Source organism: Geotrypetes seraphini, chromosome 16 (genome assembly GCF_902459505.1).
Source record: "Geotrypetes seraphini chromosome 16, aGeoSer1.1, whole genome shotgun sequence".
Classification (NCBI taxonomy): Eukaryota; Metazoa; Chordata; class Amphibia; order Gymnophiona; family Dermophiidae; genus Geotrypetes; species Geotrypetes seraphini.
The window spans coordinates 12,760,420-12,904,598 of record NC_047099.1 but is presented as its reverse complement, the minus strand read 5'-3'; the positions used below and the strand labels follow the sequence as shown (position 1 = coordinate 12,904,598).

General features: G+C 41.5%; 8 protein-coding genes across 9 annotated transcripts; 4 read left to right on the top strand and 4 right to left on the bottom strand.

Moving 5' to 3' along the window:
- The first annotated feature begins 18,517 nt into the window (after window positions 1-18,517).
- LOC117349644 (olfactory receptor 5V1-like) lies at window positions 18,518-19,465 on the top strand. Its single transcript, XM_033923237.1, has one exon. The coding sequence runs from the start codon at window positions 18,518-18,520 to the stop codon at window positions 19,463-19,465; it is 948 nt and encodes a 315-aa protein (XP_033779128.1).
- Window positions 19,466-24,898: 5,433 nt separating this feature from the next.
- Window positions 24,899-31,281, bottom strand: LOC117350815 (olfactory receptor 5V1-like). Its single transcript, XM_033925447.1, has 2 exons — window positions 31,037-31,281; window positions 24,899-26,336 (listed from the first exon to the last, which is right to left on the bottom strand). The coding sequence occupies exons 1-2, from the start codon at window positions 31,043-31,045 to the stop codon at window positions 25,377-25,379; spliced, it is 969 nt and encodes a 322-aa protein (XP_033781338.1). The 5' UTR covers window positions 31,046-31,281; the 3' UTR covers window positions 24,899-25,376.
- An 8,064-nt stretch (window positions 31,282-39,345) lies between these two features.
- Window positions 39,346-41,145, top strand: LOC117349540 (olfactory receptor 1019-like). The gene has a single exon (XM_033923089.1). It carries the CDS (start codon window positions 39,360-39,362, stop codon window positions 40,299-40,301), a length of 942 nt encoding a protein of 313 aa, XP_033778980.1. The 5' UTR covers window positions 39,346-39,359; the 3' UTR covers window positions 40,302-41,145.
- Window positions 41,146-47,105: 5,960 nt separating this feature from the next.
- Window positions 47,106-49,784, top strand: LOC117349643 (olfactory receptor 1020-like). Its single transcript, XM_033923236.1, has 2 exons — window positions 47,106-47,152; window positions 48,785-49,784. The coding sequence occupies exon 2, from the start codon at window positions 48,831-48,833 to the stop codon at window positions 49,782-49,784; it is 954 nt and encodes a 317-aa protein (XP_033779127.1). The 5' UTR covers window positions 47,106-47,152; window positions 48,785-48,830.
- Window positions 49,785-61,581: 11,797 nt separating this feature from the next.
- LOC117349642 (olfactory receptor 1020-like) lies at window positions 61,582-62,553 on the top strand. Its single transcript, XM_033923235.1, has one exon. It carries the CDS (start codon window positions 61,582-61,584, stop codon window positions 62,551-62,553), a length of 972 nt encoding a protein of 323 aa, XP_033779126.1.
- Window positions 62,554-74,554: 12,001 nt separating this feature from the next.
- LOC117349641 (olfactory receptor 6N1-like) lies at window positions 74,555-75,511 on the bottom strand. The gene has a single exon (XM_033923233.1). It carries the CDS (start codon window positions 75,509-75,511, stop codon window positions 74,555-74,557), a length of 957 nt encoding a protein of 318 aa, XP_033779124.1.
- Window positions 75,512-78,362: 2,851 nt separating this feature from the next.
- PLA2G4C (phospholipase A2 group IVC) lies at window positions 78,363-135,732 on the bottom strand. Of its 2 annotated transcripts, none has more exons than XM_033923600.1 (16): window positions 135,595-135,732; window positions 122,911-122,955; window positions 120,985-121,031; window positions 117,275-117,389; window positions 115,674-115,816; window positions 112,796-112,994; window positions 111,526-111,643; window positions 101,512-101,652; window positions 99,229-99,282; window positions 97,689-97,766; window positions 88,019-88,132; window positions 87,806-87,931; window positions 83,434-83,529; window positions 82,903-83,060; window positions 80,577-80,742; window positions 78,363-78,785 (listed from the first exon to the last, which is right to left on the bottom strand). In XM_033923600.1, the coding sequence occupies exons 2-16, from the start codon at window positions 122,923-122,925 to the stop codon at window positions 78,637-78,639; spliced, it is 1,719 nt and encodes a 572-aa protein (XP_033779491.1). In that variant the 5' UTR covers window positions 122,926-122,955; window positions 135,595-135,732; the 3' UTR covers window positions 78,363-78,636. The 2 variants fall into 2 exon arrangements, with proteins under 2 accessions (XP_033779491.1, XP_033779492.1); XM_033923601.1 differs by lacking the exon at window positions 135,595-135,732 and adding an exon at window positions 127,884-127,903.
- A 5,253-nt stretch (window positions 135,733-140,985) lies between these two features.
- LOC117349640 (olfactory receptor 6Y1-like) lies at window positions 140,986-141,954 on the bottom strand. Its single transcript, XM_033923232.1, has one exon. It carries the CDS (start codon window positions 141,952-141,954, stop codon window positions 140,986-140,988), a length of 969 nt encoding a protein of 322 aa, XP_033779123.1.
- Window positions 141,955-144,179: the final 2,225 nt, after the last annotated feature.

Below are 144,179 nucleotides of genomic sequence, written 5' to 3'. Positions count from 1 at the left end.
GCTTCAATCCATGACCTATTGTCTGAGTCACATTGGACAATGTGAATAACGATGTTTCTTGCTCTATTTTGTCGAATCCTTTTAGTATTTTAAAAGTCTCTATCATGTCCCCTCGCAGTCTTCTCTTCTCGAGGGTGAACAATCCCAGTTTTCCGAGACGTTCTTTGTAGCTCAAGTTCTTGATACCTTTAACTAGCTTCGTGGCTCGTCTTTGCACCCTCTCCAGCAGCAGGGTTATATCCTTCTTTAGGTAGGGAGATCAGTGTTGGACACAGTATTCCAAGTGTGGTCTGACCATTGCTCTGTAAAGCGGCATTATGATGTCCTCCGATCTACTCGTGATCCCCTTCTTTATCATGCCCAACATCCTGTTTGTATCCTGTAGCTGCTGAGAAACAGGCACCGTCATCCAAACCAGTTGCCCTAAGTCTACTTGTCCCGGGTCACTGTGCAAGCTTCTAGGTCCCCTCAGTCCATCCAACTCCCCCTCTAGCTGTCCAAGTGGGAAGGCGCCATTGTTCACAGCTCAGGCAGGCTCTTCTGCTCAAGAAGGATTTCCAGTTGCAATGAGGGTCAGGAACCCTCACTTTAGAGTGGCACCTTCCTAGCCCCCATTACCTAACCTAGTCCCTCCCCCTACCATTGTGATCTCCTGCCCCCTTTTGCCACAACTTGAGGCAGTAACTCCTCACTTGCCATAAGTCTCCACTTTATCCTCTCAATTATGCTGTGACCTCCCTGACTAGTAACCTGTCAATTGTATCCTGAATATTATTAATGAATATATATCTATATATGTTTGAAGGATGGGCACTGTCCAAGCGGTATAGCCCCAGACAACTTTCTGTAATCAACTCATGTGCCATGCTGACCCTCTGCAGTTCATACATGAACTTGTGTATCCATTTATTGTGGGACCATACCAGATGCGTACTTCTACATGTTCTGGACATCTGCATCTTTTTCATCAGTTCAGTGCATTGTGTGGAAGTCAAGTTTTATTTCCAAGTTTATTTACATTTTAATATACTGACCATCAACGTGTATCTGGCCAGTTTACAAAGCTAAAAGCATAAAAGTAAAATGTAAAAACGGGGTAAAAAAAAAAAAAAAGGTGGAACATAAAGTAGAAGACAATGACGTACCTGGACTTGAGGGAGTTGGGGGAAAGGAGAGTTAATAATTACATCATAAAAATAAAAGGAAATGATGGTATGAGGGGAGGGGGAAAAACACCAAGGTCACTTCATTGAAGCGATTCTTTTGTGAAGTATGTTGCAGTTAGAGAAGGTTATTATCAAGCGCTATTGAGCATGGGGGATGGTCATTTCCCATGAGGTGTATGCGTGCCCATGGAGGGAGATGGGTGGTCAGATGCTCAGAATTAAATCTTTATTAAATTTTCAAGGCGGAAGTTCTGTTTCGCACAGCGAGTGGTGGACGCTTGGAATGCTCTCCCAGAGGAGGTTGTGATGGAGACTACCATTCTGGGATTCAAGCGCAAGTTGGATGCACACCTTCTTGCAAATCACATTGAGGGATACGGGTAATCAAGGTCTCCATCAGGGAGCACCTAGCTTGGCCTCCGTGGGTCGCCGGACTAGATGGACCTAAGGTCTGATCCGGTGAAGGCGTTTCTTATGTTCTAATAATCAGAACCAGCACTTACAATCAATCGACCACAATACAAATTGAATTATCCCCCACCCTGCCTTCCAGTACATTCAATCAAAGAATAAAACAAAAGAGATAACCCACCCCCACCCCCACCCTTCCCTGGATGTGTACATAAATCTAAAGGAAATTAAAGTTAAGTAACAACTATGCCGAAGTAACAAAAGTCATTAATGGACCCCTAACTAATCTGAGGGCTCCTTTTACAAAGCCTCGCTAGGGCCTTAATGCGCAGAATAGCATGCGCTAAATTGCCACGCGCGCTAGCCGCTACCGCCTCCATTTGAGCAGGCGGTAGATTTTTGGCTAAGCGCACGCTATAGCAAGCGCTAATCCAGTACGTGCGTTAAAACCGCTAGCGCGGCTTTGTGAAAGGAGCCCTAAGTCAATTATTATGCCCCATCGTGTCGGCGTTCATTTTCTCGTACTTGTAACGTAAACATAAATTCGCCCACCAAAAAATAAAACTAAGCCGATCCCAATTTTTCCAGTTGTGAGTAACCACTTGCTTGGCAATCCTGGTCATAATAATGAAAAGCCGACATTTATAGCGGTCCAATGGGGGTTTTGCATGCAATAGTGTCCCACAGATGACTACATCATAGGTTAATGGAATCAATGATTCCAGTATGTTATTAATCTGTCCCCATATCGACTTCCAAAAATTGAATATCAAAGGACAATAAAACAACAGATGACCCAGTGTCCCTATTTCAAGATGACAGTGCCAGCATCTATTAGATTTAGAACTATTTAACTTCTGCAAACGAACTGGGGTCCAAAAAACTCTAAGTAACAGAAAAAAACAAGTTTGTCTCATAGATGCTGACGCTGTACATCTTATCCTCCAAGTCCAAATTTGTGGCCATTGCTGCTTTATCTCAATGCTCCAAATGTCTTTTAGACTAGTTTTAGGCTTCTTATTCATATATTCAGATATTAATTTATACCACTTGGCCGGCCTGATGTCCTAGCAAATCTGTCTGGAAACATAGGCCCGGCAAGCTATACTGATTTTGTAAATTTTGCCAGTCAGGGAACCCCCTTCTGAATGGCCTGCTTCAACTGCAGCCATTTATATGATTGAGACTTTGTATGAATGTTTGTTGCAGTCGTGAAAAATCAAGCATTTTCCCATTTGATATCATATCATCTAATGTGCGTATGCCTGCCTGCAGACAGTTTCCAGAGGATCTTAGACTCGCCAATTTGAATCTTGGAGTTTAACCAAAGAGATTGACACATGTATTGTTGTACTGGATTAGAAGTTAAGTTGTCAATTAATTTTAATTTGTTCAAGGTGGAACATAAAATACTATTGTCCTTATATAATCTAGGCATCTTGATACTCAATAGATGATCTAGACGTAATGGGGAGATAAGGTGACTCTCTAGAATAAGCCAATCTGGTAGATTCTCCATGAGTCCAGGAAGGATCCAATACATACCCTGCTGCATAATAAAAGTTTGATGGTATCTATAGAAATTTGGAAAATTTACCCCACCCGCCACAATTGGTTTTTGCAAAGATACTAAAGCTATTCTAGCAGTTTTACCCATCCAAATAAATTTAGTGAGAATTCCATTCAATTTCTTATAAAAGGACCCTTGAAAATAAACCGGCAACATGCTCATTTGGTAACAAACTACAGACAAAATCATCATTTTGATAGTTTGGACTCTCCCCCACCAAGAATGCTCACACATTTCTTTGACTTTCAGCAATAAAGACTTTTCATTTACTGTCATTGTGTCTTCCAAAGTTCTTTGAATCATAATACCCAAACATTTTATTCCCTCTTCCAAATGAAAGGGAATTGATCAAATAAACCTTTTACACAATGCACATTTAGTGGAAGAACCTCTGATTTGCTCCAATTTATTTTGTAACCAGAAAATTTGCCAAATTGATCAATCAATTCCAGTAAATGTGGAATGGTAGATTCAGGATTCTTCAAATGAAGCAAGATATCATATGCATAAGCAGAGCTCTTATATTCCTGACCTTCATAAGGAATCTCCTGTATCTCCTCTGCCTGCTGAATGTCCAATACAAGGGTTCCAAAACAATATCAAAAAGCAAAGGAGACAAGGGGCATCCTTGTCTAACTCCCCTCTCCAGAGAAAAACATTCAGAGAATGTATTATTAATATATAATCTGGCAGAAGGGGAACTATACAAGGTTTGAATCATTTGAATAAATCCATATCCTATACCAAACCAATCCATTGCTTGATACATGAAAATCCATGCTGGCCTTCTCTGCATCCAAAGAGACAGAGAAAGCCGGATTATTCATTGTTTTTGATATACTTAGCATATGAAATAAGAACATAAGCAGTGCCTCCGCCGGGTCAGACCATAGGTCCATCCTGCCCAGCAGTCCGCTCCCGTGGCGGCCCAAACCTGTCTGAATCACCAGAAGGGGCCCCCTTGCCACCTTGGTTTCCCATTGAGTCATATCTTCCCATCGAAGTCCTAATCTAGTATTATTTGAAGAATGTCTTTGAGCAACGAAACCCATTTGGTACATACCAACCATATAAGGGAGAGCCTTGGCTAATCTTAGAGCCAATAGCTTAGCCAGAAGTCTCCCATCCACATTAATTAAAGAAATAGGCCTGTAGTTTGAAACCAACATGAGATCTTTATTTGGCTTTGGCAAAACAATAGTTAAAGATTCTGCCATAGTACCTGAAATACAACCTTTAGTTAGTTGTGATTGATATAAATTAAGAGGATGAGGTAAAAGTGTAATTTGAAAAGATTTGAAAAACTCCACAGTGAATCCATCACTACCCGGAGCAGATCCAACTCTGAGGGATTTCAACACTGCCTGGAGTGATATAGGAATTTTTGGCCCATGAATTAAATTTAAAAATTCTAATCCCTCAATTTTTTTATTTGAATAAAGCACAGAAGAATATAAAGCTTTGTAACAATCTAAAAATTGTTTTGAAATATTTCCAATTTGAGAATTAATTTCACCTTTCTCATCTTAAAGTTTAAGTTTAAGTTTGCCTGCCTCTGTTTTAAAGTTTTCTACGGTCTAACCCCTAAATACATCACTGACCTATTCTCCTTCTCAGCCAACAAACACAAGAGAAGTTCCCACTCGCACTTCATTTCTCCCCCGGTTAGAGGATGCAAACTAAAAAAACACCATGAGCATCTTCTCTCACATCAGGCTGCTCTATGGGGTAAAGACCTAGAACAACTCCTATTGCCCACCACTTATGAGGTATTCAGGAAACGCCTCAAAACCCACCTATTACTGAAATACCTAGACAGTTGACCCACTTCCCTCTTTCCTCTCCCTTGCCCTTTCTCCCCATTGTTCCCCACAACCCTTAAGTTAATTCAACTTGTACGTCAACTCAACTTGTACTCCACTAATCTTTTGTAAACCGCATAGAACTTAACGGTATTGCGGTATATAAACTGTTATTATTATTATTATTATTATCTTTTATAGCAGCAATCTTTACTTTTCTTTTATTTAGCTTTGAGATAATTAGCCAATAATCTTCCCGCTTTATTCAAATTTCCATAATACAGAGCTTGCTGTGAAAACAAATCTTTCCTAGCCAATTGTGAGGAAATCTCGTTATATTTAGCTTTCAATAGAGCCTGCAAAGTAATTTGCTCCCATTTTGAGGCCAATTGTGACTCTAAAGTCAAAATAATTTGTTCCAAATTAGAAAATTTCAATTTTGAACCAAAGGGAAAAAAAAAATAATGTTTAATCTATACAATACTTTCAATCTTTGCAATATTTTGTTAATGGCTCCCAAATAACCTGAAATTTTTTAAGATTTCCCTGCTATATAGCAGTTATCCTTTCCATTTTGATTATCTGGCACCAAAAACTGTAATTCAGCCTATTCCAATTTTTCCAGTTATTCATAATCTGTTGTATGGCAACCCCTGTCATAATGAGCAGAAGCCTGTTATTATTGGAGGATATTTGGCTTTTAGCCCTCATTGACATGCCAAACAATACAGTGTCATAGGATAATGCTACTGGATTTTCTAACAAATTCATTTTTTTTCCCTTTGGTTCATATACGTCCAGGGTGGGGTGGGGGTATGGGAATATTTTATGATTTCTCTTACTTATGAATAACTATAGGATACAAGGGAGAGGGATTATTCAATATAGTTTAGAATTTGATGATATATTAAGTGTGATTTAAGTATAAATGATTGTATTATAGGTTACACTTACTGGGAGCTTTAAAGATTAATTAATATAATAAGTTATGGGGGGAAATGATTGTTTTTATGTTTTAATTGTGTATTTAAAGTGCTTTCTTTGTAGTGTTTATATCTAAATTAATTGTATGGCACTGTCAAAGTTTGAAAATCAATAAAGATTAATTTAAAAAATAATAAAAAAAAAATAATAAATCCAATTTTAGTTGTTTTCTAATGTGCGCCGAATATGCAATTATTTGCCCTCTCATTGTAGCTTTGAAAGAATCCCAAATAGTTTCCAAAGAAATTTCCTCCGAAGTACTGAGCTGAAAATACTCATCCATTTTTATTTGAATTTCTTCAAGAAAGTTTGAATCTGCAAGCAATATATTATTAAATTTCCAAACAGGTTTATTAGGTTCTTTTTCAGTAAACTATCCAAATTCCAGCATGACTTTTATAACCTGTTTGAATTAAATGATCTGAAACAAAAATGTAATCAATTCTTGAAAATGATTTATGAACATGTGAGCAGAAAGATAATTCACGAGCATTAAAATGAAGAATTCACCTTATTTCCTTCAATCCACATGACTGCACAAGATTGTCTAGACCAGTGTTTTACACCCATGGACCGGCAGAAATAAAATAATTATTTTGTGGACTGGCAAACTGCTAAGACTGAAATTAAATAAAACACATTTCCGCCCCGTCTCCGCAAGCTCGGTCCCGCAAACCATCTGATCCCATCCGCACAAGCCTCAGTTATGATTTTATATTGAACATATTCCAGTACCTCCCCTCTTTTCCCCATCTTAATCCAGCAGATACCTTCCATCACCCTACTCCCTCCATTCCTTATTCAGCATCTTCTCGTTGTCTCCCTATTCCCCCTTCACCTTGTCCAGCATATCCCCTCTGTCTCCCTACTCCTTCTATCCATGTTCAACATCTTACTTCTATCTTCATACTCCACTCTCCTGTTTAGCATTTTCCATGTCTCTCTGCCTCCTGCAAGGTCCAGCATCTGTCTTTGTGTCCCTATTCTTCCAACTCCCACCTAGTTCCAATAACTATCCTTCCCCAAGGGGATCCACCATCTCCCTTCTGTCACACCAATCCCCCCCCCCCCCCCAGGTCTACCATCCCCTTCCCACAACACATGGGAATCCAGCATCTCTTATTCCCTCCCTTGGCTGCTGGCCCCAGAGTGACTCTAGTGTCACAATGGCTGGTCTCATCATAACTGACACTAAATCGGAAGCAGCCTGGTTCTTAACTCGCATCAGTTTACTTATAGTTCCCTTGCCCAGAACTCTGGAAGCAACTTGAAAGACTTGTTCTTCATTCAGAGTTAAGCCTAATAATACTGTCTGCCTCCCCTGCTTGCTGGAACTTGCCTCAGACAAGCGCTGAACTGCAGTAGTGGGGGAGCCACCCATTCCATGGGGCCCTCTATTAAAGATTCTTCAGGTACCCTTCTTACTGGCTCTTCTGCCATTTCCTCTCAATTCTATTCCTTTTATCAATCATTGTACTCTTCAGAATCTATTTTTTCCGTCTCTTTAGCGGACTCTTTTCTCACATTACCACACCCTACGGTCTCTCCAGCTGACCATATTCTCCTAGATAGTGCATTTACTGCACAGGAACTAATAAATGCAACTTCTTCTTTGGCTTCTAACAAATCACCCGGACCGGATGGATTGGCCACTGAATTCTATAAAGCTTTCCTCCCCACGCTACTTCCCCATATGCTGTCATTCTTTCATCGTCTGTATACTCAGGGTAGTGCTCATGGATCATTTACTGAAGCTACACTAATTGTATTCCCGAAACCTGGTAAAGACCCCCAAGATATTAAGAATTACCGCCCTATCTCCCTAATTAATGTAGATGCAAAAATCTTTGCCAAAATTCTTGCCACACGATTACAATCTGTGCTTTCTCATCTGATTAATCCTGATCAATCTGGCTTCCTACACAACTGTTATTCCTCCAATAACACTCGACTTTTCTCACATATCATTCATCACACCGATTCTAATCCGGATTGATTCTTAATTATGGCACTAGATGCCGAAAAAGCCTTTGACCGTATTGAATGGTCCTTCCTATTTCATACACTCCAATGGTATGGCTTCTCTGAGACCTTCATACGAATGATCAAAACCCTGTACTCCAATCCCCAAACCAGAATCATGATTAATGGACGACTCTCTAAATCTTTCTCTCCCTCTAGGGGCACGAGGCAGGGCTGTCCTCTTTCTCCTCTTCTCTTTAATCTTGCCCTGGAACCTCTTCTTACAGCTATCAGAATGGACCCTAAAATTGAGGGTTCCCATCACAATTCTTTTTCTGTCAAAATCTCTGCTTATGCGGATGATATCTTACTTTCTATCACTCCTGAATCTTAACCCTATGTTCTTTCTCAAATCCACCTATATTCTGCTATTTCTGGCTATAAACTGAATATTTCTAAATCTGAAATCTTACCCTTGAACTGCATAGATGTACAATCTGAAGTTATTGATCAGGGCATTCATATGGTCTCCCTTAAAAATAAAATATCTTGGACTCTTTTTTGGACCCACCCTTGATTCGACCATACAACTTAATACGGATTACCTTCTCTCTTCCATACTCACTTGTACACGCAAATGGTCCCCTCTTAATCTTTCGTGGTTGGGCGTCTTTCTACTATTCAGATGATGATTGCCCTTAAAGTTAATTATATTCTCAGCATGCTTCCCATTCTTCTACCTCAATCCGTTTATGCTCGCATGGAGAAGCTACTTGTGAACTTCCTTTGACATGGGAAACAACCCAGAATCGCACTCAAAAAACTGAAATGCCCTCGTGCATGGGGGGGGGTGTTAATTTCCCCTGCTTTAGAAACTATCATATGGCTTACTTGATGATGCAAGGATCTGGCTAGATACTGTCCCTCTCACTATCTATCCTAATTGGTTACATCTTGAACATACTTTGACGGACCCATGTCACCTTAAATATGCCCTCGTGCATGACCCTTCCCCCAACTGTGAAGGAGAATCCCATCCTTATGAGCACTTGGACTGCGATCTGCTACATTGACTATTTCTCCTCATAAATGGGCAAACTCCTCTGCAGCTCCCATCTGGAACAACCCAAACATCAAAATAAACAAGGAGGTGGTAGCATGGAAAAATTGGCAACAACGAGGAATATGGTTTCTACATCATCTCCTTCATGACGACCTGTGGCTTTCCTTTTCTGACCTCATAGCCAAATTCCGAATCCCTCAATCACAATACTTCCTTTGGATACAACTTCACCACTGTCTCAAATCTGCCTTTCCTTCCCCGTCCTCTCTTCATGATCCACCAGATCTACCTAATTTGATTCTTTCCTACTCTACCACTAAAGGACAGACATCTAAATGGTATAAACACATTCAATCTCATACCAATACACTTCCTTTAGACACTATAACTAAATGGGATTCATCGCTCCACACTTCATTCACTGAACAAACTTGGCTACTTATATGGCCTAAATTACTGAAATCCCTCAGATCAGCATCACATTTACAGACTGCTTTCTTCCTATATCATAGAGCTTTCTGGACCCCGGCTAAATCAGCCAAACTTAATAGCTCTTATGATGGATGCTGCTGGTCTTGTAAATCTAATGAAGGCTCCTTATATCATATGCTATGTGCTTGTCCTTATGTCTCCTCTTTCTGGTCGGATGTTTGGTCTACAATTTCCCATATTTTTCATATTGATGATCCTTTTTCATTAGATATACTTTTCACTGGTACCACAACACTCACCTCTACATTACCTGTCCATCAAGAACGTTTGCTCCTTATACTTCTATTTACCGCTCTATCCCTTATTCTTCAACACTGGAAGGATACCTCCAAATTACATGCTAATCAATGGTGGAATTCAATTTGCCTACTTGTAAAATTTGAGCGAAGTATTGCTGAACGACACAATTCCCTGTCCTCCTATACAAAGACTTGGTGTTTACTGCTTGATTACTGCAAGTCAGATCTTTGACATTCCTTATATTTTCTTTTTCTCTCTCATATCACTTGTTTGATGATATTGATTACTATATTATTGGAACTGTAACATGTATTATTCTCTTTATGTTTTGATGGATTGCTTTATATCACTATTCCTGATACGTATGTATAACAACTTTCATACTTATCATCCCTTCTCTTTTGTTGCTACTCTTCTATCTTCACTATATTTGCCGGCGCAAGATTATTGGTCTATTGTTGATGCACTTCACATGTGTTAATACTCCTTGTTAATATATGTTTCCCTTCAGGATTTGTATTCTATGCTTTATAAAATCAATAAAATTCTTTGAACTCAAAAAAAAAAAAAAAAAAGGCAGTATACAAGTCCCAATTCCTTTCCCTGATGTCATAATGCCTGGCAGAAACCCACATAGTAGCAACATTCCATAGCTCATATTGTGATGTCATAATGCCTCATTCCACCAATGCCTAAGAGTCAACTTCATCATTGATGTCACAATGGCTTTAGCGTTTCAGGTAGCTGTTCACACCAAAGAATTCCCACCATTGTTTCTTACAGCTTCCTCTTATAAACATTTCAGAACACAGCTGAAGATTTATCTTTTTTTCTAAGTACAGTACTTGGTCAATTCATTTATTTTTGTCTTCTAGATTATGTTTACTGTTTATAATCTTTTGTAAACCGCGTTGAACTTACGGTTACGTGGTTAATAAGCACAATGTTATGTTATGTTCTATACTTGTCTCACTTCTGATACTCTATCGGAGGAGAGTATGGTGCAGTGGTTAAAGCTACAGCTTCAGCACCCTGAGATTGTGGGTTCAAACCCCACACTGTTCCCTGTGACCTTGGCCAAGTCATTTAATCCCCCACTGTTCCATGTACATTAAATAGATTATGAGCCCCCCAGGACAGATAGGGAAACTGCTTTGAGTGTGGTTGTAACACTACATAAAGGTGGTATACAAGTTCCAATCCTGTTCTGTGAAAAACATGTGTCCAGATGTTGAAGTTTCCCTTCTTGCAGCTTCATTTCATGTTCTCTATAAATAAATCTAATGAGATGTCATGGGATATATTTTAATTTGCTGAGGTATATGCTTTAGTCTTTTGACACAAGTTTCTCTGGGTAGAGTTTGTCCTTGGGAATAACCAACAATGATATGACATAAATCACACTTGCAATGAGGGGTTTCTGGGTATTTCCCTCTGGTTCCTCTGAAAACATATACTGTATATAATTTTTGACAGAAGCAATTGCACTTCTCTCCAGCTCAAGAAAGAAGAAATAACAGTATTTCTTGACAGGTTGATATTTTATTGGGCAGTTCCATCTCTTTTGCTCATCTTGTAAAGTCGGAAAAAATCATATGCTACAAGGGAGTGGACTCCACAACTGGCTAAATTCTTAGTAATTATTACGGTAAGTGATGTCTCCTTTATTTGTTTTGTGAAAGAAGGCAAAAATTCATGCAACAAATCAGCTTTTTATGTCCTAGCCTTCAAGACCTTCCACAAGATGATACCAAACTACATGACATCAAAACTACAAATTTAGATCCCAAGCAGAGAGACGGCTCGCCTTGCCACCTGGCCACTCACTCAAAATCGAAACAGCCCACAAATGCTCCTATTCACAGTTTATACCCAGACTATGGCACACCGTCTTCACATCCATTAGATCACTAGATAGTCTATGGAACTTCAGGAGGCCGTGAAAACCTTCCTCTTTAAAAATCCAGCTCCTTAACGACCAATGCCTCCACTCCTGGCTAAATGGGATTCAAAGGCATCTCCTGTACAACAAATGGATTGCAACAGTAACTCAAATGCCACCAAGATATAACTTAAAGAGTCACCAATCCTATCAAATGCTCAAACTGTACCACATGCAAAAATTCAAATGTTATTCCCAGTAAGACTTATCTGTGCTAACCGTTGGAACCCAAATGCTGACCATCATCCATGTATTCTCCTGCAACGTAAAAGATGTACTGTAAGAGCATAAGAAGTTGCCTCCACTGGGTCAGACCAGAGGTCCATCCCGCCCAGTGGTCCGCTCCCGCGGCGGCCCATCAGGTCTGTGACCTGTGAAGTGGTTTCTGACCACTTCTATAACCTACCTCTAGTTTTATCTGTACCCTTCAATCCCCTTATCGGATACAGATAAAACTGTATTACCTTTATGTTCTATTCTGTCAGTACTGTGAATACTTCAAAATTAACTATGCTATATATGTTATGTTATATCTATACTGTGAAAGCTGCAATATCAACTAAGCTATGTCTGCCAAGTTTGGACTTTTCGCTCAAGTCTGTCCTGTCTATGTTGTGAATGTACTTTTTGTAACTCGTTCTGGGCTCCTTTGGGAGGACGGGCTAAATAAATAAATATATACAGTTTGTTTAGACCAGTGTTTAAAAAAAGAGAACAACTTCAGATAGTGAATGATGAAATGCGTATTTTATATTGGTTTAACAATTTTATAATTTCAGTTGTAATGTGCCACGAAAAACATTTGCTTAGTGCGCCGCGAAAAACATTTGCTCCATTTAGTGTGCCGGATCTAAGAAAGTTTGAGACACACTGGTTTAGACAATAAGAAAGAATTCCATTTTCAAAGACCTGTTGAGCAGGTGCAATAATGGGTTAATTTTAGCTCTATGTGTAGGTGAGCTTTCATTTGACTTTAGGGCCTGATTCTAGTAGCAGCACCTGCATCGGCCGGTGCCTCCAAAAACAGTGCCATCTGCATGTCAATCACATGTAGGCGCCGTTAAGAGAATTGTGGCTTGCGTCTAACATAGGTGCTGGTAATGTAGGCCGGGATTTTGCAGGAATTGTATCTACAGAGGTGCCTTGTGGTGCCTAAGGTCATTTTCAGTGTAAATCATGCCCACTTTGACTTTGGTGCTATTAAGCACCTCTGTCGATGCAATTACTCTGTCTTTTTTTATAGGCGCTTGCAGGCACCTACTTTTTTTTAATGACTTTTTAATTGGTTTTAAATGACACAGTCAATTACCGCACCAATTAAAACAATTAAGTTAAGTGGTGGTAGGGCACCTCCCTAGGGCCACGATAGGCGCCTGAAATGAAGGCCAGAAAAATGCTGGCCTACATTTCAAATAGATGCGGCCGCTAAACTGATCGCGGCAAGGAAATCTCTCTGTTGCAATCAGTTGAGCAGCCTTGGCAGGGAACCCCTGAACCCCACTGCAAGTTGGCCGGCAGGATGGATCCCTGCTCCCTCTCGCCGCCACCCCCAAACCCCTCCACATTGTCTGTGGCAGGAGGGATGCCCACTCCCTCCTGCTGGCACACCCCTGAACACATGACTCCCCACCCCCCCAAATCCCAACCCTCCTACCCACCAAAGCCAATCCCTCCTGTACCTTCAAAATAGCGGGCACCTCTTGCCGTCTAACTTAAAGTAGTACAACAACAGGGACGGTATATATTCACCTCCCTTGAACACCTCCTATTTCAATATGGTGTATCAAGTGTATTCTCCAGGCCCTCAGAGGTGCCACCAATCAGTTCAATATACTTTCATAACTGTTGGATTTATGCCCCCAATCGTCATTGGGTCCCTGGTATGATGAAAAGTGCAATGCTTTTTCTATATTATATTTTTGTGTATTTTTAGTAAATAAGTTAAATAAATTAAATAAGTTAAATAAATAGTGAAGTTTACTTAACTTGGGTGGTTAGCCAAGAGGGACAGAGTCGCCAACATGTTTCACCCTGTTAAGGTTTCCTCAGGGCACAATCCCTCAAAACTATTCACTCATCACTCATAGGAGGTGTTCAAGGGAGGTGAATATATACCGTCCCTGTTGTTGTACTACAATACGGATCCTTCTATAAAGATTACAACTGAAGCCCCAGTAGTCTAACTTAAAGTACCATTACTAGAATCAGGCCCTACGTCAATAAGGTATTCAGTTGAAAATTTGTAGTTTTTTTACTTTTTAGCACTGATATGTGTTTGGGGGGAATAGGTGTCCAGCATTAATTGGTTAATGTAGCTACATCACTATGCACCTGCTGATTAGTGCACAGTTAGCGCAGGATCCCTTACTGCCTAGAAAATAAGTATCGGTAAGGGCTTCTGTCGTAATGGTCACGTGTTAATCGGGAAATTAATATGTGGCCATTAATTGATGAAATGGAAAATATGACCTCTAGTGCACTGGAAACCTACAGGCTAGTTATAACACAACTTAGTCCAATGGTCTCAAACTCAAACCCTTTGCAGGGCCACATTTTGGATTTATAGGTACTTGGAGGGCCACAGAAAAAAATAGTTAATGTCTTATTAAAGAAATGACAATTTAGCATGAGGTAAAAAAAAACCTCTTTATAGTTTATAAATGTTTCCTTTTGGCTAAGTCTTAATAATAATATTGTAATTTATGGCTAAAGAGACATATGATCAAGAAATGGTTTTATTTTACTTTTGTGATTATGATAAACATACCGAGGGCCTCAAAATAGTACCTGGCGGGCCGCGAGTTTGAGACCACTGAGTTAAGGGGAACAGTTAATCTACTGGCTGGGTTGAAGGGCAGAGTGGAGAACAGGACAATCAAGCCATTGTGACATCACTGATGAGACTGGTTCTTATTGGTGGAATGAGGCATTATGACATCACAATCTCAGCTCTGCTTCCCAAAGGCAAACAGGATGTCATGGTTACAGTTAAGCCAGTGGTCTCAAACTCAAACCCTTTGCAGGGCCACATTTTGGGATTTGTAGGTACTTGGAGGGCCTCAGAAACAATAGTTAATGGCTAAGTCATAATAATAATATTGTCATTTATAGCTAAAGAGACATATGATCAAGAAATTGTTTTATTTTACTTTTGTGATTATGATAAACATACCGAGGGCCTCAAAATAGTACCTGGCGGGCCACATGTGGCCCCTGGGCCATGAGTCAATGGCCCACGGGCTTAGCCAATGACCTCTTAAGTTGGTTCTTTTGGTTGTGTTTAGATTAGGGTAGTAAATTTGGGTTTCTAATTCATAAATGTCACCATGAATTTAAAAGTGCAAAAAAAAAAAAAAAAAAGGAAAAAGTGAAAGAGAATCATGGAAAGGAAAAAGGACATATAAATAAAGAGATTTACAGTTGATAATGACATTAAATGACATTAAATGAAGAGACCATTTACATTTCCTTTTTCCATTGTGAATGAATGTCCATTCCTACAATTTAGCAATACTGCCACAGAGTTTAAACATCAGGCAGAAGGGGATCGTGTTCAATGCAAAGCCAAAACACAGCACCATCAAATATTTTCTGTTCAAAATCACTTTAAAAGAAAATGTTTTTCTTAAGAAAGGACAAGGGCATCAGCATATGGCTAGATACAATCAGGCTGATACTGAGCCAGCGGCGGCCATTGTCTTTTTGTCTATCTCTTATTTTGTCCCCGAATATTCAAGATGAAGCTCGTAAATAAAGGACAACTTTTTATGTGACCAAATTTATGTGGCAATTCTATGTGGTTAAGTGCTGAATATTGGGCCAGACCACCCACAAATTAGCTGGGTTCAACTTGGGCGCCGAGAGCCGAATTCTTTATATGGCGCCTAAAATATTAACGCTGATCAGAATGACGCTTAGCAGGATTTTATAAAAGGTTACCCTTATATAGAGAATTTTTCTTAGTGGCCGTAAGTGGCATAACATGTAGGTGCACCCTTTTAGGCCAAGAAATTAAGACAGCACTGTTCGATAGATTTATCTCCTAATCAGATACCATTTTAAAACTATTAAAACCATGCTGATAACTTTGAGAAATATGGGTGACGGGACTAAATCGCGTGAGACAACGGCGCGCCGACAACTGAGCGCAGACAACTGAGTGCAAGGTTGACGGCGCGCCGAAGAAAAGCACTATTTTAAAGGGCTCCGACGGAGGGCGGGGTGGGAACCCCCCACTTTACTTAACAGACATTGCGCTGGTATTGTGGGGGGTTGTAACCCCCCACATTATACTTAAAACTGAACTTTTTCCCTAAAAAACAGGCAAACAGTTCGGTTTCAAGTATAATGAGGGGGGGGGTTACAACCCCCCACAACGCCAGCGCAATGTCTGTTAAGTAAAATAAGGGGGTTCCCCACCAACACCCCCCGTCGGAACCCTTTAAAATAGTGCTTTTCTTCGGCGCGCCGTCAACCTTGCGCTCAGTTGTCTGCGCTCAGTTGTCGGCGCGCTGTTGTCTCGCGCGATTTTGTCTATGAACCGAAATATGTGTATTTTTACTAATTGTATTCTGTAATTCGCTGATTGTCCAGCTCTCTTCAGTGTAAACCACCTAGAAGTCGTACGATTGTGGCGGTATAGAAAAAATAAAGTTATTATTATTATTAAGAAAACCAGGTCTAAATACCTATGCCTAAGGTGTGCGAAGATTGGGCATATTCAATAGCAGTGCACCAAACTTTTGGGAACGCCTATGATCCGCCCATGCTCCTCCCCTGATTATGCTCCCTTTTCTGGTTCACGCACTAGAAGTGACACACACCATTTTATAGAATGCACCTACAAAGTTGTGTGCATAACTTCTAAATAGTGCCAATCAGCATCAATTAGGCATTAATTGCCAATTATTATTGCTGATTGGCTTGTTAAACAATTAAGTTGTAAGCACAAATCGTCTATGAGCACTGAGTTGTACGCACAACTTATGATGTCATATACAGAATTTGGGCCTAACTGAAAATATTCAGCGATACTCTTCAGTTAATTGTCCCTAAATATTTGTGGTTAGCCTTGGCTATATGATTTAAATAGTCAGGAATCTCTCCTGGTCATTCAATTCACTTTGAATATTGGGGAAAATATTTTTAGTAGTTTCCAAGCTTGGATCAATTTCATCATCTGACACATGTCTACTCATTGATATTGCTGATATTTATAATGCCAATAGTGTTTCAAACATTATAAAATATGCATCTTGGAATGAAGGATTGGCCGCAGTGCCTCAGTAGCTTGGGGATGTGCGTTTAATTCCCACTACAGCTCCTTGTGACTCTAGGCAAGTCACTTACACTTTGTTGCTCCAGGTACATGACTAAAATATGGAAATCACTTTGATTGTGTAAAAACCACACAGAAAAAGCAGTACACGAGTCCCAGCCTCTTTGTTTTTTCTTTGGGAGTATGTCTTTACAAATTCTATTACCATTGTAAATATCACTAAAATTATTCCAGAGACAAGTGGCAAAACAGGAAGTTCACCTGAAGTTTGAAACTAATATAAATACTGTGAGGTTCCAAGAATAACATAAAGCAATTTCTTCATGGAATGGCTCATAGTGGAAACAGAAAGCAAAGAATTCAAGAGCATAAGGGATATGTATTTAGGAGGCCCAATTGCTAGATATCAAATTTGGTGTATTTATTGCAGTGGGTCTGAACCTTATGTCTTAACGTCAAAGGATTACTCTTATATAGACCAGCTGTCTATAATAGGAGCCCCTATATCCCGTTTAAGAGATCAATCTACCTGCTTTAAATATCAGCAGCAGTAGAAAAACAACTGCTTTTACATACAAGCAGCAGCGAGACCTACCGCAACCACCAAGAGCCCACAGACCCGATCCTGCCAGGAGTGTGAACTCCTCCTCCTGCAGTCCATTGGAGAGATCAATCTGCCTGCTTTTAAATATCAGCAGCAGTGGAGATCAACTGCTTTTACACCTAAGCAGCAACGAGACCAGCCACAACCACCGAGAGCACACAGACCCGATCCTACCAAGAGTGTGAACTCTTCCCCCCATGCAATCCGCTAAGAAGATCGACTGTCGGCTCCGGGCGGCTTTCCCGCAGAGGAGAGAATCCTGCATTCACCGTGGGCCTCATCTGGGGCAGCCTCCTTGGAGCGGCTGGGGCACAGGCAGTGTGTCTGGGAGGGAATGCATGGATGGGAGAACATCGCAGAGGAGGAGACATAGGCATCCTGGGACTGTCTGCCAAGTCTCTTCCCTGAAGAAGCCCTTTCTAGAAACGTCAATCGCTCCTCCTAAATTTACTTGCTCCACTTCATCACTGACGCTGAAACCGTGGATTGAAGACAAAGTTTTATTTTATTTTTCTTTCCAGCTTATGATTTATCTTTAATCTTATCTATTGTTTTGCCTTTTGTCTTTGTTTTGTTCTATTTCTATCATTTAAATTTCTCCAGAATTCTACTGTTCAACGGCTCTCCCTTCTGCTTCTATTCCTTTCTCTCCTCTCTTCTACATTCCAAAGTATTTAGATCAATGCTGTCTTGTTAAAATGTTTATTTTATTTTTATTTTTCCTCTAACTCTACTTTTCACTTCTCTATTACCCTCCAGGTACTTTAGTTATATTGTGAGCCTTTGGGACAGTAAGGGAATTTTTCAAGTACCTTTCTTATTTCTAATCTTAATGTATATTTTCTGTAAACCGCTTAGAACCTAACGGATGTAGCGGTATATAAGAAATAAATTACATTACATTACATTACATTATATACTGCTGTTGTTTCAAAATATATTTTATATTATACATATCCCCCTTAACTTTGTGTCATTTGGTTTTACACTGCAGAAAACACTTATGGACCGAACGGAAAATAACAACCTTACCTCACCACTAGAATTTGTCTTCTTGGGATATTCAAATCTTCAGAACATACGGAGTATTGTTTTTGTGACCTTGTTGCTAACCTACACAATGACCTTGATGGGAAACATTACCATCATAATAGTAACTTGGTTTGATATTCGTTTCCACACTCCCATGTATTTCTTCCTCTGGAATCTCTCTTTCTTAGATATATGCTACCCCTCTGTCACTATTCCAAAAGTCTTGAAAAACCTTCTGTCTACAAGAAAGACTATTTCTTTCCCAGGGTGCATCACGCAGTTATATTTCTTTATATCCATGGAGGGCATTGAAGCCTTCCTCTTAACAGCCATGGCTTATGACCGTTACGTTGCAATCTGTAATCCTCTGAGGTACATGGTGATCATGAGTAAGAGATTCTGCAGTCTGATGGCAGTATGTTCATGGCTTAGTGGGTTTCTGAATTCCTTGGTTCACACGCTCCTTATATTTCAACTTCCCTTCTGTAGGTCCAATGGCATCCATCATTTCTTTTGTGATATTCCTCCATTGCTACAGCTTTCTTGTGTGGACACCTACATTAATGAGATACTCGTCTTCACTGTAGGAGGCATTTTTGTTGGCTTAGGTCCCTTTCTTTCTATTCTCCTCTCTTATTTCTACATCATTACCACCATCTTGAAAATGAACTCAGCAGAAGGGAGGCGCAAAGCTTTCTCTACTTGTGTGTCCCACCTTACTGTAGTGACGCTGTTCTATGGAACTACTATATTTATGTATGTACGACCAAGCTCTAGTTATGACCTGGAACGGGACATGGTGGTCTCTTTGATGTATAGCATTGTGACCCCAATGTTCAACCCTCTCATCTACAGCCTGAGAAACAAAGATGTGAAAAGGTCTTTAGGAAAAGCATTTGTGAGAATTGTAAATTGTTAAGTCTATGCAAAGCATCCGTAACTGGACTTAATACCTTATGTATTATATCCCACAAGCTGGGGAGGGGTGAGGGGTAGCCAGGTAGGCTTGGTTGGGCCATGGCAGGACTACAAGCCAATGAAAAGGCAGTGTCAACATTTATATCACCTAGTGTCTGCTATTTATAACCTTGGGCTCAACCAAAAGAAATCAGATCTTGACAACTCCACAGTTTTAAGCTTTTAACCCTGTAATGGGATGACAATGGACATGAACTTAATGATAAAGTGAACATTCATTTTAAAAAAGCCAACTAACAATAACCCCATGGGCAATGTTCCAGATGTTATGAGTTCTGTTCACTGGCTGATGTTACTTTTTACTTTTATCTCCACCTTTGTTGAATAAAGATATTTATTTTTTAATTATTTTTATCTACATAGAATCACACGTTTGGATACCAAATTCAGATCTTTAACTGTTGAGGCATTTGGTATATAAGGTTTACAGCCTGTTATAAATCCACTTTTGGAAACTAGAGACACCAAGGGGCAAATTCTATAAACGGTGTCCTGATTGCAGGCAGAGGTAGGCATCCTACCACTACCTAACCAGCCAATTGGGACAAACAGTTTCTAAAAAACCAACAACCTGAGGCAAGCCGCCTCCACTGTAGGTGTCTGTTGCAGATGCAGGGAGGCACCTAGGGATGCTTAAGCTGGGCCAAGGCTGGGTGTGGGCATGATTTCACATGGAAGTGTAATGTAATGTAATTTATTTCTTATATACCGCTACATCCGTTAGGTTCTAAGCGGTTTACAGAAAATATACATTAAGATTAGAAATAAGAAAGGTACTTGAAAAATTCCCTTGCTGTCCCGAAGGCTCACAATCTAACTAAAGTACCTGGAGGGTAATAGAGAAGTGAAAAGTAGAGTTAGAGGAAAAATAAAAATAAAATAAACATTTTAACAAGACAGCATTGATCTAAATACTTTGGAAGGTAGAAGAGAGGAGAGAAAGGAATAGAAGCAGAAGGGGGAGCCGTTGAACAGTAGAATTCTGGAGAAATTTAAATGATAGAAATAGAACAAAACAAAGACAAAAGGCAAAACAATAGATAAGATTAAAGATAAATCATAAGCTGGAAGTGGCCTTAGGTGAACTTAAGCATCTCCCTAGGGTCATGATAGGTGCCTGAAATGTAGGCAATGAAATTACTCTGCCGAAATCAGCTGAGCGGCCATGACAGGGAACCTCTGAACCCCACCACAAGTTGGTGGGCAGGAGGGATCTCTGTTCCCTCCTGCCACCCCCCCCCAACCCCTCCCCCCACACACATACTGTCTGTGGCAGGAGGGATGCCCATTCCCTCCTGCTGGCATACCCCTGAACACATGACTCCCCACCTCCCAAAATCCTAACCCTCCCAACACCCCAAAGCTCACCTGAACCCACCTTGTACCTTCAGAATGGTAGGCTTTCCCCTTCCCGGTACAACCTTGGATACACTGGGGAGGGTCCTAAGACTCTGATTGGCCCAGGCCCCTAAGGTCCCTCCCATAGGAGGGGCTTTAGGCACCTTGGACAACTGGAGTCTTAGGCTTCCTTCCCAGTCCATTCTGGGATGCACTGGGAGTGGCCTAAGACTCCTTTTGGCCAGATACTTAAAGTCACTCTGTTCTGGGGGTATCAGGATATGGGTTCTGCTCTGTTGGGGTGTCAGGATAGACACAATTTTGTATAGGATGCCAGTGTGCGATTTTGAAATGCCACTTAGGCGGCTTCTGAGACCGGGCATCCTATACAGAGTCAGGCTCCAAATGCTTGAAAGAAAACTATTTTTTTCTGAAAGAGAATATTAACTAATTAATCAATGTGAAAAATCAGGAGAACCAATCAAGGTTGCATTACTTGCATGTTCCAAACAGAGGAGATGTTTGTTCTTGAGAAAGTTGAATTTAATCATCTTATTTTGTCTTTTCTTGATACTTATGTCCCTTTTCAACAGACCATATCCAAGATGAGTTAAACAGGGTCATTAAAATATTTAGGATTTTTTTTTTTTTTAAACCCTCATAAAATGTTCCTTAGGTATTAAAACATTGTGTCTTTTGAGACTTTATTGGTAAAACTTTTCCTGAGAAAATATTTCTGGATCTCTTGTTCACTGCTTGCCCACTTCATTCAATATGTTGAACTTGAAAAAAGATTCCATAAATTTACTTGAGTAAATTGTCATGAGTAAAGAAAGTGAGGAGGAATGTTGGAGTGGCGTGGAGGAGTTGGATCATTCAATTTGGCCAGTACAAGGGGATGATAATAATCATCCATGTGGACATACTGTAGCATATAATCACCCACCTCCTTCTCCCACCACAACACCTTTTTAGACCACTTCTCCTTATACGATCATGTAACACCTTTCTACTGAATTCTGCATTCAGTGTGAAGTTTAAGTTTGGTTGTTTTTGCTTTAAGGTACTATTCGGTTTAGCCCCTAAATATATAACTGACCTTTTCTCTTTCTCAGCCAACAGACATAAGAGAAGCTCACACTTGAATTTTGCTTCCCCTCCGGTTAGAGGATGTAAATTTAAAAGACATCATCAACATCTTTTCTCACATCAGGCAGCATTATGGGGTAAAGATCTGGAACAATTGCTTACGCCTACTACTTATGGGGAATTTAGGTAATGCCTAAAAACATATCTGTTCCTGAAATATTTAGGCAACTAACCTGCACAATCTTATTCCACAATAACCGATCCCTAGAGATGTTAATCACTAGCTTTTAAGTTTAATTCCACTCAATTTGTAGCATCTTTTAATCAATGTAAACCGCATAGAACTTCACGGTCCTGCGGTATAGAAACTGTTATTATTATTATTATACCTGTATGTACCAGCAGGTTGAATACTTGGAGATAGGCTTCCATTTTGTCAGTCACTGCAGCTGTGCATATACAGTACAGTGGTGCCTCACACAACGAACTTAATTGGTTCCAGGAGCAAGTTTGTTATGCGAAAAGTTCGTTATGTGAAATGCGTTTTCCCATGACAATACATGTTAAAAAAAATAATTCGTTCTGTAGCATAAAATATGCTAAGATGACATAAAAAAAGATACATTTTTTGTTATAATTGTTTTTAAATTTAAAGACAGACTAAGTAGAGTCTAATTTTAGAGAGGGCAGAGTCTCAGCGGCAAAAACTGGGACTTAACTGTTCATTTTTTTTTTTCTTGGCTTATTTTTGGTTGGCCCGGTGGTTTTCATGTTCTGTGGTGTTAGTTTTTTCTCTTTTTCGGTGCAGTAACATGGCAGCAGAGGTGGTTAAAAGTTGTTTCCGGTGTGGGAAGCGGCAAACACCATCGGGGTTATGCGCTGCAGGGTATGTGGACGCTTCGGGGGAAGATGTAGTAATGGCGCCGGTTGAGTTGGCATTTTCCCGCCCGAATGATGTGCATTCAGTTTCGCTGGCTCTCTCAGTGGATGCAGCCGCATCGGCGGTGCAGGACCCACAGCTGCTTGATACCGTGCTTCTTTCCCTGCCGACATCACTTTCTCTTCTCGGCGGGGTGTCGGCTGTAGCGCCAGTGCTTGTTTCAGCGATAAAGGCCGGTCAGAGGGCAGTTGTTTCTGCAAGGCAGATCTCTGCTCTACTGGCGGGGAAGCGACGAGAGTAGCTCCGCCCCCCCCCAACGCATCAGCAGTAGGCGCCGGGCCCCTGCGAGCCGACGGTCCGCCACTGCACAGGGAGCCAGGCGGAGAGAGGGCAGTTAAGCGCGGTGCCTGCGCGGAAGGATGCAGCTCGGGCGACTTCGTTGTGTGAAACGAAGTTCGTTGTGGGAAGCAAGACATGAAGTTCGTTGTGCGCAGCGTTCGCTGTGCGAGGCGTTCGTTATGCGAGGCACCACTGTACTTCAAAGGAAACTAGATTATTTGTAGGTTACTGATCTGAATCTAATGCATTTGGAAAAATAAGGCGTGGTTGTATTCAAGAGGTGAGTGATTAAATGTAATGACAACGGAAGGAGAGAAGAAAGAGCAGAGATTGAGGTGAAAAGTTACAGGGAACAAGCTGCAGAGATGGATATATAGACCAGAGATTGAGATGGGGCAAAAAGAAAGAGTTGAGGATAGAAAATTAGTTTTGGTATTGAGCTGAAGGTTGTGAATAAGAAAAGGAAAGAGAACTTCTGATAGACTTAGGCTCGGATTCTCTATAAGGTGCCGATATCAACGACCGCCTAAAAATCAGCTGCCGATCGCGTGTCAATCACACGGTGGCACCCTATAGAGAATTGCACCTCTGTGAAAGATAGGTGTTGGAAATGTAGGCCAGGATTTTTCTGGCCTACATTGCCATTGCCTATCTATGTTCCAGATAGAGGAGATGTTTGTTCTTGAGAAAGTTGAATTTGATCATCTTATTTTGTCTTTTCCCCATGAATCCTGCCTATACAGGCACTTTACAGTGCCTAACGCCACTTCATTAGCCATGCCCTTAATGGCATTAAGCGCCTATGTAGGCATGATTCTGTCACCTTTTATTTAAGCACCAGTAGGTGCTTTATTTTTACCATTTTTTGCCATTTTAAATGGCATTTCTCAATTAACTTTGGTGCCTATAGGGTTCCTACTGGCACCTAGGTTTTGGCACCATTTATAGAATATCCCCCTTAATGCTCACCTCCCAACTAAATGGATACCCCAATGAATTTTCATCCTGCAATCAATATTAAAAGGTAAATTCCTAGGGAAAAGGTCGCAAAAAGGTTTAAAATCAATCAATAAATCATTTTTTTTAAAAAGCATTGTGTCTTTTTCAATGTTTTTATCTCCTTGACATACGTTCAAGATCATTTTCCTTCTAACATGTTATAGATGCAATGTGGTAAATGCCTGGAATGCCCTTCCGAGGGAAGTGGTAGAAAGGAAAACGGTGATGGAATTCAAAAAAGTGTGGGATAAACATAGAGGATCTCTAATTAGAAAATGAAGAATGTAAATGAAAGAGCTAAGGCCGGTACTGGACAGACTTGAACAGTCTGTGTCCCACATGTGATGATTTGGTGTAGGATTGGGCTGGGGAGGGCATTGATGGGAACTCCACTAACTTGGAACATGAGGATGTTACTGACCAGACTTTATGGTAGATATCCTGCAAACAGGATGGTTGGAGTGAGCTTGGATGGCAACTTCAGCAGTTGGAACCTAGGACAATACCAGGTGGACTTTACCGTCTATGATCCAGAAATATCAAAGAAGATACAGGTTAATTTAATCATGTATTTTTAATGGGTATAACTATTAGGCAGACTGGATCGACTGTTTGGGTCTTTATCTGCCGTCATTTACTATGTTTACTATGTTTCAATCCATATTTGACAAATTAGCCACTCCTTGTACAAAACCGTGAAAGTGGTTTTTAGCACTGGCTGGTGTACTGAGCAGCATAGAGGATTCAGCATGCCAGTTAATGCTAAAAACCACTTTTGCGGTTTTGTAAAAGGGGGAGGGGTAAAATCTCTAATCACAGAAATATACATAGAAACAAATGAAAAAATGAAGGCAGATAAAGACCATATGGCCTATTCAGTATGCCCATCCATGCCATAAACTCTCCCCTTCACTCTCTTAGAGATCTTATATACTTACCCCAAGCTTTATTAAATCTAGGTACAGGTTTTGTCTCTACCACCTCTGCCAGGAGTCCGTTCCGTGAATTTACCACAGTTTTTGTAAATAACTATTTCTTCAGATTATTTCTGAGTCTATCCTCTCTCGTTACATTCCTCTATATATCACTGGTTATCTCTCTAGCTTTTCCACTGGTGTCAATAGTATTTAGATTGCCCTGGCCTATATGAGCCAATGCCGATTATACTCTTTGTGTGCTCACTTTGAAGAAATTAAATCTGCTTTTTTTAATCCCTTAGTGCAACTGAGAAATAAATTTTACTCACTGCTTTCCTCAAGACTCCCTGTACCTCCTTGTTTCTTAGGGTGTAAATAACAGGATTTAAAAAGGGAGTCACCACTGAGTAAAAGAGAGATACCAGTCGATCGCTGCCCAGAGAGTACAACGGGGTTGGTCTTAGGTATACAAATATGAGTGAAGTTAAAAATAAAGTGAAAACTGTGAGGTGGGATGCACAGGTAGAGAAAGCTTTGGTCCGTCCCTCTTTTGAGTTCATTTTAAGAACAGAAGAAATGATTTTAAAGTAGGAGATACAGGTAAAGAAAAAGGAAAACATTCCAATTAAAACACCGCCAGCAAAAATTGCAATCGTATTGATGAAGGTCTCAGTGCAGGATAGCTTCAGAAGAGGGGGAAGATCACAGAAAAAGGAGCTGATTCGATGGGGGCCACAGAACTTCAAGCGTGATGTCAGAAGCGTGTGCAGCAATGAATACAACAGGCCACTGGTCCACGAGCTCCCAGCCATCTGAACGCAAAACTTCCTGTTCATAACAATGGCATAACGCAAGGGGTTGCATATAGCGACATAGCGGTCATAAGCCATGGCTGTTAGCAGGAAATATTCAGTAGCAAGGAGAGCGATGAAAGCATATAATTGAACCATGCAACCCAAGAAGGATATACCACATTCCTTTGTCAAGAAATTAGCCAGCATCCTGGGTACTATGACGGAGGTGGAGCAGATATCCAAGAAGGATAGGTTGCTTAGGAAATAGTACATGGGTTTCTGAAGACATGAATGAGTGTAAATAGCAATGAAGATAGTCAGGTTCCCTATTACTGTCAACAAGTATACGACCAGGAACACGATAAAGAGAATCTCCTGATACTCTGATAGATTTGAAAGCCCCAGGAGGATAAACTCGTTAATGATGGTATAGTTTAGCCCATTCATTTCAGAAATCTGCAAGAAAAGGGAAAAAAAATACATTATAGCATGCTACATGACAATTTCCTAGCCAGCATTCAAAACATAATATTGAAGTACTAAACCCTACTATCAGAAACATGGACAAAGAAGCCCTGCACAGCTTAGAAGGATCTTGGTCCCATCAAAGTTAATCACATTCCATATCAGTGGCAACTGGTTCATTCTCCTCTAACAGACTTTCTATATAGAAAATCATTGAGCCCTTAACTGTTTCTCAATATGTAGGAACCGTGCAGGTCTGTTATTCTTTGTAAATATCCTGTCAGAGCAAGTAAAGAACTGAAGCAATCACATACCAACATGAACATTTGCTATAAGCATATATTCTTCACTTCTCAACAGGGAAGCCAGTAAAGGTTAGGCCATGCAGAAAGTTGCCTTGCTAGAAAACTATACATCCAGCATGGGGGAACTGAGCCCAATGCCAGACAGACTAGTTCTGTCTATGTTCCTCATGTGGCGAGAGATGGGTGAAAGTTTGACAACTCCAGTGTGTTGATCGTTGCATTGTCACATACTGTGAGTGGGGAAACTGTGCAGCTTAGGAGGGAGGGGAAGGCAGCTTGACTGGTAAGTTGAATACTGTGAGCAATACACGACGTATCATCCCCATCATGGTTGGCATGGTGGTAATTCACAACCAGCATTAAAATATGGATGGCCTGGGCCTACATAGAGTAGTGGGTAAGGTTCTGGTCACCTTATTGGACAGACTGGATGGACCGTGAGGGTCTTTTTCTGCCATCATTTACTAAGTATGTATTACTGAGAAGCGATTGCCTACACTTTTATATTTGGATGACTAAGGTTTCATTTTCAGATCTAAACCACTTCTATTGCAAATGCAAGCAGTGTCTCACTTCCGGCTCACCACACAATTGTTTCCCACGTATTCACCTTTATAGGACCCCCAGGGACCCCTGAAGAAGACTTTTTGTCAAAACGCGGACAGTGTTGGGTCCTGTATCCCTAGCGGACTAGGCCCTTTAAAGCTTTTAGGTGGATGATTTATTTTTATGTGGCTGAAATTATTTTATGTGGATGATTTCAGTGTACCTTTGGAACTTTGACACTTTCAAATAAAGTCCATTTAGGAACATCGACACTCCACAGAGTTTTTTGGGGTTTTCTCTGGATTTTCTTCTTTGTGGATATTTTGGGGTCAATTCCTTTTGTTATTTTCAGATCCAAACCACTGGTATATACAAGCTGGATGTGCTAAGGTGAGAGGTCACTCCTTCATAAAGGATGAGTGTTCCTGTTGGCATTCTTCAGTAGCATTTACTGCCTAAATGTAATATTTGCACTTGATTCCTTTGAAGCCCTATATGGCAAGATGATGGTTTACTCTTTCCATTCCAAGGAGACAAAGGGGTCCTTTTATTAAGATCCGCTAACTGATGGGCCACCGTGGGAGCGGACCGCTGGGCACGATGGACCCAATGGAGGCAACTTCTTATGTTCTTATGTTCTTAAATGTTAAGGCATCCATTATATTCTATGGGCGTCTTAGCTAAATCAGTTAGCGCATGCTAAGTCAGTTAGTAGGCCTTAATAAAAGGACTCCAAAGAGAAGAACCAAGATAACAAAGTCTGGAGAAGTAGAAAATGGCCAAGGAGATGGATAAACAGAAATACAGGAGGCACACTGAGGAGAACCTTTAGTCAATAGTCCCTATAACCAGCATTGGTGTTTCTTTTTACGGCAGTTGAGACTTTGAAGTGATAAAAGCAAGATAATTTTGTATGAGAATTCTAAGGACCTCTGATATAGGCACATGCCAAAACATGGCTTTGTTGGGTCATGGAATACAGTCAGCGTGAGTTAACTTGATATGAGCTACTCTACATGGTTAGTTCACACTGAATACTGTTCCCCCCTATCTAACTAAGACAATGACCTAGCAAGTTCAAGTTCAAGTTCAATTTTATTTGATGAATCGCCTATAACAATTTCTAAGCGATGTACAATTAAAAAATATCATATATGATAACAGATAGTGTTAACAACAAAACTTCTTAACAAATTTTTGAAAGGCAAAAATTTATGACATACAATGTTAGAACTATAAGGAGTTACTTCACAAACTAGATACATTAGGGAAAAAAGGGAAAAAAGTTACAATTTTCTCAGTCTCAGATGGAAGAAACATTAAAGGTACACACATAAGGAGGGGGCAAAAATAAGGTTAGGAGATTAAAAATTGAGCTTGAAAAACAAGGAATATATGAATAGAGTATAAAATTAAATAGTAAAAGCATCTTTAAATAAAAAAGTTTTCAAAGATTTTTTAAAGGAATTGAGGTCTTTTTCTTTTCTTATGTAGAAGGGCAAGGAGTTCCAAGTGTTAGGTCCTAAAACAGAGAACATTTTGTTTCTTCTTGTGCCTACTGTTTTTAAAGAAGGGACTGATAATAGGTCTTGAGAAATAGATCGAAGGGAGCGAGAAGCATGATAAGGAATAATCATTTTGGAAATAAATTATGAATAGCACAAGTACAACACCGAATGCCCAGATCTGGCAAGAAGGCCAGTCTGCTACACCGGCTTACCCTACTGTGAATTGTAAGCAAGACATCAGCTTTCATAATATAATAAACTTTACTTAAAAAAAGTAAGGAGCAAACTAACAAAAGTAATCACGGGCAGCTAAGAAAATAATAGGGAAAACAGAGTTGAATAATATATTACTATGATTCATGCAAAAAGAACATCAAAAGGATGCAAATCATTCTAAACACAGCTGTCCGATTAATATTTAATACGGAAAAAAGTTAGTTCATGTATCGGAATATTACCAAATTCTACACTGGTTGCAAACTGAGCCAAGAATATTATTTAAATTTGGTTGCATTTGTTACAAGACATTGCATGGCCTGATGCCTAATTAATTTAAGTTTAATAGAAAGCGTTTTACTCATGACTCCAGACTATTTACCTCACCGCTTTATTTTTGATATATAATTTAGATAACTATTAAATTGGAGACTCAGCATTCCTCCTACTCATATACAAACAAAAGAAATACTTTACATCACCACAGCAGAGAGGCATCTTAAAAGAAAGACTAGACCAGGGGTGTCCAATGTCGGTCCTCGAGGGCCGCAGTCCAGTCGGGTTTTCAGGATTTCCCCAATGAATATGCATGAGATCTCTTTGTATGCACTGCTTTCAATGCATATTCATTTGGGGAAATCCTGAAAACCCGACTGGACTGCGGCCCTCGAGGACCGACATTGGACACCCCTGGACTAGACCTTACATTTTGCAGAAAGGACCAAATCCAATTCCAATGTACAGTATAGAAGCAAAAGTACTTTGTTTAACAATACCTGACGTGGATCGCGTATACATTACAAAAAACTATCCCCCCCTCTTTTACAAAGGCGCACTAAGCTTTTTAGCGCGCGCTAAATATTAGCATGCGATAAACACGCGCTACATGCTAACACACGTATGTTATCCTATGAACGTGTTAGCGGTTAGCGCACGCGTTGATTTATCACATTGATTTAGCACGTGCTAAATCAACGCATGCACTAACCGCTAATGCGTCCATAGGATAACATTGTACGTGTTAGCTTTTAGAGTGTTTAGCGCACCTTTGTAAAAGAGGGGGTATAATGTGTAAAAGTTACCATCAACACAATATTGATGGCACGCACATTTACACATTGTATTTAGGTATATTGTTTGTACGCATGCAAAATGATCTGGATCATAAACGCATGTGATGTCTTCGTTGCATTTTCAGTTGTAGCTTTTTGAAGTACATCTTGGTTTGTTTGATTGTTTGTAGCTTTGAAACCCCTGATGCAACCCAGGTGCAACTCTGGGTAAGAGCGAACCAGAAAAGGACCTGGGTGCACCGATAGATAGGACCCTGAAACCGTCGGCACAATGTGCGGCAGCGGCAAAGAAAGCAAATAGAATGTTAGGCATGATAAAGAAAGGAATCACGAATAGATCGGAGAAAGTTATAGGGCAATGGTCAGACCCCACTTGGAATACTGCGTCCAACATTGGTCTCCCAACCTAAGGAAGGATATAAAACTGCTGGAGAGGGTGCAGAGACGAGCAACGAAGCTAATAAGAGGTATGGAGAACTTGGAATACGAGGAACGACTTAAGAGACTGGGATTGTTCTCCCTTGAGAAAAGGAGACTGCGAGGGGATATGATTGAGATTTTCAAAATATTGAAAGGAATTGACAAAATAGAGCAGGAAAAAAAAATGATTTACAATGTCCAATGTGACACGGACAAGAGGAAGCTAAGAGGGGACAAGTCTAGGACAAATATCAGGAAGTTCTGCTTCATGCAACGAGTGGTGGACACTTGGAATGCTTTCCCAGAGGAGGTTATTGCAGAATCCACCATTCTAGGATTTAAAAGCAAACTAGATGTACATCTCCTTACAAGAGGCATAGAGGGATATGGGTGATTAAAATTACGCCAGGTGTACACCTGGCTGGACCACCGCATGTGCGGATCGCCGGACTTGATGATTCACAGATGGCAGTTTTTATGTTCTTGTGTGTGGCAAAACATGGTCCATGTCAGATATTGTTAAATCAAGGACTTTTGCTTCTATGTATTGGACTTGGACCTTTCTGTGTCTCTTTCACTGAAGATCTGTGCAGCCTCTGTGGACGTTGCTTTTTGAACCTTACATTATTCATTCAGCAGAAATGTCTTTTCATGAGATGTCCTTCTCTTCTGCCATTTGCTTTTTCAGGCTGTTAAAATTAGTAGGGTAGTTGTCTTCATGAAAGGAAGTGAAGGTTGCACTGAGTCTACTCTACCTCTCAATAGCAGTGACAAGGGTAAAATCAATAACTGAATTCAGTTATAACTGGAACTTGTTTTGAAGGACTCTGGTAATGAAGAAGTGAAGAGGAAGATCAGCTACAGTCAATGGCATTGCACCTAGAAATAAATTGGACATATTAGATGTGCCATAAGGTCCTTGTCTACTGTCATGCTCTATTCTATGTTTTCATGACAACTCTGCTGGTGTAAAGAGAGCTTGAAAACCAGTAATGTCCACTTAATACATTAAAAAAGTTCCTTACCTAATATCCATAAGGAAGTATGTATTTATAGTATACCTGAAAGCCTTTTATGTGGTTTTGTCAAAACTAACTTATTAAACATCTGTTTCATGACTACACACCAAAGACCTCTAGTATCTTGAGGATTTAATCCCCAATGCCATCTTCATGCAGTGTACAGCAAAACAGAAGATAATTATGTACAATCATAGATTAGACTTTTACCTCATGGAAAACTGGAGGTTGAACTTTCCAAAACATGTGGTATTTTACAAAACCAATTTTGATTTTTTTTTTTTAAACAAACCCCCTCTTTAAGTAAGGTGCGCGTGCTAATCGCACGCTAAAACGCTTGGAGAGGCACAATTGGAAGGGACATCTAAGTCCGTTTGCGTCCAACTAGCAAGTTGTCCAAAGTAAAAAACCTCCTAGGACACATTTTAGATAAATACATCCAAATTTTTTTTTCCTTTTGAAAATCGTCTAATTATACGTCCTGCCGATCTGATCGTCCAAGTCGCTAAATCGTCCATCTTTATACCACATTTCCATCCAACTTTTCGTCCAATTCAAAAATGCCTAGAGCAAGCCCTGTTGGACGTGGGAGGGTCTGCAAAGTGATGGACTGAACTCCCAGACATGGCACCTAAATAGTGGGGTACCTTACAGGACACTGCTGTGAACTTCACAAAAAAGGTGCCATGTCATCATCTCACTACAGCTCCCTTATAGGTCATGGTGAGCCCCCCAAACCACCTCCAGAATCCCCTAGACCCACTTATCTACCACCCCAATAGCCCTTATGGCTGCAGGAGCCACTTATATGCCAGTACAAAAGGGTTTTGGGGGTGTATAGGGGAATGCACATGTTTCAGTATCAATGCAGTGATTACAGGGGCTTATGGTCATGGGTCCTCCTCTCTATGGGTCCCTAACCCACCCCCAAGATGGCTTAAGATGCTTCTGTGCAGCACAACTAGGCTTTCCTATGCTAGGCTGCCAGGTGATGATGTTCTGGAGGCACAATTTTCAAGGTCTGTATTATGTGTTTGCAGTGCTTATCTAGTCACTTTAGGTGGGTTTTTGTGACTTAGACCATGTTTAAAATGGTCGAAGTCACAACATCCAAGTTCCGTCTATGCTGTGCTGTATAACTTATACATGCAGTATGACTAAGTCTAAGCCAGCCCACATCCCGCCCAACTCCTGCCCTCGACACTCCTCCCGAAACGCCCCGTTTAGCTTTGGTCATTCAGCGGCACTAAGTAGGCCATGGTCATCTAGAAATACATCCAAAACCTGGTTTTATTATCGGCACTTGGACGTATTTGGGAAATGTTTGTCCAAGTGCCGACAGGCCGGTTTTTGGATGTTTTTCTCTTCCGATTATGAGCCCTTAGTAAAAGAGGGCCAAAGAGAAGAGCATATAAAAGTTTAGCAACACATATAATTTCAAGGGGACAATTTTCAAACTCCACAGGTAGCTTTTAGTTATACAGGCATGCCTGTACAGTATGCTAATTTCATTTCAGGACTGAAGGGATATCAGGTGAAATGTATGTGCTGTAATTTCAAAATTGAAAATGTATATTGTTAAACACATGAAAGTTTGAGAATCTTTCAAGTCATTTTGTCAAATGTTATATTTCATCCTCATGTATGTATTATATATCAGACTGTTAAGTTTATGAAGGAGTGCAAAAAAGTTCTCAGAGCAACTGACCTAAATTCTGAGTGTTATTTTCCACTGTAACCGAAAAGGGGGTTATATTATTTCATTGTGCCAATTTGCAGAGACAACATTCTATGTTTTGACATTGTTTCAGATCATTGGTTGAACCATATCCATGTCATTCTCTTCTCGACTGGGCTGAGAACTTTTCAGCATCCCCTCGTAATATGTCTGTCTTTTGATTCTTTAACATTTTCCCAAAAAATGGATTTGAACTTGAAAAATAATGGGCTCATAATAATAAAAAAAAAGTTCAAAAAGTGGCCTAAATCAGTACTTGCACAATCAAAAAGACAGATTGTCCAAGTACCGATAATCAAAGCTGGTTTTAGATGTATCTAAAACCAGCTTAGGCCTTTACCCTGCCTCTGAACGCCTAGAGCAAAAAGAGGCGTTTTTGGAGGAGGGGAAAGGGCGGGAGGTGGGCCAACCTTAGTCGTACTGGAAATATAACCAAAAGTTTAACCAGATTGCCCAGTCAGAACTTATATGTTTTGACTTAGATCAAGTCAAAATAGGTTTAAGTTCTGAATAGGGGCAGCTGAGCTAATCGCCACTGCTGCGATCAGCTCAGCAGCCCCGACAACATGCCCACCACCCCCACCCCCCGCAACGATTACAATTGCGATCCCCTCCAAATTACACCAAACCAGCAGGAGGAATCCCAAGCCATCCTGCCGACACTCCCGACAATACCGGCAGGAGGGAGCCCCCCCCGACAAACCCCTTGAATCCCTCCCCACGAATACTGGCAGGAGGGATCCAAAGCCCTCCTGCCGAAGATGGCCTCCCACCCCTATGAACCCCAGCAAACCCCCGAATGCCCCCTGAACAACCCCACCACCACCCCGGCTGGCCAACATTAAGGTTAGGGTGGGTCTGGGGTGGTGGTGGGGTTGTTTGGAGGGGCATTCTGGGATTTGCCTGGGTTCACAGGGGAATGGGGGCCATCTTCGTCAAGAGGGCTTGAGATCCCTCCTGCTGGTATTCGTGGGAGTGTGGGGGGAGGTTCAAGGGGTTCACATGGGGCTGCATCTTCGGCAGGAGGGCCTGAGCTCCCTCCTGCCGGTTTTGTCAGAGGTGGGTGGGAGATTCGCAGGGGTGGGGGGTTCGAGGAGGGGGCTGCATCTTCAGCAGTTGGGCCTGGGCTCCCTTCTTCCGGGTATTGTCGAGGGTTCAGGGGTGTTGGCAGGAGGGCTTGGGATCCCTCCTGCCAGTTTGTGACCATTCAGGTGGGGGGGGGGGAGACGATTGTGATCGCAGCAGGAGAGATTAGGCATCTCTCCTGCCGTTATCATTGCAGGGGTGGGTGGGGGGGATTCTGTTACCTGTGCTGTTTTTGAGAGACGTTGGTTACGGAAGCCAGCTTTTAGGCGAAGGACTGGCCCCTCCTTCACCTAAAAGGTCTTGTTTGGGTGTTTGGGACTTGGGCGATTTTTTGATTGGGAATATGTTTTAAGGTTAGACGTTGTGGTGATCTGGGCGATTAAACTGTTGAACGTAGAGGTAGGCCATTCTAATACAAACCTCATTTTGGACGTTTTTTTGAGAATGGATATTTACATGCTGCTACTTTCAGCATTTAAGTACTTAGACCAAAAGGGGACTTGGACATTTTTTTTTTTAATTATGCCCCTCCACATGTCTAGCAGAAAATAGTCACAACAAGCTAAGCCTTCCTGAAGCTCCTTACAATCTGATCCTTAGGTAAAAGAAAAGCCAGAAAACTGGCTTGCAGTATTATAAATCTTGGTTTGTCTTACTCTTTCCAGAACTATAAATCTGACTCAGAAAATGAGAACTGACTTCTGCTAGGAAACCTCACTCCTGCATGGCCACGAATGGAAGAACATGGAACATAGTTGTCCCTGAGGTTGGCTTTTCTGTTTCAAGAAACTTTTCATTTCAATTGACTCTGTTGCTTTGAACTTATGCATTGTGCAGTTTTAATATGTATTGCATCATTCAAAAGCCTTGAAAAATGAAAACAGTTTAATTGCACTTTATAGATGATCAGACTACATACACACTGCTAGAGTTATGTCCCGAGGTAATTTTACAAATCCTATTAAGTGTGACCAATCTACATGAATTTCAGCAGTTTGGACTCTCTGGCATATGCGCCTTGAAATAAGCACAATTAATATCTAAGTGATAACCAAAACATATATCATTTCTCATCAAGGTAAGTCAAACAGTATTCTAATATTTATTTATTTTGAGGTAGATAGTCAAAGCCATTTAAATGGCCAGGCACTGCTTCTGGGGTGATATGATAGAGGTTTATAAAATACTGAGTGGAGTGGAAAGGGTAGATATGAATCATTTGTTGAACTTTTCCAAAATTAATAGGACTAGGGGACATGTACTAAAGCTACTAAATTGTAGACTTAAAACAAATATTTTTTTTCCCTCAATGTGTAATTAAACTCTGGAATTTGTTGCTGGGGAATGTAGTGAAATTGGTTCTCTTAGCAGGGTTTAAAAAAGTTTTGGATAATTTACTAAAAGAGAAGTCCATAGGTCGCTATTGAGATGGTTTGGGGAAATCTGCTGCTTATTCCAAGGATAAGCAGCATAAGATCTGTTTTACTACTTGAGATCTAACTAGGTACTTGGGACCTGAGTTGGCCACTGTTGGAAACAATACTGGGCTTGATGGACCTTCGGTCTGTCCTAGTATGGCAGCTCTTATGTTCTTATGTAAGCCAAGTATAATAATAATAACAGTTTATATACCGCAGGTCCGTGAATTCCTACGCGGTTTACAATGATTAAAAGATGCTACAAATTGAATAGAATTAACAAAGTTGAAAGCTAGTGATTAACAGCTCTAGAGATCAGTTATTGTGGAATAAGATTGTACAGGTCAGTTGCCATTGAGAGAGTGGTTGATCGCTGGAATAATCTTCCACTTCAGGTCACTGAGGCCAGCAGCGTGCCTGATTTTAAGGCCAAATGGGATAGATACGTGGGATCTATTCACTGAGTTAGGTGGGGAAGGGTCATTGCGGTGGGCAGACTGGATGGGCCGTGGCCCTTATCTGCCGTCTATTTCTATGTTTCTATGTTAAATACTTCAGGAACAGATATGATTTAGGTGTTTCCTAAATTCCCCATAAGTAGTAGGCATAAGCAATTGTTCCAGATCTTTACCCTATAATGCTGCCTGATGTGAGAAAATATGTTGATGATGTCAGGGGAGAGTGTGGCGCAGTGGTTAAAGCTACAGCCTCCGCACCCTGAGGTTGTGGGTTCAAATCCACGCTGCTCCTTGTGACTCTGGGCAAGTCACTTAATCCCCCCATTGCCCCAGGCACGTTAGATAGATTGTGAGCCTGCCAGGACAGAGAGGGAAAACTGCTTGAGTACCTGAATAAATGCATGTAAACCGTTCTGAGCTCCCCCTGGGAGAACGGTATAAAAAAATTGAATGAATGAAAAAAAAATTGAATGAATGAATGTCTTTTAAATTTACATCCTTTAACCAGTGAGGAAACAAAATTCAAATGTGAGCTTCTCTTATGTAGTTAGAGTGGAATATGAATCTGCATCCCCTTCTCTGGCGTCCACTGCACTGACCATCAGGCTACTCCAGACCCCTGCTTGCTTTTCTATTAGGATTGGCCATAACAGCTGCAGCTGTCATTCAGACATAAGAACAGCCTTACTGAGTCGGACCGATGGTCCATCATGCCCAGTCTTACTCTGCACGTGTGAAGTTGAAACTTGAGGAAACGTTCATCGTCAATGACGCTTCCACAAAAACACATGAATATTCCCAAATTTAAGAATGCTTGTTTGCTTTTGTTTTATATTTTTACTCTTAAATCCCCTTGTTAAAATTTTAAGTGATTAATATATTGGTATCTCTATTTTTTCTTTTCATTATCCTTTTCTATGTATAACGATCATATTATCTCTCTCAGTGTTCTTATTTTGTTTGTTTTTATCTCTTCTTTGTCTCTTTTCCTCTCTCTCTGTCTTCCCACTACTGTATCACTTTGCTCTTTCTACCTCTGTGCCACTCTTTTTCTTCTCTTACTTTTCTCTTTGGCCTAGCTATCTTTCCTCTGCTCTATTTCTCTTATAAAATATTTATTTCACTGTATTTTACAAATCGTCCCCTCCTCCCTTTTACTAAGCCATGGTAGAGGTTTCTACTGTGGTCCAGACCACTACATGCTCCAATGTTCAAAGTTCTATGAGTGTCAAAGCAGCATCAGAGCACTTAGGCTCAAATTCTGTAACTGGCGCCTATTTCGGAGGCACCTATCTAGATAGGCGCCTATCTAAATCGAGTAACAAGCTCAATTAAGCTCTTTAATCAGCACTAATTGAAACATAGGCGCCTATCAAGAAAGAGCGATTCTGCAACAAGGTGCCTCTAAAAATTTAGGCGGCCTTCAAAAAAATAGGCATTACGCATGTTAGGCATGGGCGTGGCTACATGTTAGCCGCCTTGTTGAGAATCGCTGCTCTTAAGCGTGCTTAAGCACTCAGCTAGGCGCCTTTTAGTTGTGCCTAGAGCTGGTCTATTTCTTGGGCGCCTCCAAAATAGGTTCCGCTCAGCGTGATTCATTAAACAGCACCCAATTTTACTTGAATCACACTGAACAGTCTTTAATTAGGCACCTAACTTTTGGGCGCTTCTTATAGAATTTTCCCTTTAATGTTCTGGACCAGTGTTTTTCAACCTTTTTACACCTATGGACCGGCAGAAATAAAAAAATTATTCTGTGGACCGGCATCAGTCCTTGGACCGGCGGTTGAAGAACACTGGGCTAAGTCGTGGGCCAGACCCCGCCCATCTCTATCCAATCTCCACCCCAGGCCCCGCCCCCATAATAGTACTAATTGCACCTTGCACGTCCCGTGCCTCATCTGAAAGCCTTCCCTCTGACGTTGCAACGTCAGAGAGAAGGCTTCGGTTCAGGCGCAGGATGCCCGTAGGAGCCACTGCCCGTGGCGCACTGAATCAGTTAAGAAGAGGGAGCTGGCTCGAAGATAATGCCACATTGATCGCACCGTGGACCGGCGGTTGAAGAACACTGTTTTGGGCCTGATGCACGTGCTGGCTCTGTGGACCAGCAGGAAATTTCTGTGGACCGGCACTGGTCCATGGTCTGGTGGTTAAAGAACAGTGTTCTGGACCACAGTAGAAACCTCTACCATGGTTTAGTAAAAAATAAATAAAGCATTGGAAGAACTGGGATAGGTTAAATTACACTTTCTGGTGGGAATCTGTTCTACTTTTAAAATGGAACGTTCGATGGCCGTACAATAGGAACGGTATAAGAAATTTATGGATGTTTGGGAACCATTGACTAAGTTCTGTAAGGAATGATAACGGATTTTATTTTATTGACCCTTAAGCATACACGTCCAGGGTGGGTGGGAGGGGGGAGGGTTTTGCATTGGAATTTCATTCGGGGAATATATGGAAGGTTTCCTGTAGGTATGTACCTTTTATGATTATTTGGGGGGGAATAGTTGTGCATTAATGTCTATAAGTTTAATATGCAGTAATATTATGTATATTGAAATTGTTTGCACAATAGTAGTTTGGAAATTTAATAAAGATTAAATTTTTAAAAAAGGAAGGGGAGGGGTTAAAATTATTTCACTTGCCTTAGCTTTTTTACACCTTTAGGTCCAGATTTGGTAAGAACTTCCCCATGCATGCTAAACAAACTATTTAGAACTTCTGTCTTTTTAATTCTCAGAAAGAACTCTGTTTATTTCTCTCTTGTATAGTGTCTTTCCTGGTTCTTTATTCTAAGGTCTCCTAACTCTTATATATCTTTCCTATAATATTTCAACCTTTTCTTTGATTCTCTGCATCTGTTTGTTTCATTGTGTGTCTCTTTCTGGCCTTCTTTCGATTCTAGGGGCTCCTTTTATTAAGCCGCGCTAGCGGGGTTAACGCAAGCGACTTTTCATCACGCCCTAACCCCCGCGCTGGCTGAAAATCTACCGCCTGCTCAAGAGGAGGCAGTACCGGATAGCATGGCCGGCGGTTTAGCACATGTTAAACCGCTAACGCGCTTTTGTAAAAGAAGCCCTAGGTCTTTTTTTTGTTTGTTCCTTTTTCCTAATGCTATATGATCATTAATCGATTTTCACTAAAGAATGTTTACCCTACTTTATAAACTAATATTTCGTATATATTTTTTTTCTATTTTTCTGCAGATATCTTTGATTTATTGAATGGATGTAAGGAATCAGACTTCAATAAAAGAATTCATTCTTCTAGGACTTACAACCCTGCCTGATTTAAAAATTGTATACTTTGTGTTATTTTCTCCTGTATATTTTGTAACTGTGATTGGAAATATAAGCATCATTGTTATAACCAGAATTGATCCTCAGCTCCAGACATCCATGTACCTTTTCCTCGGCAACTTGTCTTTTATTGACATCTGTTTTTCCTCCGTTGTCACCCCCAACATGCTTATCAACTTTCTGTCGGAAAACAGACCCATTTCATTTTATGCATGTGCGATACAACTCTTCAGTGCTGTTGGTTTTGGAACGACAGAATGCATCCTTCTGGCAGTGATGGCCTATGATCGTTATGTAGCTATTTGCAATCCCTTGCTTTATTCCACCATCATAACCAAGAAGAGGTGCCTACAGTTGGTGGCCTGTTCCTATCTGGGTGGGTTTCTTCATTCGACCATCCACACTGTCGCCACCTTTCGACTGCCATTTTGTGGCCATGAGATCCATCATTTCTTCTGTGACATCCCCCCTCTGCTAAAACTTTCCTGTTTCGACAGCCAGCTCAGTGAAATTCTGCTGTTTACCTTCATTAGCATTGTGGGGTTCAGTTGCGTTTTAATCATCGTTCCGTCCTACATTTATATAATTTCCACCATCCTGAAGATCAAATCCAAAGAGGGGCGACGCAAGGCCTTCTCCACCTGTGCTTCCCACTTCACCGCTGTTTCTTTACTTTTCGGGACAGCGATCTTTACCTACATCAGACCACCGTCTATGTATTCCCAGGATCAGGACAAGGTGCTCTCTGTGTTCTACAGTGTGATAATCCCCATGTTAAACCCTTTGATCTACAGCGTGAGAAACAATGAGGTCAAAGCTTCAATCAAAAAACTACTGGGCAGAAAACGTTTATTTCAAAATATTTAGACAAATTACAATAGCTCTAAATCCCACATACCACAAGCTTCTATGTGGTCAATTACATTTTGGGGAAAATTAAAAACAATAAGGTCACTTGCAGAGCAATTTTCAAAGGTGGTTGAATTGTTACAGTTTTAGTAGATCAAATGTTTAATGAATGGAGACCATTTTATAATTGTTGCAGATTTTAGATATATTATGTATAACAAGCATAGATGTATAAATAATATGCATTTGATAATAACTCTATTTCTACGTGTGGATGACACAGGGCACTTAGGGGACTGTTTACTAATATTCATTAAAGTTTTGCAGTTATTACACATTAGAGAATAGGGAGAATGCGATAGAAAGTGAATTAAATAAAAATAATCGATGATATGTGCAAAACCTATACAGCTAATTGTTACAGGTTTAGCTATTATCTGCCCATTTAATTACCACATAGGGTAAACTGTTTCTGCACTGTTATTGAATTTCTGATCAAGTGGATATAGCTGTGTAATTGGTAACACAATTATTGTGGCCCTGTAGAAACAATTAAGCCCGCACTCCACCAATATCACTCCTGAAATAAAAACAAAAACATAAGTCCTCCCACCCCCTTGGACATCCAATATGTTTAATGGAGCTCCTCAACTATCCTAAACCCCTCCCTGATATCTTCCATCAAATCCCCCAATCCTTGGTATCTCTCCCCTGATCCTTACTGAGGATCTCTTGTGGCTAGTGAGGGTAGGAATGATCCCTAGATGTTACTTCCCCATCAATACCTAGTTTCAAAATGATACCTCTGTTCTATACAGGTACAACACTTAAAATGGATGCAGACTTTTTGGGCCTGATTCTAAAAATGGCACCCTGATTGTAGGCGGGAGTAGGCATCCTACCACTGTCTAATAGACCAATCAGAATGCATGTTTAAAAAAAAAAAAAATTGTTGGGGAAAGGATGCCTACAATGTAGACATCATTTGCATGCATAGGGTGGTATCTAAGCATGATTATGGATGCCTAAGGCTGGCATAGGTGTGGCTTACTCCGGAAGTAGCCTTAGGCATCTGTAGGTGTGCCTAGGTACTTCACATAGGTACGAGTCACGCACTTTAAATGTAGGCCTTTAAAATGCTGGACTACATTTAAGGCATCTGTAGAAGAAGCTAGACACAATTCTGGATGTGCCTACCAGAGATTGACACGCAGTAGGTGCCCGATTTGCAGATGCATACTGCGGTAGACACCATTTCCAAAATCAGGTCTCTTCTGTCCAGGGCAAGGCCATTTTCCATCTAAAAATTTGAGGGTTCACAGAACTATAAATTTTTGAGTTCACAGAACTATAAATTTGAGGATTCACAATTTTCTATAGTTCTAGGGGAATTCTATAAATGACATTTACAGTTACATAAAGAGCCATTTAGGGCCAATAATTGGGCACTAGCAATCAATTATTGGTGTTAATTGGTGAGACTTTGGATTTATAGAAACATGGTAGAAAACTGGAACACTCTTCCGGAGTCTGTTATGGGGGAAACACGCTCCAGGGACTCAAGACAAAGTTGGACAAGTTCCTGTTAAACTGGAACGTACGCAGGTGAGGCTGAACTCATTTAGAGCACTGGCCTTTGACCTGGGGGCCGCCGTATGAGCGGACTGCTGGCCATGATGGACCACTGGTCTGACCCAGCAGCAGCAATTCTTATGTTCTTATGTTAGTGCTATTCTATAAAGATATGCAAACAAATCCTTTAGTATGCAACTGGAAGGGGGTGTGGCCATGGGGCACGCGAAGGTCAAGGGCGTCATAGAATTTGGGAGATCTGCACCTACTTTCGGTGCCAGGATTTACACCAGGTTTCAGTTGGTGTACAGCCTCACACCTAAAAGTTGTGTGCACATCCCTATGCCATGTGTCATTCTATTAACAGCACCCAATTTAGAGTGTCATCTATAGAATCATGCTCAGATTGCATTTTATTCAGTGCCCCAAATTTGGACACCATGTAGTGAATTTAGGGGGAAATTAATCAAAGGGCATTGACTGTGTCAGAATGCGTTAAATGCTAGAGATGCCTATAGCAATATAATGGAAATCTTTAGTGTTTAGTATGTGCTAAGCATTTGTATGCACAAATATGATAAGTGCAAGCTAACACGGTTAGCACCCTTTGATGAATGCCGGGGGGCAGTGTTGCTGTCATCATTGATACCGGGTGGGGGCCCGTTGCCATAGGGGGGGGGCGCGTTGCCGTTGCTGTGTGGAAAGGGTGGTGGAGGGAGAGAAAGGGGGCATATGCTGATAGAATTGGTGTGTAGGGAAAGGGGGGTACCATAAGAGGGAAGGATACTGGATGGATTTAGGTCACAGGGAAAGAAAGGGGGATAATGTTGATGGAATTGGTGTGCAGGGAAAGGGGAAAAACAGGGAGGAAGGATACTGGATGGATTTAGGTCGGAGGAAAAGAAAGGGGGCTAATGTTGATGGATTTGGTGTGCAGGAAAAGGGGGAAAACAAGGGGGAAGGATGCTGGATGGATTTAGGCTGGAGGGAAAGAAAGGGGGCAGATGCTGATGGAAGTGGGGGAAGAGAGAGAAGAGAGTGAAATGCCAGACCATGGGGGTGTGGGTGTGGAAGAGGGAAGGGAAGAATAGGAGAGGAGAGAGATGCAAGATCATTGGAGGAGGGAATGGAAGAAGATGGATGCCAGACCAATGGGGGTGAAGGGAAAGATGGATGGGGGAGGCATACAGTTTCTGGAAGTGGCATAGGACAGGGTAGTTGGGAAGAGAAACGGAGAGATGATGGATGGTGGTGGGGAAGGAGGGAGAGATGCTGGATGAAAGGGTAGTTGAGAAAAGGACAGAAGGTGGATCTGGGGATGGTGGGGTCCATTGCCAAAGCTGCGGATATGGACATGAAAAAAAGGAAAGATGCCAGACCTCCGAGGGAGGGAAGGGAAACGGAAGGGGAGGACAGAAATGGACGATGGATGGTTAGCACGGAGAAAGAAGAAAATGACAAATGGGCAGGAGACCCTGGCAAGCGAGTTATCAGAAGACAACATGAGCCTGGGACCAACAAAGGTAGAAAAAATAATTTTATTTTCTGTTTTGTGATTACAATATTTATTTTGTTTACACCACAGAGCCGCTGTGGGGTTGGAGATGTTGTAATCCTATATGTCTGGTAAGACTAAGCCTTAGTCACTTAGGGGTCCTTTTATTAAGGTGCACATTTAGCATGCGCAAAATCAGTTAGCGTACCTTAATAAAAGGACTCCTAAGTATCTTAATTAAAAATTTGACCCGTGACTTAGCCTTTTTTTCAGATTTCGGCCCTTTATGTGATTGAGTTTGACACCCCTGATATAGAGTGAGGCAGTTAGGCAATGTAAATTTGGTTATTAATATAGACTTATATTTCGGTTAGTATTACTGCTTTACAATATATTTGAACGCTTTTATATACATATTGAAAGGGTTCAGAGTTAATATCCTGGGTAAGTAGTGGGAAGGGAAGGAAGGGGGATTTGTTCAGAGATGTTTGGGGGTTTCATAGAATAAAAACTGTGCACTGGTATGCTAATCTTTGTTTGCTTTGAATTTAAAAAAAAAAAAGAAATATAAGTGGAAATAAAAAAGTAAATAAGAAAACAGATAAATGGGGGTGGGGGTGGGCGTGGCATGGGCGGGGCAGGCCCGGGGGGGCCCAGTGTACTTGTGTGCCTAGGGGCCCTCGAAGAATTAATGCTGCCCTGGTCAGGACTAGCACAGCTACAGAAGATATAATAATAATAAATTTTTTTTATTTTTGTATACCGCAGTACCAGAATAGTTCAGAACGGTTTACATGACAAGAGACTGTACATCTACAGCGAAATTTACAAATAAGTCAATCAATCAATATAACTTAGCGAGTCGGGAGCAGGCAAGAAGGAGATAGAGAGGTTATAAACAAGTCAATCGGCGTGGCTTAGGAAGTCGGGTGCAGGTAGGTGGGAGGTGCAGGTAGGGAGAAGGCAGGTAGGTGGGAGGTGCAGGAAGATGGGAGGTACAAGGCATGGCACAAGGCATGTTACACTCCAGTATCTAAATCTCAACCTGCAGTTGAGCCAGAAGTTTTGTTGGATGATGTCTCAAAGTATAACCTGAATTTAACAGGAATACTAGAAAGCGCATCAAATAAGTAATCTCTTGGTCTACATTATTATATTTGTTAAATTTATCTATTGTAGTCGGACGCCAACATCGGTGCCGTTTAGAGCAGTGGAGGCCAGTCGGGTTTTCAGGATAACCTTAATGAATATGCAGGAGAGAGATTTGCATATAATGGAAGTGACAGGCATGCAAATCTGCCCCGCGCATATTCATTGGGGCTATCCTGAAAACCCGATTGGCCTGGGGGGTCCTCCAGGACAGGGTTGGGGACCACTGGTTTAGAGAATCTGGGCCTAAGTGCTAATACTCAATAGCCATCTCTTGCTGAATCATAGCACTTAGCTGGCTAAGAGCTATTTAAGTAGCCAGTAGTCTGGGAGAAAACATGCTGACTTTTAATAAGCTGCGGTAGAGGTTTCAGGCTGGTGCTGTAAATATTTCTTCTGACTTTGCTGTGTGTGTACTCCTGTAGCCCATCCTGGGCTCTTTTGGGAGGTTGGGCTTTCAGGCAGGTGGTGTCCAAAGCTGGGCACACTGCCGAAATTTGTGTGCAAGCTAATTGGTTAATGAGCTCTTAACCATCAATAATTTGATGCCAACAACCATTTAGTGATGTTAGAACTCATTAACATATGCCTATATAGCTGTCTGTGGGCTATGCTATAAGGCAGGGGTAGGGAACTCCGGTCCTCCAGAGCCGTAGTCCAGTCGGGTTTTCAGGATTTCCCCAATGAATATGCAGGAGATCTATTTGCATGCACTGCTTTCAATGCATATTCATTGGGGAAATCCTGAAAACCCGACTGGAATACGGCTCTCGAGGACCGGAGTTCCCTACCCCTGCATAAGGCATGGCATCTAACTGCGTGCAACTCAAAAGAGAAAGTGACCATGGACATGCCATAGAATTTACTTCGCCATCTCATGGTAGAAACCTCTATCTTGGCTTTGCAAAAGGAGCCCTTAATTTATTATTACATTGAAGAAGAAACCTCCCTAAATTACAACAGCTAAGAGTCATCTTCCTGAACCTATTTGAAAATAGAGTCTCTCTATTTATTCTATACAAAAAAAGCCTCCGTGCTCGTGAGCCTAATTTTTTCGGGCTCTACTCAGCTGACATCATGGGCCAAAATAACTTTCCTGTATGTAACGCGAGGGAGAACGCTCTGGTAAGTTTTAGAAAAAACTGCAGAAACATAAGGCCAATGATTGTTTCGTGAAAAAATTCACTTCTTCAGGGCCAAATGCCGTTGTGTAAACCTGCAATCAATAATTACTTATGTAAAAACTATCCTTAGGAACAAGAGCTTAGATATACAAAGAAATCAAAAAAGCAATACATAAAAGTATAAACTTAGGGATTACTTTCAAACAATTTTTATTGAAGAATCATAAAGCAGAGCAATAACAAAACATAGAAAGAGAAAAATACGTGAAGAAAATAGTGGAAGCCCTGCCAAAGAACAATCCAAAACTGTCAATGATTTTACCAATAATCCCCCCACCCCACCCCTTCCTCATCCCAGCCTTCATCATATGGCCCAACAATATAACAAAAATCCCAAAAGAAGACATATCCTAGGGCCTGGGCTCTTATCGCCCCAGACACACAACAAACCACAGCCTCCCCTCTCCGTTTATAATCCCCCTCCCAACATTGATAAATTTAGGGATTTGAATTATCAACCAGAAACTTTCTTTTCACCAAGCTAAAGAGCAACTCCTAATATTTAACTAATAGAAGAAATCTGATTTAAACTGTTTCATAATTAAGCCTCAAGAATTGACCAACCCTGTATTTCTAAGAAACCCCCCAAACCTTTTACACTTCTCCCTCCGTATCCGCGGTTTCCATATCTGCGGATTTGCTTATTTGCGATTTTTTGGAAGCTGACTCCGCCCCCCCCCCCCAATCACATCATCATTAAAGTTCTTTTTCCTTTTACTGCTACCATGCTTTCTCCCACAAATTCGCTGCTTCCATGCTTCCCAGTGTGCCCTGAGAAAAACGCTGCTTCCCAGCATCCTTAGAGAGAAAGGCTTCTTCCCAGCATGCCTGCCCAGAAATCGCTGTAGAAAAGTTATTCGCGGTTCCAATAATAGAAACGGAAGGCTTTTTCCAAAAACCGCACATGACATTTAAAAAGTTATTCGTGGTTTTTCCGTATTCGCGCCTATGGTCCGCCCGCATCCCCCGCGAATTCGGAGGGAGAAGTGTAGTATCCTATTCTATATTAGAAACAGCTTCATTTTATGTTCCTCGAATATGCAAGTGGCATTAAGGATTCTTTTAACCTAATTAGCAATTTTTTTTCTAAACTAGAATACCAACTTTCAGTTTGCTCATTACCAAAATAAAATGGACTATTGTCTTCTAGGGGTTAGTGTGTTCAACCCAAGGGACAAGCAAAGAAAGCCTATTTAAGATGGTTGCACTACATAACACTAGGCAAAGCACTCCATAGTTATCCCTGATATCTTGAAATCCTCATTGATTTATGTACATTTTAACCTTTCACAGCAAGAATCTATGCATTTCTCAATTACTGTGTTACGAAACTGATAATGATGGTTTTACATGTGAAGAAGAGCTTTCCTTCGACTGATTGCATCTTCTCTCTATTAAGATACGCTTTGTGACCAAACAGCAGAGAATAATACGGAAGCAATAAATGATCATTTGCATAGAAGAAGGAGGTTTGTCTACTCTTTTTTTCTTATATGATACATAAATGCATTTTTACCACGTTGTTTATTAATGGGGGGGGGGGACATTTCAGTGTGCTGAATGCTGTGCGCAGCTCTCAACACTTGTAGACTTCCAATGAGCATCAGGAGCAGCGCAGCGCATTCAGCATGCCGGTCGGGTTTTATTTAAAAAAAAGAGGGGGGTAAATTTAAAATGTTTCTTTTTTTTACATGTTGCTATAATGTGGCATGAATACTGATATTTTCTATCATGTATAGAAACGTAGAAACATAGAAAATGACGGCAGGAAAGGGCCATAGCCCATCAAGTCTGCCCACTCAATTGACCCTCCCCGTTACTGTCTTCTTGGAGATCCCACTCTGATGACCCCTCCCCTTAACTCTACCCTCTTAGAGATCCAACATGTGCATCCCCATGTGGGATCCCACCTATGTGGGTCAAGATAAGGAAATTGGGTCATTAGGGCATAGACAGGGGGTGGGTAAGCAGAGTGGGCAGACTTGATGGGCTGTAGCCCTTTTCTGCCGTCATCTTCTATGTTTCTATGTTTCTATCCCATTTATTCTTAAAATCTGGCACGCTGCTGGCCTCGATCACCTGTACTGGAAGCTCAACCACTGTTTCGGTGAAGAAATACTTCCTGGTGTCGCCATGAAATTTCCCGCCCCTGATTTTCAGTGGATGCCCTCTTGTGGCCGAGGGTCCTTTAAGAAAGAAAAAGTCATCTTCCACCTCGATACGACCTGTGATATATTTGAATGTCTCCATCATGTCTCCTCTCTCCCTACGTTCTTCGAGGGAGTAGAGCCGCAATTTATTCAGCCTCTCCTCCTACGAAAGATCCCGGTGGCCATTCGCTGAACCGACTCAACTCTCAGCACATCTTTACGGTAACGTGGCCTCCAGAATTGTACACAGTATTCCAGATGAGGTCTCACCATGGTTCTGTACAAAGGCATAAGGTATATGTAGTTGCATATACAAAAAATCTCTGGGACCGATATTTTTTTATTTTAAAAATTTATATACCATTTACCCCCTCTTTTACTAAGGTGCACTATGCTTTTTAGCGTGTGGTAAATAGTGTGTGCTAAACGCTAACGCGTGCATGTTATCCTTTGTAAAAGAGGGCCATAATTTATATGCACAGGCCCTCTTTTACGAAGGATAACATGCACATGTTCAAATACCTACCAGCATCTAAATCCACAGCATGCTATAAAAGTGTCTAATTTAAGGTTGACATGCTATGTTCCTAGGTGCCTATGGTTTAGGTGCTGTTTATAGAACTGGCCCCCTTTTATCAAACTGTGTTTTTTATCAAAGGTTGCTGCAGTAAAAGCTCCGACGCACCCAGAATTCCTATGAGCGTCAGAGCTTTTGCCAGAGCAACCCGTGATATAAAAAACCCTAATACAGTATGATAAAAGGGGACCTAAATGTTTAGGTCCATGGGCTCAAATTTCAGGAAAGAAAATTCTTTCTTCTGTAGAATATGAATCGAGAATGAAATGCGTCTGGTTGGAAAAAAAAACCCCCAAAAAATCATTTATCAACGTGTAAATGTTTTGCATTCTTGGCTTTGGTGTGAAAATGTATTTTCTGTGTTCATTTCTCAGATATTTATTAGTCGAAACTCCAGAGCGTATTATCAAGACCAAGTAAATGGAGCTGAGAAATCAGACGACGGTCAGAGAATTCATTCTTATGGGACTTATAAATCTTCCAAAACTTAAGACTTTACTCTTTATTGCTTTTGTTACTGTGTACATCATAACCCTAGTGGTTAACATTGGGATTATTTTGCTAACAAGGATCGATCCTCAACTGCAGTCTGCTATGTATCTATTACTTGGCAACCTGTCTTTCATAGATATAGGTTTTTCATCTTCTGTTACTCCTACCATGTTGAGTGCACTTCTGTCAGAGAGAACCACTGTTTCTTTCAATGCTTGTGCTATACAGATGTTTAGCACAGTTTCTTTTGGAACGGCCGAATGCATCCTCTTCGCGGTGATGGCTTATGATCGCTATGTGGCCATATGCAACCCATTTCTTTATACAATTGTGGTAAGCAAGAGATTGTGTCTTCAACTGGTGGCATCTACGTATGTTAGTGGCCTTCTGCATGCGGCAGTCCATACCGTGGCCACCTTCCAACTGAACTTCTGTGGCTCCAATGAGATCTACCATTTCTTTTGTGATATCCCACCATTGCTAAAACTCTCCTGTTCTGATACAAGAGTTAACGAAATTCTGCTTTTTATCTTCCCAAGTATCTTTGGAGGTGGCAGTCTTCTAATAGTTGTTGCGTCTTATGTTTACATTATCTCTGCCATACTGAGGATCAAATCAAGTGAGGGGAGACGTAAGGCCTTCTCAACCTGTGCCTCCCATTTCACTGCTGTGTCATTACTCTATGGTTCAACTATCTTCACCTATGTTAAGCCCACTTCTATGTATTCCCAGGATCAGGGCAAGATGTTTTCTTTGGTTTATAGTGTAATGATCCCCATGTTAAACCCTTTGATATACAGTGTAAGAAATAATGATCTAAAATCTGCAGTCAAAAAATTAATGTACCGCAGCTTGCTTTCTCATAGATTTCATAGGGGCTAAATCATAAGGCTTTACTTGAAGATATGTGATTATTCTCTCTAACGTGGCACACTTTGTACTGCCAATCCGTATTCTGTATAACCATGATATGAAATGTAAGCATCGGATGAAGCTTACATTTGCCCAATATTTTTAGTCATCCTAGGTGTTTCTTTAATTACTCTTTAATTACTAAGCAGTAATTCATGAAGGACCAGCAGGTTTTGAACCATATGAAGCTATTCCAGTGCATACTTCACAGAGAAAATAGAAAAATGTATTTTTTTTTTTCTGATCAGCAAATAATAATAAAGTTTCAAGTTTATTAGTGCTTGATATATCGCTTCAATTCCTAAGCGGTTTACATCATACAGTGGTAAAAATGTAACAATAAAAAAATATGGGGTATTACATACACGAATACACTGTTAGACAAATCACATTGGGGCCCTTTTACTAAGGTGCGCTAACTGATTTAGCACGCGCTAATCGATTTAGCGTGCACTAACAATTAGCGCGCGCTAAATGCTAAGGCGTCCATTATATTAGCGCGCCTTAGTAAAAGGACCCCATAAACAACTACACCGGATACAAAAGGGAAAAACTGTAGGGAGGGTGGGGAGGGAAAGTACAAAAAGTGGATGCTGCAAATTTTGGCCCTCTTTTACAAAGGTGCGCTAAGCGTTTTAGCGCGCGTTTAGCGCACGCTAAATCAACATGCATGCGTGCGTTAGTGTTTAGTGCGTGTTTAGCACGCGGTAATATTTAGCTTGCACATAGCGCACCTTAGTAAAAGAGGGGGTTTATGTCACGCTTAGGGTCTAGGTCTTGTACGCCTCTTTAAAGAGAAAGGTTTTAAACATTGATTTAAATTTAGAGGAATCTTCAATGAGTCTAAGCAGCAGGCTTTAATATCATTCTCATACGAGCACCTTCAACTGGTTTGATGGGGGGGGGGAGATTCTAGGGGTGGAGGGCTAAAAGATTAATTTACCTCTTCTTTTATGAATGCAAAGCACGGGTTTTAGTGCCGGCAGCAGTGGTAACAGCTCCAACGCTCATAGAATTCTTATGAGCGGCGGAGCAGTTACTGCAGTTGCTGGCGCTAAAACTCGTGCTTTGCGTTTGTAAAAGAGGGGATTAGTTACTTAAATAAAAAAAACAAAAACCAATAACTAAATTTGAACAGAACTTAAAAAGTTAGGAAAAAATCCAAAATACGAGTTCTTTCAAATGTCAACACATTTCAGCGTATTCTTCTAGTGCTAATTATTATCATTGTTAGTTATTTATTTGAACAGATTTAATTTGCTGCCAGCTGGATTAAAAAAAAAATATACAGCCAGGTGTTTTACAACTGAATGAGTAACAGTCAATAAGCAATACAGATACAATAGAGAAATAGAACATCAGATAGAGGAAAACAAGATGAAAGAAGAAGGGAAAAGTAAACAAGGTCAGGGGTGTCAGGGAAGAGTTTGAGTGAAGAAGATCATGCAAAAGAGCCAGGTTTTTTTTATTTGTGTGTTGACTGTTTGATAGGAGGATTCCAATCTAATTATTAGTCACAGTGTATCAGAGGTGTGCAGTTAGGGCCTTCAGGGGATTCATCCAACTCCCTGAAGGCCCTGAGGGCACTGCTCTGAATTTGATTGGTTGAGCAAGTAGCAAGCAACAACTGTTCAACCAATCAAATTCAGATCAGTATTGTCAGGTCCTTCAGGGAGCTGGGTGAATCCCCAGCCCTAGAGTCCTATTTGGGTTGTTTTTGTTTTTTATTTTTTTGCTTGATGCAGTATGACTGGTTGGGCAGGCTGCCTGCTCACCATACTACCCTTAACCAAGCCTAGTTTTCAGGTAGTCATTAGGCATCGGTGGGCTCCTTGACTTAGGCCCTCTTTTACCAAGGTGCGCTAACCGATTAGCATGCGCTAAGTGCTAATGCGTGCATGTTAGTCTATGGACACGTTAGCGCACCTTAGTAAAAGAGGGGGTTAGGTGTCATTGGGTGTCACTCTTACCCCCCTCTAGAACTCTTACCCCCCTCTCTTACAAAGGTGTGCTAAACCTTTTAGCGCACGCTAAACACGCGCTAAACGCAAACGCGTGCATGTTATCCTATGGATGCGTTAGCGGTTAGCGCATGCGTTGATTTTGCGTGCGCCAAAACGCTTAGTGCATCCTTTGTAAAAGAGGGCCTATATAGAACCTGGCCCCTAAAGTTTATTAAAGGACATGATAACAGGCCATGTTTCAGCAAAGCGTCTAGGTCAGGGGTCGTCAATGTAAGCCGTTTGCATTTTCAAAGATCGGTAAGTGTTACCAACCCATAGAATGGTTAACACAATGTGGCTAAGGAAAGGTGGCCAAATCCGTTCATCTATCCTACTGAGAAGTGGTTAGTACACCACTTAAAATAATTGGTTAATGCCAACTGCAAACTAGTTATTTAAGGGCATTCAGGGAATGGAGTCGCCTGTTGGCCAGTTAAGTACTGGCATTCAGTACTTATTAATGGGATTTACATAAAATTCACGTGATGACCCCACAGCCAGTTAAGTGTTGAATATCAGACTTATGAAAACAAGTGGAATTGTCCAATAAAAAGGTGCACCAAATAAAGATGTCTTTCAACTCATCTGGACAATCAGGTTATTCTTTATTCTTCCAAAAATACTCGACCCGACATGTACATGTTTCGGCCCTACGGCCTGCGTCAGGAGTCTTAAAGATCTTTGGATGTAAATAACCTCTAGTATGGACCACTCTAGAAAACTGTATTTATCAGAACGCCGTCGTGTAGATTTTTCTTTACAGCCAGCATCTACACGACGGCGTTCTGATAAATACAGTTTTCTAGAGTGGTCCATACTAGAGGTTATTTACATCCAAAGATCTTTAAGACTCCTGACGCAGGCCGTAGGGCCGAAACATGTACATGTCGGGTCGAGTATTTTTGGAAGAATAAAGAATAACCTGATTGTCCAGATGAGTTGAAAGACATCTTTATTTGGTGCACCTTTTTATTGGACAATTCCACTTGTTTTCATTGTTCTATCCTTTGTGGATTTGTTTCCCCTGTGTTTTGCGAATATCAGTCTTAGCCAGCTCTATAAAACTGAATATTCAGTGCTGAAGCCTAGACAGAGCCTGGCATTGAATATCTGGAAATAATGCCAAATGCTGAGCGTCATTGACTCAATATTGGCCCCCCCCATACTAAATACTGGCTGACGCTGACAGGCAGGGCTTTCTGGTTAACAGCAGCATTTGAATCCCTAACTAAATAACTGCTACTTCTGCAACTATTAATCATTTCTATGGCTCTACTAGACATATGCAGTGCTTTACATCAAAACATATAAGAGACAGTCCCTGCTCTAAAGAGCTTATAATTTTTATTTATTTATTCAATTTTCTATACTGTTAAAACTAAACCAAAACGTAGGCCCTCTTTTACAAAGCATTTTAGCCTGCAATTAGCGCGTGCTAAATCCACGCACACGCTAAACGCTAGCACATCCGTAGAATAACATGCACGCATTCGCGTTTAGCGCATGCTAATATTTAGGACGTGCTAAAAAGCATAGCACACCTTTGTAAAAGAGGGGGTTAATTTTATAGACAGGGTCATCAACCAACTCGGTTAACAGTAACGTAATGCATAATACATAAACTTGGCAAAGGAAAGTAGACTAGAGTAGTTAGTTTCCAAACTGTTTAGCAAGTGTTCACTGTTCTCCCAAGGGACCTCAGAACGGTTTACCTTAATTTATTCAGGTACTTAAGCATTTTTCCCTGTCCGTCCCAGTGGGCTCATCATCTATCTAATGTACCTGGGGCACTGGGGGGATTAAGTGACTTGCCCAGGGTCACAAGGAGCAGGGTGGGTTTGAACCCACAACCTCATGGTGTTAAGGCTGTAGCTTTAATCAATGCACAACACACTCTAGTCTGGACAAACTGGGCAAGAAGATGCATCAGTACACAGTGCTCAGGTGGGGGAATTGCAGAGGGAATGATATTGGTGCTTAGATGTTGGCCTAGAGTTTGGGGTAATTGCTCCCCATATGAATTCTCTTGTGCAGTTTTAAATTTGATTGGTGATTAAAGCTATTACCACATTCTGGACAGGTAAATAGATTTTGAACTTAGAACAACCTGTTCTCGCTCCTAACTGTAGTTGAGTCATTATCCAGTTAGTGGACAGCTAACTGGACAACCTCCAGTACCGGTCATTCTCTACCCATGGAGTGCCCCAGCACTGTCCAGACAATGCCAAGATGATCGGAGGGAATATTCAGTAATACAGTTTCTACTTATTGCCACTAATTATCCTGCTGTCTGACACGTATCCAGTTAGCAATTGTTGAAAATTGGATAAGTGCTTTTAAATACTGATGGTGAGTTTCAACATTCATTTATTTTGACTGGTTTCTATCTTAGTGTCCTTACTATGTATTAACCCAGGGGTGTCCAACCTGTGGCCCTGTGAAGTATTTTGTGCGGCACCGGTCGAGGGCGATGCAGTGTTTTCCTCTGTTGCCTCCAGGTGTTTACCATCTTGCCGGCTCCCTCCTCTGTCTTGCTGCAGCGTTTGCGCATTTGTGTGGCCCAGAAAATTTTTTTCAGCCAATGTGGCCCAGGGAAGCCAAAAGGTTGGACACCCCTGTACTAACCCAACCCCTTTCGCCTTTCATGCTATAAATTTCTCTTCTTTTTTTCAGAGTAATATTAATTGAGACATAAAAAAAATTGGCTATGTATTTCCAGAAAAAGAATATTATTCTATATGCTATTGAAAATAGTAAGAATTTAATGTGTCCCGGATGTTCACGTCTCATGAAAGATTCTTCCATTTGCCGTATATTGTCATAACAAAATAGAAGCCTTTCAATGGCTCACTCTCAATATAGAATGAATTACTATCCTTTCTTCCTAAGGGAATGCGTCCCAGGGAATCAGTAGAAGCCTTTATAAGACGCACATGCAGTGCTGAGCAAAACACTCCATGTTCCAGTTGGACTCACTTGTTCATCCTGATGTATCGAGGGTCTTATTCATTTCTCTATCTTCATATTCTTCAAGGTAAAAAATGTGTTCATTTCTCAATTATAGTGACAGGGTATTAATGATGATAATCTTACATGGCCATTTCTTTATCTAAATGGCTATACTTTAAAATCATAAAAATAAGTTCAGTGCAAGCCAGTGAATGGTGAAAAAATAAAGGGCTCCTTTTACAAAGGTGCCCTAGCAGTTATAGCGTGCACTAAAATGCCACGCATGCTAGCCGCTACCACCTCCTTTTAAGCATAAGAACATAAGAACTGTCATCTCCGGATCAGACCTTCGGTCCATCAAGTCCGACGATCCGCATATGCGGAAGCTCAGCCATGTGTTCACCTGGCGTAATTTTAGTCACCCATATCCCTCTATGCCTCTCGTAAGGAGAAAAGCATCTAGTTTGCGTTTAAATCCTAGCACGGTGGATTCCGCAATAACCTCCTCTGGGAGAGCATTCCAGGTGTCCACCACTCGTTGCGTGAAGCAGAACTTCCTGATATTTGTCCTGGACTTGTCCCCTCTTAGCTTCAGTCCATGTCCTCTTGTTCATGTCACAATCTCAGCTCTGGAATGTTGCTACTCTCTGGGATTCCGGAATCTTGCTATTCATAAGACCATAAGAACCGCCATCTCCAGATCAGACCTTCGGTCCATCAAGTCCGGCGATCCGCACAAGCGGAGGCCCAGCCAGGTGTACACCTGGCGTAATTTTAGTCACCTATATCCCTCTATGCCTCTCGTAAGGAGATGAGCATCTAGTTTGCGTTTAAATCCTAGAACAGTGAATTCCGCAATAACCTCCTCTGGGAGAGCATTCCAGGTGTCCACCACTCGTTGCGTGAAACAGAACTTCCTGATATTTGTCCTGGACTTGTCCCCCCTTAGCTTCAGTCCATGTCCTCTTGTCCGTGTCACATTGGACATTGTAAATAATTTTTTTTCCTGTTCTATTTTGTCGATTCCTTTCAGTATTTTGAAAATCTCGATCATATCCCCTCGCAGTCTCCTTTTCTCAAAGGAGAACAATCCCAGTCTCTTAAGTCGTTCCTCGTATTCCAAGTTCTCCATACCTTTTACTAGCTTCGTTGTTCGTCTCTGCCCCTCTCCAGCAGTTTTATATTCTTCCTTAGGTTGAGAGACCAATGTTGGACACAGTATTCCAAGTGTGGTCTGACCATTGCCCTATAAAGCGGCATTATAATTTTCTCCGATCTACGTGTGATTCCTTTTATCATGCCTAACATTCTATTTGCTTTCTTTGCCGCTGCCGCGCATTGTGCCGACGGTTTCAGGGTCCTATCTATCAGTACACCCAGGCGGCAATTTTTCAGCTTGTGCACACTATAGCACGCGCTAATCCAGTGCGTGCACTAAAAACGCTAGCGCACCTTTGTAAAAGAAGCCTACAATGTTCATAGAGGAAGACATTTTGATTACTATTTTTTTTTCCATATGTGATAATAAATATCTGGCAGAAATATGGATATTTTCTGTCTTGTAATGATACAGTTTCCTAGAGAAATTTCTGGCTGCAGTATTCATCTGAAAAAATTAGCTTAAAAATGCAGGGTCATGCAGTAGGGCTGCAAAAAAAATCCATGAGAACAGTACAGTAAAGGGGGAAAAATACTTCTGTGTATGAAAGAAGAGCAAGACTTTGGGGTAATCGTGTCTGGTGATTTTAAGGTGGCAAAACTGGTAGAAAAGGCAGCAGTCAAAAGCCAGAATGATGCTCAGGTGCATAGGGAGAAGAATGGCCAGTAGCAAAAAGAGGTGGCATTATATAAGTCTCTAGTGAAGCCCCGCTTGGAATATTATGTGCAATTCTGGAGACCACACCTTCAAAAAGATAGAAATAGAATGGAGTTGGTCTAGAGGGCTACAACAAAATTGGTCTTAGTCATAAAACATTTGGGAACAAATTTATAGCCCTCAATATGTATACTCTGGAAGAAAGGCACGAGAGAGGGGATATGATAAAGATTGTTTAAATATTTCCGGGGCAGGAGGTGAGTGTTTTTCAAATGAAGGAAAACTCCAGAATGAGAGAGCACAGGATGAAGTTATAAGGTTTAATCTAAGGAAATACTTTTTTTACAGAATGCGTAGAATAGTCTCTCGGAAGAGGTGGTGGAGGCAAAGACCGTGTCTGAATTCAAGAAAGTGTGGGACAGGCACACGGGATCTCTTAGGGAGAGGAGGAGATAGGTTTTAGGATGAATTGTACTGTGAGGATTTAGAAAACCATGGCTTTTTAAGATGTAATTACCCATCTTTAGTTCAAGATGTTTGTACAAGTCTTGTTTGTTCTATTTTGTGTATGTTACTTCTGTAAGGCCACCTAGGAATAGGCGATTGACAAATTTTAAAAAAATAAATAGATGATGCAGATGGACAGACTAGACGGACCATTTGGCCTTTATCCTTCATCTTTCTCATTGTCTATGAATTCATTGTATCAATCAAAAAATTGGTTGTGGCTTACCCCCTCTTTTACAAAGGTGCGCTAAGCTTTTTAGCGCACACTAAATGCGTGCTAAACGCTAATGTGTGCATGTTATCCTATGGCTGTGTTAGCGGTTAGTGCACACGTTGATTTAGCGCGTATGGCCAATAGGAAAAAGGAAATATTGATGCCCCTGTATAAGACTCTGGTGAGACCTCATTTAGAATATTTGTACAATACTGGAGACTGCATCTTCAAAAAGATATAAAAAGGATGGAGTCGGTCCAGAGGAAGGCTACTAAAATGGTGTGTGGTCTTCTTCATAAGGCGTATGGGGACAGAGGAAATGCGAGGAAATACTTTAGAGGAAATGCGAGAGAGAGAGAGAGGCGATATGATAGAGACATTTAAATACAGGGTTGAGGGTCAGTCTAGAGGAGGTATGTAGGCAGATTGATAGGCTTAAGAATGATAAATCCCCAGGACCAGATGGCATCCATCCAAGGGTCATCAAGGAGCTGAAAGGGACTATAGCTGGACTGCTTCAACTAATAGCCAATCTGTCAATCAAATCAGAAAAGATTCCGGAAGACTGGAAGGTAGTGAATGTTACGCCGATCTTCAAGAAAGGTTCGAGGGGAGATCCGGGAAACTACAGACCTCAGTACTGAGAAAGATGGTAGAAGCGCTGCTAAAGGACCGCATCATTGATCACCTTGATGGACATGGGCTGATAAGGAGCACTCGACATGGCTTCAGCAAAGGCAGATCGTGTTTGACGAACTTGCTGCACTTCTTTGAGGGAGTAAACAGGCAGATAGACAAGGGCGACCTGGTCGACATTGTATATCTGGATTTTCAGAAGGTGTTTGACATGAACGACTACTTCGGAAAATTGCAAGTCATGGAATCGAGGGTGAAATACTCATGTGGATTAAAAACTGGCTGGAGCACCCTAAAACGCTTAGCGCACCTTAGTAAAACAGGGGGTAAATTTTGATCCTGTAATTGCTTTATCTAGTTCTCGGGCAGGATGGTTTTGTTTTCTGAGGTTGTGGGTTCAAATCCCATACTTGTCCTTGTGACCTTGGGCAAGTCATTTAATCCCCCATTGTCCCAGGTACATTAGATAGAGTGTGAGTCCGCCGAGACAGATAGAAAAAAAAATTATTGACTACCTGAATGTATTAATCTGCGCATCAGGAGCCATTTCAGGAAGCTGCAGAACACTGGGCTGTTGCTAGAAGTTATTCAGGAAGGAGGAGGTATGGAGCTCATGCTACAAAATGGGACCAACCAAAAAAGAGGAAAAACAGGCTTTGGACTCTTGACAAAGGCCTGCATTGGCCGAAACACTGTTAGTCTTGAGTCTACAGTGGCTGTCACGAATAAAGATTGCTTTTGTCAATCCTCAACTTGACTGCTGACTTCTCTGCAATTTCTTTTGTGCATTGGTACCTGAATGTTAGCCACTCAGGCTATAAGTCATATATAAATGCTAAAATAAATAAAAATTAATAAAGAATAGGATATCTCTGAATCAAACCACCAGGTGGTTGAAGTATTAGCAAATGGGTTTGCTTGTTTTTTAAGGAATTTTCATTTAAAAAATTTTTTTATTTAGTTTTTAATGCCAACAAAAAGTGCAATACAATTTACATACAAATAATAATAATCAAATAAGCACTTATAAACAATCTTCTTCAGGGGCCCCTATGAGCCCTTCTCTTCAGCGGAATGTCTACAAACCAATACTATTGGACTATTCAATTTATCCACGTATTCTTTCTTTAGGACTCATAGGGACCCCTGAAGAAGACATTCTTGTCGAAACATGGACCGTGTTGGGTCCAGGGTCCAAGGCGCTCAGCCGAGAGTCCGAGAGGTTTTGTATGTGGTTTGTCAAGTTTTATCATTAATAAAGTCCATCTCCATCAACATTACTTCTCCACAATGGTTTTTGTTTCTCTTTGGATTTTTGGTCTGTGGAGATATTTGGGTCAATTCTTTTGTTCTGGGGTGGAAATCTGACCCTGTTGCTGGACATTCAATGCTAGGCCATGTCCAGCCTTCAGCAATGAATATCTGAATTATGCAGCACCAGCTAACACATAGCTGGTTAAGTCAATATTCAATACTTAACCAGCCATGAGCTGCCTCATAAGGATAGGACCATGTTTTATATGGTCCCATGTATGCAATTACCTTGGTTAGTTAAGCCCTAAGCTTAAAGTTAGATGCCAGTAGGTGCCTAGATCATGCCTGCCAGGACCTAACTTAACTGTTTCAATCGGCTTTAAGTGGCTCCATAATTGATCACGCAATCAAAAACCAATTTTAAAAAACCTAGGCGTGTTTAGTGGTAGAGTTGACCTTAGGCGTCACTCAACGCCACCAAGCATGATTCTACAACAAACCTAGGCACTGGAAATGTAGGCCTCTAAAACCCTGGCCTGTACTAATGGTGCCTAAGTTCATTATTAGGTACTGGCGGGTAGCCCAATCATCTTTGGGAAGAAAAAGATCTTGACAGGTTTAAATCAAACCTAAAAACATTCTTGTTCAAAGACGTGTTCAACCTATAGCCTATAACATCCTGACTTTCCCTTTTCACAGATGTAAATACCCTTTCCCCTATGTCAGGGGTAGGCAATTCCGGTCCTGGAGAGCCAGAGCCAGGTCAGGTATTCAGGATACCCACAATGAATATGTATGAGATGGATTTGCATGCACTGCCTCCTTGAGATGCAAATCTATCTCATGCATATTTATTGTGGATATCCTGAAAACCTGACCTGGCTCTGGCTCTCAAGGTCCGGAATTGCCTACCCCTGCCCTATGTACTTACCCTCTATGTCTTACTTTCCTATTCAATATTGTCTTTCACCCCTTTACACCTTATAATCAAAGTCCAGTGTAAATATTTGTCTAGTTCTATATATCCCTTATTTTATTATTTTATATCATTTATTTAAAAAAATGTATAAACCACTTTAAATCAAAGCATCCAAAACATATCAACATTGCAGAATCATAATTGTAAGCCACTTAGAAGCTTGATAAGCGAGATAAATTTTAATAAAAACTTGAAACTTGAAAAACTATGGGCCTCTTCTACTAAACAGCGTTAGCGGTATTAGCACCGGGAGCCACACTGAATGACTCTCATAAGAACTCTATGCGTATCGGGAGCAGTGCGGGCCATTCAGCGCGGCTCCCCATGCTAAAACCACTAGCGCGGTTTAGTAGAAGAGGGGGGTATGTGGCACTTCAACATGATTGACACGTGGTAGGTGCCACTTATAGAATCAGCCCCTAAATGTCAGCACTTAACCAGCCAACTGCTGACTCCAACACAATGTCCCTAAAATGGCTGCTTTTCACTTAGGTGCTAACTGCTAATTTTCAGCTGTGAGTAAGAGGAAGTGAAGGACATCAGATCACTTTGGAATACAAAAGCTTTAAAATGCAGTGGGTTCTCTGAAGAAGCCGGACTGGTGAAATGAGTCAGAATGCAGAGGACTTGGAATTGCTATCAGAGATAAGTAATAGTATAGAATTGGTAGCAATGGACACTATTGTTAACTCAAGGATCAGCAGGACCACTAAAAAAGTGAGATCAAAAGTGTGGTGATTAAAAGGAAATGACACCGCTTACGGGGATCTACCCCGCTTGTGATCTTTTTACCAGCAAACGGTCCTGAGCACTTTTGAGTGGAGTTTTGAGATATCAAATTGGCTGTTGTTGGTATTGTTATGTTATACATTTCACCCAAGTGATAATGAATAACATTTTTCCCAAGTTTTTCTTATTGGGAATCCTGTATATATAGGTGCCCAGACATTTGTGCTGGACTGTGGGTATCAAAATGCAATTGGCAAGGTCTTTAGTTCAGTGTTGAGCAGGGTTCAATGTTCGCTAATGTTAACTATATGACCTAGAAATGGAAGACATAAAGTTTGCCATTTTTGCTAAAAGCTCATTTGTATTTGGAGAATTCCAGACTGAGAGAAAACCCAGATAATATTATTCTTAGATGTTTAACCTAATTTCAAAACAAGTCCTGTATTCCTTGAATAAAACATTTCTGTAAATTTATTATCTTTAAATATGAGTACTTTTCAAGTCTTCGGTTTCATGGACTCAGATATCAGCAAAGAAGATTTTTTTCTATAGCAAATAAATAAGATCACTTATCTGTACTTAAATGTTGTTCATACATGATTTCTGAATTAATATACACTTCTGTGTTCATTTCACAGGCTTCTACTCTTTGATTCTCCAAAGCAAATTGATCAAAGTCAATGGAGCTGAGAAATCAAACCACAGTTAAAGAATTCAATCTTCTAGGACTTACCAACCTTCCAGAACTTAAGATTTTTCTCTGTCTGTTCTTCACTGTTGTGTACTTTATAACCCTGGTGGGCAATATTAGTATTATTGTGTTAACGAGGATCGATATACAACTGCAGTCGGCTATGTATCTATTTCTTAGGAACCTGTCTTTCATAGATATATGTTTTTCCTCTTCTGTTTCACCTACCTTGCTGGATACACTCTATTCAGAAGAAACCCATATTTCCTTCTATGGTTGTGCTGTACAGATGTTTACCACCGTTTCATTTGGGACAGCTGAATGCATCCTTCTCGCAATGATGGCCTATGATCGTTATGTGGCCATTTGTAATCCATTTCTCTATGCAGTTATTGTAAACAAGAAACTGTGTCTACAATTGGTGGCATCTTCTTACCTTAGCGGCCTTCTGCATGCAGTTATCCATACTGTGGTTACCTTCCAACTGAACTTCTGTGGTTCCAGTGAGATCTACCATTTCTTTTGTGATATCCCACCCTTGTTAAAACTTGCTTGTTCCGATACAAGAGTTAATGAAATTCTGCTTTTCATCTTCCCAAGCATCTTTGGGGGTGGCAGTCTTCTAATTGTTCTTGCCTCTTATATTTACATTATCTCTGCTATACTGAAGATCCGATCGAGTGAGGGGAGACGGAAGGCCTTCTCAACCTGTGCCTCCCATTTCACTGCTGTGTCATTACTGTATGGTACTTCCATTTTCACTTATGTTAAGCCAGCTTCTATGTATTCTAAGGAACAGGGAAAAGTGCTTTCTTTGGCTTATAGTGTGGTTATTCCCATGTTAAACCCATTGATATACAGTGTAAGGAACAACGAGGTCAAAGCTGCAGTTAAAAAAGTATTGCATAAAAATCAATTGTTTCAAAGTGCAGCGTTTTCTTATAGATTTTGTAGAAGGTAAGATAGTAATAAATATTTTGAATGAAGGATTATAATGTTTCTCCAGTAACTCCTTACAACTTCACCTCTGATTTAAGAATTTGACTTTCTGTATAACCCTGATATATATGTAATCATTAAGGCCCAGATTCTCTATTTGGCGCTGATATCAGCGGCCACCTAAAAAGCAGCCAATTACAAGTCACATGACAATCACATGACGCATGATAATTGCGCGTCAGGGACAAATAGGCGCTGGAAATGTAGGCCAGGGTTTTCCAGGCCTACATTTCCAGTGCCTATCTGTAGAAAACCAAAGAAAAAATACTGCAGAGACGATTTACATGATGCCAAGTCTTTATTTCTATGAATGAACGTTGTTTTTTTCAATGGGGTTCACCCTGGTGATAAGGGAACAAGGGCCCGACACGGTCTGGGTTTCGATTAACACATCTTCCTCAGGGGTCCTATTATAAAATATATTGGACAATGTTACTCTGTGTAAAAATACCAATGGCATGGGAAATAGGTGAAGGTGGAGATGGTCGCCAAACTGGTGTGAGATTTAGTGATGCAAGGCATCAAGTGCATCGTCTGCAGTATTTTTCTTTGGTTCTCTGTTGCTTGACGTTTACTGCAGTTCAGTTGGATTTCTCTCTTTGTGCCTTTCAGTGCCTATCTATGCCTTGAATCGTGCTTACATAGGCACTTTATGGTGCCTAACGCCACTTCTGGCATTATTTATTTATTTATTTATTTAGATTTTTATCCCGTCCTCCCAGTAGCTCAGAACGGTTTACAAGTAAAGAGTCACAATGGAGTGAATTGGACATACAAGATTATACAGTAGATTTAAATCCTTGGACATACGAGACTGTGCAGCAGTTTAGATATAGGGACTATACAGCAAATTAAGGACAGTAGTTTAAATATAAGTAGTTTAGTTTAGATACAAGTTATTTGAGTATAGGCCGAAAGTGGACTATACAGAAGATTAGAGTGGAGAAAGAAGGGTAGAGGTGGGGTTTAAGGGGGTTGGGTGTAGACTGAGGGTGACACGCCCATAGTGGCATTAAGCCCCGTAAAACGCCTACTTAGATGCTATTCCAATGTCTGTTATTTAGGTGCTGGTAGGCACTTTATTTTTATTGTTTTTTGCTGTTTTAAATGGCGTTTCACAGTTAACTTAGGTGCCAGTAGGGTGCTTATCAGCAGCTAAGCTTTAGCGGTTTACAGAATATCACCCTAAATTAAGATCTTTCTAAAGTGGAGGAGTGGTCTAGTGGTTAGAGTAGCTTTCTCAGCACCCTGAGGCTGTGAGTTCAATCCTAGTGCTGCTTCTTGTGACCCTGTATAAGTCACTTAACTCTCCATTGCCCTAAATATCATAATTAGATTGCGACCCCACCAGGACAGATAGGGGAAAAATACTTAGAATATCCAGCCACTATTCAATGTAAACCGTTTAAGATACAAGCAGCAGGGGGTCACGTGATGGCTGGTTCCTGAGCGGACGCCCGTACACCGAGCTCCGCTCTGCTTCCCCCGACTTCCTCCCCTCTCGGCGCGCTCCCGACCAGTACATGACTCAAAATACGAGGCGCAGCCGTTGCTAGGCATCAGGAACCGGCGGCGGGCTAAAAAACGTGGCTTGCACACACCAGCGGAGGAGCATGCTGCCAGCGAATTTGCGGCCGATGCAGACCTTTAGGAGCCGGGAGCCCGGAGCACAAGATGGCGGGGGACCACGTGCTGGCTGGTGAGTCTGAGCTTTGAGCACTGCGATCCGCTTTGCCTCCATCGACTTCAGCCGACTTCCTCCCTTCCTGGTGTGCTTCTGACCAGCCCTTGCTTGATGCTTGATCCTTAAAGGCACAGTTGCTGATAGACATCGGGAGCCGGCTGGGGGCTGAGCACCATAACTTGCACTCTCTAGCGGCGGAGTATGCCGCCAAAGGTTTCGCGGCCGACAAAGACCTCTGGGAGCCCGGCGAGCAAGATGGCGGAGACCCAAACAGACGCCGTGTCGGCCCAATCCCCAGACGAGGTGATGCAGGTCTCCATGAGGCACCTCTCGCAGCTGCTTGATGAAAAACTGGCTAAGCTGCATGCCTCCATGGATGACCTTAAAGATACCTTGGTGGGGCAGGCTGCACAACTACAACAAGTAGAAGAGCGACTATCGGCTCAAGAGGACAGGGCTGGAATAGCAGATGGCAAGCTTGCTTCTCTGGAGGCCCGGGTTTCCCAGCTGGAGGAGAAAGTGGAAGATCAGGAGAACCGAGCTCGCAGAAAGAATCTTAGATTTATTGGCATACCAGAGACTGTACATGATTCTGAGCTTAAGCATTTGATTGAACAATGGCTGCCCAAGGAGCTCGGATTCCCGGACGCTGAGGGACCTGTGGTGGTGGAGCGGGTTCACCGTGTGGGGCACCGACGTGACTCGGATGGTAATAACAGACCTCGAGCTGTGCTGGCCCGCTTCCACAACTATGCTGTTAAGGCCCGCTTACTTGATCTGTTTAAGAAGACGCGTCATCTGCTATACGAGGGTGCTAAGCTATTGATATTTCAGGATTTCTCTACTAAAGTGGCGGAGCTGAGAAGAACCTTCACGCCTTACTGCTCTCAACTGGTTTCCAGAGGAATTCGATTTGCCTTTCTTTACCCGGCTAAGGTGCGCTTGACCTATGAGAACCGCACCTTTACGGTATCTAAGGCAGAGGAGCTGAAGCGCTTCATTGAGAGTCTCCCTGCTCAGTAATGAGCATGTTCTTTAGGGAGCATCCCTGCCTGAAGACTAGGAGAATTCTGTTTTGGGGGTGAACCTTCGGGCCCACCATGCTTTCTCATGGATTCATCTAGGACAAGGACTATTCTTGCCTGTTTGGATTACTTTGCTGCCCTTTGGATGAAGCCTATTTGTTTGGACATGGTTGCGATGCCACCGGATTCGTGATGGAGGGCCTTTGGCGGTTTGCTGACATGATACTTGGGGAGGGGTTGATCCTACCCCTCTCAGCCGGCTTTTGCGCAGGACTGGACATTTGATAACTATTTTCTGAATATCTCTTTGATTTGACCTGGAGAGTTAGCTGCCTTGTTCTGTTGTGCGGGGCTGGCTGTCTTGGATCTTGGATCTTTTCTGCTCTTTTTGACCCTCTGTGTTTAGCCTTTATGTCCAGGGTCTGGGATGTTTTCCTGTTCTCTGTTCTCCACTGTTCTATTTTGTTTTAGTTGGGTCCTGGCTGCGACCGGTACTTGTGGTTGGAGGTGCGTGAGGGGGGGGGTTGGGGGAGGGTGCGGGGGGAGTGTGAGCATCTGTGTTTGAGTGTGGTGGGTGTTGGTGGCATGGGGGTGTGGTCGCCAGTGTGGATGGGGGAAGAGGCGGGGGGGTTGCTGGAGGGGAGGGGGGTGGGTCATTTTGTTTGTAGGGGGGGGTTTGTCTGAAGAAGTTGGCAGTTGTGTTGGTGGGTAGTTTGGGGTATGGGTTGCATCCTGGGAATCTGGCTCAGACTGCTTTTCTGTTTGAGTGGACGGAGCGCCGGCTCGGCTGGGAGGCTGGTGCTGCCGCCCCATATGATCTTTGGTCTTTTTTGTGTACTTTGGTTATATTTGGGTATTATGCCTGGGGTTAAGATTGCTAGCTTTAATGTAGATGGGTTGCACTCTCCTGTTAAGCGTAGTAAGGTACTTCAGTACTGTAGGAAACTACAGGTGGATGTCTTGCTTCTTCAAGAGACGCATCTCAACGCGTCTGAGCATGCTAAGCTCCGCAGGGATTGGGTGGGTGAGCTTGTCTTTGCTTTCTTTAATAACAGACAGAGGGGTGTAGCTGTGCTTTTCCATAAGAAACATACCTGTACTATGCACAAAATGATTTCGGATTCTGAGGGCCGGTATGTAATTTGGGCAGGGGTGTTTCAGGGAACGAAATATGTTTTTTGCTCTATCTATGCCCCTAATGTGTATTCTCATCGTTTTTTCTCTGTATTAGTTGCTGCCCTTGCTCCCTTTTCTGAGTACCAACTGGTGCTCGGTGGGGATTTCAACATTACTGCTGACCCCCTAATTGACTGTAAACCTCCCAGGCCTCGCTTACATCAAGGGGAACACAAGGGGATCAACTTTGTTGCTTCGCAGTTGGGCCTTGTGGACCTTTGGCGCACGCTCCATCCAGACGAATCTGATTTTACTTTCTATTCACCAGTGCATAAAGCACACAGTAGATTGGATTATTTGCTAATTGCCCCACCCCTTTTGTCCGGAGTCCGTAGAGTGATGATTGAGGACGGAGTACTCTCCGATCATCACATGGTCTGGATGGAGCTTCTTGATCACCAGGCGCCCCAGAGGACCTTGTCGGGCTGGAGAATGAATCCCACTTTGTATGAGGATAAAGATTTCCGCACTTTCCTGGCGAACCAATGGGATTCTTATCTAACTGATAACTCCTCTTCTGATGTTTCCGAGGTGGTATACTGGGAGGCTAGTAAAGCTGTTCTAAGGGGTAAAATTATAGCTTACACCTCCCATAAGCGGAAAGTACAGGATAAGGCACTGCTGGATCTGTCCCGTCAGTTGGGTCAGGTGCGGGGGGAGTTGCATAGAAAGAGTTCCTCAGCCCTCAAGAGTCAATACGTGGAGTTGCGACGTCAAATTAATGATTTACTGGCACAGAGAGCCCTGCGGGATATTCAGATGTATAAATACCTTTTGCATAGGTGGGGCAACAAGGCAGGGAAATTGTTGGCCTCCTTGGTTAATCGCAGGGCCCGCAGGCAACATATTCCCAAAATCTGGGCTCCTGATGGCTCTGAGGCAACTTCGCCCGAGGCTATTCAACAGAGCTTTGTACAGTTCTATCGGGCTCTATATGATCGGGGGAGCTGTGACACTGAGCAGAGAGCAGAGTTTTTTCGTGGCCTTCCCCTTCCTGAGTTGTCCCAGGACCAGAGAGATGCACTTAACGCTCCAGTGCAGGGCATTGAGATCCAGAGAGCTATACGGGCTTTAAAGCTTGCGAAAGCTCCTGGCCCGGATGGACTGGGCCCCGAATACTACAAATTGCTGGGGGAGAAGATTATTGGTCCCTTTCAGGCTTTATGTCAGGCCATGTGTGGGGGGGGCTTGCCTTCACATCGACTTACTCATGCGCATATCGTTGTTTTACCAAAACCTGGAAGGGCGGAAGACCAGCTGGGGTCCTATCGGCCTATATCTCTGTTGAATCAAGATATTAAGCTCTTCGCGGCCATTATGGCTGCACGTCTTGGCAAGGTCTTGCCCGGTCTGGTTCACCCGGATCAGGCCGGGTTTGTTCCAGGGCGGTATTCTTCTGCTAATGTTTTACGAGCCCTATCTGTGCTACAGAACCCGGCAGTGCTACGGAGTCATCCGGGTCAGGAGAATGCCCTTATTGTCAGCCTGGATGCGGAAAAGGCATTTGATAAAGTTCTCTGGGATTATCTGTTCTGGATTTTACCACAGATGGGCATCATGGGGAGCTTTCTGGCCGGAATTCGGTCGCTATATGAGCAGCCGACTGCACAGATCTTGGTGAATGGGGCGCTCACCTCCTCCTTCTCCCTAGCTCGAGGCACGCGTCAGGGATGTCCGCTCTCTCCTATGCTGTTCGTGTTGGCCCTTGAACCTCTAGCGATTAAGATCAGGCACACTACAAAACTGCGGGGAATACATCTGGGGCCGCAAGAATTTAAAATTAATCTATTCGCTGACGATATGCTTATATTTTTGGGGGATGCACTTACGGGAGTGCCTGCTCTAATTCAGATTATCCAACAATTTGGTATGTTTTCCGGTCTGAGCATTAATTTTGACAAGTCGGAAGCTTTGGCGGTCCACTCGCAATGTGCGGCTCACCATGATCCTTCTTTTCCATTAAAATGGTCTGGGGGCACGCTTAAATACCTGGGAGTGTTTTTGCATGCGGACCCTCGGGTGGTATATAGGAAAAATGTGCTAGACAAACTAGATGCGGTGGGAGCGCTTTGCAAGAGGTGGATGGACTTTCCGATTTCTTTTCTCGGTCGAGTTGCTCTTTTTAAGATGGTCCTCTTGCCAAAGTTGCTCTATCCTCTGCAGATGGTGCCTCTGTGGATCACATGTAGAGATATTAGGAAATATAAAGGTATTGTTTCATCTTTTATATGGCGCTCTAGACGGGCGCGAATTGGTTACCACAAGCTTATTAGAGAGCGGTCTCAGGGAGGGGTCAATCTCCCGGATCTTCGTCTCTATAACGTGGCGGCTCTGCTTCGTTGGGTGCACGAAATCTACACGGGTGAGACTAAGTTTGCCCCACAGGGATTTTGGTCCATGTTGGCGGACCCGGTATCAGTGTTCAATATCTTGAGACCCGGGGCTGGCGCCTGTGCTTCCTTGTTACGACCTCTGCGGACCGCTTGGGGTTGGTGGCGCAGGGAATTGGGGGGCTCGTCGGGCCCCTCCCCTTTCTTGGAGTTCGTGGCTAACCCTGCTTTCCCTGCGGGTACACATGTTTTCTTTGTGCGGGCTAGTCGATCCGGGTGCCGATTTGTTGGCCAGCTTGTGGAGCTGGGTTCGGGGCGACTGCCGGATTTTTTTGCATATCAGGAGCACTGGGCGTGGAGTGCAGGGTCCGTACTGTTCTATTTACAACTACGTAGTTATTGCTCCTCGCTTCGGCTGCCGTCCGGGGAGTTACCTACCTTTTCCCCGTTGGACAGGGCTTTCCTTTCCCTCTCACTTGAATTTAACTCGCTGTCGGCTTGGTACAAACTGGGGAGAGACTGGAGGCCTGCTGAGGTTTTTCTGTCCTGGATGGCGGCTGGCTGGAGCTCTGAGTTGGGTGAAGAGGTTACAGTTGATGAGTTGTCACAATGCTTTGTGGATGGTGCGGGAGCGACTCCTAATGTTGCTTTACATGAAATTCATCTTAAGATCGTGCATAGGGCGTATGTAACCCGCTGCGTTGGACACACTATGGGCCTGTGGCCTGATGCCTTTTGTACCCGGTGTCCTGCTCTCAAGGGGACGCTGGTGCATCATTTTTTGGAATGCTCTTTGGTGGGACCGCTGTGGGTACGTGCACTTCAAGAGGTGGAGGATGTTCTGGGGCGCTCCCTGGAATGGTCGTACAAGACTCTGCTGCTTGGTGTCACGGGTCCCCTGACTGAGGCTGGTATTGCTGTGCCTTTGCAACGATTTGTGCTGGTGGCTCTGGGGCTCGTTAAGAAGCTCATTCTGCAGCACTGGGTGGGTAGTGTGTGCCCTACGTTCCAACAATGGAGAGCTAGTATGTCCCAGATGGCGATCTGGGAGAGGCAACGCAAGAAGGGTGTCACTAGCTGGCAATCAGTGGCTTATGTGGAGTGTTGGGACTCGTTCTAAGCTGGGTCGATTCCTCAGGATGCAAGGGGAGGAGGGTGGGTGGATTTGGGGCGGGGGGAGGGAGGGAGGTTTGTTTTCCTGTTGTTCTGTTTCATAAATGAAAATTGTGAACTTTCATGGGAAGGCTTTGTTTGAGTGCCTGATTTCTGGCCTAGCTGTATAGCATACCTGATTACTGTATCTCTGGTGTTATACTCTTTTGGCTTGGTTGCTGATTGTACCTCTCGTGATTGGTTCATTCAATAAAAATATATTTAAAAAAAAAAGATACAAGCAGCAGATATTCGCTATCATTTTGCAACTTAACCTTGGTGGACCATTGGTCTGACCCAGTAAGGTTAGTCTTATGTTCTTATTTATTTATTCAGTTTTTTAGCCCATCCTCCCAAAAGAGCCCAGAACGGATTACAAGTTTACATATATAATATAGGTTATCAATAAAATAGTTGAAGGACTTCAGTTAAGGATAAGACATACATATCATTAGTTAGAAATAAGGTAGCTAGAGTAAGGATTTTAAATGAAGATAAGACATTTTAACAATACTGGACAATTTCTATACACAATATGAAGAATCTAACATATGAGTTTGGAATTATTCCAACAACATGACAATTTTAATAATATGGGCACAGACCTTTTACAGTAGTAGGACAATTTCTATATGCTGTATGAAATCCAACATACGAGGTCTGTTCAAAAAGTCCCAGGATTTTATAAAAATGTTTTAAATAATCTTACAACTTATTCCATTGGGTCCCCTTCAAAGTACTCCCCTTACCAATGTCGTTTCCACTTCTGGAAACAGTCTTTAAATGTATCTTCATGAATCGCCAAAAGTTGTTGTGTCTAATTTTGCTTTATGTCTTCAATGGTGTCAAATTGTTTTCCTTTCAGCATGGATTTAAGTTTAGGAAACAAGAAGTCAGTAGGGAGAGTAAAGTGGCTGGGGCAGAACTGTCGTTGCATTTTTGTGCAAAATTCATGAATTTTGCCACATTCAAAACATCTTCCACAACTCATGACATATTCTCCATAAGTCACTTTCAACATTTCATAAGTTTCTATAGCGGTCTTACCCAATTTAAAACAGAACCTCACGCTGGAGCATTGCTCGCTGAGCTTGTAAGTGATAGCCGATCACGAAAACACACTTTCACAAAAACTGCTGTAGCTCGGAGATAAAAACGGAAAAAAGGAGCTCACTCATGAGGTTTCAAGTAGAGAATGACACGGTGACAAAATTCATCACCGTTCCCGTCCCCGCGGATAACCGTGGGAAACCATCTTCATGTCATTCTTTAAGGAGAGAGGAAAGAATCAGAATATAATTAGGCAAAACCACTGACCCGCAAGCTTTGCTTTGACAAATGCTGTTGTAGAAGGACCGAGGTTGAAATAGACACTAGAAAGTGGCATGGGATTATTTCCCGCGGTTATCCGTGGGGACGGGAACGGTGATGAATTTTGTCACCGTGTCATTCTCTAGTTTCAAGCTACTCAACACCACCTAGTGCAGCTCAAAAGAACATCCCTTTGGCACATAATTAAAACTGTCCTGGAACCTTTTGAGTGTGGAGGGGAACGTGGTGCAGTGGTTAGAGCTACAGCCTCAGCACCCTGAGGTTGTAGGTTCAAACCCTGTGCTGCTCCTTGTGATCCTGGGCAAATCACTTAATCCTCTACTGCCCCAGGTACATTAGACAGATTGTGAGCCCACTGGGACAGATAGGGGAAATGCTTTAAGTATCTGGATATAAACCACATTGAGTGTGGTTGTATAACTACAAAAAGGCAGTATATAAGTCACAATCCTTCCCCCCCCCAAACAGACCTCATATGAGTTGGGACTAATTACAGCAACAAAACAAACAATTTATAGCAGTAGTAAGAGAGTTATAACAAATCTTTAGTGCTTAACTTTTCGGAACTCCTTATAAAATGTACGTGAATGTGGCAGTTTTTTATTCTGAGATGGTGACCCTTATGCAGGCAGTTGGTGTTGAGGGGTGGGGTGTGGGAAAGGTGCAACAGTCGGTGTGACAAGGGAACTGGGGAGGGATATGGTCAAGTCAATGGTGGGCCAGGAGTGAGGAAAGAAAGGGATATAAAATGGAATGGGTGTCAATTTTTTTTTTTTCTGTGGAAAAGTTAGCGACCCTTGAGTAGTAGAATCTGAGCTCAGGATTGAAAGCCATGTGCCTCATATAACAATCTGCCTCACTGTGACTGAGTCATAAAGCCAGTTCCTGACATTTTCTCACTAGAGAAATTATGTTAGAAAAAAAATAACGCTATTCTCCCTTTTAGTAAACCGCAATAGCAGTTATTAGTGCAGGGAGATGCGCTGAATGTTCCGCGCTGCTCCCGAAGCTCATAGAGTTTCTATGAGCATCGGGAGCAGCACGGCTCCCTGCAACTATTAGAGTTTCTATGAGCTTCGGGAGCAGCGCGGCTCCCTGCTCTATTAGAGTTTCGGTGCTGGGGCCAATCCTGTTCAATATGTATGTAAGTGACATTGCTGAAGGGTTAGAAGGAAAAGTGTGCCTTTTTGCAGATGATACCAAGATTTGTAACAGAGTAGACACCGAAGAGGGAGTGGAGAATATGAAAAAGGATCTGCAAAAGTTAGAGGAATGGTCTAATGCCTGGCAACTAAAATTCAATGCAAAGAAATGCAGAGTAATGCATTTGGGGATTAATAATAGGAAGGAACCGTATATGCTGGGAGGAGAGAAGCTGATATGCACGGACGGGGAGAGGGACCTTGGGGTGATAGTGTCCGAAGATCTAAAGGTGAAAAAAACAGTGTGACAAGGCAGTGGCTGCTGCCAGAAGGATAAAGAGAGGCGTAGTCAGTAGAAGGAAGAAGGTGTTGATGCCCCTGTACAGGTCATTGGTGAGGCCCCACTTGGAGTATTGTGTTCAGTTTTGGAGACCGTATCTGGCGAAAGACGTAAGAAGACTTGAGGCGGGCCAGAGGAGGGTGACGAAAATGATAGGAGGCTTGCGCCAGAAGACGTATGAGGAGAGACTGGAAGCCCTGAATATGTATACCCTAGAGGAAAGGAGAGACAGGGGAGATATGATTCAGACGTTCAAATACTTAAAGGGTATTAACGTAGAACAAAATCTTTTCCAGAGAAAGGAAAATGGTAAAACCAGAGGACATAATTTGAGGTTGAGGGGTGGTAGATTCAGGGGCAATGTTAGGAAATTCTACTTTACGGAGAGGGTGGTGGATGCCTGGAATGCGCTCCCGAGAGAGGTGGTGGAGAGTAAAACTGTGACTGAGTTCAAAGAAGCGTGGGATGAACACAGAAGATTTAGAATCAGAAAATAATATTAAAGATTGAACTAGGCCAGTTACTGGGCAGACTTGTACGGTCTGTGTCTGTGCATGGCCGTTTGGAGGAGGATGGGCAGGGGAGGGCTTCAATGGCTGGGAGGGTGTAGATGGGCTGGAGTAAGTCTTAACAGAGATTTCGGCAGTTGGAACCCAAGCACAGTACCGGGAAAAGCTTTGGATTCTCGCCCAGAAATAGCTAAGAAGAAAAAAAAAAAAAAAAAATTTAAATTGAATCAGGTTGGGCAGACTGGATGGACCATTCGGGTCTTTATCTGCCGTCATCTACTATGTTACTATGTTACTAAGTTTCTATGAGCATCGGGAGCAGCACGGCTCCCTGCAACTATTAGAGTTTCTATGAGCTTCGGGAGCAGCGCGGTTCCCTGCACTATTAGAGTTTCTATGAGCATCGGGAGCAGCGCGGCTCCCTGCTCTATTAGAGTTTCTATGAGCATCGGGAGCAGCGCGGCTCCCTGCACTATTAGAGTTCTTATGAGCATCGGGAGCAGCGTGGCTCCCTGCACTATTATAGTTCTTATGAGCATCGGGAGCAGCGCGGCTCCCTGCACTATTACAGTTTCTATGAGCATCGGGAGCAGCGCGGCTCCCTGCAACTATTAGAGTTCCTATGAGCATCGGGAGCAGAGCGGCTCCCTGCACTAATAACAGCTATCGTGGTTTAGTAAAAGGGGGGGTATGACAATAAAATGGTATATATTAATTAAAATGTCTAGGTTTCACCCAGGAAGACCAAAGGAGATTCCTTACTTCAAAATAAAGGCCCTCTTTTACTAACCCCCTCTTTTACAAAGGTGCGCTATGCTTTTTAGAGCGCACTAAACACGTGCTAAATGCTAACGCATGCATGTTATCCTATGGACAGGTTAGCGTTTAGCACGCGCGTTGATCTAGTGTGCGCTAATCACGCGCTAAAATGCTTAGCGCACCTTTGTAAAAGAGGGCCTAAGGTGCGCTAAGCATTTTAGCGCATGTTTAGCGCACGCTAAATCAATGCATGCGCTAACTGCTAATGCGTCCATAAGATAACATGCACGCGTTAGCATTTAGCACGTGTTTAGCGCGCTCTAAAAAGCATAGCGCACCTTTGTAAAAGAGGGCCTAAGGTGCGCTAAGTATTTTTTAGCGCATGTTTAGCGTGCGCTAAATCAATGCATATGCTAACTGCTAATGCATCCATAGGATAACATGCACGTGTTAGCGTTTAGCCCATGATTAGCGCTTGCTAATATTTTGCGCGCGCTAAAAAGCATAGCGCACCTTAGGAAAAGAGGGGGAAAGTCTTCTTTAGTACTTTCTTCACAGCCTCTCTTACCTCCCTGTTCCTCAAACTGTAGATGATGGGATTCAGGAGGGGTGTTAACAGCGTATAGAAGACTGCCACAGACTTTCCAAGTTCTAGGGAATAGTTTGCTGATGGTCTAACATACATGAACATTATTGTCCCATAGTATATAGTGACAACAGTGAGATGAGATGCACAAGTAGAAAAGGTCCTCATTCTCCCTCTAGAAGAAGAAATCTTCATTATTGTGACTATGATACGGATGTAGGAAGCTACTGTGATGATAAAGGAACTAAGTATTGTGACTGAACATAATGTATAGCCCAGTACTTCATTGATGTAGGTAGATGTGCAAGCCAGTTTGAATAGCGGGCCTGCATCACAGAAGAAATGATTAATCTCATTAGGTCCACAATAGGGCAACTTGGCTATGAGTATAATTGGATATATCGGAAACAGAAATGGTACAGTCCAAGCTACAAGAGCTAGTTTGCAACAGACACTATTGCTCATGATGTTGGCATAATACAATGGGTTGCAAATGGCCGCATAGCGATCAACAGCCATGACTGCCAAAAAGAAGCATTCTGAACCTCCGAGTGCAAAGAAAAAGTAAAATTGTGTAAAGCAGCCAGACAAGGTGATCCTCTTCTTTTCCATCAGTAAATCTACCAGCATCTTGGGAATAGTCACTGTGGTATAGCAGATACCACAGACAGCTAGGTTACTCAGGAAGAAGTACATGGGAGTGTGAAGATGAGAATCGTTAACTGTGACCACCATGATAAGGGCATTTCCAAGGAGGATACAAGTATATGCCATCAAGACAACCCCAAAAAGAATGAACTGCATTTTACTCAGGTTAGAGAAACCCAGAAAGATGAATTCTGTCACAGTCGTTTGGTTTTCCATTTCCCCCAGCCAGATATGCATCATGCTATATTTGCAAACAACAAACAGGGAAGAAGGTGATGCAAACTTATATTTTATAAAACATTGCCAATTAAAATCTAGCCTATTGTCTGGTAAGCCTAAAAAGTCATATCAACAAAGTCTCCTTAGTTTTCTGGAGATATGCAGGGCCATAGGCAGTGGAATACTTTTTTGTTTGGGGGGTGGGTCCAAAAACTCCACCCTAGCCCAGCAGGATCCTGCATCACGACCTCTCTCTCCAGCTCCCGCCTCCCCCACCTACCTTCCCCAGTCACTGTAATTTTAAATCTTTGGGTAGCTGCCACGCAGTGTCAATGAGCAGGCCTATCCTGGAAGTCTTCATCCTGCATCGGCGCTCGTTGATGCTGCACGTCGGCTGCCCGAAGATTTAAAATGACAATGGCCGGGAGAAGGTGGGTGGAGGAATAAATCCATAACTGACTCTTCTGACTGCCAATTTTGGGAGAAGCCATGGCCCTTGTGGCCTCCCCCGTTCCGACGCTTTTGTCCAGGGCCCTTCAAGAGCAATTTCTTCATCATTACATCCAGCTTGCACCTTGATATACATTTAGAAACTTCCTTCAAACTGTTTAAAACTATCTTAGAGATCTATTGTTTTAGTCAAGCATTCTCTAATGTTAACTGTACTCATATCTACTCCAGAGCTCATGGTCTTGTTTTGGCAATGCTTCCATTGTCATATTTCTAATTTATATCACCATCCTTCCCTCTAAGTGTCTCTTATTTAGGAACCTACGCTTCCTAATACACCCCATCCCCCGATTTTTCATATGAGCGTCAGAGCTGTTACTGCCATGTGCGGCACTAAAATCCGTGCTATGATTTTGTAAAAGGGGAGGTAGCTTTCTCTCTTTGTTTTTAAGTCTCTTTATCTTTTTGATTCACTATAAACTGCTTAGGTTTGCTGAGATTTGTGGTATGAGTATATTAAATAAATATGAACTAAGAAATGCAAAATGAGCTGTAATTTGGGTGAAGTGATCCAATTTGTAGGACAGATTTTTCCCCAACTAAAATAATATTGGGGATGCCCGTTCTCCAAGTTGTTGCATGTCATTTTCAAATTCCGTTAATGGTGTCTAAATGTGACTGGCACACTGTCGGCATCCATTTTTTCAGACATCACTGATTCAGGTATCATTTACAGAATCCAGCCCAAAGTGCATACCCATCGGTGTCAGGTCAAAAGCGCGCCGGGACAAAGGCGCACCCAGACAATTGAGGGTAGCGCGGAGGCGCGCGCCGCTCAAAATTACTGTTTTTAAGGCTCCGACGGGGGTGCGTTGGGGGGAACCCCCCCACTTTACTTAATAGACATTGCGCCGCGTTGTGGGGGCGTTGTGGGGGGTTTGGGGGTTGTAACCCCCCACATTTTACTGAAAACTTCACTTTTTCCCTGTTTTTAGGGAAAAAGTTAAGTTTACAGTAAAATGTGGAGTGTTACAACCCCCCAAGCCCCCCATAACGCCGGCGCGATGTCTATTAAGTAAAGTGGGGGGGGTTCCCCAACAAAACCCCCCGTCGGAGCCCCTAAAAACTGTAATTTTGAGCGGCACGCGCCTCCGCGCTGCGCTCAATTGTCCGGGCGCGCCTTTGTCTTCCGCGCCGTTGTCTATGAACCATATCCATCAGAGCATAAATGTTGCCATACTATTCTTGAAACATCTCAGGAAGAAGTTCAATACCGTAGTACTCCTTAGTATTTGAGCAGGATTTGAATATGTTAATGAAGATTTTCTTTCATTTCTCCCAAAATTTATTCATGGGAGAAAAGATTTGGATTTTTCAGATGTTACGAAATCCACTCAACAAAGAAGGAAAATATTCTAGAGTATGAGGGAGGAAACTTTAAAAAAATGGGAGCTACTATTTTGCTTAGTTATCCATGTAAATGTATGATTAAATATTCTGGAATGAAATATGTTTATTTTGTGCCGGAAAAACTGTGAAGCTTTCTGGATAGTAAAAAGTAATATATAATAGATTGGAGGGCTGTTATTAAGAAAATTGAACCGGATTGAAGCCTTTTTCTAATTTCGATATTGGTATATTCTTTGGTAATTGCCATGTGCAGTCTATACTTAACCCACAACCTGCCTTCACCCTTAGCATATGTAGTAAAAGGGCACAGTCTAAGAAACAGGGTAAGTCTAAGAACAACATTGTATAGTTTCATGACTTGTTTGTTTCTTTTGACTGTTGCTCTGCTTGACTCATAGCTTTAGTCACTTCCAGCTGAGTTCTTGTCAGTATTACATGCCCAAACCTGGTAGTGTCTGTTAGCTGTTATGCAGAGTAAACAGATGTCCTCTCTGACTGCATTTGAATCTTTGTATACTGATAACAGCAAGCAGATGACTTGTTTTTGGACATGTGCTATCCTGTGTTTGAAAGGTAAACATTGCATGGGTTGTTATGTTTGTAGCTCATCTTTGGAGTGAACACATGTACTGCCCAGATATGTCTCCTGTGGAAGAAGCTCCCCGCCTGACTGTAAAGGACTACCCAGTTTGTGAGAGGCAGAGGATGCAGGCACAGGTATCCACGGTGATCAAAAATGGCTGCCGCAAGTTTCTGCATCAGTGGGAACTTGAGGCAAACATTTTTGATAGTAGATATGCATGGGGCAGGAGTGTAGGAAGATCACTCCTGCCCCGCATCACCACTGGACCACAAGGGCTTTAAATGTTTAAAAAAATATATTTGCAAGGGAACTGTGCCCCTAACCCCGGCAAATATGAAGAGAGATGTGGATATTCATTGTGGATATTCTAAAATCCTGTCACCAGGACAAGTTGGTCAAGAAAGTAATGACAAATACGAGTAGAGCTGGGAAGGAGAAATAATTTTATTTTGCACTGACAACAGTACTGAAATAGCATTTCTCTCAATATGCATGCAGATAAGAAAAATGAGGTTGGTTACAAATGCATTGGATGGGTATTTGTTCTCTTTTCGAATTTTTTGTAAGCCATGCCGAGCTCTACTGTTATAGCGAAGATGCTTTATATAAGCCTAAGGTTTAGTTTAGTTTAGGTAGGCGACCAATTTTTTTTGTAGCTCTAGTGAGGTTCCAGAGGTAAAAATGTTTGGGGTGATCCAGCCTAATTACAGTATTTTCTGATGCTCTCTATGATTTTTGGGACGTTGTTTCTTACATTCATCTTACTTAATTCATACAAGATTTTGATTTGCTCTTTATTATACTGCAGACATGCAATGTTATACTCGACAGTCCGCAGTTGTACGGTACCTAATGAAAGAGAAGCAAACAAGGACACGATCATCATTTTTAAAAAAGCATAAAAACAAACACATAAAAAACGATTAACAATTGTGCGTGGAATTTCATGTGGTACCTAGTTTATTAATTTATTAATTCTTGATATCTCGCAAATCGCATCACAGCTAAACGACTTACACCTAACGACACCTACCTGATAAGTAGGCATGGTTGGAGTGGATAACAGGCATGGTAGACTTAGGCGCCACTAGGCGTCACTAGGCATAGGTGTAGGTAAATTAGTCCAAGCGCTTACCTCTACGATGCCTATATTTCCTTAGGCACTGCTAGGCTAGGCGTAATTCTATAAAGGATACCTAGGTGGCCTTTTACTAAGGTGTGCTAGCCGTTTTAGCGTGCGTTAAATGCTAAAGCGTCCATTATAGTCTGTGGATGCGTTATTGTTTAATTCACGCTAAATATTAATGCGCGCTAAAACGTCTAGCGTACCTTAGTAAAAGGACCCCTTAATGTTGATTGACATTCACATGGACCTGTGCCTATAAGTTAGGTGCAGGTAGGTGGTGTTTATAGAATACGACCCTATGTGCATTTAGGGCCAGATTCTATAAATAGTGCCTAAGCACACCTGCTGGATGTGGTTCTCAATCAACCACTAGGCGTCATTTAAAGAATCACGCCTACTGGCACCTAAGCAGACTTAGGCATCACTAGCCCCTCTTTTACAAAGGTGTGTCCAAACTTTTTAGCGCACACTAAACGCTAATGTGTGCATACTATCCTATGGATGCGTTAGCGGTTAGCACCTGCGTCGATTTAGCATGCGCTACATCCACGCTAAAACGCTTAGCGCGCCTTTGTAAAAGAAGGCCTAGATGTCCTATAAGTAGGTGCTGGTACATTAGGTCAGGTTTTCACTAGTGACGCCTAAGTCTGCCATGCTTATTCTCTGCCCCTAACCATGCCTACTTTTTCAGGTAGGTGTTGGTAGGCATTGATAGGCATCAGATACAATACTCCCTCTAAGGTCCGACTGGGGGCATGTAAATTTTTTCTCGTGTGAGTGACAAGTTCTAAAAATAACAAATAATGCAATCAACAACTTCTAAAAATCAACAATTTTCCAGATTTTCAAATATTTTTTTGTGAGCGACCAGGTAAAATCTGAGACTGAGTACCCTAGAATGTACGAGTGGTTGCTCATGTGCTCAACTTAGAGGGAACATAAGGCGATGCTAGGTGGCGTGCCAAAGTCCATGCGTAACTTTTAGTTGATTTTCAAAAATTAATTTTTCAATGAACTTCAATGTTGCAATCAACTACCATGTCATTTAAGTTGAACTGAATAACTTGGGTTGCGAGCAGAATTGAGTTAGGCATTGCCAAGCGTCCACAATTAGGGATCCTATAGTACCTAACATAGGTGTCCTCTATAGCATCTGGTCCTCAGTGTGCACTCTTTAGGAAAAGCAATCCCATGTTTCCATAAAATATCATATTGCCAAAGAGGTTTCCTATAAGATAAAGGCCTTCTTTTACAAAGGCGCGCAAAGCGTTTTAGCGTGGATTTAGTGCGTACTAAATCAATGCATGCGCTAACTGCTAATGCGTCAATAGGATAGCATGCACGCATTAGCATTTAGCGTGCGTTTAGTGCGCGGTAATATTTAGCATGCGCTAAAAAGCTCAGCACACCGTTATAAAAGAGGGGGGGGGAAGTTAACAGTGGATAGGTTATGATTTTGGTGACATCACATTACAAGGGAAAGGGAGAGATCCTGTGAATAAACTATTACATACCTTTACTGGTGACATTATTGAAGACTGGAAAGTGGAGTACAGTAGGAACATTTTCACCTTCGAAGATGTAACAGTCCTTGGGATTACTCTGGTCAGCTGGATCGATCTCAACCTTGGGAAATGGTATATTATTGGCTTTGCAGTAATCTGAAGCTTGCTTAATACCCTGAAGGACCAAGTCAGGGAGAAGCAGATGTTAGAAAAACATATTTAAAGCTATAATTTAAAGAGGGTTAATGAGGCTGATCTGTCATAAAAACATGCAAGGTAGATTAACGAGATGGTATCTAGTCGATCTCTTCCTTAATATATTGTCCATCCCCCAACTCATCTAGAGTTATAGATGTATGGAACATGCTCCCAGCAGATGGTCTCAGATCAAGAATGGTCTCAGATCAAGGATGAGGATGGTCTCAGATCAAGAAAACATAAAAAAGGAAAGATATTCTTAGATAAAGAAGGAATTATAGAGTTTAGTAGTTGGGCAGATTGGATAGTTCGTTGGTTCTTAACCCTGTCCTGGGTGGACCCCCCAGTCAGTCGGGTTTTCTGGATACCCCTAATGAATTTGCATGTGAGAGGTTTGCATATAATGGAGGAGACAGGCATGCAAATATATTTCATGGATATTCATTAGGGATAGCCAAACATGGAGACAAACATGGAGGAGACAAACATGGAAATATGTGTAATGCATATTCATTAGGGATATTCTGAAAGGCTGTCTGGCTGGGGATCTCTCAGGAGAGGGTTGAAAACTAATGTGATAGTCAGTATGGTCATTTTATACAGTATGGACCTGTTTCTATATTTAGCACCCCCAAAATTGGCACTCTCTAAAACATGGGTGTCCAACCTGCGGCCCGAGGGCCACATGCGGCCCCGTGAAGTATTTTGTGCAGCCCCAGTCGAGGGCGATGCAGTGTTTTCCTCTGCTGCCCCCGGGTGTTTACCGTCTTGCCGGCTCCCTCCTCTATCTTGCCGCAGCCGTTTGTGGGGCCCCAGAAACATTTTTTTTCGGCCAATGCGGCCCAGGGAAGCCAAAAGGTTGGACACCCCTGCTCTAGAACGATGCTTAGCTCGATTCTATAAAAAGCACACACCATATATGGAATCATGCTTAGCTAACATTTAGGGACACCCGTTTAGGTCTAAGTTGTCCATAGATCAGGTACGTTCTATACCAGTGCTCTTAACTTTTAGGAATGCCCATCGTCTGTCAATGCTTCTCCCACTGGCTACGCTTCCTTTTGAGAACTAGAACTGATGTGAATCGCTTTATAGAATGCCGACCAAGCTGCGCGCGTTATTTCTAATTAGGTATTAATTGTCAATTATCAGTGCCTATTAAACAATTAACCCTCCCTCTTTTACTAAGGTGCGCTAACCGATTAGCGCACGATAATCAGATTAGCGCGTGCTAAAGGCTAACGTGTCCATAGACTAACATGCACGCGTTAGCATTTAATGCGCACTAATTCGATTAGCGGACCTTAGTAAAGGAGGGCCTATGTTGCATCTGTAAGCAATCTATAGGCTATATACAGAATTTGGGAATCTAAGAGCAATTCTATAAAGTGACACCTAAATCAAGGCACCACAGTGGGGCTCATGTAGTACCAATTCTACGAGGGATCTTCAAAAGGTTTCTGCACTTTTAATTTTTTTTTAAACGCTACTTATTAAATATCTCAAAAGCAAATTACTTCACTTTTTCCACATAATCGCCATGTTTTGCAACTGACTAGTCACATGACTGTCTACAACACACCCTATTACCACTCCTCCTACCTCCGCCATTTCCCACAAAAATATGAACGTGCAGAAACCTTTTGAAGAACTCTCACCTAATGGCATTAAGGAATATATAACCTGTTATAGAATGCCAGCCAGCGCAAAGCCGCTTTGGTGCTTCAAAACTTAAATGGGATCACTTATGCCTGGTCAATGACTGATGTAAGTTGACATGTCTAAGTGCATCATGCAACATGTGTAGCTTAGAGTACTCCATAAGTTGCTCATGCTACATAGTGACACGCCTTGCTCCACCCACGGGTGTTGCCCAATTGCAGTTATGCACAATGCAAGGTATGTGCCAAGTTTATAGAATAGTGCCAAGCACTTACTCGTGTCATTACCAATCAATGATGCCATATTCTTTGGCGTACAGTTGTTGACTTACTGTAGGCACATCTTATTGTCTTGCTTTTAATGTACTATATCTGTGTACTGTAGATAAGTTAGTGAGTCCCTTAGGCTGTATGTACCTATTAGGTATACAACTACCTAGTCTAATTAAAGAAATAACTGATGTTATTCCCATTACCACGAATGGATCAAGCATCGGGAAGTATTCAAATGAGAGAATGCATTTCACATTTTGTTGTTTTCGTAGAATTAAAGGATACGGAGAATTTATTGCATGTCCCGCATCAATTAAATACCGGACTTCTCTTTGTGTGAGGTCAGTGGGCACAGATGCACCTAAAATAAAGAAAATATTTTGATGGGAAGTAGTCTGACTGAGATGACTGAGTTGAGGTAGGCATCGCTAAGTTCATTGGTAGGCCAACTCCACTCTCAGGAATTAACTCATTAAGATAATCCAGTTTTTTTCTAGAGGCAACATTACGTCTTATATGTGTGGGAGTCTGCCACCAGCATTCCTGTCATCAGGAAAGTACAATAATATTACACTTTCCATCATGAGAGGCAAGGAATTCACCAGAGTGTCTCACAGAACTTGCCTGTTCCTCATGAATAAAATCATGCCATTGCATATCAAAAGAGATGACTAAAAACATGTCCGAATCCAAAGTGAAAATACAATCTTACCACCAAAACAGATATTACTTACCACTCTTGTAGAGGAAGTTATCTGTGGTTCCCCAAATCCAGCCAACCAAGCATAGCACTGTTTTTACAAGAAGCTTAGCTACTGGTATCACCAAATCTGTAATGAAAACATAGATCAGCCCCGCAGGAGAAAAATGTTTTGTTTGGTTTTAGCACAACTTGCAGCACATATAGAGGATCAATCTAGACTCCTGGAAAAGACCCTTTTGGCCGAAACAAGGACAGTGTCAAGTCCTCCCTAATTGTTGATTGCTACTTGAACCATGTACTGCTATGATAAACCTTTTTACTTTTCCAGATATTGTGTGGCTTTCTCCCTCTCTCTGAGTGGGATATCTTTTTGTCCCCCCACCCTTTTTTGTATCTTGGCTGTTTACCCCAACATTAGTACACTTTTTTTGGGGGGAGGGGGTTGTTTGTTTAAATAAAAATGTTAACAAGGCATGCTAAATAAATTAATATGTACTACTGATTCAGAGGTCAATATATTTTAACTAAATATAGCACAGTATCCAAATCAAGGCCTGTAAGCCAATGGCAGCCAGATACCAAGGTGGCCTCAATGACAAGACAATCAAGGCACAACAAAGGAGTCATGAGGATGAGATGTCAATGATTCAGCCACGGGTGTAAAGTTCAAAGTTCATTTTATTGATAGTGGCACTGCGAGGACTCGAAGACTCGACACTGACAGTGTTTCGGCATCTACGCCTTTGTCAAGAGTCTCAAGGGCTGGCAGTTCTATCACATATATAGAGCATTCAATGCAGGTCAAATTTAGAAGTGAGAAGAAAAATATCTGGTGTCCAAAGCAAAGCCGAGGTCACGAGTGAAAGAGAGCAAGTCACAAAGTGAACTTTGAACTTTATACCCGTGGCTGAATCATTGACATCTCATCCTCATGACTCTTTTGTTAAGCCAATGGCAGCCACTATAGATCCCCCAGATACTCCTTTGGCCACCATCTTGATGCTCCTTGGACACTCTGATAATCACCCCAGACAACCCCCAAGATCCACCTAAATATTCTTCCAACCTCTATCTGCTCATAAAGCATGATAATACCAAGAACCCTGCTGAATAATAAAGGTACCATATGTCAGTTTCTAATGCATTTTGCTAAAACCAATGTTCATAGTGGAAGAAGATTTACAGCAAAACTGACAAACCATTGCCCTGATTGAGACACCAATGAGACTTTGAACTTAATGAGAACATGTTAGCACTAAACATAACCAAAACAAAATCTACGATCTTCCCATGGAAAGAGGGAATAGCTCTTCAGGCCCCATTCTTACTCAGCAACTTTGCCCTAGACAACATTTCTTCTATAAAAATCCTAGGGGTAGTATTTGACAAAAAAAAATTAAATTTTCCACAATCGTATTAGTTCCATAGCTAAATCCTGCTTCTTTAAATTAAAGATGATCCGCTCTATTTCTAAATTCTTAGAGCCAAAATCTTTAAATATACTGGTCTACTCCCTTATAATTGCAAAAATTGATTACTCAGAAGGAGATGAGACGACTTCAGATCATCCAAAATACTGCCATAAAACTCATATTTAAAGCCAAGAAATTCGATCATGTGACCCCCTTATTACGTAAAGCTCACTGGTTACCCATCAAACAGAGGATTTCTTATAAAATTGCTTGATTAACTTATAAAACACTGCCATCAAAATCTCCCCAATTTATTGAAAAATACTTAATTCCCTGCAAACCAACATGTCTTCTAAGATCTGCAGACCATAGACTATTAACTGTTCCATCTCTGCGTATTATAGGTGCGCTTACCGATTAGGTGCGCTAAATGCTAACGCATGCAAGTTAGTCCGTGGACGCGTTAGCGTTTAGTGCACGCTAATTCGATTAGTGCACCTTAGTAAAAGAGGGGGCAAGTGTCAAGACATCTTCTCAGTGGTAGCCCCCCCAGCTTCCTACCCCTTTCAGAGAAGAAAACAACTTAGATCGCTTTAAAGGCCTTCTTAAAACACACTTTTTTAAAGATACATTTAATATCTAATTCCTCCCTTGGGATATTCTTGCTCTCTCTCCATCAGTCTCTCATTCTCTTCTAAAAGAATCAGATCCTAGTACTTCCTCTCCTTTCGTCTGGCTCCTTTCTTTGTTTCCTATCCTATATATATATTGTATTTCTACCCCCTCTCCTGCTGTGTCATGTCAGGTTCTGTGTCCGTTTTTGTAACGCCATTTATTTAAGTTGTGTCTTCTTAATTTGCACTGTCACAGGCGTTTTTTTTTAGTTTTTGATTTGTCTCCCCGTTTAGAATGTATATAAGAGACAGCATCACATTTTAATAAAAACTTGAAACTTTGTCCCATTATTGCAATTGTTTTCATGGAGGATTCATCTAGATCTTCCCTCCAAACCTATATTAATGGCATTTTTTAAATCAAAAATTCTAAAAAATAAAATATACTTAGCATGAAAGCAATATGTTATCATATTAAAATAAACCCATATTATCATAAAACATCAAATCTCACCTAACCCGTAGTACATCTGTTAACATCAACCTGGCTTGGCCTAGCAAGAAGGGCAGTCAGTCCCAGGCGCCATATTGCTCAGGGCGCTCGCACCCCCTCCTCTTCTCCATCCCACATTGCCATTCTGCCCCCTGCCACGCGCGCTCCTTCCCTTCCCCATACCTTTTTAACTTCAGCATGAGCAGCTGCCAACTTGCTGCCCACGTCAGCATCAGCGCTGTCTCTGATGTTACTTCCAGGACCCGCACCTAGGAAATGATGTCAGAGAGAGTACCGGAGCCAAAGCGGAAAGTAAGTTGATGGTTGCTCGCGCCAAAGTTAAAAATGCATGGGGAAGGGACATGTACACGTTTTTTTGGGGGGGAGCAAGGAAGAGGGCCAGGGAGGGGTGTCACCGCCCCGGACGCCACTATTCTTAACTACTTCTTCTCAAAAAGCAACCAAAAGCTATACCAAATGGGACTGATATTCAAAGTCCTTCAACTGAGTAAGAGACTCTTATCTGGTTAAGGCATGCAAACCAGACTCTGAGGAAATATTCTGCAATACCTAGAAACCTAGGAGTTACCTAGAAATGAGTAATGCCACTGAATATCCCCTCTAACCATTACAGCCAAAAATGGCAATTATGTAGATGGTCTCGCAGAAGTCAGGGCAGAGTCAACACTGAACTGGTTAAGGGGGGAAGTTAGCAATGTACCACATAAATAATAGTTCCATCTTTGTCTAGTTTAACATATCTACATAAGTGTTGAATTTCATCACTTTTTCAACTAACTGCTATATCCATGTCACACACATACTCAGAAATTTAAGGTTGATAACTGGATATGGATTGGCATTGACCAGGCATCATTTTTTGTATTTGCAGTTAGCTTTGACTTCCGCCAGCTAAGTATTATCACCAATATATCTTTAAGCCTCTCTCAAAACAACGAATAGCTCTCCTCAAACTGCATTTCTTAGGGATTCCCTCTTGTGTTAGAACTCTTCTCGCCTTCCAGATTTTCTGTAAATCTATGAAAACACTGTTATTTCAACCGTTCTTATAACTTGTTGTAAGGAAAATTAGTTATCTTCTAAGATGTTGGATGAGGGTCTTCATCAATAAGTTATTTTCTATCTAACTACTTTCACTTCGATTATCGATTTTTATGTGAACCGAGTCGAGCTCCTTTTGGGGAGATGACACGGTATATAAATCCAAGATTTAGATTAGATTAGGTAACAGGAAATCCAGAATTAAGAATGCAGATCTGCTATAAACATGTGATCGATGACCAATTACTATAGATGGTCCATACTATGCCTATAATGATAGCAATGTCAATTGGGATGTATGTTTTCCCCCCGGTTCTATTCTGTACCTTTTTCATTTGGTAATTGATGTTTACCTGAAGCTGCCAGTGCACACTGTCAATGTCCACGATAGAAGTCTATAAAATACTGAGTGGAGTGGAAAGGTAGATGTGAATGCCTTGTTTATTCTTTCCAAAAATACAAGGATTAGGGGGCATGTGATGAAGCTGCTACTTAGTAGATTTAAAATAAACTGGAGAAAATATTTCTTCCCTCAATGTGTAATTAAACTCTGAAATTCATTGCTGAAGAATGTGGTGAAATCGGTTCACTTAGCAGGGTTTAAAAGAGGTTTAGATAATTTCCGAAAAGTCCATAAGCCATTACTGAAATGGCATGGGGAAATCCACTGCTTATTCCTAAAATAAACAGCATAAATCTGTATTACTACTTGGGATCTAAGACCTGGCTTGGTCACTATTGGAAATAGGGTACTGGTCTTGAAGGACCTTCTGCAATTATTGTGTTCTTGCAGTCAATAATGTGTTTTCATGCTTTACCAACCTGTAAACTCCACAAACAGAAGGAGGTTCAATATGGCAGCCAGATTTGCTTTTTCTTCTAAATCGTTCTTATTCCATCTCCCATTCATCCATTTTACCAGTTGGTAAGAGGCACTGTCGCGCAGCTCTGTTCAATCAAAATCCGTAGTAAAGTGAGTAAGGAATAGGATGCAAAACATTTCCATTGTAGTTGAAATTATGCTAAGTCTCCTACCACTCAAGAGGGTAAGCAGCTTCTCCAACACAATCTCACTGCCTTCTGTAGTTTCGTTAACAATCTTACGCAGTTTCGAGGTAAGATCAAAAATATCGGTCAGGTTACCTAGGACTGTGGAAATGACATAAACCTTGTTAAACATCAGTATCATTAAGTTGAATCTCTATCTGCTTTTGGGCTTAAATATATGGAGCAGTTTTTCTGCCATTTAAGACCAAAAAAACATAGCAGGTCTAATTTATAGTTATTTTTCACAAGTATATGGACACCCATCTAGAAAAGATAACAACAAACCCATCAACTAGCGAAGCCATCGTAGCAGACAGAAGATTCACCTACCTTCAGATAACCTTCCCCCAAATTACCCATCTTAACACCTTCCAATTAAACAAATACCATAAATAGATTGTAACCTACCCTCTCTAACTGAATTCCATATGTATTTTTCATACAGTTCTTCACTGTCAGTTTAATTTCCATCCTATAAATTCACATAGAATTTTTCTTTTTTCAACCATCTTTATTTTCTCTTCTTTATTAATTTCCAGGTACTTTAGTTAGATTGTGAGCCTTCGGGACAGTAAGGGAATTTTTTAAGTACCTTCTTACTTCTCATTTATAATCTTAATGTATATTTTCTTCAAACCGCTTAGAACCTAACGGATGTAGCGGTATATAAGAAATAAATTACATTACATTACATTACATAAATGATCTGGTATAAACATTTCTACTAGTACTTCGCTGATAGGTGTGGATAGGATCAGAGTTTGGATAAAAAGCAGACAGAGTTTGCAAGTACATACTTAGATTATAAAACATACTAATTAAGTAATCTAGGCTCTGACAGTCCGACCCAGTGGATTACCATCCCATAGAAACATAGAAAATGATGGCAGAAAAGTCTGCCCACACTAATGACCCACCCCCCTAACTTTACCCTCTTAGATAACTCATAGCCCATCAAGTCTACCCACTCTGATTGCCCTCCCCCAATTTACCCTCTTAGAGATCCCACATGTACATCCCATTTTTTCTTAAAATCTGGCACGCTGCTGGCCTCGATCACCTGCACTGGAAGTTCATTCCAATGGTCAACCACTCTTTCGGTGAAGAAGTACTTCCTGATGTCACCATGAAATCTCCCGCCCCTGATTTTTAGTGGATGTCCTCTTGTGGCCGAGGGTCCTTTAAGAAAGAAAATATCCTCTTCCTCCTCAATACGACCAGTGATATATTTAAACGTCTCAATCATGTCTCCCCTCTCCCTACGTTCTTCGAGAGAGTACAGCCGCAATTTAGTCAGTCTCTCCTCGTATGAGAGATCCTTGAGCCCCGAGACCATCCTGGTGGCCATTCGTTGAACCGACTCAACTCTCAGCACATGTGTCATTCTTTAGTGTCTAACTGTAACATTATTCTACATTCCCCCCCAAAAAATGGCCAAGCACCAAAGAAGAATTCTTCGAATTCCTTTCGGCTAATACCATAAGAGGACCATACAATATGATGCTGGGTGACATAAACATTCACCTGGAACAAGAGGAAAAACCAATTGAGGAAAATTGAAATCGATACGTTCCTAACTACCCTTGGCTTCATCATACCAAACAAAGAGGAAACACATGAAAAGGGACACCAATTGGATATAGTCACCTTTTCACACAAAGATATCCCCAAACCTAAAATCCAGTACAGGAGCCTGGGATAAATGCATATGGTCAGACCATTATATTTGCAATTCTGAATTAAGCTGGCAAAAGAAACACTCATTCGCAAAACACATAAGCCATGCGAGACAGAAAACAACAATCACCAGCAGAAACACCATAAATCCACCAGAATTCTGGACACACTACGAATCATGTCCCAATTCGGAGGAAGAACAAGATTTCCCTACCAGATGGGGAAAGTTCACCATAGAAGTACTAATCAAAATAGCACCAGCTCAAACTTACAAAAAGTACAAGAGGAATTCAAAAGAATGGTTTGATGCTGAACTACTAGCTCTCAAACGGGAACTCAGAAAACTAGAAAGAATATGGCTAAAATCAGACAAAGAGGAAGATAAAAGAAACTGGAAACAAAATATGAAAAAATACAAAACCCTGATAAAAGAAAAACGTTCTAAACACTATGCACAAAAAATTGGAGTGGTCAAAACAAATAGCAGAGAACTGTTCAAATTAGTAAACAGACTAACAGATACTACGCAAGTCCTAAAATACAACAACGAACAGATACCATCAGTCGACAGCCTTGCCGCCTACTTCAGAAAAAAAGTCTTGGACCTAAAAGCTACAATACCAACACCCTCACACGGTTTCGAACCCCAATTCAGACTACAGGAAAGGGAGCCCATTGTTGACAAGACCTGGGATCAATTTGAACCCCCCCAATTGGAACCAATTCCTCACCCTATTCAATAAATATGCCAAATCAAATTGCTTACTTGATGAATGCCCTCCCAAGATCATGCAAGCTGCAATACCCGAATTCAAAAGGGATCTATTTAACTGGACAACAACCACTCTTACAAGTGCATCCTACCAAGAAGATATGGGATGCATACTGATCACACCCATCCCAAAAGATCAGAAGAACTCAATCGCATTGACGTCCAATTACAGACCCATAGCGAGTACCCCTTATTCACCAAACTACTGGAAGAGTTGGTCAACTTGGAAAACTAGTAAATCACTTAGACAAATTCAACCTCCTCAATGAACATCAATCTGGGTTAAGAAAAGGATTCAGCACAGAGACAGTCCTAGGATCTATCCTCAACCATCTATATGATCTCTTCAGTAAAGGTACCAGTGCCCTAATCTTACAACTGGACTTCAGCAGCGCATTCGACTTAGTGGATCATGAAATAATGCTAAACTGCCTAGACGCAATGGGCCTCTCGGGAAGTGTTTGTACCTGGTTTCAGGGCTTCTTAACGAAACGATCATACCAAGTGGTCTACGACGGGAAATATTCTAATTCTTGGAAAAGTCCATCGGGAGTTCCCCAGGGTTCCCCCCTATTTCCCACCTTATTTAACATCTATACTTCTTCCTTAGGCCATCTTCTACAAAAGTTAAACCTAATATACTATATATACGCCGATGACATCTCTATCCTAATCCCAGTGACCAAAGTGACCAAGAACACCTCAAAACAAATCTCCCACATCATGACCGAAATAGAACAATGGTCTATTAATTTTAAACTGAAACTCAACTCAGAAAAGACAAAAATCTTCATGGCAAGCCCAAAAGACAAAATCAACACAACAACAATACACTTAAATGGTCATGATCATCTAATATCCAAAACTATAAAAATACTAGGAGTCACCCTAGACACCCACCTGACCTTGAGCGAACACACAAACTCGGTGTCCAAAAAATGCTTCCACACACTTTGGAAATTAAAACCATCAAAAAATATTTTGACCCTCCATCTTTTAGACTACTGGTTCAGTCACTGATCCTAGCCACCTTAGACTACTGCAATATCATCTATGTGGGCACACCCAAAAAAACTTTGAGAAAATTAAGGATAGTGCAAAATACGTCCGTCCGACTAATATTTGGACTAAAGAAAAGTGACCACATTAGCCCCTACTATAAACTGCTGCATTGGTTGCCAATTGAGTCACGGACTTTATTCAAGTTTTTCTGTTTTTGCTATAAACTGGTGTGGGGAATGGCCCCAACTTACCTATTACCTCACTTCGAACTTTACACCCCCACAAGGACAACCAGAAATCGCAACCTCTTTGCCTACCCGAAGATCATAGGTTGCAAATACAGAACCTTTCTGGATAGAACTTTTAAGTTTCAAGCTGCCAGACAGCAAACCTGGCTAGGCAACTTCACCGACAAAGCCAGGCAGACTTATGGCACCTTTCGGAAAGAAATCAAGACCGCTCTATTCAATAGATTTATTTCCCAGTCAGACAACGCCCCCCCCCCATCCTAAAACCTTTCTCTTTATGTTGATACTACACTTCTTCACAAATGTATTCTGTTCTTCTCTTGACTATTCAGTGTCTTCCTCACCACCTGTATTCTGTAATTCGCTGACCATCCACCCCTTTGATGTAAAATGCTTAAGATTATACTGTAACCTATTTGTAACCTGTAAACACTGATTACTCAGTGACTTCCTACCTGTTCTCACCTAGTAATTCGCTGATTGTACAGCTCTCTTTCACTGTAAACCGCCTTGAAGTCGCAAGATTATGGCGGTATAGAAAAAATAAAGTTATTATTATTATTATTATCTCAACCTCACTCCTTCTACAGAAGCATTATTCAATGCAAGGCTTGAGGGTCAGTGGCTGTGCCCATTCATATTCTCATTCTTCAATCTCTCCTTAAAGAATGATATGGGAATGGTTTCCCATTGTTTAACCATGGGGACGGGGACAACTGCGATTCTCTTAATCTTATGTTCTTATGTAAGCCAAGTATAAGACAATCAAGCTATTGTGACATCACTGAGGAGGTTGGCTCTTAAGCATTGGTAGAATGAGGCTATCTGCTCTGGATACCAAAGACTAGAGCATGCATGGTCCCTTTTTAAGGACACATGCACCAAGGTGCAAAATCTATATACTGTATACCACATATCAACAAGAGGAAGAAGAACAAGGAACCGGTGTGGCTCACTGTAGCAGTGAAAGAAGCGATCAGAGACAAGAAGACTTCGTTTAAGGAATGGAAAAGGACAAAAACGGACAAAAACTGGAAAAAGCACAAACAACATCAAAGCATAGTAACATAGTAGATGAAGGCAGATAAAGACCTGAATGGTCCATCTAGGCTGCCCAACCTGATTCAATCTAAAAATTTGGTGGTTTTTTTTTTTTTCTTCTTCTTCTCCATATCTATTTCTGGGCAAGAATCTAAAGCTAAATCTGGTACTGTTCTTAGGTTCCCAACTACTGAAGTCTCCGTCAAAGCTCACTCCAGTCCATCCACACCATCCCAGTCATTGAAGCTCTCCCCAGCCTCTCCTCCCCCAAACAGCAAGTCTGCCTAGCACAGGCCTTAGTTCTTCAATGTTTACTATTACTTTCTGATTCTAGATCTTCTGTGTTCATCCCACGCTTTTTTGAACTCTGTCACTGTTTTCCTGGACTTAATTCTAAATGGACTACGAGGACCAGCACAAGATGTAGAAGTAGAAGGGACACTGGGAAGCAGTGATCACAATATGATCTGCTTCAATCTAGTCACGGGGGCGAAAAATGATCCAGAACGACAGCCATGGCGCTGAATTCCAAAAAGGGAATTACGAAGGGATGAGACTCATGGTTGGGAAGAAGATTAAGAAAAGGATAAGTGCTGTAAAAATGATACAGGGAGTGCTGAAAGAGGACAAATCAAGACAAATAATGGCACCGATTAAATAAACTCTTCCACTTTCTGGTTCTTTAGTTCCAAATCCTTAAATAGTTGATTCTTAAACAGTTAATTATCACACTGAAGTTCCTCAGTATGCCACACTTAAACTCTCAACTTGAGAGCCTTTGTGGTGACTGTCCTCATCAGAACTTAAAAACCGGTGTTATATCAATTCATCTATATCTAATTATAATTTTATAAGTTTTTGTGTAGTTTTTTTTTTATTTTATTTCATTATTAAAGTGCCAGTGCTTTTCTTACAATTGATATTTAAATATATTTATAAAAACGTTTGTAAATTTTTATGAAAAGTGAGACTTAGCTTTGAATCATTACTGTTTCATTCCCCTCCGACGCGTTTCATTCTTCTTCAGGGTTAGCAATCCCGGTATGATTTTCTTTGGAATAAGCTAAACGCTAATAGCCTGAACATTTCTGTATTTTCCCCAACCCTGAAGAAGAATGAAACGCGTCGGTGGGGAATGAAACAGTGATAATTAACTATTTAAGAATCAACTATTTAAGGATTTGCAACTAAAGAACCAGCTAGTGAAAGAGGACAAAGCCATTGCCGACAAATGAACACATTTTTTGCGTCTGTGTTTACATAAGAGGATATATGCAACATACCAGAAGCTGACAGACTATACCTAGGAAATGAAGATGGAAAACTGACTGGGTTGAAGGTCAGTCTAGAAGAGGTATGCAGGCAGATTGACAGGCTTAAAAACGATAAATCCTATGGACCAGATGGCATCCATCCGAGGAACTGAAAGGAACTATAGCTGAACTGCTTCAACTAATAACCAATCCATCGATCAAATAGGGAAGGATTCCGGAAGACTGGAAAGTGGTGAATGTTACGCTGATCTTCAAGAATGATTCGAGGGGAGATCCAGGAAACTACAGGCCAGTGAGTCTGACCTCGGTACCGGGAAAGATGGTAGAGGCGCTGATAAAGGAGCGCATCGTTGACCACCTTGGCGGACACAATCTGATGAGGACCAGCCAGCACGGCTTCAGCAAAGGAAGATCTTGCTTGACGAACTTGCTGCACTTCTTCGAGGAAGTTAACAGGCAGATAGACAAAGGTCGACACTGTATATCTGGATTTTCAGAAGGCGTTTGACAAAGTCCCGCATGAACGACTACTTCGAAATATTGCGAGCCATGGGATTGAGGGTGAAATACTCACGTGGATCAAAAACTGGTTGGCGGATTGAAAACAGAAAGTGGGGGTAAATGGACAATACTTGGACTGGAAAAGCATCACCAGTGGAGTGCAGCAGGGCTCGGTGCTTGGCCCATGCTCTTCAACATATTTATAAACGACCTGGAAATTGGAACGACGAGCGAGGTGATTAAATTTGCAGATCATACGAAGTTATTCAGAGAATTGAAGACGCAGGAGAATTGCAATGACCTGCAACTGGACATAAACATACTCGAGAAATGGGCTGCGACATGGCAAATGAAGTTTAATGTAGATAAATGTAAGGTAACAAAAATGTCGGTAACAAAAATCTTGTACACGAATACAGGATGTCTGGTGCAGTACTTGGAGAGACTCCCCAGGAAAGAGACTTGGGAGTACTGGTTGACAAGTCAATGAAACCGTCCGTGCAATGCGCGGTGGTGGCGAAAAGGGCAAACAGAATGTTTGGAATGATTTTTTTTTAGTTCAATGATTTTATTGAATATTATAGGAATTATAAACAGAAAGCAGTTCAAACATATAGATCATAATAAAAATCATGTATCAAATATTCGTATCTACAATCATTTGAATAAAACTAGATTAATGAGAAGGATCCAGAGTATCTGGAACTGCTTAGAAAAGGAATAGAAGAAGACAGAGAAGCAGGAGGGATAAGAGAAAGAGAGAGAAATATAAAGGAAGAGAAAGAGAATGAGAAATAGAGAGAGATATAGAGAGAGGCAGAAGTGTCTATAGAGCAGAACGAACATATGAATCTAGGAATGTCCAAGGTGATTTGTTTCGTGTCAAATTTGTGGAAGATCGAGAAAACAATTTCTTCTCATATGCATAAGATTCAAATTTATGGTACATACTTAAGGAGTTCCACCAAAAATGTTTGGAATGATTAAGAAGGGGATCACGAACAGATCGGAGGTTATCATGCCATGACCATGGTGCAACCCCACCTGGAATACTGCGTCCAGCACTGGTCGCCGTACTTGAAGAAGGACACAGTACTACTCAAAAGGGTCCAGAGAAGAGTGATTAAAATGGTTAAGGGGCTAGAGGAGTTATCGTTCAGTGAGAGATTAGAGAAACTGGGCCTCTTCTCCCTTGAAAAGAGGAGACTGAGAGGGGACATGATTGAAACGGTCAAGATAATGAAGTAGATAAAGACAGGTTGTTCACCCTCTCCAAGGTAGGGAGAACGAGAGGGCACTCTCTAAAGTTAAAAGTAGATAAGGAAGTTCTGTTTCACCCAGATAGTGGTGGAAAACTGGAATGCTCTTCCGGAGTCTATCATAGGGGAAAACACCCTCCAGGGATTCAAGACAAAGTTAGACAAGTTTCTGCTAGACCATAACGTACGCAGGTAAGGGTAGACTCAGTTAGGGCTCTGGTCCTTTACCTAAGAGCCACCGCGGGAATACCTGCTGGGCACGATGGACTACTGGTCTGACCCAGCAGCGGCAATTCTTATGTTCCTCTCCACCAGCTCTCTCAGGAGCGCATTCCAGGCATCCACCACCTTCTCCGTAAAGAAGAATTTCCTTACATTGCTCTTGAGTATTCTACCCCTCAACCTCAAATTATGTCCTCTAGTTTTACCATTTTCCTTTCTCTGGAAAATATTTTGTTCATAAGTTCCCTAAGGCAGTAAGAGGGGCCAAAAGAGACTACGAACAAAAAATAGCCAAGGAGGCAAAAAACTTGAAGCCGTTCTTTCGATATATTAAGGGGAAACGGCCCGCGAAGGATGCAGTGGGGCCGTTAGATGACCATGGAATAAAGGGAGTGCTAAAGGAGCACAAAGCTATCGCCGACAAACTGAACACATTTTTTTGCGTCTGTATTTACCGAGGAGGATATGTCCAATATACCAGAAGCCAAGAGGCTATACACAGGAAATGAAGATGGGAAACTGACAGGGTTGACGGTCAGTCTAGAAGAGGTATGCAGACAGATTGATAGGCTTAAAAATGATAAATCCACGGGACCGGACGGCATCCAGCCGAGGGTAATCAAGGAACTGAAAGAATTTACAGCTGAACTTCAACTAATAGCTAATCTGTCGATCAAATCGGGAAAGATTCTAGCCTGTATTCTGAGGGGGTGCTGAAAAGTTCTCAGCCAAGGCAGCTTCAGATGGTAACAGACATTTGAGTCCAGAGAACAGAGGAGCACTCTAAGGATTACTGCAGTGAATTTCACATTAAAAGTCCCAGGTACAGCTATCTTGCTTATAAATCCATTCTAAAACGCTTAGCGCACCTTTGTAAAAGAGGGCCTGTGTTACACCTGCAGGCATAATGGCTATTGTTGTGATATACAGGTGGGTACAGTAAGTTTGGAGTGGGTTTTGAAGGGCTCACCATATAATATACACAAGATATAGTAACATATGTACCTGGGACTTTCAATGTGAAATTAACTACAGTACTTCTTAGAAGAGCCCTTCTACTAAGCTCAGCTGTCTGAACAGTTTGCTAAGAATATAGGCTGTCTAGACATCCGGAAAATTGGCTTTTGTGTGTTTGTCATGTGGATGTCTTTATATTCGAGAATGACCAATAAAGAGAGATGTACAAAGAACCAAAACATTTACATAGATCATTTAAAAAAAAAAAAAAAACCAACAACAACCCACAGACATCTTGCTATTTTCAGAATAGATGTTTTCTCTACTGAACTTCTGGACATCTTTCCCAAAATGTCCAAACCCAGACTTAGACGTCCTATCAAAAATACTCCTCCTCGTGTGTCTTTAGATCCTAATCAAACACCAAAATAGTTAGGTAGATCAGAGATAGTAGAAGGCAAAGTATTCCATAAGGATGGGCCTGCAAAGCAGAATATTCATCCCTCTCACTGTCATAGTGATAGTTGCTGGAGATCCTAAAACACAGATGACATAGTTTATTTCTGTATCCTACCCTTTCCAGAATCCTTACGTTGCAGCATATTTCCTACCAGAGGAATCTGTATTATCCAGCAGACATATTCATCTCAAGGAAGAAATGGTTACAAGGCGAAAAATAATGAAACGCGAATGATAAGAACATACCAGGCAGTTTCGATATAAGACCAGTAGGTTGTTGCGATGGTGGCGCATAGGGCTGTACAATGAGCTCAGTGATCTTTTCTTGAAAAGGAATACAAATAATGTACAGTACATATTAAAACATGAACCAATCAACAACTATCTCTGTAGCATCTAGCAATAAATGAATAATTACAAGGCAGGAGATTCTGAAGCATTTACATTACATTAGTGATTTCTATTCTGCCATTACTTTGCGCTTCAAGACGGATTACATAAGGAGTTATTTGGACATTTAGGAATACATCAGGAGTTATCTGGACAACACGTACGCTCGGATTTTCTACACGGTGCCGTTTTTTTTAGGCACTGATAGGAACCCATGTGCCATGAAAAATGGCGTTTTTCATGGATTTTCAAGGTGCCTAAAAATCAGTAAAAACAACAATGCTCAGCTGAGCATTGACGTCACAGGAAATGAGAGATTTTTTCCTTTGAACTAGGTACCCTGCTGACAGCGTCGAGAGTTTTATGTTATACATTTATTCTTTTTGAATTTTGTGAAGCATCACCTTCTTTTTTGTTTCTTGTTTAGGAAGGATGTAAAATTACAGGTCGCACACAGCGTAGCGGGTTCTCTGAGGAAGCCAGTTCGGCGAAACACGTCAGAACCTTGCCGGACCATCGCTGTATGGACATTTAAGATAAGTTTCTTTTGATTTCACTATTTTTGAAGCTATTAAGGAGTTGGACATTTAATTCACTTTATGGATATATAAAACACTATACAGTTTTTCAAGAAGCATTTTTAATTACCTTTTTATCACAAAAGTTGGTGCAATGATAGATTCTGCGAAAAACTCTATAGGGGTTTGTTCCCCGCATTGAGTTTTTTCATTCCATTCTTGGATTCTGAGCGCCACTCAGGCTTAAAAAGGTATTAAAAGTTCTTTTTTGTTCCTTTACTGGTTTTTTGCTGTTATCAAATTTTGGAACAATTCCTTGTTCACTATTTACCCAGTTGTTTGTATTGGGCCTAAAAATCAGTGCCAGAATCACGCCTTCTTGGTGCTTTATGGTACCTATTACGACTGTAAGCGTGGCTGATGCCAGAAGTGTGTTAGGCTCCATAAAGCGCCTACGGAGGCACGATTCATATCATAGGTAGGTGCCGGAGATGTAGGCCTAGAAAACCCTGGCCTATATTTCTGGTGCCTAACGTTGCCATAGGCGTGATTCTCTTTACCAGCGCCGTCGCATGAGTGATGTGCAATCAGCAGCCGCTGACAACAGCGCCAGTTAGAGAATCTGGGCCCTAGTTCTGTTCTTTAAATAATGTCTTAAATTAGAGGTGGTTTATAAAATATATGATAGTGACTAAAATCTAGTCGGAGCATTTACCTTGCCGGCCCGCGCTAAAACCCTCTAGCGCCGTTTAGTAAAAGGATCCCACGGATAGTTTAAAAATATTGTTCGCTCTATCAAACACATTATTTTTATCATTAAGAAAACTCTATTATCCCAACTTATTTAAAAAAAAAAAAAAAGAATTGAAAAATTGTACCTATAATGATTTTTATCCATTGTTCAGGATCACCTGGTGCACTGGACCATATTCCTGGACATAGAAAAAATTGATTAATATAATAGTATGCCAATAACACAGAGCTCCGATACTATATATGGTGCCTAAAATATAGGTACTGAGGAGCGCACAAGTCAATCATTTGGTAGTCTCCATTTATAGAACCGTGCCTAGCGGCATCTAAAGTGCAATTAGGCAATGGCAGGCATCCTAACCTTAGGTGCACCCTATACTGCATATGCCAAGGTTTTCTTAGCCTAAATACCAGTGTCTAAAACCAAAGCAGGCATCTACCATGTCAAACACACCCATGATCTGCTCCTAACCATGCTTACTTTCTGGTAGGCTCCTTGGACTAGGCGCCTACTGAGTTAGATGCTTACCATCAAATTAATTTGAACTTAAACCAATTATGAGGTGTTAATTGCTTTTTAATGGTGTTGATTATACTTTTTAAATAATTAAGTTAGGTGCTTAGATCAGCTAGGCCCGTTGATCTAGGCACCCGATCGTAGGCTTCTTTTATAGAATTTGGACCTTAGTGCCTAAGTACTATACACTGGGTTTTACTACATGGAGGTAGAGGTTTCGATTGTGGGCCGGTGGGTCAAATGTTCTGACTTTCATAGAATTCCTATGAGCGTCGGAGCATTTAACTCGTCGGCCTGCGGTAGAAATCTCTACCACCGTTTAGTAAAAGGAGCCCGTAATGTGGAACTCTAAAGGGGATGTTAACATAGGAGGGGCATGGTTGGGTTGGGGGTGTGTCAGACATTTACACGTGCAACAGTATTTAGGTTCAACCTTTGATGAGCACACTTTATGTTTGGTGCTGAAATATTGACTTAACGCTAATATTCTATAATGGCTTCAGTGCACAACTTTAAGAACATAAGAAGTTGCCTCCACTGGGTCAGACCAGAGGTCCATCGCGCCCAGCGGTCCGCTCCCGCAGTGGCCCACCAGGTCTATCACCTGTGAAGTGGTTCCTGACCATTTATATAACCTACCTCTGCTTCTATCTGTACCCCTCAATCCCCTTATCCTTCAGGAACTTATCCAAACCTTCCTTGAACCCCCGTACTGTGCTCTGGCCTATCACAACCTCCGGAAGCGCGTTCCATGTGTCCACCACTCTCTGGGTAAAAAAGAACTTCCTAGCATTTGTCCTAAACCTGTCCCCTTTCAATTTCTCCGAGTGACCCCTAGTACTTGTGGTTCCCCACAGTCTGAAGAATCTGTCCCTGTCCCTGTCTACCTTCTCTATGCCCTTCAGTATTTTGAAGGTTTCTATCATGTCTCCTCTAAGTCAACTTTGTTATAGTAGAATAAGAACATATGAGGCGCCATCTCCAGATCAGACCTTCGGTCCATCAAGTCCGGCGATCCGCACACGCGGAGGCCCAGCCAGGTGTACACCTGACGTAATTTTAGTCACCCATATCCCTCTATGCCTCTCGTAAGGAGATGTGCATCTAGTTTGCTTTAAATCCTAGGACGGTCGATTCCGCGATAACCTCCTCTGGGAGAGCATTCCAGGTGTCAACCACTCTTTGTGTGAAGCAGAACTTCCTGACATTTGTCCTGGACTTGTCCCCTCTCAGCTTCTTCATTCCATGTCCTCTTGTCCATGTCACATTGAACATTATAAATAATTTTTTTTCCTGCTCTATTTTGTCGATTCCTTTCAGTATTTTGAAGGTCTCGATCATATCCCCTTGCAGTCTCCTTTTTTCAAGGGAGAACAATCCCAGTCTCTTAAGTCATTCCTCGTATTCCAGTTTCTCCATACCTTTTACTAGCTTCGTTGCTCGTCTCTGCACTCAATTTTTTATGCCCCTTCTTTTGACACCCCTACTCATGCTAGTATTCTAGAATTTTCTCACTTAAGTCTGTACCCTGCTCACATTCTACGTAGATTTGGCCAGTGTATGAACCCACATTTAAACTTTGCCCTAGATACATTAGAAAGAGAGTGAGCCCATCAGGACAGATAGAGAAAAATAAAAAAGTACCTGAATGTAAACCATGGCTATAAGTGGTATATAAATACTAAAAATAAATAAATTTAAGCTGGATTATTGGTATTTAAGCATATATATATGTATATGCTGGTATTCTGGTCATCTGTATGTATTCTTGATGCCTCAATGACAAATTTCAATGAACCCATTGCTTTTTGTGAATATAAAAAAAAACATCTACCTATGAAAATTTCTTTTTTAAATTTATCGCTTTAAGACATGGAAAGGTCTAGCTTACCTTGAAGATAACAGAGGTCTAATTCAGGTTCCTTCTTGACTAATTTACTTTCACTATATTTGCTGTCAAAGAATTCACTGTTGATGGATGCTCCAATCAGGGGGTATCCAGTCTCATGAGGGCTCATCTGAAACCAGACCCCTGGAAATACACAAGATGATTTACGATAGTCTATATAGGAAACAAACCCCCTGTTTTACTAAGGTGCGTTAATCGGATTAGCGCATGCTAAATCGATTAGCGTACCTTAGTAAAACAGGGCCATATTGTCTTAGAACAATATTCTAATAATAGAAGGAGAAAGAACCTAAAAGCTCTTGCATGTTTATGTCTAGTGATAGTAATCATAATCAAATACTCCTGAAACCCTTATGGCCACCCAAACTCCCAGCTATTTTGTAAGTAATAAATACAAGCAAAACAAAACAGAGAAAAGAACATAAGAAAATACCTTTTATTTGGACTAACATTTTTGATTAACTTTCAAAGGCAATAAAAAGGTATCTTCTTACGAAGGGGTGCTGAAAAGGTTCTCAGCCCAACCAACCATCTTCCTAAATTCTGACCATTATTTTGCCACTGTAGCTGGAAAAAAAAAAAAGTGTTCTTTTATTTTGTTACGTTCCAATTTGCAGAAACAAAATTCTATGTTTTGACATTGTTTCAGATCATTGATTGAACCATATCCTCCATATCATTCTCTTCTTGGATGGACTGAGAACTTTTCAGCACCCCCTCATATTCTCTTTGACTTGGGTTTTTTTCCAATTTTTACCTTTAAAAGTGGATTAACATGGCTACCACACCACTCTATCCAAAATATATATGACGCTGATAACCCGCCTTCAAATGTGGTTGGTCCAGTTCTACCTTTGTTTACCCTTCCATATAAACAAACACATGGGTACAAACTGTACAGTACAAAGTGCCTTTGTAATCACAAAGGTTGCACAATCTCTGATAGGTTGGTCTCTTTAATTCTTAAGATATGTAAATATCACAAACATTTTAAATAGAGCAATATGAAGAAAAGACAAACAGGAAAAGGAGAGACAAGCTAAAGCTATCAGTAATGTCAAGGGGAATCAAGAAAAATACCACCTTGTGGGTTAGCCCAAGAAAAGGATCTGGATGTCATTGTAGACTATACGAACAAACCTTCCGCCCAAGATGCAACAGCGGCCAAAAAGAGCAAACAAGATGCTAGGAATTATTAAAAACAGGATGGTTAACAAGACTCCGAATGTATCTCTCCATGGTGCAACCTCACCTGGAGTATTGTGTTCAATTCTGGTCTCCTTATCTCAAGAAAGTTATTGCGGCACTAGAAAAAGTTCAAAGAAGAGCGATCAAGATGATAAAGGGGATGGAACTCATCTCGTATGAGAAAAGACTATAAAGGTTAGGGCTCTTCAGCTTGGAAAAGAGGGGAGATATGATTGAAGTCTACAAAATCCTGAGTGGATTAGAACAGTACAAGTAGATCGATTTTTCACTCTGTCAAAAATTACAAAGACTAGAGAACACTCAATGAATTTACAGGGAAATACTTTTAAAACCAATAGGAGGAAATATTTTTTCACTCAGAGAATAGTTACGCTCTAGAACGCATTGCCAGAGATTGTGGTAAGAGCGGATAGCGTAGCTGGTTTTAAGAAAGGTTTGGAAGTTGCATCAGAGACGACCTTTCCTGCAGCCACACGCGATTTCAACTGCTCCAGCTGCTGGTAGGAAACACATTTAGAAATTGCCTGCCGCAAAGATAAGGAGCAGGGAGGGAGAAAGGGAGGAAAGGTGGGGTGGAGAAAAACAGACGCTGAAGGGACCTGGGGAAGGTGGGGTGGAGACAAACAAATGATGAAGGGAACTGGGGAAAGTGTGGTAGAGAAGAACAGATGCTGAAGGGAACTGGGGAAGGTGGGGTAGTGAAAAACAGACGCTGAAGGGAACTGGGGAAGGTGGGCTAGAGAGGAACAGACGCTGAAGGGAACTGGGAAAGGTGGGTTAGGGAGGAACAGATGCTGAAGGGAACTGGGGAAGGTGGGGTAGAGAGGAACAGACACTGAAGGGAACTGGGGAAGGTGGTGTGGAGAGGAACAGACGCTGAAGGGAACTGGGGAAGGTAGGGTGGAGAGGAACAGACGCTGAAGGGAACTGGGGAAGGTGGGATGGAGAGGAACAGATGCTGAAGGGAATTGGGGAAGAGAGAGATTCCAGACTATGGGGGGAGCGAAGGGAAGAAGATGGGTGCCAGGCCAATTGGGAGGGGTGGGGGTGAAGGTTGAGGCACAGTAACAGAGCAAATGGAAGACGCAGAGAGAAGACAGACAGTGGATGGAAGGAATTGAATGAGAAGATGAGGAAAGCAGAAACCACACAACAAAGGTATAAAAAAAATGTTCTATTTATTTATTTCCTTTTTTTTTGTGGCTTTAGGATAAAGTAGTATATTAGTTGTGTTGATAAAAATTTATAAACAAAGCCCTGCCAGCTGAACATCTCTTTCTCTAGTTCAGCAGCCAGAACTTTGATTTATAAGGAAGGAATAAGCTAAATATTGCAGTACTGAGGCTTGTATGGATGCTGCGGGGAAGGGGACGGGGAGGGGACAGTGATCCCGGGGACGGGGATGGGGCGGTGACAGGTACGTGGCCGCGGGGACGGGGCAGTGACGGGGACAAATTTTTTCCCCGTGTCATTCTCTAGGAGGATGTAGAATCAGAAAATAATAGCAAATATTGAAGAAATAAGGCCAGTACTAGACAGACTTGCACAGTCTGTGTCTGTATATAGCCATTTGGTTGAGGATGGGCTGGGGAGGGCTTCAGGTTGGGCAGACTAAATGGACCACGTGTGTCTTTATCTGCCGTCATTTACTAATTTACATTTTAACACGTAAGTTTTGGTGCTCAATAAACTTAATTACAAGTCGCATGCCTAAATTTTACACGCGAGCCAAAAGAGGTGGTACAGAAATGGGTGGACCGTGAGCAGATTAGGGGTGTTCCTTTAAGTTACGCATATAGTTATAAGAACATAAGAACATAAGAATTGCCATCTCCGGATCAGACCCATGGTCCATCGAGTCCGGCGATCCGCACACGCGGAGGCCCAGTCAGGTATACACCTGATTGTTCTAATCACCCATATCCCTCTATGCCTCTCATAAGGAGATGTGCATCTAATTTGCCTTTGAATCCTAGCACAGTGGATTCCTTAATAACCTCCTGTGGAAGAGCATTCCATGCGTCCACCACTCGCTGCGTAAAGCAGAACTTCCTGACATTTGTCCTGGACTTGTCACCCCTTAGCTTCAAACCATGTCCTCTTGTCCGTGTCACATTGGACAATGTAAATAATTTGTTTTTCTGCTCTATTTTATCGATGTCTTTCAGTATTTTGAACGTCTCTATCATGTCCCCTCGCAGCCTCCTCTTCTCAAGGGAGAACAATCCTAGTTTCTTGAGTCGTTCCTCATATTCCAATTTCTCCATACCTCTTATTAGTTTCGTTGCTCGTCTCTGCACCCTCTCCAGCAGTTTTATATCCTTCTTTAGGTTGGGAGACCAATGTTGTACACAGTATTCCAAGTGTGGTCTGACCATCGCTCTATAAAGCGGCATTATGACTTTCTCCGATCTACTTGTGATTCCTTTCTTTATCATGCCCAACATTCTGTTTGCTTTCTTTGCCGCTGCCGCACATTGTGCCGACGGCTTCAGGGTCCTATCTATCAGTACACCCAGGTCCTTTTCTTGTTCGCTCTTACCCAGAGTTGCTCCTGACATTCTATACTCGTGTTCCTTATTCTTACTACCTAAATGCATTACTTTGCATTTCTCCACGTTGAACTTCATCTGCCATTGCTCTGCCCATTTCTCTAGCTGATACAAGTCGCTCTGGAGTTCCTCGCTATCTTCCTGCGATCTGATTTCCCGGCATAGCTTTGTGTCGTCTGCAAACTTAATGATCTCACTGGATATTCCGCCTTCCAGGTCATTGATATATATATTAAATAGAATCGGCCCAAGTACCGAGCCCTGGGGCACACCACTAGTCACTTTCTCCCAGTCTGAGAACTTCCCATTTATGCCCACTCTCTGCTTCCTGTTTTCCAGCCATTTGCCTATCCACCTTTGTATATCTCCCTCTATTCCATGGCTTTGTAGTTTCCTGAGAAGTCTTTCATGCGGAACTTTGTCGAATGCTTTCTGGAAGTCCAAATAAATTATGTCCACCGGCATTCCACTATCAATTTGCTTGTTCACGGTCTCAAAAAATTGAAGCAAATTCGTTAAACATGATTTCCCTTTCCTGAACCCATGTTGACTGGGTTTCAGCAAGTCGTGTGTATCTAAGTGCCGGACTATGCTATCCTTGATCAGTGCTTCAACCATCTTTCCAGGGACAGACGTAAGGCTCACTGGTCTGTAGTTGCCCGGTTCTCCTCTCGATCCTTTCTTGAAAATTGGCGTGACATTCGCTATCTTCCAGTCATCTGGTATCTGTCCAGTTCTGATTGTCAGATTGGTGAGTTTTTGCAATAACTCTCCGATTTCAATCTTCAATTCTTTTAAGACTCTCGGATGAATTCCATCCGGTCCAGGGGATTTGTCACTTTTAAGTTTGTCGATCTGGTAGTATATCTGGTCCAACTCCACTTCAACTGTGGTGAGGCTGTCTTCTATTACTCCATTAAACACTTTCATTGCCTCTGGTATTTTTGCAGTATCCTCCTCCGTAAAGACAGACGCAAAGAAGGAATTTAGTTTGTCCGCAATTTGTTTATCTTCCTTAATGTACCCTTTTCTTCCCTGGTCGTCCAGGGGTCCCACCGCCTCTTTTGCGGGTTTTTTTCCCTTTCACGTATCTAAAGAAGGGCTTGAAGTTCTTGGCCTCTTGCGCTATTTTTTCTTCATAGTCCTTTTTGGCATCCCTCACCGCCTTGTGACATTTCTTCTGTTCGTCTTTATGTTTTTTCCATGCTTCGGTCGTTTTGATGTGTTTCCATTTTTTGAAAGAGTCCTTCTTTTCTTTTATGGCTTCCTTCACCTGTCTGGTAAGCCATGCCGGTTCTCCCTTACCTTTTGTTCTCCCTTCCTTGGAGATCCTCGGAATGTGTAGGTTTTGTGCTTCTGTGATAGTACTTTTCAGTAGGGACCATGCCTGGTCTACTGTTTCAATTTTATCCACCTTTTTCTTGAGTCGTTGTTTCACCATGGCTCTCATGCGATCGTATTTGCCCTTTTTAAAGTTAAAGGTTTTGGTTAAGGTTTTGGCACTTTTTCTATTCCCGATGTCAAGCTTAAAGATGATCACATTGTGATCGCTCGTCCCCAGCGGTACCGTAACTTCTACTTCTTTTGTCGGTCCCGTGAGGCCATTTAGCACCAAGTCCAGGGTGACGTTGCCTCTTGTCGGCTCTTTCACCATTTGTTCCAGGAAGCAATCCCCTAGCGCCTCCAGGAACTTGGCCTCCTTGCCGCAGTTGGAGGTTCCTAGTTTCCAGTCTATCCTCGGGAAATTGAAGTCTCCCAATATTATTACATTGCCCGTCTTGCATTCTCGTTTGATTTCCTCTATCATTTCTAAGTCAGTTTCATCCGCCTGTCCCGGGGGACGATAAAAAAGGCCAATTTTCGTGGCTGCACTGTTTTGTCCAGGAATCTTGACCCAGAGGGACTCTAGCTTCTCTTTCGTTTCCATCGTAGCCACTTCAACAGATTCTATTCCTTCCTGCACATATAGGGCAATACCTCCACCTTTCTGCCCTACTCGATCTCTTCTATATAGTTTGTATCCCTGAAGTACTGTGTCCCATTTGTTTTCTTCATTCCACCATGTTTCTGTTATGCCAATGATTTCCAACTTATCATTTCTTGCTATTGTCTCTAGTTCCCCCATTTTGTTTCCTAGACTTCTAGCATTCGTATACATACATTTGAGTTCTCTTCGAGTTACTTTTATGGACTTTCTACTCTTTGCTGTCCTTACTGTTACTTTCACGGTATCCTTAACCGCTCCAGTGTTGTTTCCCTTGTTTGTTGTGCGGTCTTCCTCTCCTATGTCTGAGTTGTCCCTTTCTGCCTTGTCTTCCTTATTTGCTGTGAGATCGTCCTCTCCTGTGTATGAGTAGTAGCCCATTGTTCCTACATCGGGGCATCCTGTCGTCCGTGCCATCGACTGGTGGTCGACTGTCGGCTTTCCCCTATTTATTAGTTTAAAGCCTTCTCGATGGCCCTCTTCAAGTTGCCTGCCAATACTCTCGCTCCTTCCTTGTTGAGGTGTAGTCCGTCCTTTCTATAGTACTTGCTTTTCCCCCAGAACGCCGTCCAGTTGCGCACGAAGTCGAAGCCTTCTTCTTCACACCATAGAATAGGAGAATTTAGAGATGGACATTTATACCGTTTTCATTCATGCAATTGGCTGTAACTAAAGTTAGGCTGTAACTAAAGTTAGGCATAAGCGCTATTCTATAATCCATGCCTAACTTTAAGTGTAGTTTATAGCATAGCGATAAATGCTGGGATTTTTCAGCACCATTTTTTAAAGACTCTATTTGTATAATTTAACCCTTAGTGGTCCTTGGTTTGTAAACGTCCATTCTGAGTAATTATTACATTACATTACATTAGGGATTTCTATTCCGCCATTACCTTGCGGTTCAAGGCGGATTACAAAAGGTTAATTTAAAAAATACAGAGTTACAATGATTAGCTAGAGAGGTAAGTTGTAGATCTTATAAACATTAACGGGTTGTTGAGGGTGAGGTGGTTTGTAAGAGAATTAATAGGTGGTCATAGTGGAGGTTCTTTTGTTATTATTAGTGCAGTAATGGGTAGATCAGATGTCAGTTTTAGAGTTACTAAGAGGTCGTGATGTTATTGCTGCTTCAGGAATTTCTTGAAAAGTGTGGTTTTTATTTCTTTTCTGAACGTCCTATAGTCTGGGGTGGTCATCAGAAGGTTGGAGATCTGGTTGTCCAGCCTTGCGGCTTGAGTGGCTAGGAGGCCGTCGTGTAGTTTTGTTCTTTTTACTTCCTTGATTGGGGGGGGTATGAATGGGGAGTGCGTTTTTCTGTGTCTGGTAGTGGGTGCTTGGATGAGGCGATTGTTCAAGTATGATGGGCTGTCTCCGTGTAGGGTTTTAAATAATATGCAGTAGAATTTGAATTATGAAAAATAAAGCCCGAGTTTTCTAGTATTTGTGTCTGGAAGCTACGGCTGACCAAAGCATTAGGGATGCACATTCATTTGAGATGATCTGGGATATTTCAGACCTTTTCCATGCCACTTACAAACGCTTACAAATCATACAAAATACCGCCATTAAACTCATTTATAAAGGGAAAAAATATGACCATGTGACTCCCTTCTTAATTAAATCACACTGGCTCCCTATTAATCATCGGATTACCTATAAAATTCTATTGTTAACTTTCAAAACCTTAGACACCAATGAACCCCAATTCATAAATAACTTACTTATCCCCTATACTTCTTCACGTTCTTTGCGATCAAATAACCACAAACTTCTAACTATTCCTTCGTTAAAAATTATTGGAACCCGTCGTCAGGATATGTTTTCTGTAGTAGCACCTCAACTCTGGAACTCTTTACCTTTATACTTAAGAGAAATGAATAACTTAAACGATTTTAAAAAGAATTTTAAATGCTTTTTATTTAAAGACGCTTTTAATATTTAAAATTATCCAAGTGCTCTTTTTATATCTCAAGATCCGTTATATTGCTGAATTCTTATTTTATGATATAATTTTTAATCTAAAATTTCTGTAATTTTTATGATCTTTATATCTTCTAACATTTAATTTGTAACTGTATATTTTACTAATATGATTTTATCTTACAACTTAATGTATAAATTGTTAAATTTTTAATATTTTATGTTATTTACTGTTTCAATATTGTGTTTACTTACAAACTGTAATTCGCTTAGAAATAATCTAATTAAGCGTTTAATCAAATATAAATAAAACTTGAAACTTGATTTCATGTTTTTAACCTGAAACAACAGAAAATAATGAGCAGCGTTGCACAATAGAATTCAAAGCACTTATTACTGGGTGCTTTATGAGAGAAATCCATCCTATTTGTTCTCACTAACCATTCTTTTTACACTAGGACAATCATTGAGGTCAATTCATGATTCATTTAAAAAAAAAAAAAAAAAAAAAAAGACCAGAAGAGAGCAAAGAACATGTAAAAGAAAAGCAATGGGAGGATGGAGGGGTAGGGAAAGGAAGAAGGAGACAGACATGGTCCTTTCACCCGCTAAGACTGCAAAACCAAGATTAGCTGTTAGCTGATATAGCCATATTTTGAGCAAAGCCTTAAGCTTGCAAACGGAAGTTATACAGACATGTTTTTACAAGCTATAATGAATATGCTCAATTTCTTCTCTCCTAGATCGCCCTTCTCTCAACATCCTCATTCATTCCTTAGTTATCTCTCACATTGGTGTTACACTGAAAAGATTTGTTGTCTCCAAATACTTCAGAACATTGCAATAAAAATTATCTACAAAGCAAAAAAAAATGACCACGTTACTCCTCTTCTCCATGATGTTCATTGGCTGCCCATCACTTACCACATAGCCTACAAAATTCTCCTCCTCATCTTCAAAACTTGTATTAGAAATACTCCCGCTTTTAATGATAAATTTCTCATCCCCTATCAGCCCACATGAATTTTGAGATCTAACACTCAAACCTACTGGTAATCTCATCTATTCGGGATATCGTTTATGACACTACTCAGAAAACAATCTTCTTTGGTATGGAATGCACTGCCCTTGGATCTCAGGTTAGAGCCTTCACTAACCAAATTCAAATCTAAACTAAAAACCATCCTCTTTAAAGATGCTTTCAACACATGACCCTGGTAGTGTTGACAAAGGATGACATCCCATTATAAATACATAATTCCCTACTAACTGTGTTTTCCTTTTCCCTCTCAATTTTATTTTATCTCGATGTAATAATGTATCCCGTCCCTTCCTTTCCTCTTGTCCTCATGTCAGTCCATCCTAGTCTGTGAGATTCTTGTATGTTTAATAGAAGTTTCCTAATTATATGTTTTTATGGATTTTACTGAAAACCATTTAGATCAGTGGCTTCCAACCCTGCCTGGAGGACCACAAGCCAGGTGGGTTTTCAGGATAGCCCTAATGAATATGCATGAGAGACATATGCATATAATGGAGGTACCAGGCATGCATATCTGCTCCAAACATATTCATTAGGGCTATCCTGAAAACCCAACAGGCCTGGTGGTCCTCCAAGACAAGGTTGTGAACCACTGATTTAGACAACCTTTATAGACGATATATCAAGTGCACAATAAACTTGAAACTTCCACATGGATGTTGGTGGGAAGAGAGTTCCAAAAATATGGTCCCTGGTAACCGAAGGTGGTGTCCCTTGTAATGTCAAGTCAGAATTGGGAAGGTGGCAGGAGAGCAAGTAGAAAAGCCTGAAAGGAGTACAAGAACGATGATGGAATATATGGCAGAAGTATGAGGAAGAGTTAGGTAAGTGGATCTTCAAAACAAGTGTGAGAACTTTAAATTAAAATTTAGCAGGACCTAGAAGCTAGTATTCAATGTAATATGACATTGTACAACTCAATATCTAAATAAGAGCTTCTCTCTCAATGATTATCCACTTAAAAATCACAAGTCAAGAAGTATTGAGCATTTACAGAACTTACTGCATTAGGTCAGAGGTGGATCAGGCTTGGATTATTCAAAAAGAAGAGAGACTCCAAGCACACAGGTATTTCAAACCCAACGACAACTAGTTTGCTTATCCCACAAACTCAGATCCTATTCTTCTGACTTGTAATTGGTTTTCAAATAATTGTTCAGTGCCATAAGAACTATACTAAAGGTGAATTGAATAAGCTCATCAGCATATTTTGTCTGGATAATGCTGTTATGTTTCAGAATTGTACCTTCCTCTAAAAAAGAAAAGACCAGAGATTTTAGGCACCTTACCGAAATCATTTCTGCCATTGATATCCAATCGCTGTTTGTCAGTGGCTGAATAATAAGGATATGGAACTCTGCCATCTTCACAGATAGCCCTTTGACTTGTTATCTTCGTCTCATTCAACTGGAAACAACAGAACACATAACAACTTTGATGAAGGCAAAGAGCATAATTACCACGAATGCACATTAAAATGAATGAGCCAAGTATCTTGACGTAGACAGAATGCCTATATTCAAAATGATTTAACTGGCAGGGAGGGCTCCTGCTTGATGAAATTGATTGTGTCCATCTAAGCATTGATATTCAGTGGCACTTTACTTGAGAGTGCTGCTGACAGTGGCGTAGTAAGGAGGGTGGTCTGCCCTGGGTGCCATGTTGCCAACACTCCTCCTCCTCTCTGCCCCCTGCCTATTCCCACTCCTCCCTTATTTTAGTTTTATAGAAAATTGTATATTCCTTATAAAGACTCAGGTTGTCTAAAGATTTGTCATGCCTCCAATGCCTTTCTAAAGATCGCAATTGTTTTTTAATTAGTAGATTTAAAACTAACTGGAGAAAATATTTCTTCACACATGTAATTAAACTCTGGAATTTGTTGCCAGAGAATGTGTTGAAAAATCAGTTAGCATAGCGGGGTTTAAAATGGTTTGGATAATTTCCTAAAAGAGAAATCCATTTGCCGTTATTGAGATGACTTGGGGAAATCCACTGCTTATTCCTAGGACAAGCAGAACAAACCAATTACTTCTTGGGATCTAGCTGGGTACTTGGGACCTGAGTTGGCCACTGTTGGGCGTGATGGACCTTTGGTCTGTCTCAGTATAACAATTCTTATGTTCTTATGACCTTAAATGTATTTAATTAGGATTTAAGGGTGAAGTTATCAACATGGGCTACCGTTAAGATCTGTTATTTTAACACTAACTTGAGCGATTCTGGCTCATCTCCTATGTTATGCAAAAAGACCTAGTTATTAATAACACAACCCAGCAGCGGCAAATCTTATGTTCTTACCACTATAGTGACTTTAAGAAAAATTCCCTCCGTTTTTTTAGTTATAAGAGCTGAATTTATGGGGATTACAAGTAACTAAAACCACCACAAAGGCTCTGTTTTACTAAGGTGCGCTAATCGATTTAGCATGCACTAAATGCTAACCCGTGCATGTTAGTCTATGGACACGTTAGCGTTTAGTGCGCGCTAATCGGTTAGCGCACCTTAGTAAAACGGGGTGGAAAATGTTACACCTTAAATATTGATAATTCAACTTACATCTTTACAAGCAAAGTTAACAAAAACATAGCACCATAGGTGTGTTAATGAGTAGTTGTCCTTCTCAGCGGCCTCTTTCAGCTTCTCTAGACCCTTCGTTGGATCAAAATCCAGGGAGGCCCACTTGTCAAGGATCCCTTTGGCAATTGTTTCTATGTCCAGTGTCCAGTCGCCCTTATCATAGAGTTGAGACATACACCTGAAAACCAGGCAGAGACATTGGGCCAAATGAATTCTCAACCAAAAAACAACAACTAGATTGATTCTAGTGAGGTTCTTCATAGATTTTCTAAACTCCTTAAGAGATGTCATGTTCTTTCATAAGAGTTTTCACTAGAACTTACATTCAATAGAACTTACATTGCTGACCCTTTCCTCCTCCCCCCCCCTTTTTATTACTAAACAAGTTTCAAGTTTATTTAAAACTTCTTATACCGCCTAATCAGACTTCTAGACGGTGTACAAAATCATAAAAACATACATTGGCTAAAATACAGATTTAAAATGACAAGGCATCTCTAAGGATGATGACAACATTAAGAGACATTTAAGCCATGACAAATGGGGACAGAAGGTAAAAAGACAAGAACTACAATGTTCTAGGTAAAAGATAACATTTAGGGGGAAAACAATAGGGGGGGGATACTGAAGATAAAATCATTCTAGGTCGCCCTTACAAGTGCAGTTAGGTCTCAAAAGCGTCAAGAAATAGAAATGTCTTAAGTTTCTACTGTGGCCTGGAGCAGCGTTGGAATATTTAGCGCCCTGGTCAGCGATAGAAACCTCTACTGCGGCTTAGTAAACGGGGGGGCCTGAATTACGAAGAAGGATAGAAGATCAAACTCTTTTCCATCCAATGATCTTAACTGGCCTTAAGCAAACTCTTTCTCTGTCACTTGCTTTATGTTGGAATAAATTACCAATGTATAGGAGGGTTGTATGTTTACGACCATGGTTATCTATCTAATGTTAACCATTTCTAAATTTGGACTTGCAACCTGGGATCAATATATGTGATACTTTTATGATTATATGAGTCCAATGAGTTGAGGTCAAAACAATGTGCAGTGAGCTCCCTCATGTGGTGAATGTTAAGAACTGTTATTCAAGCTTGTGCTTTATTTTGAGTATGGCTGTCATTTTCAAGCTGACCAATAGGATCCCTCACTTTCTTTCTCATTGACTCACTTCCCTAAAGTATAAATATGGAGAAAACAATTAAGCGATAATGTTTTGGGGAATTATCTGTGACAGAGTGGTCCTTTTCTTATGAAGGTTAGCACACACATTTCAATTGTATTTTGAGGCCTCTATTATCTTCCCATATGCCTTGTGACCTCCGTTCTGTTGCCAAATTATTCTTGTGCTCTTTTACTCCATAGTATACCCCAGTATGTGCCATTATAATTTGGGTGATAATTTGCTGGTGGGCGTGCATATGAGCAGAGGTTGGTCAGGGCACGGGAGGAGCAGACTAAGATATACACACATTAGTCCTGATTCTATAAAAGGTGCCTAGCCAATTAATTGGTGCTGATAATTGAAAGCACTATTACACTTCCCCCTCCATATACGCTCCCCCTCCATATACGCGGTTTCCTCAATCGCAGTTTCAGTTATTCACGGTTTTTCATTTTCAGGCTCCACCCCCCCCCCCCAAAATGACATCAGAGAAAATTGCTGGGAGCAGTTTTGCACAGAGAAAATTGGTAAAGACTAGCGCACGCTAACTGCTAGGGTGCCCATAAAATGTAAAGTCACACTCTTGGTTAATTAATAATCACACTCAGAAGAATATTGATTACTTTAAGGCCATCAATGGATGTGTTAGCGGTAAGCGCACGCATTGATTTAGCACGTGCTAAATCTGTGCTAAAACGCTTTTGTAAAAGAGGGCCTTGGTGCCCGCTAAATAGGTTAGCATGCCTTAGTATAAGGACCCTTTAATGATGCACCTAGAGTAGTTGCTCATGCTGGTGAGCATTTTAAAGAGGTGTGGGGGTCGGGGAAGGGAGAGCGCAAGCACGACATGGGGGGGGGATGGAGAGGTGCTGGTTCCCCCACCAAGATGGCGCTCAGGGCACTCTGACCCCCTTTACTACACCACTGGATGCACCTGACATGGGCCGTGTTTTGGCATCTCCACCTGTGTCAGGGATCAGAAACTCTTGTAGTTCAATATCAAAGATCAAATGAAAAACACCTTGCCCGGCCTACCAGTTGACCTGGCGCCTTAAAAAGCCAAGCTACACGGACACATCTAGTTCATCCCACAAATCTTTTGTCAGGAAAGCCATTTTTGTTAAAGATGTAATGTCTATCTCACATATTACCATATTTTCACCCATATACCGCGCACCCATGTAAAACGCGCACACGGGTATAGCGCGCGGGGAACAGAAATTTATGTCAAATTTTTTTACTATAGTGCACACACGCGTATACCGCGCATGCCGCCCTGACTCTCCTCTTGCCGCCCCGACTCTCCTCTTGCCGCCCCGACTCTCCTTTCGCCCGCCCCAACTCTCCTTTCCAAAGGACCGCTCGCACCCCCACCCGAAGGACCGCTCGCACCCCCACAGCCTCCCCCCCCCCTCTTGCATGGAGAAGCTGCCTACCGTTGTTTCTGGATGCCAGTGAGCCCAGCTGCTTCCTCTGCCGGCGGTCCCGTCCCTTCTATGAGCCCTGCGCTACGCTGCTTCCTCTTCCGGTGGTCCCGTTTTTGTTTTGTTCAATTCCTATATATTACCTTTAAAGTAGACTAATACAGTAGCCACACCACTTTTTTCATACATTACTTTTATCACTCTGTGTGTGTGTTAATGATTCTTAAAGTATTTTTAAATATCACTGTTGTTGCAACACCTTCTGTACTTACCATGTTCCCCCTGAGCATCCTGGGATATACGTTACGGCATCCAATAGATTTTGTTTTTTGAGTTCTACCAAGTTGCCTAGGCTACCAATTGCTGCAGTCATACTTCCACCAGACAGTATGACAGCAATTTGAGGAACATTGTTCTGACGGATAAAAATCAGAGAGAAAGTTAGATTAAGGCAGAAGATAAAGACTCTTAGGGCCATTTTCAAGAAATAGCGTCTATATTAGATGGCACTAGGTGCCCTAATTGCAGATGCCTAGCGACACCTAAATTCAGGATCCGCACCTAACTTTTATTTTATAATTGGCTTAATTGGCATGATAATTGACCATGCTGGTTTCCTGCTAATAAAATAACAATAGAGTTTGGTGCCAAAATATTAGGATGCCTAGCGATGCCTAAGTGCAGGCAACCTCCCACCTCTAAGGATATCTAAAGATACCTATCTCAAAATTTACCCCCCTCTTTTATAAAGGTGTGCTACACACGCTAAATGCTAATGCGTGCGTGTTATCCTATTAGCGGCTAGCGCATGCATTGATTAAGCGCGTGCTAAACGCACGCTAAAACACTTAGCGAACCTTTGTATTTCTCTTTAAACTGTACAAAGAAAATTCCTGCCTATATTCTGCATAAGAACATAATTGCCACTGCTGGGGCAGACCAGTGGTCCATCGTGCCCAGCAGTCTGCTCACGCGGCGGCCCTCCGGTCAAAGACCAGCGTCCTAACCAAGACTAGCGCTATCAGCGTACATCCTTGTTCAGCAGGAACTTGTCTAACTTTGTCTTGAATACCTGAAGGGTGTTTTCCCCTATAACAGACTCTGGAAGAGAATTCCAGTTTTCTACCACTCTCAGGGTGAAGAAGAACGTCCTTACGTTCGTACGGAATCAATCCTCTTTCAACTTTAGAGAGTACCCTCTCATTCTCCCTACCTTGGAGAGGGTGAACAACCCATCCTTATCTACTAAGTCTATCCCCTTCAGTACCTTGAATGTTTTGATCATCTCCCCTCTAAATCTCCTCTGTTCGAGGGAGAAGAAGCCCAGTTTCTCTAATCTTTCACTATATGGCAGTTCCTCCAACCCCTTAACCATCTTAGTCGCTCTTCTCTGGACCCTTTCAAGTAGTATCGTGTCCTTTTTGCTTGGAAGAGAGTTTAGAATCTTTCCCCTCTTCTACTTTACTAATTTAGAATTGCTCAACAGGAATTTGCAGTCAGAGTCATGAAGAGGACTTTCCCCCTAGCCAGAAATAACCCTAAGAAGTTTGAGATACAACATGGCTGCCTATACTGTCAGGCAGGCGAAAACAGAAGACAACAAAATCCCAAAATCCTTCACAAAGCAAACAATAACACAGCGAAGGAGACAAAGCCAATGGAGTAGGATGGGAACGATTTATTCAACATCACATCACTCATATTGTGATAGTGAATAGATCGTTTCCATCCTACTCCATTGGTTTTGTCTCCATGCTGAGTTATTTTTTGTTTGGTTGTTTGTCTATACTGTAACCCAGACCCTTTGATTTGTTGAAGAGTTACCCCAGAGTTGTAGGAGTGCATATATTAGAATATAATCATTCAATAGTACCGGATCCACAGCCATTCCCAGATTTCTCAGGCAAGCAGCCACTTTTGCTTTTCTGTTTTCAACTGACTTCTTTTCTCCATCTGAGAGGTCAGTAGAAAATCGTATTTTACTGTTCCTGGAAAAGAAATATTATTGCACGTTAACTCTTAAATGCATAAAAAGTATCAAAATTTGCATATGCATGCACAATTTAGTTGAATAGCAAGATAATTAGCAGGAATAATTGGCAGTTTTAACAGGCAATTATTGGTGTTAATTAGAATCAATAAAGGGTGATTTGTGTAAATTTTATGCGCGAGTTAAAAAAGGGAGCATGGCAATGGGTGATTCATGGTCATTCCTTTAAATTACGCACATAATTACAGAATTCGGGCCTCTATAGGCGTAAACATTATTCTACAAACCATACCTAACTTTAAGGCCCAGATTCTTTAAACAGAACCTAAATCAACCTGTGCCTATAAAAATGGTGCCAGCTACTGGTCAATCACACTTAGACGCTGTTAACAGAATCTCGACTACCGGAGCCTAAGAAAAAACTTAGGCACTGGTTATGTAGGCCAGGGTTTTACGGGGTCTACATTTCTGGCACCTAAGTTTCCAAGTTTATTATAAATTTGATTGAACGCTTATCAAATACTAACCCCCCTCTTTTACAAAGGTGCGCTAAGCTTTTTAGCACAGCGGATTAGAATGAAGGTTAGCGTGTTAGCATGTCACATTTTTTCAAGATTCACTCTGATGTTCCCAGTTCAAGTCCCACTGAAAATAATATATTATAAATATCTTTTTAAAGATAGTATACTATGTTTTTATTATCCTTTTAAAGATGGTATACACTTCCCCCTCCCCATTCGCGGTTCCTGCACTCACGGTTTCATATAATCGCAATTTTTTCTGGGGAGAGGGAAAATTTAAAAAACAGTCTTCATGTTAAAAAAATCCATCTTTTTTTCCTCCCTGCCGCCTTCCCGGCCTTACCTGGTGGTCTAGAGGGCTTTCGGGGCAGGAGCGATCCTCCTACGCTCCTGCCCCGTTCAGATCGCCATGAGGAAATGGCTGCTGGGAGTTCCCGTAGTCTCTCGAGACTACGACGGGAACTCCCTACAGCCATTTCCTGATGGCGATCTGAACGGGGCAGGAGCGTAGGAGGATCGCTCCTGCCCCGAAAGCCCTCTAGACCACCAGGTAAGGCCGGGAAGGCGACAGGGAGGTGGGGGTGGGTCATAGCCGGATAATCACAGTTTTTCGGCATTCGCGGTCAAGCTCTGCCCATATCCCCTGTGAATGACGAGGGAGAAGTATACTGTGTTTATATTATGTTAAAGCTTACAATCCTGAAATAATGGAATTGGTAAAAACACATTTTTACATATGACTAAATACATTGTAGGGATGTCCACCTGGCGTCTACAAGTGAAAAAAATATATTATTGGAGATGCGTATCTGACATCTATCTTACATCTAAGTAACGTGAAGCACCACTTGCGTTCTGTGGACATCTAAACCACGAATAAAGTTAGGCGCAGTTTGCAGAATTGGGGCATTAGTGCACCTTTGTAAAAGAGGGCTTAAGCATTTTACAACGATAAAATAAGAGAATTGTGCATAGTGGTGCCTAAAGTTATCTCCGCCCCTAACCGTGCCTACTTTGTCATTAGATGCCGTGCGTGGTTCTGGCACCTACTTTTTAAATGAGTTTTTAATTGGTTTTAAATGGCACTTTCAATTCTGATTCTATAAAAGGCGCCTACCAGTATGGGCCTAGATTGGGGCACCTAACTTTAATTTTTTTTTAAAAACTGGCTCAATTGGCAATGATAATTGAAAATGCCATTAAAAACTGATTAAAAAAGCAATTTAAAAACATTAATTAGCCAATAGGTGCCTACTACCTCGTGGTAGACATCTACATCAAGGTGCCTACTGGTGCCTCTATGGAAAGGAAGCATGGTTAGTGGTGGAGTTTGGGTGTGGATTAAGTTAGGCGCTAGTAGGCGACGACTTTGGCACCTGTATATTAGGCTTAATATACTAGCGTCTAACATTATGATGCCTACCGGCGCCTAAGTTGGTGTAGGCACTGGTAGGCATGATTCTACAAATGGCGTCTATCACAAGGAAAACTGCGAAACAGGTGCACCCGATGCAGGAACTTTATTCAGTCATAAGTCTGTATAATACATCAATCCACTTTTTCCTTAGAGAAACTGGGACCCAACACGGGCCGTGTTTCGATTAAGAAATCTTCCTCAGGGGTCCTATCGGTAAATAAAGGAATGCCATTTAAGAATTACTGTTTGGTGTATGTGATGCTGTGTGTTTGGTTTTTCAAAATACAGTCGAACCTTGGTTTACGAGCATAATTCATTCCAGAAGCATGCTCGTAAACCAAATTGCTCGCATATCAAAGTGAGTTTCCCCATAGGAAGTAAGGGCAACTCACTTGATTTGTTCCCACCCCACCCCATACACCCCTAAGGCCACTGGCGCTGCTCCCTCCCCCCCTGAGAACCAGCATCGCTCACCCCACCCCCCGCTCATGAACATCCCCCCCCCAAGTGAACCGGCATCCACCACCAGCCTAAACAGAAGCCTTACCCCATCTGGCACCGGCACGCAGCCCCAGGACATGCCAGTGCTGGTGAACGAAGATCTCTGAGAATCTCAGAGAGAGCGAGAATCAGAAGGCTTTGAGCATGTGCAGATGATCAAGGCCCAGGCAACAGGAAGGATCTTCGTTCACCGGCATGTCCTGTGGGCTGCATACCGGTGCCAGATGGGATAAGGCTTCTGTTTGGGCAGGCAGAGGATGCCGGTTCGCGGGGGGTGGGGAGGCGGAAGGTGTTCGCGAGTGGGGGGATAGATGCTGGTTCTCGGGGGGGGGGTCATTCGCGGGCGGGTGGGCGGGAGGGCAACGATGCTTGCAAATCAAGTCAACGCTCAGTTTGCGAGTCACAATTTGCGAGAATGTTTTGCTCATCTTGCAAAACACTCGCAAACCGCGTTACTCGCAAACCGAGGTTTGACTGTAAATGGTCCTGGGAGAAATGGTACCATAAGGTGATTGTGGTGATGGGAGTATAAAGTAGGGTCGATGAACCCAACAGTGATATGGATAATATCCAGAACAATGTGATATTTGGGTTCACTGTTGCTTATGAATCTTTAAAAATGCACTATACTATATAAGGTACAATTGTGAGTAATAATGCAGGGAGTGAACAAAAAGATACCGCATTGGAATGTGTTAAGAATGTGTTAAGAAAGACAAAATAAAATCTGTGTAATAGTCCCTGACATGTTGTAGATAGATACCGCTACTGAGTTAGGCACTATTTATAGAATCTGGCCCTAACTAATTAGCGCAGGATTAGCACAGGTTTAGCAGATGAGTCCCTAGTGCCTACAAAGTAGATGGTGGTAGGGTCTCATGCACTAATGGCCATGTGCTAATGAGAAAATTAGCTTATGCCATTAATACAGAAAGTCAGAAAATCGGCCATTTTACCCCAATGTTAAAAATTGTCCTGGCAGGCAGGAAAGACCAATGCAAGGGTTCAGCAAGCCTGCTTTTACTGCTGTTTGGTAAAAGAACCCCTTTATTTCTAAGGATTTCCTGTGATTATTTACTTGGTTCACTGAAGAATTTGGGGTGTATATTTTCGGGCTAATGATTTTAAGGGATGAAATGAAAAAAAGTCCTTACACTTGGTCAGATGCTGCAGATGTAGCAGATGTTGCAGTACTTCCAAACTGAAATAAAATTAATCATTACTGCTTCCATTCACAATGTTAGTGGAAAAAATATATATATATACAACTTTGTTACCAAACTATCAACTGTTGTCCTAATTCGTCATCCAAGTAGAATAAGAAATTAGAAATTGACACGGTGACAAAATTCATCACCGTTCCCGTCCCCGCGGATAACCCCATGTCATTTTCTAGTGTCCATTTCAGCCTCAGTCCTTCTACACCAGCATTCTTCAGAGCAAAGCTTGTGGGTGGTTGTGGCCATTCATACTCTGACTCTTCTCTCTCTCCTTAAAGAATGACATGAAGATGGTTTCCCGCGGTTATCCGTGAGGACGGGAACGGTGATGAATTTTGTCACCCTGTCATTCTCTATAAGAAATCAAATAATATTCACTGAAGAGAAATAAGGTGAGCTGTTTAGAGCTTGGTGGTTGCCCTGACAGTGTGCTCAGTCCACGCCGCCTATCTGGACCCGTGGGCCGCTACATGCTTGACACCAGTTTGAAAGGGAGTGTAGAGTAGGCCCCAAAAGTTGCCCCATGCCAAGATCTAGCTGTATAGAGAGCAGCATAATTAACGGCAGTATGGCATGCTCTGAACAGCCAAAATGATGACGTCTTCTAGTTTTGCATATCAGCCACCTACAGGAAGAAATTTCAAGCAGGTTCCTATGTTTATGTTTTGTCTATGTATAATTTATGCTCTCTTGTGAACTGCCACTAACTTTGGGTTGTGCGGTATAGAAATATATAAGTAACTAAATAACATGTGTTATTTTGGAACAGGTCTCGTTTTAAGCTGCCGGGCCTACGAGGGGCCACTGAAAAATTCTCAGCCCAGCCAACAAAGTTGGGGCAGTCTCCACTGAGGGTTGTACACTTAGGCCCTCTTTCACTAAGGTGTGTTAGCCGTTTTAGCATGCTAATTCGATCAGCGTGTACAAATTGGTTTGCGCAGCTTAGTAAAAGAGGGGGTTGGTCCGGTAATTTTCCACTTTTTTTTCTTCCAATCATTAAAATACAGAACGAAAAAAGTGGAAAAACACTGGTCTGAGTCTATAGCCCTCGATGGAGACTGCCCCAACATTGTTGGCTGGGCTGAGAACTTTTCAACGGCCTGTCGTACACCATTTTAAGATGCAGTAAGCATAGGTTAATGCTTACCACAGCTTGGTAAAAGGCCCCTAAATATATTTATGCCACAGATTTCAAATTCTAGACAATGGAATCAATATATGATGCTTTACCCTAGCAGTAAATCTCTAAAATCTGACAGGATAAATATATATTAACAAAATCTCAATAACATCAAACAAATGCTTAAATGTTACTCCATAAAAACTGGCTTTCCACAGTAGAATCAGTCAAAAGGATTATGTAAAATAAATATTCATTATATCCATCCGACATAGCACTGTGTTTCAGCATAAAAACACCTGCTCCAGGGGTCACACATACTGAGCGGAAACATAATGAATAAAGTCAATATCACTCATGAAAGAGAGCCTTTGTGGATCAATAGTAGTTGTAACACACTTGAAATATGAAGGAAAAAAGTGAAGATTTTCCCCGTCCCCATGGGAACTCATCCCATCCCGTCTTTTTTTCTGTCCCTACCCCGTTCCTGCAAGCTCCATCCTTATCTGCACAAGCCTCACGCACGTTAAAATCATAAGTGTTCGAGGCTTGTGCAGTTAAGGCAGAATTTACAGGAATGGAGCAGAGACAGGGACAGCGGCAAAACACAAGGGGGCGGCACAGGGAAACTGAGTTCCTGCGGCATGGGGAAAAATCTGTCCCCGTGTCATTCTCTAATCAAATTTATGCTGAGAAATAATAAATCAAATCAGATTTATGTTCTAAGGAGTAATAAATACCAGGAGAGATGTCATTTTGCTTCTGGTTCTTCTGTGTTACAGGATCTGTCCAAAGAAATGGAAATTAAACTGTTAAAGTGCTCCCAAATAAAAACAGGAAACTAAAAACGCCATTTTTTCTTCTTGTTTTATCCTTCCCTTCCTCCCTTTCATTTATTCAATGTAATTAAAAAAAGCTTTCTCTTCCCCTTTCTTTCCTTTTGTCCCATACCCATTATAATTAAGTCTTTGTTTTCATCTCAATCCCCCTATTTTTATTTAGACTTTTTTTTTTGTTATACATAACTTTAATATTTTAAATAATTTTTTTTTACTTTTTATTATTGTAAACGGACCAGATACTTGTGATAGTCGGTATATCAAAATATTAATAAACTTGAAACTTGAATTACGTCCTTCACAAGAACGGTTATTAGTCGTTCCCTCTTTTTGAAAATACTTCCTTGACTTTCAAAGAAATTCTTAATTCTCTATCATGGCTCCCACTTTCTGGAACTCTCTGCCTCTTTATCTTCGCTTAGAAAAATCATTCGTGACCTTTAAAGGCATACTATTTTTCCTTGGCTTTCTGTTCTTAATCTCCTTACTTTGTAAATGTAGCAGGCAACATTTCCATACACTGGCATTCCTGAAAATTTTTCATTTCACTTAGGGGTCCTTTTACTAGGGCGCTATCCATAGAAACATAGAAATAGACGGCAGATAAGGGCCATGGCCCATCTAGTCTGCCCACCCTAATGTCCCTCCCCTACCTTTGCCCTGTGAATAGATCCCATGTGCCGATCCCATTTGGCCTTAAAATCAGGCACGCTGCTGGCCTCAATCACCTGTAGTGGAAGACTATTCCAGCGATCAACCACCCTTTCAGTGAAAAAGAATTTCCTGGTGTCACCTCGTAGTTTCCCGCCCCTGATTTTCCACGGATGCCCTCTTGTTGTCGTGGGACCCTTGAAAAAGAAGATATCTTCCTCCGCCTCGATGCGGCCCATAAGATACTTGATATCCGATTTATTTATTTATTTTTAATTTCTTTATTCATTTTAAAAGCCATAAGTAAGTGCAAAATAAAATACAATCATATAATTCTATAAAAGCACTTAAATCCAATTACAATTATAATCTATGACAAAGAGATTATCACCCCCCTCCCATAATCTTCTATATATATAAAATCGGAGGTATGTATGTGTGTATGTATGTATGTGTGTGTGTATGTGCCGCGATCACGCATAAACGTCTTGCCCGATTTGAACGAAACTTGGTATGCAGATCCCTCACTACCTGGGATGATATGTTCTGGGGGTCTCGCGGCCCACCTGCACACGTGGGCGGAGCTACAAACATAAAATCAGATTTCACCCATTCATGTCAATGGCAAAAATGTAAAAAGCTGCCAACGCAAAAACGGCTTGCCCGATTTGAACGAAACTTGGTATGCTGATCCCTCACTACATGGGGTGATATGTTCTGGGGGTCTCGCGGCCCACCTGCACATGTGGGCGGAGCTACAAACAGAAAATCTGATTTCACCCATTCATGTCAATGGAAAAAATGTAAAAAGCTGCCAACGCAAAAACGGCTTGCCCGATTTGAACGAAACTTGCAACACATCTTCCTTTTCAGTTTAAGAGCTTGCAAATTCCAGTGAGACTTGCATTCTCTATCACAATCAACAAATCACAGGGACAGACTATTACATACTGTGGAGTGGATTTAAGATCCCCCTGTTTTTCCCATGGACAACTCTATGTTGCTTGCTCAAGGGTGGGTTCACCCAAGAATTTATATGTTCTTGCTCCGGGAGGTGAAACTAAAAATGTTGTTTATAATCAAGTTTTGTGTTAGTTGTATTGTATTCATTTTGTCAAATATTTCACATTATAATTTGAATATTGTACTTTTTATAAAGCTGTAAAAAAATAATTTCATTCACCACTATAAAGTATCTTTATTTGAATCCATTTACAGTGTTATTGCTATAATTAAATACCCGTGCAACGCCGGGGCATCAGCTAGTTATATCTAAGAACTACACTCAACTTGAGAATTGAAAAATACATTCCAACCCGCCTTCCCACCCACCCACCCTTGACGTGTATGACTCTTTGCAAAATTTTGTCAATGGCCCCCCAAATCTTCAGAAACTTCTTATAATGTCCCTGATGTATGGCCATATTACGTTCCATCTTAAAAACATGACAGAGAGACTCCCACCCAAAGGTATAGTTCAGTCTACCCCCAGTTTTTCCAATTCCTTAGAATAAGCTGAATGGCAACCCCTGTCATAATAAATAGAAGTTTATTATTGTGAGATGATATTTGGCTTTTAGCTCTCATCAAAGTGCCAAATAGCACAGTGTCATATGTAAGTGCCAGTGGATTTTCCATTGCTTTGTTTATCTGATCCCAAATGGATCTCCAAAATTGAAGTATCAAGGGACAATAAAATAATAAATGATCTAATGTCCCAGGTTCAAGGTGACAGTGCCAACACCTATTAGTCTAGCCGATTTACTGTGCGCTAAATATTAGCACATGGTAAACGCTGACACGTTCGTTATATTCTATGGACGCATTACCTTTTAGAACGCATTAAAAGGGCTAGCACGCCTTAGTAAAACAGGGGGTTAGTATGGACAGAAAGAGCTCAATTTTTTTCCACATCGTTCATTCCTTCCCTCTCCCCAAAATGTTTTTTTTTTTTTTTTTTTTTTTCATTATCTACCAATTCCTTCCTTTCCTGATGGTTATCTTCCTGTTATCTTACTTTCATATGAAGACGGTTAGGGCTCTTCAGCTTGGAAAAGAGACGGCTGAGGGGAGATACGATTGAAGTCTACAAAATCCTGAGTGTTGTAGAACGGGTACAAGTGGATCGATTTTTCACTGTCAAAAATGATAAAGACTAAGGGGACACTCGATGAAATTATAGAGAAATACTTTTAAAACCAATAGGAGAAATTTTTTTTTTCACTCAGAGAATAGTTAAGCTCTGGAATGCGTTGCTGGAGGATGTGGTAAGAGCAGATAGCGTAGCTGGCATTAAGAAAGGTTTGGACAAGTTCCTGGAGGAAAAGTCCATAGTCTGTTATTGAGAAGCCACTGCTTGCCCTGGATCGGTAGCCTGGAATGTTGCTACTCTTTGGGATTCCGGAATCTTGTTACTCTTTGGGATTCTGGAATCATGCTATTCTTCTGGCATTAAGAAAGGTTTGGACAAGTTCCTGGAGGAAAAGTCCATAGTCTGTTATTGAGAAAGACATAGATGAAGCCACTGCTTGCCCTGGATCGGTAGCATGGAATGTTGCTACTCTTTGGGATTCTGGAATCATGCTACTCTTTGGGATTCTGTATGGAATGTTGCTACTCCTTGGGTTTTGGCCAGGTACTAGGGACCTGGATTGGCCACCGTGAGAACCGGCTACTGGGCTTGATGGACCATTGGTCTGACCCAGTAAGGCTATTCTTATGTTCTTATGTTTCTCCAAATTTCACGTTTTACCTATTTTTTTTCCCTACCCATTTTATTTTTTATTCTTGTTTTTTCAAATTCATTTTTAAAAACTCTTTTTACATTTTATTGTAAGCCGCTTAGATTTACCTTGGTTTCATATCTGCGGTATATTAAATACATTGAACCTGAACTAGACATCAAACATTGCTTTTATTTTCCATTTGCTCCAATAATAGGTGTCATTGCTTATCACTTGAATATTTTATATGTATGAAATGTACTAACACTAGCACACTGTAGCTCCCAAGTGTTAGTTCAACAAAAGGCATCATCTTAGGGCTCCTTTTACAAAGGTGCGTTAGAGTTTTTAGTGCATGCACAAGATTAGCGCACGTGGCATTTTAACGCGTGCTAAAACCGATAGTGCGCCTTTGTAAAAGTTTTCTATCTTAATTATGTTTTCTTTCTACTTATTATATATAGGAAATGTGATAATGTGTTCCTTTTACTATGTCAACAACACTGGCTTCCAATTTAGTGTTGATTCAAGTACCAAATGCCTTTACTCACTTTTAAGGCTCTGTCTACACACTGGTTGTCCACCACATTTTGCTGTCATTCTGGTCCCAGATCTTCTAGCATGTTACCTTCATTCTTCGTCTGAACTTCTCCTTACTTTACCAACCCCTGTCTAGAGCAGGGGTAGGCAATGCCGGTCCTCGAGAGCCAGAGGCAGGTCAGGTTTTCAGGATCTCCACCATGACTATGTATGAGATGGATTTGCATGCACTGCCTTCTTGAGATGCAACTCTATCTCATGCATATTTATTGTGGATATCCTGAAAACCTGACCTGGCTCCGGCTCTCGAGGACCGGAATTGCCTACCCCTGGTCTAGAGCAAAGCGTGACTCCTCTAGGCTTACAGATATATATATATATATTTAATCTAGAACCTACATTATGGAATTCCATAACTTTAGACCTTAGAGCAGAACTTTCTACTGCAAAATTCAAGGTAGGCTTATAGATTTAGGCCCTCTTTTACAAAGGCGCTAAACGTTTTAGCGCACACTAAATCAACACATGTGCTAACCACTAATGCGTCCATAGGATAACATGCACGCGTTAGCGTTTAGCGTGTGTTTAGCGCGCGCTAAAGAGTTTGGCGCACCTTTGTAAAAGAGGGGGTTATTGTTTGACAATTGCATTTAATGGAGGAAGCCTTTGCAGCTTCTGGGTCTGAGGGCAATAGCATTGACGGCCATGTCTCTTTCTTTCATATTTTTATTCTATTTTCTCAGATATATTTTCTGTTTCTATTACCATTTCATCTGTCCTAATTCATAGATGGAGTTCCTTTCTGTAAACTGCTTTATACCGTCAACCCTCATAGGTGCTACAGTAGATGCCAAATAAAGATAAAGATGAACTATTAAGCACGACAACCATGTTAATTAAATTTTTAAAAATTTTTAAAAATGAGAATATTTTTCTGAAGCATAGAGAATTGTTGCTTACCTCTGACTCGAAAGGAATAAAACATCTGAAGATGAAGGGATCCAGCCCCAAGCTTTTATAGGTTTGGGACTTTTTTGGCTGAATGCCATTTCAAATATGTATTGGTAATGATGTTCTTCATTTCTTCTGCCAACTCCCTCCTCTTGTTCTTACCAAGAATACCCCTCCCTTCCCAGCAATGTCTCTCATCCCCTCTAAACCACAATATTTCTACCTCGTCCTCACCCATCTCTACTGATTAAGCCCACAAACAATTGAAAAAAAAAAATTGTGACTCGACTTTTCTTATGTTAAAACAAATGAACTGTAAAAGCTTTAGTTAATAATGCGATATACGACTTTCTGAATAATAACACAGCAAACCTGTTGTTGAAACTGAACCAATTCCAACAAAAACAACTCATGAAAAAAAGGATGAATTACTCTTGGCTGTATTAAAGGGTTTCTATCTTATCTTTGTGGTCTTCATTGATTCATAGGAGTGTAACTATTATTGATGTTCTCTTACGCCTCCACAGTTGGCATCATTATTGTTGCTGTTATTCGAATCTCGCTGCGTCTGGGTAGGTAGAGCTGACATTTCAGCCATCATGCCGTGGCTTTCTTCATACATAAGAACATAAGCAGTACCTCTGCTGGGTCAGACCAGAGGTCCATCATGCCCAGCAGTCCGCTCACGCGGCGGCCCATAAGGTCCAGGACCTGTATAGTAATCCTCTATCCCCTTTTCCTTCAGGAAATTTTCTAATCCTTTCTTGAACCCCAATACCATACTCTGTCCTATCACACCCTCTGGAAGGTGTCCACCACCCTCTGGGTAAATAAGAACTTCCTAGCATTGGTTCTGAATCTGTCCCCTCTTAACTTTTCCGAATGCCCTCTCGTTCTTGTAGTTTTCGAAAGTTTGACGAATCTGTCCCTCTCCACTTTCTCTACGCCCTTCGTGATCTTGTAAGTCTCTATCATGTCCCCTTTAAGTATCCGCTTTTCTAGGGAAAAGAGCCCCAGTTTCTCTAATCTTTCAGCATATGAAAGGTTTTTCATACCTTTTATCAAATGTGTCGCTCTTTTCTGAACCCTCTCGAGTATCGCAATATCCTTCTTAAGGTACGGCAACCAATATTGGACGCAATACTCCAGATGCGGGCGCACCATCGCCCGATACAACAGCAGGATAACTTCTTTTGTTCTGTAATACCTTTCTTGATAGTACCTAGCATTCTATTCGCCTTCTTAGAGGCCGCTGCGCACTTTGCCGACAGCTTCATTGTCTTGTCCACTATTACCCCCAAGTCCTTTTCTTGGGTACTTTCACCCATTACCTGCCCTCCCATTGTATAGCTGTACCTCGGGTTTCTGTTTCCTACATGCAAGACTTTACATTTCTCTACATTAAACTTAATCTGCCATCTTGTCGCCCACTCTCCTAGTTTGTTCAGGTCCCTTTGTAAATCTTTGCAGTCCTCTTTAGTCCCAACTCCACTAAATAGTTTGGTGTCATCTGCAAATTTTATTATTTCGCACTTTGTCCCTGTTTCTGGATCATAAATACATTGAACAGCAGCAGTCCGAGTACCGACCCCTGTGGAACACCACTCGTGACCCTCCTCCTGAAGAAAGCAATGGCATGATGGCTGAAACATCAGTTCTACCTACCCAGATGCAGCGAGACCCAGCCAACAGCACCTGATCCACGTATTTAGGCCTGGTTTTCATTGGCCTAAATGGGTACATCTAAATGTGCTTCCCTATTCTTCAGGATTTGGAGGTTCCCAGAGTAGATTTAAGTTGGAACAAATTTACTGCTATTGATTGGCAAACCTTGAGTAAGTTCCATAAACTGCAGACTTGATACCTGTACTCCAAATGTTATGAAAGCTTCTCCGGTCAATTTTAAGACCAAATTGTTAATCTGGGTTAATTCTTTACTATCTAATGGGAAGTTTCCAGAAAAACTGGGTCAAATCATGATTACACCAATTATAAAAAATACCAAAGAATCAGCTAATATTGCATCTAACTTTAGACCCATTGCTAGTATTCCGCTGGCTACTAAGTTACTGGAAGGGTTGGTTAACGCTGAACTAGTTACATACCTAGACAAGTTTAGCATCTTGCATGATAATCAATCTGGTTTTCGGTCAGGCTTTAGTCCTGAAACAATTATGGCCTCTTTGTTAGATTATCTGCACTCATTATTTGGTCAAGGTAGAAGCGCCTTAATTTTGCAGCTAGATCTGAGCAGCGCTTTCAACCTAGTAGACCAGGGGTGTCCAATGTCGGTCCTCGAGGGCCGCAATCCAGTCGGGTTTTCAGGATTTCCCCAATGAATATGCATGAGATCTATTAGCATACAATGAAAGCAGTGCATGCAAATGGACCTCATGTATATTCATTGGGGAAATCCTGAAAATCCGACTGGACTGCGGCCCTCGAGGACCGACATTGGACACCCCTGTAGTAGACCATACTATTCTTTTAGATTGCTTGGAATCCATTGGAGTTGCGGGAAATGTTTTGAATTGGTTTCATGGATTCCTGGGTACAAGATCGTACCAGGTGATTAAGGACGATACTCTGTCCTATCGTTGTGAAAATTCCTGTGGGGTTCCGCAGGGTTCGCCTCTGTTCCCCACCCTGTTTAACATTTACCTTACCTCTCTGGGAAATCTGCTGCAAAGTCTAAAGCTAAAGTTCTACATTTACGCGGATGACATTACTATAGTTATCCTGTTAACCTATCTGTCACCTGAGTTTATAAATTTGTTAGTGACCATTTTAAGTCAGATCGAACTCTGGATAACTGCTTTTAAATTGAAACTAAGGGGTCCTTTTATCAAGCTGCGCATCGGACATTTCATCACACGCTAACCCCCGCGGCCGGCTAAAAAACTAACGCCTGCTCAATGCAGGCATTAGCGGCTAGCGTGGCAGGAGATTTAACGCATGGTATTACGAACGTTAAACCCCCTACCGCGGCTTGATAAAAGGACCTCTAAAAGTGGAAAAAACTAAATTCTTTCTAGCAACTCCCAAAGATAAGATTAAAGAAACAATGATTCATTTGAATGGTTTAGACTACAATATAGAACAATCCATAAAAATACTGGGTGTGACTCTGGACAAACATCTCACACTGGAACAACATACTGATTTATTGCTTAAGAAATGTATTTTGGTGCTTTGGAAGCTTCACACCATTAAGAAATATTTTGATGAAACTTGTTTTCGCTTATTGGTACAGTCCTCAATTTTAAGTATTCTTGATTACTGCAATATTATATATTTAGGTGCCTTTACAAGAAAATTCTTTAAAAAATCGAGGGTGATTCGGAATACCGCTGTTCACCTTATCTTTGGTTTAAAAAAAATGGGAGCATATTACTCCTTTTTATCAGAAACTTCATTGGTTACCGATAGAATCTAGAATTTTGTTTAAATTCTCTCGTATTTGTTATAAATCAGTTTTTGGTATGTCACCTGGGCACCTTGTTCCTCACTTTCCTTTGAATCAGAGTGCATCTGTTTACATATCCCCCTATAAAATCTTACCGTTCCAAGAAGTTCTTTGAGAGAACTCTCTCATTTCAGACTGCTAAATTGAATACATGGCTTTGGAAAAATTTTGTTAGAGGCTTCTTCCTATCTTGATTTCAGAAAATTGTTAAAGACACGACTATTCGATAAGTTGGTATCTTAATGCATTTTGTTTTAACTTAATAAGTTTTTGACTTATTTTAACCCGATGTATTTTATCTGCTTGTACTTTTGTCAGCGTTGTATGTTTTAGTTCTATTTTTTTGTGAAACGCCTTGAACTTTCCTGGTATGGCGGTATACAAGAATAAATTATTATTATTATTATTATATGGCCACTAAGCATGATTCTATATATGGCAAGTGAATTTTATAGAATCACGCTAAGCACTGTTCTGGTTAGTGCCAATTTTTGGTACTATATATAGAATTTGGGGGCTAGCAAAACCCATTCCCAGGGCACCCAGGAAATAGGGCATTTTCAGGCATTTCTTTTTCAGGTTGTGAGCTAATTTTCACATTATTGCATGAACCTGGAAAAAAATTGAAGTAAGAGGCGGTAATGGATCCTGCTTTATAGACATATTAACCAGTTAGCTTACACGAATGTCAATACGCTAGCCAAACTATGTGTCTACGGCCATCCTCTGCCTGATACACCCCTCTCTCCAAAAAGAAAATAAACATATAGATAATGTGCACTTAGTATGTAGAAAACAGTTACCACAAAATGCTTTAATGCGTTTTGCAGGAAGCATTTTCATATATGCTAAGCACTTGTTAGGGCTTAATGCCTTTTAATAGACATACCCCATATTGGGTAGTGGTGCCCCTCCCCTGCCCTCTTCCCTGCCCCTCACCTGCCAAGTGTCCCTTGCCTGTACCTTTTTAACTTTGGCGCAAGCAGCCACCAATTTGCTGCCTGTCTCAGCTTCAGCACTCTATCATACATGAAGCGACAAGCCTCTACATTAAATCAGTATACAAACGGCGGAGAAACAACAAACCCCAATGATACTCTGCAGAAATCTCGCACCTCGTCAAGGAGAAGAAAAAAGCATTTATTTTCTACAAACGAACGGAAACTAGGGAAGCTAAACTAGAACATAGGGCGAGGTCTGCAGCGGTAAAAACGGCAGTCAGGGAGGCCAAACTTCGAGTGGAAGAGACTCTGGCAAAGAACATGAAGAAAGGGGACAAATCCTTCTTCAGGTATATTAGTGATAGGAAGAAGAACACAGACGGGATAGTACGCCTTAGAAAACCAGATGGGAACTGCGCAGAATCAGATTCCAATAAAACAGAACTACTGAATGAATACTTCTGCTCGGTCTTCACCTACGAGGCACCGGGCACGGTCCGCAGTTGCGGGCAAGGCCCAGCATGGAAGACCCATTTCAGAATTTCGAGTTCACACCTGGCGACGTCTACTACGAATTGGCAAGACTCAAGGTGAACAAAGCCATGGGACCTACACCCCAGAGTGCTCAGTGAGCTGCGTGATGTCCTGGCAGAACCACTATCAGGACTCTTCAATCTCTCCCTAAGTTCGGGGAGAGTCCCCATAGACTGGAAAACAGCTAACGTTGTTCTACTGCACAAAAAGGGTTGCAGGGCAGAGGCTGCAAACTACAGACCGGTGAGTCTCACATCAATAGTATGCAAACTCATGGAAACACTAATCAAACGTAAATTAGGCGCAATCTTGGATGAGGAGAATCTATGGGATCCCAGTCAACACGGATTCACCAAGGGTAGGTCCTGCCAATCCAATCTCATCAGCTTCTTTGACTGGGTAACAAAACAGTTAGACTTGGGAGAATCCGTGGACGTCGTATACCTAGACTTCAGCAAAGCTTTCGATAGTGTCCCGCATCGCAGGCTGTTGAGCAAGATGAAGAGAGAAACACTAACTACATGGGTCAAGGACAGGCTGAGTGGCAGACTTCAGAGGGTGGTAGTTAACGGTACCCTCTCTAAAACATTGGAGGTGACCAGTGGAGTACCGCAGGGCTCAGTCTTGGACCCGCTCCTTTTCAACATATTCTTAGGTGACCTAACTCAGGGGCTTCAAGGTAAGGTAACGTTATTCGCTAACGACGCCAAACTATGCAATATAGTGAGAGATAGCAATTCACCCGATAGTATGACACAGGACCTACATTTGTTGGAGCTTTGGTCCTCGACCTGGCAGCTGGGCTTCAATGCTAAGAAAAGCAAGATCATGCACCTCAGCAGCAGAAATCCATGCAGAACTTACACCTTGAATGGTGAGACCTTAGCTAGAACTTCAACAGAACGAGACTTGGGAGTGATCATCAGCGCAGACATGAAAACTGCTGATCATGTGGAGAAGGCTTCATCTAAGGCAAGACAGTTGTTAGGTTGCATCCACAGGAGTTTCGTCAGCCGGAAGCCTCAAGTCATAATGCCATTATACAGAACCATGGTGAGGCCTCATTTGGAATACTGTGTGAAATTCTGGAGGCCACACTACCGAAAAGATGTGCTGAGAGTAGAGTCAGTGCAACGGATGGCCACCAGGATGGTCTCGGGGCTCAAGGATCTATCGTATGAGGAAAGGCTGAAAAATTTGCGGCTGTACTCACTCAAGGAATGTAGGGAGAGAGGAGACATGATCGAGATGTTTAAGTATATTACCGGCCGTATTGAGATGGAAGAAGAGATTCTCATTCTCAAAGGACCCTCAGCCATAAGAGGGCATCCGCTCAAACTCAGGGGCGTGAAATTTCATGGCGACACCAGGAAATATTTCTTCACCGAGAGAATGGTTGATCCTTGGAACGAGCTCCCAGTGCAGGTGATCGAGGCAAACAGCGTGCAAGAATTTAAGAGCAATGGGATGCCCATGTGGGATCCCTTAGAGGGTTAAACCAAGGGGACCTGTCACCAGGAGTGGGATCCCTAGGATAGTAGACTTGGGGGTGGGTCAGTAGAGTGGGCAGACCTGAAGGGCTATGGCCCTTATCTGCCATCATCTTCTATGTTTCTATGTCCCGGAAATGACATCAGAGAGAGTGCTGAAGCCGACGCAGGAAGCAAGTTGGTGGCTGCTTACACTAAAGTAAAAAAGGTACGGGGAAGGTGAGAGGCACCCACATGGCAGGGGGAGGAGTGGAAAACGGGCGGAGAGGAGGAAGAGTGCCGGCGCCCTAAGCAAGATGGTGCCACTGTTTTCATTATAACTGAAAACCCAAGTTCCCTCTACATTGTGCACTAATCCTCCTGCTTTGTTCCTCTTGTTGGGGGTGGGTACATCCATAGTCAGGTCGTGAGCCCACCATGACAGATAAGGAGAAATACTTGAGTACCTGAATGCAAATCGCAGAGGTTATAAGCGAGGTACAAAAATACTATAAATATAATAAATTCATGAGAGGCAAATAGGTCCCCCAGGATTTCTAAATCTGCTTATCTTTTGCAACTGAAAACACTAGCTCTAATAATAGCAACATGGTTGGAGAACCCCTTCCCCCTCCCCCCACCTTTATTTGGAAAGTTCCCAGAAACCAGCCAAAAATTGTTAGAAATTCTACAAAAACAAAACCTAACATTCTCACTCTCTGATGTTTTTCCAGAAAAAAACAAAAAAGAAAAGCTGACTCTTTGCACATGCATTGAGCAATGTTGCTAAACCAGTCATCCTTGTTTCTGAAATTAATGGCCATGAAACCACAGCATTTGCTCGTATGTGTTTGTTTATTCAGCATTGTTCTATGGAGAATTATATTTGTCTACACGCTTAGACATCTCTAATTCTCCGGTGACAGCAAGGGGATGCCTCGACAAAACTGAGTGATGTCATGCCGTTATGGTGGCTCTCTAGACCAGACCAAGTATTGCCAGCATGCTTACATTTACAGCAAAATGGAAGTCTGAATCATCTATTTGATGTGGCAAGAGATGAATTGATAAACCACTGAGAAAAACTATAGATATATATATGAAAAAAGAACAACTGAAGAAGTCTCAGATTCTGACGGCAGTAGCAAGCCCTCAATCCCCAACAAACTCACCAGAGGTCCCCAAAGCAATATCAAGGCAAGATACCTCAGCATCTTAAAAATCAGATAAAAGGCGTAAGCCATTTGAGCTGCATAATAGCACAGAACAGGTAACTCTGGAGCAATTTGTTAATAGATATCCATAATCACCTTGAGACACTGCTCCGGTCTCCTTCCACTTCCTCAGCAGAGAAGATCCTCCAAATGAAGAAAAAGTAGCAAGCAGAAAAGTGAGAACGTCTAAGGTTTACTCATATTCACTAGATCACGTAAGTAAAACATCTGCCACTGCACATATCTCAGCAGACCACAAGTTCCTCCCAGAAGGACACAGCAAGAATAAACATATGTCTCTTAAAGAGAAAATGCACAGTTCATAAAAGCACACACCTTATCCTATTGACACAGGAGGAAAATTCTACTATATGGGGGGGGGGGGCTAATTTTAGGAAGTGATCCAGCTGTGTTAGTGATACAGAAATTTTAGGAAGTGATCCAGCTGTGTTAGTGATGCAGAAAACAAGGAAATGAGCCCCACGGAGAAACACTAGAGATTGTGCAAGTGGAGTAGGAACTGCACACATCAACCAGGGATAGGTCAAACAAGTAAATCTTTGTTAAGATATTAATATAACAGTCTCTGTCATGTATTCACTGCATGTCATGGACCCAACACAGTCAGTGTTTCAGCTAGAAAGCCTACTTCAGGGGTATAATCGACGTCTCCTGATAGAGGTTACACAACGACTAAAACAGTTAAAGGGATTCCCCCTTTATCCGTGAATTTCATTTGTACATTGTTCTCGATTCATTGACAAAGTTTTTATGAGGCCAAGAGAGCCCCATCTGCTGGATGTCGACTCGATTTATTGTCAAAGTTTCTTTGAGACCAAGAGAGCGCCACCTGCTGGAAGTTGATTATACCCCTGAAGTAGGCTTCCTAGCTGAAACACGGACCATGTCGGGTCCACGACATGCAGTGAATACATGTCAGAGGTTATATTAATATCTTTAAAAAGATTTACTTGTTTGACCTATCCTGGTTGATGTGTACAGTTCAACCCCCACTTGCATGATCCCCAGCTGTATTAGTGCCTTAAGTTATATTTAATATAACTTAAATGCACCATATGAACAAATATCTTTTCCAGTTTAGGAGATCTTTCAAAAATAACTGCTATACTTCTGGCAAAACACACAGTCTACAGAGCCACGTGGTCACGTGATTGGCAAATGATCTGTGGCCACTTACAAGGCGGCCGCCAACATGAGCACCAGTTAGAGAGTCCAGGGGATACTGTATGCCTGGTTCATTAAAAAAATAACAATGGAGAGGAAATATAGATTTGCTAGGTTTTACATCCTTTTACATAGCATAATTAAATAGTACACGAAAACATAAAAAGGGTATATACCTACTGCATAAAGTAGAAATTTAAAAGTTACAGTGTCATAACCAAAATATAGAATACATATGTGTGTATGCACATCTAGCTCTATAAAAAAAAAAAAAGGATAACATAATTCTTGATTTAACCCAGAGGGAGTAACAGTATTTAAGTAAAAAATCTAAATTGCCACCTCTCCACTGTACTTTAAAAATTCTAAAACACACAAAAAAAAATCTAATGCCTGATGATGAGGGCTGTTTTTCTATCCAATGGTTTATTAATGGCGCAGATTTTACACTTCTGGAAATACAACTCTTGGTATTTGATTATTTGTTTCCTCACCAATCTTTTCATTTATCCCAAGGAAAGAAAATCACATGGGCATGGGATAATGTATATTACATGGTCTGAATTACAATTGCTGGAGATTTTTACCTGTGTTAGGATGTTTAAAAATAGTGAGTGTGAGAGAATGCCAACAAACAGCAAACACCACAGCGGATGGGCCCTAAAGCAGGTATATTGGGAGATTTGACAACTGGTAAAGTGAAATTAACAAGTGTTTTGCACAAATTTGGTCTGCATGAGAAAGCTGTAACAGGATCTTTCCCACGGAAACATTGGTGTAGTTCCAGAACGTTCCTGACAATCTTACAAATGTCATATGAATAATGTGACACCAGAAAATATTTCTTCACCGAAAGGGTGGTTGATCGCTGGAATAATTTTCCACAACAGGTAATTGAGGCCAGCAGCGTGCCAGATTTTAAGACAAGATGGGATTGGCATGTGGGATCTCTTCATGGAGGTAGTTAGGAGGTGGGCCGTTAGTGTGGGCAGACTAGATGGGCCATGGCCCTTTTCTGCCGTCATGTTCTATGTTTCTAATGTGAGAAATTAAGGGTGACATGGAAACAAATTTGTCCCCCATCCCCGCAGGAACTCAATTTCCCTGTCCCTGCCCCATTCCTGTAAACACTGCCTTAACCACACAAGCCGTGAACACTTCTGATTTTAAAGTGTTTGAGGCTTGTGCAGATGAGGATGGTGCTTCTAGGAACAGGGCAGGGACAGGAAAAAGACTCACAGGGATGGGGTGGGAAATTGATTTCCCACAGGGATGGGGGAAAATTTGTCTCCGTGTCATTCTCTAGTCCAGATTATATCAGTAGGTTTACCAGCATTTTGTCCTGTTTTAAAAGATCTTCGTGGTGTCTGAGTTTGGATCTTTTATACCTGTGAGAAATATATTTCTCTGGAAATCCCCTGTTTTGAAATCTAGTGGCCATAATATGCGCCTGTTTCTCACAATCAGTGGGTACCGAGCACAGTCTGCATAGCCTTAAGAATTGACAATGATAATTTATTTATTCCATTTTATAAACTATTCTCCCAGGGGAGCTCAGAATGGTTTAGATCAGGGGTGTCCAATGTCGGTCCTCGAGGGCCGCAGTCCAGTCGGGTTTTCAGGATTTCCCCAATGAATATGCATGAGATCTATTTGCATGCACTGCTTTCAATGCATATTCATTGGGGAAATCCTGAAAACCCGACTGGATTGCGGCCCTCGAGGACCGACATTGGACACCCCTGGTTTAGATGAATTTATTCAGGTACTCAAGCATTTTCCCCTGTCTGTCCTGGTGCACTCACACTCTACCTAATGCAGCCAATGGGGGAATTAAGTGACTTGCCCAGGGTCTCAAGGAGCAGCATAGGGTTGAACCCACAATTTCAGGGTACTGAGGCTGTAGCTTTAACCACTACACCACACTCCTAAACTAAAGTATACTGCATCCTCTCCACAATCGTAGAGCTCGGCACGGTTTACAGGAACTGGTATAAAGAAGGAACTCCAATGAAGGGTTACAGGAACTTAGTATAAAGAAAGTTTAGAGGGACTTAGTATACCATAGAGGGAGGAAGTATTACATTTTTGAGAATAGCCAAGTTTTCAGATGTTTTCGGACTAGTTGGAGGGAGCTCAGATTCCAAAGTGGGATAGTAAGGTTATTCCAGAGCTCTGTGATTCTGAAGGAGAGGGATGTCCCTAGTTTTCCTGCATGGAATACGCCTTTTAATGAGGAGAAGGATAGTTTGAATTTTTGGGTGGATCTGGTGGTATCATGATTTGAGGAATTCCAAGATAGTGGAAGAAGGGGAAGAAGGATGGCGTGTAGGAATTTAAAAGTTAGGCAGGCACATTTAAAGTGAACCCTGGAGATTATTGGAAGCCAATGAAGTTTGGACAGGAGCGGGGAGACATGGTCAAATTTACTTTTTGCGAAGATTAGCTTAGCCGCGGTATTCTAAATCCGCTGAAGACTTTGAAGGCTTTTCTTGGTTAGACTTAAGTAGATGGAGTTACAATAGTCCAGTCTGGAAAGGATGATGGATTGTACAAAGACATGGTGTTGGTGTTGGTGGAAGCAGGATTTCACTTTCCTCAGCATATGAAGGCTCAAAAAGCATTATTTTTTACCAAGGAGTTGAGGTGGTCGTTGAAGGACAATGTAGAGTCAATGATGATGCCCAGAACTTTTTTGAGTAAGGTGCGCTAATCGAATTAGCGCACGCTAACCGCTAACGCGTCCATAGACCAACATGCAAGCATTGGCGTTTAGCACGCGCTAAATCGATTAGTGCATGCTAATCGGTTAGCGCACCTTAGGCCCTCTTTTATTAAGGTGCGCTATGCGTTTTAGCGCACATTTATCGCACGCTAAATCAGCGCGCATGCTAAACGCTAACGTATCCATCAGATAATATGCGTGTGTTAGTATTTAGCGTGTGTTTAGCATATGTTAATATTTAGAGCGCGCTAAAAAGCATAGCGCACCTTAGTAAAAGAGGGGGTTAGTAAAGAGAGCCTTAGGTACCTGTAATGTAGATCAGGGTTTTAAAGGCCTTTTATTACCGGTGCCTAATACTTTCACCATTACAATAGTTGGTGTAAGTTTCCAATAACGGACTGTCATTTCAATCCATAGATTACATACATATAAATAGCCTTCCAATTCACAAAATCACAAAAATGGTACAGATCTTAGCAAGCAGCAAGTCAACAGTCTTAGATACCTGGAGATTCCCATGGAAAATTTATAATCAATGAAGCCTCCTGCTCGCTGCTTAGAAGCAACATTGCTCTAAGGCAGGGGTCTCAAAGTCCCTCCTTGAGGGCCGCAATCCAGTCGGGTTTTCAGGATTTCCCCAATGACTATGCATTGAAAACAGTGCATGCACATAGATCTCATGCATATTCATTAGGGAAATCCTGAAAACCCGACTGGATTGCGGCCCTCAAGGAGGGACTTTGAGACCCCTGCTCTAAGGTGAAAATAGGAAAATTTGAACAACATAGTTCAAGGATTATAATTATTACAAATAAAAAGACAGTAGCTTGACAGAAGAATAATGGAAGTTTTATTTTATTTTATTTTTTTTCTTAAGATTCAAACATACAAGGCAAATGATGGATTATTTCAAATTTGAACAAAGCATTTTTTCACTTGATACTCAACGTTTGAGCTTTTTGCCAAAAGATGTAGCCAAGACAGGTAGGATAACTTGGTTTAAAAACTACAGATGATCTCCTCTAGGTCAGGTCCATAAACCATTATTAGTCATGTAGTAGGGGAAACACTACATGAAGAAACACTTAGGGGTCCTTTTACTAAGGCATGCTAGTGCATCTTGGCGCACGTTAAATGCTAATGCATAGCAATGCGTCCATAGGATATAATGGACACGCTAGCACACGTTTGCATTTAGCGCACGCTAATTTTTAGCGTGCACTAAGATGCACTAGCGCACCTTAGTAAAAGGACCCCTAAGACCAAATTCAATAAATGGCGCCATGCTTAGATGTGATTCCAGCATCTACTTTTTTAAAGAAGCTTTTAGTCAGTTTTTAAGGGTAAGGTCAATTACCGTGCTGATTAAAACCAATTAAAGCAATTAAGTTAGGTGGCCATAGGCGCCTACTGCCAACTAACTTATGGTGCCAATTTTAGAATCAGGCCCATTAAGTGTTCCCCAAATTATTCTAGTTTGTCAATAAATTTTAAATTATCTGGATTTCTGTACAAAAGTAGAATCCATAAAACAAGGTACTATGTATTAATTACTCTACTCATATTTATTTTTAATCTTAAAATACTGATGGTCTTTTAAACAATAGGTACATCTTTTTTTTAGCAATTGATCTTCTCAGTGCATCTTTGACATCTTTGTTTCTCAAAGTATATATGAAGGGATTGAACATGGGAGTCACAATGCAATACAGAGCAGACACAAACTTGTTCATATCAAAAGAGTTGAGTGCATGCGGCCTTGCATACGTAAATATGGTGGTGGTATAGAATATGAGAACGACCGCCAAGTGCGAGGCACAAGTGGAGAAGGCCTTTTTTTGTCCTGAGTGGGAAGGGATCCTCATGATAGTACAGATAATGTATGCGTAAGAGATTGTTGTTACAACAACAGAGGTCAGTAATACTATCATTGCGGCAATGAAGTCTACTATTTCAATGACTGTGATGTCTTCGCATGACAAACTTATCAATGGTGAAATATCACAGAAGAAATGGTTAATAACATTGGGGCCACAGAACTTCAGCTGTGATATTAATATTATAGAGACAGTTGTAGCTAGAAAACCACAAAGCCAGCATGCAAAGGCAAGGATAGAGCAAACACTTCTGGTCATTATGGTTGAGTAACGCAGTGGACTGCATATGGCTGTATATCTATCATATGCCATGACAGCCAACAAGAAATACTCTATGGATACAAATGAAACAAAGAAATACACTTGTGTAATACAACCAGGAAGTGAAATGCTTCTACTTTTAGAAACCATGTTCTCAAGCATTTTTGGAACAGTGACAGTTGTGTAGAGAATCTCCAGGGAGGAAAAGTTGGCGAGGAAGAAGTACATGGGTGCGTGGCTAAGGCTATTATCTTTTATTACAGCAAGAATGATAAGATTTTCTAAAACAGTTACTAAATAGATCACTAAGAATACACCAAATAAAAATCCCTTCAGTCCTTGGATGTCAGCAAACCCCAGAATGATGATTTCTTTCACCACGGTTTCATTTTGGCTTTCCACGTTCATACTCTATCGTGTGGAGCTTAGGAATGGAAAATATTGAGCAAAGAGAAAATGCACATTGGTTCCAGAAAACCGAATACCTGTCAAATAAGAATTGTTTACACTATCAGTGTAAGAAATTAATTATTGCAATGCAGTCATTTTTTTTTGGTAATAATTTCTATTCCGCATATCCTACAATTCTATGCAGATTACAAATTATTCAGGTACTCAAGCATTATTCTCTAACTGTCCCCGCAGACTCCCACTCTATCTAATGTACCTGGGGCAATGGGGATTAAGTGACTTGTCCAGGGTCAAAAGGAGCAGTGCGGGATTTGAACCCACAACTTCAGGGTACCAAGGCTATAGCTCTAACCACAATACCACACTTACATGAAAGGAGGAGGGGGGGCAGATAATAGTGATGGCACATATGAAAATGGGGGGGGGGGGCAGATAATAGTGATGCCTTTTTATACTAAAATGACACAGAAATGTTGGCAATCCCAAAATAAAGAATTCAAACACACTATATCCTTAACAATTTTCTATTCTATGTATGATGTTGTTATAAAAAAGAAAGTCTGGTGATATCGATACACCGTTGGAGCAGTAGACAAACTTTTTCATTGGTCATTTTGTTTGCTTTGTTTGTACGACTGACTATTTGATCTAAACATTACATCCATAAGGGAGAACCAAAACTCTGCATTGAGGCTCAGACTCCTGAGACAGGCCTATGGCCGAAACACGTACGTGTCGTGTCTTGACCGCAATAAAGATATTGAACACCACAGGTTGCCTTCTCTGTTTTCTTTATATAAAAAAGAAAGATCTTTCTTATTTAGGGATCTTTTTGCTAAGCTGCGGTAAGCACCAGCATGTGCCTTCTGCAGCTTAAAAGAGCTTATCATGGAACATGTTGAGGCCTCCAGCAGTTATTTTGCAAACCATGCAGCAAAAAATAATTTAGATGCTTATACAGAAGAGGCATATGTGGGGGCATAGAAGAAGCATTTCTGTACTAATTAGCACCTCTGCATTACCATGTGCTCATTAGTGCAGGATTAACGTGTGAGGCCTTAAGAACAGAAGAACAAAAGAATTGCTTACTGGGACAGACCGAAGGTCCATCAAGCTCAGTGTCCTGTTTCCAACAGTGGCCAACCCAGGTCCCAAGTACCTGGTAGAAACCCAAAGAGTAGCAACATTCCAGAGCTGAGATTGTGATGTCAAAATGCCTCCAATGTCAAGATGCCACCAATCCTGAGTCATCCTCATCAGTGATGTCACAATGGCTTGATTGTCCTATACCTGGCTCACATAAGAACTGGGACAGACCGAAGGTCCATCAAGCCCAGCATCCTGTTTCCAACAGTGGCCAACCCAGGTCCCAAGTACCTGGTAGAAACCCAAAGAGTAGCAACATTCCAGAGCTGAGATTGTGATGTCAAAATGCCTCCAATGTCAAGATGCCACCAATCCTGAGTCATCCTCATCAGTGATGTCACAATGGCTTGATTGTCCTATACCTGGCTCACATAAGAACTGGGACAGACCGAATGTCCATCAAGCCCAGCATCCTGTTTCCAACAGTGGCCAACCCAGGTCCCAAGTACCTGGTAGAAACCCAAAGAGTAGCAACATTCCAGAGCTGAGATTGTGATGTCAAAATGCCTCCAATGTCAAGATGCCACCAATCCTGAGTTATCCTCATCAGTGATGTCACAATGGCTTGATTGTCCTATACTTGGCTCACATAAGAACATAAGAGTTGCCAGGTCCCAAATTCCCAACTAGATCCCAAGTAGTAAAACAAATTTTATGCTGCGTATTTTAGGAATAAGCAGTGGATGCCCCCCAAGCCATCTCATTAATGGCCTGTGGACTTCTCTTTTAGGAAATTATCCAAACCTTTTTTAAACCCTGTTAAGTAAACTGATTTCACCACATTCTCCAGCAATGAATTCCAGAGTTTAATTACACATTGTGTGAAGAAATATTCTATCCGGTCTGTTTTAAATCTACTACTTAGTAGCTTCCTTGCATACCCCCTATTCCTAATATTTTTGGAAAGAGGAAACAACGTTTACTCTTTCTACTCAAATCAGCATTTTATATACCTCTATCAAATCACCCCTTTAGCCTTTCCTTATGGGGAAGTTGTCCCATCCCTTTTATCATTTCCTCCGCTCTTCTCTGTATCTTTTCTAATTCTGCTATATCTTTTTTGAGATATGGTGACC

Bases quoted from the DNA above. Each gene is read 5' to 3' on its own strand.
- LOC117349540 (XM_033923089.1), top strand. From the start codon at position 39,360: ATGGATGTAAGGAATCAGACTTCAATAAAAGAATTCATTCTTCTAGGA.
- LOC117349641 (XM_033923233.1), bottom strand. From the start codon at position 75,511: ATGCATATCTGGCTGGGGGAAATGGAAAACCAAACGACTGTGACAGAA.
- LOC117349643 (XM_033923236.1), top strand. From the start codon at position 48,831: ATGGAGCTGAGAAATCAGACGACGGTCAGAGAATTCATTCTTATGGGA.
- LOC117349640 (XM_033923232.1), bottom strand. From the start codon at position 141,954: ATGAACGTGGAAAGCCAAAATGAAACCGTGGTGAAAGAAATCATCATT.
- LOC117349644 (XM_033923237.1), top strand. From the start codon at position 18,518: ATGGACCGAACGGAAAATAACAACCTTACCTCACCACTAGAATTTGTC.
- PLA2G4C (XM_033923600.1), bottom strand. The intron at 111,644-112,795 runs GTAAGTTGAATT...TGTTGTTTCCAG, and splicing joins TTAACTTTGCTTGTAAAGAT to TTGAATGAGACGAAGATAAC. The intron at 83,061-83,433 runs GTAAGTAATATC...TCTTTATTTTAG, and splicing joins TAACTTCCTCTACAAGAGTG to GTGCATCTGTGCCCACTGAC.
- LOC117349642 (XM_033923235.1), top strand. From the start codon at position 61,582: ATGGAGCTGAGAAATCAAACCACAGTTAAAGAATTCAATCTTCTAGGA.